Source organism: Mustela lutreola, chromosome 2, assembly GCF_030435805.1.
Source record: "Mustela lutreola isolate mMusLut2 chromosome 2, mMusLut2.pri, whole genome shotgun sequence".
Lineage (NCBI taxonomy): Eukaryota > Metazoa > Chordata > Mammalia > Carnivora > Mustelidae > Mustela > Mustela lutreola.
The window spans coordinates 65,189,355-65,320,987 of record NC_081291.1 but is presented as its reverse complement, the minus strand read 5'-3'; the positions used below and the strand labels follow the sequence as shown (position 1 = coordinate 65,320,987).

General features: G+C 43.3%; 2 protein-coding genes across 9 annotated transcripts; both read left to right on the top strand.

Moving 5' to 3' along the window:
* The first annotated feature begins 17,383 nt into the window (after positions 1-17,383).
* LOC131824343 (cytosolic 10-formyltetrahydrofolate dehydrogenase-like) lies at positions 17,384-113,475 on the top strand. Of its 8 annotated transcripts, XR_009350836.1 has the most exons (6): positions 17,384-17,565; positions 18,595-18,695; positions 31,176-31,326; positions 35,536-35,639; positions 61,056-61,204; positions 62,341-62,594. XR_009350836.1 is itself a non-coding variant. In XM_059162012.1 (4 exons), exons 1-3 carry the CDS (start codon positions 17,423-17,425, stop codon positions 35,623-35,625), a joined length of 384 nt encoding a protein of 127 aa, XP_059017995.1. In that variant the 5' UTR covers positions 17,384-17,422; the 3' UTR covers positions 35,626-35,639; positions 113,316-113,475. The 8 variants fall into 8 exon arrangements, 6 of the variants coding, with proteins under 6 accessions (XP_059017995.1, XP_059017992.1, XP_059017993.1 ...); XR_009350835.1 differs by lacking the exons at positions 61,056-61,204; positions 62,341-62,594 and adding an exon at positions 37,158-42,485 and having other exon boundaries at positions 17,388-17,565; XM_059162012.1 differs by lacking the exons at positions 18,595-18,695; positions 61,056-61,204; positions 62,341-62,594 and adding an exon at positions 113,316-113,475.
* A 14,393-nt stretch (positions 113,476-127,868) lies between these two features.
* On the top strand, positions 127,869-130,502 carry LOC131824344 (phosphatidylinositol N-acetylglucosaminyltransferase subunit Y-like). The gene is made up of 2 exons (XM_059162014.1): positions 127,869-130,024; positions 130,240-130,502. Exons 1-2 carry the CDS (start codon positions 129,988-129,990, stop codon positions 130,407-130,409), a joined length of 207 nt encoding a protein of 68 aa, XP_059017997.1. The 5' UTR covers positions 127,869-129,987; the 3' UTR covers positions 130,410-130,502.
* The last annotated feature ends 1,131 nt before the right edge of the window (positions 130,503-131,633 follow it).

Below are 131,633 nucleotides of genomic sequence, written 5' to 3'. Positions count from 1 at the left end.
TGAGGGTTGTTGGGGGGAGGGGGTTTGGGAGAAGGGGGTGGTATTATGGACATTGGGGAGGGTATGTGTTTTGGTGAGTGCTGTGAAGTGTGTAAACCTGGTGATTCACAGACCTGTACCCCTGGGGATAAAAATATATGTTTATAAAAAATAAAAAAAATTATTAAAATTAAAAAAAAAAAAGACTGAAAAAATTCAGCAAGTAAAGAATATCTGATTTAATTTGGTACAAAGAACCTGGTGCATATTGTACACATCCCAGATTGAAGTCTGCTTTTGTGAAACAACTAGATAAATCTAGTTGCCTTCTAAAGAACCCCCTTGGGCAGAAGCTTGGCCACCACACTTGGGAGATTACAGCTTATTACCAGTCTGGAACTCCTCTTGGGCGCTCCTCCTCCCCAAGTCCTTAGCCCAAGGGACTTTGAAATATTTCCCAAGTTGGGAAATCCTTAGGAGAGTGAATCAAATTTCTGATACAGACTGAAAGAAGTTTGGAATCAGTGAATAAAAAGGCAATCAAACTGCATATTACCCCTTGGGATGGAAAATGGAAATTGACTCAATAGGAATGAGCAGGTTCTATGACTTCTAAGCTGGCACCAAAAGTTATTCCCAGTGATGGGTCCTAAACATGTTTTGAACACCTATAAGGTGTTCTTTCCTGTGCAAGTCCAGTCTCTAGGCTAAGGGTCAGTCATGAAACTTCACTCATATTTCTTAGAACTTTGCTAACAGATCAGACTCTCTCTTGTATTGGCCAAGCAACTCTTGTCAGACAATCTCCCATGAATAAACACTAAAAACTCAGGAGGAAATATAAAAAACTGTTGCTGGAAGATATAACAAAATAAAATAAAACAAAACAAAACAAAGCAAAACCCAGAAGAAAGTAGGCTATGGAAGAGAGTTGACCCCTATAAGAATAAGATCACCATATGAGTTTCCCACTTTTTGTAGCCGTTATCTTTTGTCAACCTCAGTCTACCGGGAGTGGGACAGCTAAAGGTGGAATAGAGAGGCCAGGAGCCTTCTAGTATGTATAATCAGAAGCAGTTTGAGGCAATTTAGTTAAAATCATCTGTAAACCCCCCCCCCCCCCGGGAACTTATTGGCTATCATCTCACACAAAGAAAGAAATGCATTTCCTATCTACATTCTCACACATGCAAGAATGGAATGTGTACCTGAGATTGTTCAAGGACAAAGATATCTTTATGAAAGGACCAGCTTACATAGAGCTACAGCATGTGGCAGGCATACAATGAATGTTTCCTTCCTTTATCCTCTTCTTTCTCAAAAATGACCTTTACAGGGGCGCCTGGGTGGCTCAGTGGGTTAAGCCTTTGCCTTCATCTCGGGTCATCATCCCAGGGTCCTGGGATCAAGGCCCGCACGGGTTCTCTGCTCAGCAGGGAGCCTGCTTCCTCCTCTCTCTCTGCCTGCCTCTCTGCCTACTTGTGACCTCTGTCTGTCAAATAAATAAATAAAATCTTTAAAAAAAAAATGACCTTTACATGGCAGAAGTCCATTCTGATCAGCAAATACAACATTCTTCTTCAAGGAAGAAAAGTTTCTGTGAATGAAAAGGCTTGCTACTATACGTATTGTACCTGATGCTATCGTTTTTATTACCGTATGTTTCAGTTCTCAGTGAATTACAGACTTTCACTGCACATGGCCCTAAACAAGGAAATTGCATACAACATCACTACTGTACATTGTCAGATTCTCCTGACTGCCTGGAATTGAAAAAGGAGAGAGAGATTGAGAGAGAGATTTCTAACTCAGAACAGGAAAGATGACCTTACCTCGGGGAGAGATGGGGAGACTTCCTCCACCGTGTCACTAGGAAGGTCCTCAATGGACCCTCCAGAGGATCCAGAGAACATAAAAGAACTGTCTGAACATTGCTTGTCTTGCTCAGGAATTATTCAGGGGGCATTGCTTGATGTGAACACAAAGCAACAGTGCGTGGATGTGATTGGTAAACAATAAGGACTGAGCTGCTGCTGGGCCCACCACTTGGGGGATGAAAGAAGGGAAATCAGAGGAGCAGGAAAGAAGTGAGTGGGAAACAGAGCCTTTGAGTTTTTAGTTAAGTTTAGATCTAGTCAGTGCGAAATACTCCACGTGAAGAAGCGCAAACACAAACTGCATGCCTTGTTTCCATGACAGGGTCCCGTGACACATCGTACCCAGTGTAAATTTCCACTTCGCCACATAATACAGGTCTATTTCAGCTTCCTTGTGTACACATACAGAGCTTCTCTATTCATCATCTAACCTATTGGATTTTCCCTTGTTTTATTAGGATGTTATATACATAACATTTATGCATCTAATCATCAGTAAACATATACTTGGGTTTTTCTTTTATAAGATTTTATTTATTTACTTGACAGACAGAGATCACAAGTAGGCAGAGAGGCAGGAAGAGAGAGAGGAAGCAGGCTCCCTACTGAGCAGAGAGCCCGATGCAGGGCTCCATCCCAGGACCCTGGGATCATGACCCGAGCCGAAGGCAGAGGCTTAACCCACTGAGCCACCCAGGCGCCCCTATACTCAGGGGTTTTAATTTCATTCAGAAGTCCTTGCATCCATTACTATGATTCACAAACAAAACTCTCAACAGTTCAAAAATACCTCGATACCCATGAAGAAATGACTCCATTGTCTCCCCTGCCTTTAGCCCTTCTTATCTCTCCTTTCTTTCTCTGGGAATTTGCCTGCACTATATAAGCTGTGTCAGAGGAAACATACCATGTTTGTCTTTCTCTGCCTGCAGATTCCAATTGTGACTCATGCTGCTATGAACATAGCTGTAAAGATTTTGTATGTTGTCATATGGGAGATCCTTGACATTATGTATTTTCAAAACTCATGGACTATCAAAGCACAAAGAATTAGTTGTAGTGCAATTTGTGCACTTTGAATAAATAAAAATATCTGGTTGCATTCATTGTAAGAAATGTACCACACTCATGTAAGAAGTTATTCCTAGGGGAAACTGGAGGGGTAGCTTATGGAAACTTACTATACTATCTGTTCAACCTTTATGTTCATCTAAACAGATCCTGAATACTGTCTGTTAAGTTTGAAAAGTTTGGAAACAGTGAGTCAGGGAGAGATCTGTATCTTGCCATAATCCAACATCAGATAAGTTCTATGAATTAGCTAGAGATGTTGTTTCCTATTAGATTGAACCCAATTTTGAGTTAGAAATGTATCTTGACACTTATACTACCACCAGTTGACTTACTAAATTTAAATTTGTACACATGAAATAACAGAAGAAAAGTGCTCTTGCATTTTTCATAAGCATATGGTACTTAATGAAAGAGAGGGCTCTGGATCAATTTAATGAGGAAATTTCCATGTAACCTTCCTCTGGGCCATCAATAGGTGGTACCTTATTGTGGGGGCAGAAGCAGCCTTCACTGATCTGCCTTTTGGGGACAGAAGATGATGTTCCTGACCTGGCTGACATGTTTCCTTCTGTGATTTCCAAGCAAAATCCTGGAAAATGGTTAACAGAAGAGAGAACTATTGGCAACAGGCAGAGGATCATAAACAATTTGGTTATAATTTATGCATGGTTCAGTCCTCTGACCCCTTCTTCCTCGGCTGCCCAGCAGAGACTCCTGGATCAAAGTTGGACTTATAAAGGTGCTACACTGTGTGTGCACTTAAAAACCCCCAACAGTGGGGCGCCTGGGTGGCTCAGTGGGTTAAAGCCTCTGCCTTCGGCTCAGGTCATGATCCCAGGGTCCTGGGATTGAGCCCCACATCAGACTCTCTGCTCTGCAGAGAGCCTGCTTCCTCCTTTCTCTCTCTGCCTGCCTCTCTGCTTATTTGTGATCTCTCTCTGTCAAATAAATAAATTAAAAAAAAAAAAACCCAACAGACATGTTCTAAGGGCAAATTTATTTCTTTAGCTGAGACACTAGAGAAACATCACACAGCACAGTGAGCATATGTGATTCCTTAGGTTTATATCCCACTTCAGAGGACCATGTCCCCCAGAGATTGCAGGAACACCTCTGTACCTCAGGAGGGGACCTTGTTTCCTCCAGTCCCTTGAATTTAGTTTGATATCTTTCTTTTTTAAATTTTTTTTATTTTAAAGATTTTATTTATTTATTTGACAGAGAGAGAGAGATCACAAGTAGGCAGAGAAGCAGGCAGAGGGAGAGGGGGAAGTAGGCTCCTGATGAGCAGAGAGCCTGATGCTGGGCTCGATCCCAGGACCCTGAGATCATGACCTGAGCTGAAGGCAGAGGCTTAACCCACTGAGCCACCCAGGCACCCTGAGCTGGATATCTTTCAAACCATTCTGAACACACACAATTTCAACCCGAGATGTAAGAAGACTTATATGGATCTCAACAAGCGGAAAAATGATTACTTTTTGCAAGGTAGGAGATGCAGAACCTTGAGTCTTTGAGGGAAATATCAGAAATATCCAAAGATAAGCTGGGGGTGGAGGGAGCTTCCATATGCTGGCTGCCAGAAAGTCATATTACACCAGAGTAAAAAAAATAATTGGGCTCCTTGGAAATCTGCTCGACATTGAAAGGCACCCCCTTCTGAAAAGGGCACAGAGAGCAGATAGGACAGAATTCTAGGTGGATCATTGTGGTCTCAGAAATCCAGAAGACTCAGAAAGAACAGGGGAGTCTGAACCAATAAAGTGTCCAAGCAGTGGAATGAGAAGACTGGTTAGGGTCAGCGAACCCAGAGGAGATTTTCTGCTCTAGTCACCACAATCTGTGAGCCAAGGTGGTAGGGAGATTGCCCTCTGCCTGACTACTCTGAAAAGAACTAGAAGGTTCTTTTTGCAGTTTGGCAATTGTGGCCATCGCTGCTATGAACACTGGGGTACATATGGCCCTTCTTTTTACTACATCTGTATCTTTAGGGCAAATATTCAGTAGTGCAATTGCAGGATCATAAGGTAGCTCTATTTTTAATTTCTTAAGGAATCTCCACACTGTTTTCCAAAGTGCCTGCACCAACTTGCATTCCCACAACAGTGTAAGAGGGTTCCCCTTTCTCCACATCTTCTCCAACACTTGTTGTTTACTGTCTTGTTAATTTTGGCCATTCTAACTGGTGTAAGGTGGTATCTCAAAGTGTTATTTTATTATTATTTTAAATATATTTTTTAACATCTTTACTTTATTTTATTTTTTTTTCAGTGTTCCAATATTGTTTATGCACCACACCCAGTGCTCCATGCAATACATTCCCTCCCTAATACCAACCACCAGGTTCACCCAACCACTCATGCCCCTCCCCTCCAAAACCCTCAGTTTGTTTCTCAGAGTTCATAGTTTGTCATGGTTTGTCTCCCTCTCCAATTTCCCCCAATTCACTTTTCCTTTACTTCTCCTAATGTCCTCCATGTTATTCCTTATGCTTCACAGGTAAGCGAAACCATAATAATTGACTTTCTCTGCTTGACTTATTTCACTCAGCATAATCTCTCCCAGTCCCATCCACGTTTGATACAGAAGTTGGGTATTCATCCTTTCTGATGTCTGTGTAATATTTTGAATCTCCCTGATGGCTAATGATGAGCCAACATGCTCTTTAACAGATGTATGGATAAGGGAGGTATGGTCCATATATACGATGGAATATTATGCCTCCATCAGAAAAGATGAATACCCAACTTTTCTATCGATCTTATTAATTCTTTCAAAGAAGCAGCTTCTAGTTGGGTGTTCTACTGTATATCTGGTTTCTATTTCTTTGATCTCTGCTCTAGTCTAGTTAATCCCGTTCTCCTGCATGGGTTAGGCTTAATTTGTTGTTGATTCTCCAGTTCTTTAAGGTGTGAAGTTTGTGTATTCAGGATTTTTCTTTTTTTTTGAGTGAGGCTTGGATGCCTATGTATTTTCCCTTTAGGATTGCCTTTGCCATATCCCATAGGTTTTGGACCAATACATCTCTGTTCTCATTGATTTCCATGAATTGATTAAGTTCTACTTTGATTTCTTGGTTGACCCAAACATTCCTGAGCAGGATGGTCTTTAGCTTCCAAGTGTATGAATTTCTTCCAAACTTTTTTTTGTGATTGAGTTCCAATTTCAAAGCACTGTGGTCCAAGAATATGCAAGAAATAATTTCAGTCTTTTGATATCAGTTGAGACTTGATTTGTGACTCAGTATGTGGTCTATTCTAGAGAAAGTTCCATGTGCCCTCAAAGAGAATGAGTATTCTGGTGTTTTAGGGTGGAATGTTCTGTATATAGGTATGAGGTCTATCTGGTCCAATGTGTCCTTGAAAGCTATTGTTTCTTTGTTGTTTTCTGCTTAGATGATCTATCTGTTGCTGAGAGTGGTGTGTAGGATCCCCTACAATTAACGCATTCTTTTTTTTTTTTAAAGATTTTATTTATTTGACAGAGTGAGAAAGATCACAAGTAGGCAGAGAGGCAGGCAGAGAGAGAGAAGGAAACAGGCTCCCTGCTGGGCAGAGAGCCCGATGCAGGGCTCAATCCCAGGACCCTGAGATCATGACCTGAGCTGAAGGCAGAGGCTTTAACCCACTGAGCCACCCAGGTGCCCCCAATTAACGCATTCTTATCAGTATGTCTCTTTATTTTGCTTAACAATTGGCTTATGCAGTTGGCTGCTCTCATGTTGGGGGAATCAGTATTTACAATTGTTAGGTTTTCTTGTTGGATAGACCCTTTCAGAATGATGTATTGTCCTTCTGTATCTGTGTCTCTCACTTAAAATCTAATTTGTTTGTTATGAGAATCGTTACCCCAGCTTTCTTATGAAGAAACTTGGCATAAAATATGGTCCTCCATCCCTTCCCTTTCAGGCTGGATGTATCTTTAGGTTCAAAATAAATCTCTTGTAGACAGCATATGAATGAATCCTGTCTTTTTATTCAATCTGCAACTCTGTGCCACTATATGGGATCATTTGGGTTGTTCATGTTGAGAGTGATTATTGAAAGATATTGAAAGTTTTTATTGTCATAATGTTTCCTGTGAGGTCCTTGCTTCTGTAGAGTTGTAGCTGTGAGTTTCTGTTCTATATCACTCTTGGGGTCTTTCTTCTTCTATAGACTTCCCCTTAATATTTCTTGCAGGTGGTCACATATTCTTTGAGTCTTTGCCAGCCTTGGAAGCTCTTTATCTCTCCATCCTTTCTAAATGACAGCCTTACTGGATAAAGCATTTTTAGCTTCATGTCCTTCTCATTTAGTTCTTCTCTTCCCTGAATACGTCTTGCCAGACCTTTCTGGCTTGCCAGGTTTCTGTGGACAGATCTGTCATAATTCTGATGTTCCTCCCTCTGTACCTAAGGAATATCTTTCCCCTAGATGCCCTTAAGAGATACTTCTCTGGTTTTAAGATTCACAAGTTTCACTGTCACATGCCAGAGGGTCATACTTCTCTCATTGACCTTGGGGTGTCCTCTCTGCTGCCAGGACATGGACTCATGTTTCCTTCCCCAGGTTAGGGAAATTCTCAGCTAGGATTTCCTCAACTATATCTTCTATTATTCTCTGTCTCTCTCCACCTCCTCAGGGATCCCAATAATTCTGACATTGGCACATTTCTTGGTGTCAGTTATTTCTCTAAATCTGTTTTCATGGATTCTAAGCTCTTGGTTCCAGGCCTCCTCCTGATCCTTCCTTTCTATCAGTTTGTCTTTTAGATCACTAATTCAATCTTCTGTCTCATTTACTCTAGTTGTTAAACTATTTAGATTAGATTGAATCTCATTGATAGTATTTTTAAGTTCTTCCAAATCAGCTCTCATTTCTGCTCTTAGAGAATCTATGTTGCCACGAATGTTTTTCTCCAACCTAGCTATTGTCTGCATAATTGTTACCTTGAGTTCTATTTCTGACAACTTGCTTATGTCCATATCCATTAGTTCTGTGGTGGAGGTCACAGTCTCTGAATTTTTCCTCTGTTGGGGATTCCTCCTTCTAGTCACTCTGGTGAGAGTTGATTGAGGGAATGTAGAGTCCAAACTATTGATTGACCACAACCCAAGCAGGATACACCTGTTTTATAGGGACCGAAGGGTTTTTGGCCTCTTGTTCTTTCAGCCTATCTTCTGGGGAGAGGGGCCAGACATGCTATTACTCAGGCAACCCTGTTTAGGCAGATTTGCCTTGCCCACTGAGGTGGGGGGTGGGTTAGGTGAAAAAGGGTATTGTGGGGCTTTTGTTCTCTGGTGACTTTCCCTGGCAGGTTTCTATGTCCCCTCCAAGAGTCAGAGCAGAAGTAACTGTGTCCAAACTTCTGTCTCAGAACAGAGAGATCACAGACTTTTCTCCAGAAAGCCCTTGAGGTCACAATGACTATGTTTTTATCTGGCGCTGCTAAAAACCGCAGTGACCTGAGTTGTGTGCCCCATAGGAGCCCTCCCAGCCCTTGTTTCCAGGTGCAGGCACATATCTGCTCTTTGTGCTTCTAAAACCAGCAGCTTCCCCCAGTTCACACGCTTGCTCCCCCAGCTTTAGGTGTTGCTGAACCTGGACTGGATCCTGGCAGAAGAACCAAGCGGCACTCAGAGACTTTGGGGGATCAGAGGTTTATTTAACATCAGTGGGCTCAGAGCAGGTTGTTCTTGAAGGTCTGAGCCTTGAGCACAAGCAGGGAGTGGGATTTATACCCTTCTACTTCCATACACTTGGTACTTTTGGTGTGCAAGGGAAACGATATAGGAAAGAAGAACCCAGAAGGGCTTTGAGACAGGGACTGGAATTCCGTTGCTGGTTTGGTCAGCCATCTTAGAGTATAGTTTTTCCTTATCATAGGTTTAATCTAGAGAGCTGCCCTAAACTACTTTCCCCACAGCTACAGGTCTGCGAGACTGTGCCAGTGCCCCAGTACTGGGCACTTTTGCACTCCTGCATTACTACACCTTCCCAGCACCAGTGCATATGGTGGCTCCCTCCCCCTGCCATTTATCTTCTAGTATCTGCCCACATAATCATGGCTCCCACTTCATATCTCAAAACCAGCCGCTGGAGATATTCTGTTGGTATAGATCCTGATGTAACTTCTTACATCTCACACTGATTTCATGTGTGTTCAGAGTGGTCTGACTGATATCCAGCTCAATTCAGGGGACCAGTTGAAATAGGGTCCTCTGCCATCTTGCCAGACCTCCACTCTATTCAATTTTATTTTGATATATATATGTTCTGATTTCTTGCAATTTGGGGATATAGTGTCTTCTAACACACAAACCAAAAATCAGTCAGAAGAAGCCAGATCACTGCTTTTTCCCCACTGAGAGAATATATTCTGACTCCCCTCTCTCCCTTTTTTTTCCTTTGCTTTTTTCTTTCTTTTTTTTTTTTTGTGTCATTTTTAAAGAAGATTTTATTTATTTATTTGACAGACAGAGATCACAAGTAAGCAGAGGCAGACAGAGAGAGAAGAGGAAGTAGGTTCCCTGCTAAGCAGAGATCCCAATGCGGAGCTCAATCCCAGGACCCTGGGATCATGACTTGAGTCGAAGGCAGAGGATTTAACCCACTGAGCCACCTAGGCGCCCCTCTTTTTTGTCATTTTTCTATCATCCTGGCTTTAGTGACTTATCTGTGGTAGCTTCTGATCACTTCAGATTTTTTAAAAATTAATTTTCTTTTTTTAGTGTTCCAAGATTCATTGTTTATGCAACACACCCAGAGATTCATACAATACATGGCCTCCTAAATACCACCTAACAGGCTCATCTAACCCCCAATCCTCCTCCCCTCCAAAACCCTCAGTGTGTTTCTCAAAGTCCACAGTCTCTCATGGCTCATTTACTCCTCCAATTTCCCCCAATTCACTTTTCTATTCCTTCTCCTAATGTCCACTGTGTTATTCCTTATTCTGCATGAATAAGTGAAACCATATGATCATTGACTCTCTCTGCTTGACTTATTTCACTCAGCATAATCACCTGCAGTCCTGTCCATGTTGATACAAAAGTTGAGTATTCATCCTTTCTGATGGAGGCATAATACTCCATTGTATATATGGACCATATCTTCTTTATCTATTTGTCTGTTGAAGGGCATCTTGGCTCTTTCCAGAGTTTGGCCACTGTGGCCACTGCTGCTATGAATAGTGGGTACAAATGGCCCTTATTTTCACTACATCTGTATCTTTGAGGTAAATAGGCAGTACTGCAATTGCAGAGTCATTGGGTAGCTCTATTTGTCATTTCTTAAGGAATCTCCACACTGTTTTCCAAAGTGGCTGCACCAACGTGCATTGCAAACAACAGTGTAAGAGTATTCCCCTTTCTCCACATCCTTTCCAATACATGTTGTTTCCTGTCTCATTAATTTTGACCATTCTAACTGGTATAAAGTGGTATTGCAATGTAGTTTTGATTTGAATCTCTCTGATGGCTAATGATTATGAACATTTTTTCATGTGTCTGTTAGACATTTGTAGGTCTTCTTTGGAGAAGTGTCTGTTCATGTCTTCTGCCCATTTTTTGACATGATTATCTGTTTTTTGGGGGTGAGTTTGAGGAGTTCTTTATAGATCTTGGATAATCAGCCCTTTGTCTGTAGTGTCATTTGAGAATATCTTCTCCCATTCTGTGGGTTGCCTCTTTGTTTTGTAGAGTGTTTCCTTTGTTGTGCAGAAGCTTCTGATCTTGATAAAGTACCAAAAGTTCATTTTCACTTTTGTTTCCTTTTCCTTTGGAGACATATCTCGAAAGAAGTTGCTGTGGCTGATATCGAAGAGGTTACTGCTTATGTTCTCTTCTAGGATTTTGATAGATCCCTGCCTCATGTTGATGTCTTTTATCCATTTAGAGGTTATGTTTGTGTATGGTGTAAGAGAATGGTTGAGTTTCATTCTTCTCTACATAGCTGCCAAATTTTCCCAGCAGAATTTATTAAAGATACTCTATTTTTTCCACTGGATATCTTCACCTGATTTGTTGAAGATTAGTTGACCATTGAGTTGCAGGTCCATATCTTGGCTCTCTACTCTGTTCCACTGGTCTATGTGTCTGTTTTTGTGCTGTATTATGCTGTCTTGGTGATCACAGCTTTGTAATAAAGCTTCAAGTCAGGCAACGTGATGCTCCCAGTTTTGTGTTTCTTTTTTAACTTTTCCTTAGCAATTCAGGGTCTCTTCTGATTCCATACAAATTTATTTTTTTTATTTTTTGTTCCAGCACTTTGAAAAGTTCCAATGGAATTTTGAGCAGGATGGCATTGAAACTATAGATTGCTCTAGGTAGTATAGAGATTTTAACAATGTTTATTCTTTGGATCCATAAGCATGGAATGCTTTTCCATATTTTTGTGTCTTTTTCAATTTCTTTCATGAATGTTCTTTGCTCCTCAAGTACAGAATCTTCACCTCTGTGGTTAAGTTTATTCCCAGGTATCTTATGGTTCTTGGTGCTATGGTAAATGGAATTGATTCTCTAATTTCACTTTCTAAAGTTACATTGTTAGTGTATAAGAAACACCTGATTTTTGTGCATTGATTTATCTAGCTACATTACTGAATTGCTGTATGAGTTCTAATAATCTGGTGGTCCAGTTTTTGGTTTTTCCACATAAAGTATTATGTCTTCTGCAAAAAGGGAGACTTTGACTTCTTCTTTGCCAATTGAATACCTTTTATTTCTTTTTGTTTTCTGGTTGCTGTTGCTAGGACTTCTAGTACTAAGTTGAACAACCATGGCAAGAGTGGGCATCTTTGTAGTGTTCCTCATCTCAAAGTGAAGACTGTCAACTTTTCCACATTGAGAATGATATTCACTGTGATTTTTTCATAGATAGATTATATGAAGTTGAGGAATGTTCCCTCCATCCCTACACTTTGAAGAATTCTAATCAGGAACGGATGCTGTATTTTGTCAAACACTTTTCCTGCATTAATTGAGAGGACCATGTGGTTCTTCTCTCTTCTTTTATTGATTTGTTCTATCACATTGATTGTTTGATTGATTGTCAATTTCTTCCTGTTTTCACTACATCTGTATCTTTGAAGGCAAATATCCAATAGTGCAGTAGATACAGCAGAACACATCAACAAACCTAGAATCTGGTTCTTTGAAAGAATTAATAAGATTGATAAACCACTGGCCAAAATAATCCAAAAGAAAAGAGAGAGGACTCATATTTATAAAATTATGAATGAAAGGATAGAGATCACCACTAATGCCAAGGAAATAGAAGCAATTGTCAGAAATTATTATCAATAGTTATATGCCAATAAGTTAAGCAACCTAACAGAAATGGATGCATTCCTGGAAACCTATAATCTTCGAAGCCTGAAACAGGAATAAATTGACAACCTGAATAGAGAAATATCTAGAAACAAGATTGAAGCAATGATCAAAAACTTCCCAAGAAACAAGAGCCCAGGACCTGATGGACTCCCTGGAAAATTCTACCAAATATTCAAAGAGGAAATAGTACCTATTCTCCTGAAGGTGTTTCAAGAAATAGAAACAGAAGGAAAACTTTCAGACACTTTCTATTAAGCCAACATTACCCTGATCCCCAAACCAGGCAAAGACCCCATCAAAAAGGAGATTTCCAGACCAATATCCCTGATGAATATGGATGCCAAGATCCTCTACAAGATCCTAGCTAATAGGATCCAACAGCACATTAAAAAGATTATCCACTGTGACCAGGTGGGATTTATCCCTGGGATGCAAGGGCGGTCCAACATTCACAAATCAGTCAATGTGATAGAACAAATCAATAAGAGAAGAGAGAAAAACCACAAGGTCCTCTCAGTTGATTCAGAAAAAGCATTTGACAAAATACAGCATCCGTTCCTGATTAGAACTCTTCAAAGTATAGGGATGGAAGGAACATTCCTCAACTTCATAAAATCTATCTATAAAAAATCCACAATAAATATTATTCTCAATGGGGAAAAGCTGACAGCTTTCCCTTTGAGATCAGGAACATGGCAAGGACTCCCACTCTCGCCACTGTTGTTCAACATAGTACTAGACGTCCTAGGAAGAGCAACCAGTCAACAAAACTAGATAGAAGTTATTCAAATTGGCAAAGAAGAATTCAAACTGTCTTTGAGATGACATGATACTTTATATGGAAAACTCAAAAGACTCCAGCCCCAAGCTACTAGAAGTTATACAGTATTCACTAATGTAGCAGGATACAAAAATCAATTCAGAGAAGTCAGTTGTTTCTTATACACTAACAAGAAAATATAGAAGGGGAAATGAGAGAATTGATTCCATTTACTATAGGACCAAGAACCATAAGATACCTGGGAACAAACCTAACCAAAGAGGAAAAGGATCTGTACTTGAGAAACTACAGAACACTCATGAAAGAAATTGAAGAAGACATAAAAAGATGGAAAAACATTCCATCCACACTCATGGATCAGAAGAATAAACATTGTGAAAACGTCTATACTGCCCAGAGCAATCTATACTTTCAATCTCATCCTGATCAAAACTCCATCTGCATTTTTCAACGTTCTGGAATAAACAATCCTAAAATTTGTATGGAACCTGAAAAAGGCCCCAAATTGCTAAGGAAATGTTGAAAAAGAAAAGCAAAACTGGGGGCATCACATTACCTGATTTCAAGCTTTACTACAAAGCTGTGATCCCCAAGAAAGCCTGGTACTGGCACAAAAACAGACACATAGATCAGTGGAACAGAGTCGAGAGCTCAGATATAGACCCACAACTCTATGGTCAAATAATTATCAACAATGCAGGAAAAAATATCCAGTGGAAAAAAGACAGTCTCTTCAATAAATGGCGCTTTGAATATTGGACATCTATGTATAGGAGAATGAAACTCGACCATTCTCTTATACCATACCCAAAGATAAACTCGAAATGGATAAAAGACCTCAACACGAGGCAGGAATCTAACAAAATCCTATAGGAGAACATAGGCAGTAACCTCTTCGACATTGGCCACAGCAATTTATTTCAAGACATGTCTCTGAGGGCAAAGGAAATAAAACAAAAATGAACATTTTGGGACTTCATTAAGATCAAAAGCTTCTGCACAGCAAAGGAAATGGTCTATAAAACAAAGAGGCAACCCCCAGAATGGGAGAAGATATTTGCAAATGGCACTCCAGAGAAAGGGCTGATGTCCAAGATCTATAGAGAACTCTTCAAACTCAACCCCCGCCAAAAGACAAAATTACTTCCAAAAAGGGACAAAAGACATGAACAAAAGAAGACATGTCTTTCTCCAAAGAAGACATATGAGTGGCTAACAGACACATGCAAAAATGTTCATCGTCATTAGCCATCAGGGAGATTCAAATCAAAATCACATTCACATACCAACTTAAATCAGTTAGAATGGCCAATATTAATGAGACAAGAAACAACAAGTGTTGGAGAGGATGTGGAGAAAGGGGGATACTCTTACCCTGTTGGTGGAATGCAAGTTGGTGCAGCCGCTTTGGAAAACAGTGTGGAGATTCCTCAAAAAAATTAAAAACAGAGCTACCTTATGACCCTGCAATTGCACTACTGGGCATTTTCCCCAAAGATACAGATGTCGTGAAAAGAAGGGCCATCTGTACCCCAGGGTTCAAGACAGCAATGACCAGAATCGCTAAACTGTGGAAAGCACCAAGATGTCCTTCAATGGATGAATATATAAAGAAGACATGGTCTATATATACAATGGACTATTATGACTCCATCAGAAAGCATTAATACTCAACATTTGTATCAATGTGGACTGGACTGGAGGCAACTATGCTGAGTGATATAGGTCAAGCAGAGAGAGTCAATGATCACATGGTTTCACTTGTTTGTGGAACATAAAGAATAACACAGAGGACATTGGGTGAATCAGTGGAAAAGTGAGTTGGGGGAAATTGGAGGGAGAGAGGAACCATGAGAGACTGTGGACCCTGAGAAACAAACTGAATGTTTGGAGAGGAGGGAGATGTGGGGTTGGGTGAGCCTGGTGGCAGGTATTAAGGAGGGCACGTATTGCACTGGGTGTGGTGCATAAACAGTGAATCTTTGGACATTGAAAAAATAAAATAAAATAATAAATAAATAAATAAATAAATAAAACATAGGATGTCAGGAGTTCTAGAGATATGTCACATTCTAGAAGGAAATTCTGTCTTGTTTTTCCTGGCTCAGATGCTGTAAAGCCAGGCCCATGTTCATTAATAAGATACTTGTGTACATGATTAGCTTGGGATGATAAAGCAAAAAGTTAAACAGAAATGACTATGTTAGACAAGATGAATGTGTAGACTGCATTAGGGAGGCCCAGTCTGCTCCAGTCAGAGAGGTGTTTGAGCAGCAACTGTTCCAATAGGCAGGGATGTATCTCCCTGTGTACACCTCCCCTAGAACCCGTGTTATCCTGGGTTGTATCCTTAAACCCCAATCACACTGTCATGTGTAGTTGTCAGTCCTTCTAGCCATCAAGGTGTGCTACTCTTTCTACCCCATTAGCTGGTCTATAGGAAATTTGAAACAGGTCCAACCTCCATGTCACCCCTTACCCAAATCAATGCGTTTCCACACTTGGTCTACAGAGCATAGGCACATGAGAATTATGTAGAGGAACAGGTACAAGTTTTTATGATAAGTTCTGGAAAAGACACATGGATTCTGGGTAGAAAACTGGGAGAGGGGAGGGGACAAACTTAGGCAGGAGTCCTGCCACATCCAAATCTGGAGGAAAATGGGACATGAGCCCTTCCATCAACTGCCCTTTGAGGACTGTGACCACAGGGATTGAACCACAACTTTAAACCACCGACCTTTGAGGAAAAGTGCAGGGCAGGAAATGGGGAGGGGATGCTGTATCTGTGATCACCCAGTTAGCTCCAGGATTGCAAAGGTCAGGGCTAGATCTTCATTTCCCATCTAAACAAGGCCCATGCATGGTCCAGCCTGAGAGGAAGATGGGCATTGGTGAATTTCGAGAGAGCTATTCTCTGTGGCCAGGCATTTGCCTCTTAGGTCCCAAGGAATCTGATACAACCATGAAGGAAGATATGGTCAATGGCCCAGAGGGTTTTGGTCTAACCAACCCAGGATGGAGATGAGGGGTCCTACTTGTGAGGCTGTTTCTTGTTAAGGTGTACCTCTGGTGGAGGTGTACCGCTACCACAGTGGTAGGACTGCTAGGAGTAGAGACCCATGAAAACACTCCCTTAAAGGTAGCCTGGCAGGCCATGGTCCTGGGCCCTCAGCTCTAAGTTGGTGGGCTTTGACATGGCCAGCCCCTGGGCATGTGACTTGAGAAGCAGTAGTGTCTCCAAGCCCAGTGATATTTATGGGGTTGACCTCAGTGTCAGAGCCTGGCTGGGGAGCCATTATACATGTAACACACAAAAGTATGAATTGACAATGTTATCCATAAAGTTTCTGGTCAACAGACTTAATAATATTTAAATTTCGAGGGAGTTAAAATGTGGATGCGTGTATTTTCTTTTTACTGTCAGGGTCACTGTCCCTAACCCCGGCATTATTCAAGGATCAAATGTATATGCAGAACTGTTTCTCATCATGTCCATCATTTCTAAGCTATCCAAGCCACCATCATTTCTCATCTGGAATACTGCAATGGCCTCTTAATCTCCCTGCTTCTACTCTCACCCACCTTCAGACTGTTCTCAACAGAGCAGCCAGAGCAAATTTTTAAAATGTTATGCCATCGATGGAAACTTCCATGTGTGGTTTTTTCCAGAATGACCAGGGATTATGAGCAAGAAATCCACAGAATTTGTAGAACAAGTTTCTTGGCTACTTTTGTGTCTAATAGCTAATAAACTTTAGATATGTGGCAAGAAAAGAAAAAGGTAACATCATGTCACTCCTCGGTTCCATAACACTCCAATGCTTTTCCTGACACATCCAAAGCCCTTATGGTCTATAAAATCTGAAATGTGCCCTCCATCTCCCTCCTGATTCAAGGACTGTGCTCCTGATGTTCCCTCTGTTAGGAAAACTCTTTCCCCAGATGTATTTATTTATCATTGCATCCCCTGACCTGAAAGTATGCCTTACGAGGCAGCGAGTTCATTTTCTTCGATACCTCATCAGCAGTGTCTAAAACAGTGACGTACCAGGCACCCCATAGTGCCGTCTTTATATGCTACCGGTAAATAGGAACTGATTCTGGCTTTGCGGCTGAAAGGCGCGTTATATATGGAAGGAAAGAAGACTTTCCTGGAGCAAGGAATGTGACTTCAGGAAGCCTCCCCAATTGGAGAGAGGGAGTTGGCCGACGAGCTGATGGCTTCTTCTGACCGGCCTAACCGGGTCTCCTCCCCAGGTTCCACCCCTAGAGCCCTCTAGAGTCAATTGGCTGAACTCTCTGACCCTTTCATCCTCGCAGCCAACGACAGGGCAGAAACTATGCGGGAGGCGGGGCCAGGGATCCCGCGAAGCTGGCCGACTCCTGAGGGGTGGGATGCTTCAACCTCCAGGGCACAGAGATTCCGAAACCTCCAGAGGCCTAGAAGGGCCCGAGGGTAAAGTTGAGAGTGGGGAGTCAGTGACACAGTTCCGTCTCCGCTGTGTTCCGAGGAGTGAGTCAGGACCTTTGGATGAAGGGTATGGGGCAGCCTGGCGTCGGGGTTCGGTCTGTGTTTTGGGAGAGGGTTGGTGACACTTGCCGGGACAGAAGCCTCCTTCTGCGCAGCCGCCACGGCGACGGGGGGGGGGGGGGAGGTCTCTCTAGGGGTAGTCGGGGGCCCTCGTTGGGCGCTGTCTCTAGTCTGGGGTCGTAGCAGCTCTCTCTGATAGGGCTGACAGTGGTTATAGAATTTTGCCGTCCCCGCCCCTAGCCAGCAGGCCGCCCTGGTAATAGCGGTCTAGCGCCCAGCCAGGCTCCAAGGACTCAACCCCAGCTTGAATCGGATCACCAGTCCAGTCCCCGTTGTGTTCCCAGTGAGCAACCGAGTTTTGCAGGAGATTACTCTTTCATTCATTCAGTACTTACTGAGCACCTACCACTGACTGCAGCGGTCCTGGGGGTGACAGTATGTACAAAGCAAACGTGTCTTCTGTAGGGAAGAAATGGAACAAGCTTGAAGGGCTAGAAGCCGAGTCTGAAAATCTGGAGAGGGTGAAAACACAAAACAGATTTTGAGGGCTAGTAATCCTAAGAAACAGGTAATCATTAAAAATAAGCAAAGAAACAAGAAAACATTCACCTTTTTAAAACCCTCCCTTTAAAGACTTAGTTTTTCCTCTCTAAAGACACTTGACTCAACAAAGTTTCCTTCTCATCTCCTTGCTGCAAACTTTGGCTGGAAAGCAGGATTGCAGTTGGAATGCATTTTGCAGTTAGAGAAGGATATGGAGAATTTGATATCAAACAACAGGTGAAAAGGAGCAGCTGTCGTTGGATGGAATGAAGGTTACCTTCAGACACAAGATTTGTCTCTTACCAGCCATTCGAACTTTGGCATGTCATTCAGTCTCTGGGAGCTGCATTTCCTCATCTTCAGAATGGGAATGATCATCCTTGCTTTTCATAGTTCTATAGGAAAGGAAGTTACCCAGGGAAGGGACACCACCCTGAGTGTCTGCTTGGAGTTGAGCTCTCAGAGAACGCAATCTTCTCTCTTCTGTTTACAGTGATAGCACACTCCCTTAGGAACATCCTCATCAAAACCAAGGAAGAGATCAGGCAAGATTTGTGCTGGGCAGATTCTTTGGAGTGAGGCTGTGCTGGCCAGGTGAGACCTATACTGTGAAATTAGTTATCAGGGGACAGGAATCCTGCTGACTAGAGGAAGGACCATGGGAGCATTTCTGAATGGCTTTTTATTGAGGATGAGAGAACCTGAGAAGTGGGAGTGAGCCCTCTGGACCTTGAGGAGTACAGTTTGGGGGTGGGAGGAAAGGTGATATAGTTGAACTCAAATTTGGGTGACAGGAGACTTGAATTTGAGTTGCCTCTTTCTTCTAAGGTTGTTTCCCCATCACTACATTTTGATAGAAGACACTGGGACATCTGGGTGATTCCTTCCAACCCTGACATTCTGAGAATCTCTGAGTTAGATTAAGTCAATCTAGAATTGACTGGAATATCTAGAATAGCCCCTGGGTAGCGCTATTGAGACAACATTGTCAAGATTGTATATATACTGTCATGGTCTTCAGATAATATGCAGGACAAAAGGATGAACAAGTGGAGAAGGGATGGTGGTGGTCATGTGTGAAGGGTGCAGTTCTTATCATCTGTACACCCAAATAGAATTAGAATCTTGAACTTGTTTAATGTTTCAAATCATACAACATTTACTGAACCCTCTTTGTGCTAGGTACTTTGTGGAATTCCACCCATGAATACCATGGCCCTCACATGTACTTGTGAGGAGGAATGACACAGACATATACCCCGTTCTAGTAGAAGGCAACCCTAGTTTATAGTACAGATTTGTTACGGTGTGTATGTGTGTGTGTTTTCTTTTTTTTTTAAGTACAGAAATTTCTGTGTGGTCAAGTCTATCTGCTTTTGTTATGATGTCAGACTTTGCTTTATGCTTAAGGCATAGGCTTTTTGCTTCCTGAAATCAAGTAGTCCCCAGATATTTTCCTCCAGTTCTTTTTATTTTTTTCTTTCAATTTTTGTATTTCATTCATCTCTCTTTCTGGAATTTTTCAGGTATTCCCTCTTACTCGTCACTCTGTTGCACCTTATCAGTAACCAAGGACCGTGTGACTACTGCTATCAGAAACTGGAATAGGTAGGGGCGCCTGGGTGGCTCAGTGGGTTAAAGCCTCTGCCTTCGGCTCAGGTCATGATCTCAGGGTCCTGGGATCCGGCCCTTGAAAAAAAATCTTAAAAAAAAGAAACCAGAATAGGTGATGCTGGTGAGTTAAAGGAATACAACCTCCAAGGTAAAACCTCTTTCTCTCTCTTTCTGGGAATAGGACTGTGCCCTTTGGGAGTTTCTCACACCTGAAGGGAATGGTGGTCCTAAGATCAGAACACTCACCCATCAGTCTCAGCGATTTGTAGGTCAGAGATCTGTTGGGTCTCATTTGTTCTCTTCCATTTGCCAGTTGTCTCTGAGATTATGCCTGTATTCACAGTTGCTTGGATATCCCTAGTGTCCTGCTGGCCTTGTGATCTCATACCTCCTTTTACTTCTCCAGCCAAGAGTTCTCCTTCTTTCCTAGTGCCTGGGAATTCTTCCAGGCTTTCTGAGGGAATTTCCCATTCAATCAGGCAGAGGACAAATCATTAGGTTTCCTTTTGACCAACGACTCCTCAGACTGGCCCTCCCTGATCTTTTGGTAAGTCTTGCTTCCCTCTCAGTTTCCCCAGAATCACCTTAAGGGCTTCCTCATGGCATATCCTTGTGCATTTCTCTTTTTCCCTTCCTGCTCTTCTAACCAAAGCCTCTACCTCAGTGAGTTAATATATTTGCACAACTCCCTTTGTCCCTTGTCTTATTCTCAGATTTGCTTTCCTGACATATTTTTCCTCTTCTCACCTAAAGTGTTTTCCTACATCTTCATCTTTCTTAGTGACATTACAATTGTTGATATTCAGACCTGGATCCGATAACCTTGAATTCTTTCTTTCAATCATCCTCTGTATCCAGTCTAATACAAGTTTATGCTTTCCTGGAAATTGCTGGATTTCATAATTTTCTTCCCTATCATTTGTTTTTTCATTTCTCATTCATTTGTTCATTCATTCAGCAAACACTTTTCAGACACCTAGAGAGTGGCAGACCACTTAAAGGTCACCCATCCTGCATTCCTAAAGTTGTCTCCCAACTCACTTCCCTTCCTCCATTCTTTTTTTTTGTTTGTTTTTTTAAATCACTCTAATCCATCTGGGCTAATCTTCCTAAATAATTTAAAAAAATGTTTAATTGAAGTATAGTTGATATACAGTATTATCCCCTAAAGAGTTCTTTTCCTAATTCCACTTTTAGGTAGGATGGTATGAAATATATGTCCAGACTGGACTATTTTCATGAGTTAAGGGGACCACAATTAATAATGATGCTGGAATGATGCTGGAAACTGTATTCTTGACAAATGAGAGTGAGAGAGGAGAACAGCAAGGTAGAAAAAAGAATATGGGGGGGGGGGAAGAAGATGAAGATGGTTAATACTTGTTACCCATTGACCATCAAATTATACCATATGTGCCCTATAATTTCAGTGTTCTGGCTTATATAGCTTCATGCAACTTAATTCTTTCATCTGTTCACTAAGAAAAATTTTTTTAGTGCCTACTGTGTGCTTGGAACTGTGCTAGATGCTGGGAATACAAAGGTAAACAAAATGGACAAAATCCCCACCATCATGAAGCTACGTGGTAGTAGTAATTTCCCACTTATTTCTGAGTACCCTGCCTTCCCCTCCCCGACAAGCTTCTTTTTGAGAAAACCGTGTTCTTGACAAGTGAGAAATTCTTTTTAGTGTCTCTTGTATGGCAAGTCTACTAGAAACTAACTCCCTCAGCTTTTGTGTATCTGAAACGTCTTAATTTCTCTTTCATTCTTGAGAGAGAGTATTGACAGATATAGAATTCATAGTTAACATTTTTTTCTTTCAAGACTTTAAATATGCCATGTCACTGCTTTCTGGCCTTCATGGCTTTTGAACGTAAATCAACTTTTAATTTTATGGAGGATTTTTTGTATGGAAGGGTTAGTTCTCTTTTATTGCTTTCCAGTTTCCTTCTTTGTCTTTGGGTTTCAACGAGTTGACTATAATGTGTCTTGGTGTAAATCTTTTTGAGTTTATCCTCATTGGAATTTATTGATCTTCTTGGATGTGCTTATTCCTGTGTTCCCTCAGATTTGAGAACTCTGGGACATTACTTCTTTAAATATTTTTTCTGCCCCTTTCTATCTCTCTTCCTCTTTAGAACTTCTAAGATGAGAATGATGGTAAGTTTGATGATGTCCCTCAGACGCTGTTCCTTTTTTATTCATTCTTTTCCCCCCTCTTCTTCATACTGGATAATTTCAAGTTCACTAATCCTTTCTTCTGTGTTCTCAAATCTGATGTTGAACCTCCTTAGTAATTTTTTTATTGTAGTTATTGTACTTGTCAGCTTGAGAATTTCTTTGGTTAATTTTTAAAACTTTATGTCTTTATTGATCTTCTCATTTTTTTCATACATTGTGTTCTTGATTTCCTTTAGTTCTTTGTCCAAGGTTTCCTTTAAATCATTGTATGTATTTAAGAGAGTTGACTTAACATCTTTGATGAATAATTCTAATATCTGGTCTTCCTTCCTGGTCTTTCTTCCAAATTCTTTTACTTTTCCTGTAAATCAGCTATATATGCCTGTTTCTTTGTATGTTTTACATTTTTTAAAAAAGATTTTATTTATTTATTTATTTGACAGATCAGAAGTAGACAGAGAGGCAGGCAGAGAGAGAGAGTGGGGGAAGCAGGCTCCCTGCAGAGCAGAGAGCCTGATGTGGGGCTTGATCCCAGGACCCTGGGATCATGACCTGAGCCGAAGGCAGAGGCTTTAACCCACTGAGCCACCCAGGCGCCCCTGTTTTACACTTTTTTATTCAAAATTGGACATTTTGAGTGTTATGGTAATTCTGAAAATGTAATTGTCTCACTCCTCAGTTGTTGCTAAGTCTTGTTTGTGGAGGGTTGGAGCCATCCATCTGTGGCTTTTCCAAACTCTCCTTTCTCTCTCACTCTCTCTCTTTTTTTTTTTTTTTTTGCAAAGTATGTATTCTTTGTTGTATGTAGACATTAAAAATTTCTGTTCTGTTATCTCTGTGGTCAGCCAATGGCCAAAGATTTTCTTAGATGTCTGAGTCCCAAAAGAGGGGAAAGAGTAATGTCTCTTTCAATTCCCTGAAGCTGCCTCAGCCAGTGGGGGGTTAAAAACTGTGGCTGCCAGCATATTTGCTGGCCCCTCAGTGATCAAAATGAGCATCAGCACTCAGACCACACAATACTCATATACAGAAGGCAAGACCTTATTGCCTGTCCTGGCTCAGAAAGCTGCACCAGGAACAAGGCCAGCATTCCCCATTGCCTCCTACCACTAATACGTCATGAAAGGATGAAATTATTGATGTTTACAGCCTCTTCATCACGTTCTTTCCTGGATGTTGCAAATGTTTGACTGGACTCCAGAATTCCAGAACATTTGATTTGGGTGATTCTGCCAGTTCAACAGTTGTTTAGGTGGATGGGTGGATCTTTGGAGCTTTAGCTCTACCATCTTCTGTCTATATGTAGGTTTTTATTTATCTTGAGTAAATACCTAAGAGCGAGATGGGAAGTATATGTTTAATTTTTAAGAAACTGCCAACTGGGGACACCTGGGTGGCTCAGTTGGTTAAGCTGCTGCCTTAGGCTCATGTCCTGATCCCAGGGTCCTGGGATTGAGATCTGCATCGGGCTTCTTGCTCAGAGAGGAGACTGCTTCTCTCTCTGCCTCTGCCTGACACTCTGCCTGCTTGTGCTCTCTCTCTCTCTCTGTCTCTCTGACAAATAAATAAATAAATAAATAAAATCTTTAACAACAACAAAAAAGAAACTACCAACTGCTGTCCAAAATGGTTTCCAAAGTACTGTTTTAAACAACCCCACCAGCAGTATATGAGTTCAGTTGCTCTACATATTTACTAATAATTGGTATGGTCAGACTTTTGTTTAATTTTAGTTTTGGGTTTTTTTTTTTTTTTTTACATTTTGTTTTTAAATTCAGTTTAGTTAGCATATACTGACTGTATTATTAGTTTCAGGGGTAGACTTTAGTGATTCATCAGTTGCATATAACACCCAGGGCTCATTCCATCAAGGGCCCTCCTTAATATCCATCACCCAGTGACCCCATCCCCCACCCGCTTCCCTCCAGCAACCCTCAGTTTGTTTCCTAGAGTTAAGAGTCTTATGGTTTGCCTATCTCTTTGTTTTTATCTTATTTTATTTTTTTATGTCCTTTCCATATGTTCTTCTATTTTGTTTCTTAAATTCCGTATATGACTTAAGAAACAAAGCAGAGGTTTGTAAGGGAAGGAAGGGGCAGTGTTGGGGGATGGGGAAGTGGGTGATGGACATTAAGGAGGACATGTGATGTAATGAGCACTGGGTATTATATAAGATTGATGAATCACTAAACTCTACACATGAAACTAATACTACACTATATGTTAATTAATTGATTTTAAATAAAAAGTCCACAGAGTGAAATCATATATTTGTCTTTTTCTGACTGCCTTACTACATTTAGCCTAATACTCTAGTTCAATCCACATTATTGCAGATGGCAAGATTTCATTCTTTTGGATGGTTGAGTAATATTATTGTGTGTTTGTGTGTACACATATGTATCCTATATCTTCATTACCCAATCATCTATCAATGGACATTTGTACTCTTTCCATATTTTAGCAACTGTGGCATTTCCAGGCATTCCCGGCTGTCTGGCTTCTGTGAAGGGTTGGCGTTCCACCCTCAGCGAGCCAGGCATCCCCAGCTGCCCAGCTTCATGGTAGTATATCGTCCTTCTCCCCAAAGACCTGTTGCCAGCGTATGTTTTTCTTAAGGCTATATCTAAATGTGCTTGGCAACTAGTAAAATACTCCAGGGGCTATAGTTTAAGTAACAAATTGTTCCGAGGGGCAGTAGCGTTTTCCATTTCTTCTTGTTTCAGTTTTGTAGTTTATATGTTTCTTGGAATTTATCTGTTTTTTCCAGGTTACCTAATTTGTTGGCATATAATTGTTCATAGTATTTTATTGTTATTATATTTCTTTGCTGTTGGTTGTGATCTCTCCTCTTTCATTCATGATTTTATTTATTTGGGTCCTTCCTCTTTTCTTTTTGATAAGTCTGGCTACAGGTTTATCAATCTTATTAATTCTTTCAAAGAACCCAGTTCCTAGTTTCACTGATCTGTTCTACTGTTCTTTTGATTTCTATGTTCTTGATTTCTGCTCTAGTCCTCATTACTTCTCTTCTTCTGCTGTATTTAGGCTTTATTTGCTGTTCTTTCTCCAGCTCCTTTAGGTTTAAGGTTAGATTGTGTATTTGAGACCTTTCCTTCTTCTTGAGGAATGACTGGATTAGTATAGACTTTCCTTTCAGGACCAATTTTGCTGCATTTCAAGTGTTCTTTGTTTTCATTTTCATTTGTTTCCATGAATTTAAAAAAAATTCTTCTTTAATGTCCTGGTCAACCCATTCATTTTTCAGTAGGATGTTCTTTAACATCCATGTATTTGCAGTCCTTCCAAAGTTTTTCTTGTGGTTGACTTCACATTATAGCATTGTGATTTGAAAATATGCCTGGTATGCTCTCAATATTTTTTATCAGTTGAGGCCTGATTTGTGACCCAGTATGTGATCCCTTCTGGAGAACATTCAATATGCATTTGAGAAGAATGTATATTCTTCTGCTTTAGAATGAAATACTCTGAATATATATGTTAAGCCCATCTGGTACATTGCATCACTCAAAGCCCTTGTTTCCTTGCTGTAATTCTGCTTAGGTGATCGGTCCATTGCTGTGAGTGGTGTGTTAAAGTTCCCTACTATTAGTGTATTATTATCACTCAGTTTCTTTAGTTTTGTTATTTTTTTTTAAGCAATGATTTTGTAATTTTATTAGCTTTTAAAAAATTTTTTATTTTATTTTTTCGGTGTTCCAAGATTCATTGTTTTTGCACCACACCCAGTGCTCCATGCAATACGTGCCCTCCTTAATACCCACCACCAGGCTCACCCACCCTTCTCCCCTCCAAAACCCTCAGTTTGTTTCTCAGAGTCCACAGTCTCTCATGATTTGTCTCCCCCTCCGATTTCCCGCAACTCACTTCTCCTTTCCTTCTCTCAGTGTCCTCCGTGTTATTCCTTATACTCCACAAGCAGTGAAACTGTATGATCATTGACTCTCTCTGCTTAACTTATTTCACTTAGCATAATCTCCTCCAGTCTTGTCCATGTTGATACAAAAGTTGGGTATTCATCCTTTCTGATGGAGGCACAATACTGCATTGTATATATGGACCATATCTTCTTTATCCATTTGTCTGTGGAAGGGCATCTTGGCTCTTTCCATAGTTTGGCGATTGTGGCCATTGTTGCTATGAACATTGGGGTACGGGTTGCCCTTCTTTCCACGACATCTGTATCTTTGGGGTTAATACCCAGTAGTGCAATTTCAGGGTCATTAGGGTAACTCTATTTTTCATTTATTTTTTTTTTTTAAAGATTTTATTTATTTATTTGACAGAGATCACAAGTAGGCAGAAAGGCAGGCAGAGAGAGAGGAGGAAGCAGGCTCCCTGCTGAGCAGAGATCCGGATGTGGGGCTCGATCCCAGGACTCTGGGATCATGACCTGAGCCGAAGGCAGAGGCTTAACCCACCGAGCCATCCAGGCTCCCCTATTTTTCATTTCTTAAGGAATCCCCACACTGTTCTCCAAAGTGGCTGCACCAACTTGCATTCCACCAACAGTGTTAGAGGGTTCCCCTTCCTCCACATCTTCTTCAACACTTGTTGTTTACTGTCTTGTTGATTTTGGCCATTCTAACTGCTGTAAGGTGCTTTCTCAATGTGATTTTGATTTGAATCTCCATGGTGGCTAATGATGATGAACATTTTTTTCATGTGTTTGTTAGCCATTTGTACTTCTTATTCTTCTTCTTTTTAAGATTTTGTTTATTTACCTGACAGACAGAAATCACAGGTAGGCGGAGAGGCAGGCAGAGAGAGAGAGAGGAGGAAGCAGGCTCCTTGCTGAGCAGAGAGCTCGATGCAGGGCTTGATCCCAGGACCCTGGGATCATGACCTGAGCGGAAGGCAGAGGCTTTAACCCACCGAGCCACCCAGGCACCTCTGTATTTCTTCTTTGGAGAAGTATCTGTTCATGTCTTCTGCCCATTTTTGGATGCGATTATCTGTTTTTTGGGGGGTTGAGTTTGAGGAGTTCTTTATAGATCTTGGATATCAGCCCTTTGTCTGTAGTGTCATTTGAGAATATCTTCTCCCATTCCTTGGGTTGCCTCTTTGTATTGTTGACTGTTCCCTTTGCTGTGCAGAAGCTTTTGATCTTGATGAAGTCCCACAAGTTCACTTTTGCATTTATTTCCTTTGCCTTTAGAGACATGTCTTGAAAGAAGTTGCTGTGGCCATGTTGAAGACTGAACCCAAGTTCTAAACTAACACTCATACTTGGGTGTTGAGATGAGTTCTGGGAAACTGTGTTTGGCCCCTTGACCTCTGCCGCTACAGTGATGCTATTCTGCCAAGTCTCTTCCCATTCTCCCACTTTTCTATCTTCTTTTCTTCAGACTGATTGAGGAATTGAAGGAGCTGTATAATGGACTGGAATTAGAAAATGAAGATATTTACATGGCAACCACCTTTGGGGACTTCATCCAACTATTAGTGAGAAAGCTATGAGGGGGTGATGAAGACAACAAGTGCATCATTGACTGTGTGAGTCTTCCTCCACATGGGCTTGGCATTACAGACCCCTCAGACACCCACATCTGTGGATCCACAGTGGCACATGGAGGGGGGGGACCTGGACATCAGGAAGCCAGGGCACCTAAGAGCCTACCTTCAGTGTCCCAGGCTCTCCCTGAGGATGAGCCTGAGGATGCCAGTATAGTTAGGCAAATACAACAGAGGAGACAAAGGTGTCCTCGGTGGAGGGGACAGTGAGATAGAAGATGAGAGGGTATAAAAGTGAAGGTGCTGATCAGATCGGAACAGCAAACTGGCAAAGCTAACAGATGGTCCTGGGCAGGCTCTGTACGGCATTTACCTGGAGTGGCCTGGACGAGAGGTGGGATAGGGCTACTTGATGCAGAAGCCAGCAAAGGAAGGATGGGGCCTGTTCTGTCTGCTGGCACTTGCCCAGCTTTACACTGACTGCTGGAATCTCACACTTTCCTGTCTTTTTTTTTTTTTCCTTAAAGCAGGGCAGAAGGGATTCTTTCCCCTTAGTTCCATCAAAAATCATAGGGAAGGACTTCGGGTTGCTCCAGCTTTAGAGAATGGGGTGGGAGTGAGGCCTGGAGAAGAGAGAGCTCCCCTAGACCCAAGTGGTCCCAAGGGGGGAGGAGCAGCCACCCCCAAGGAAGTGCAGTAATGTTTCCAGAAGGGGCTGCTGGGCAGATGAGCTAAGCAATGTTGAAAAGATTGGTGAACAGGCTGGTTTTAGGAACCTGGCTTTTCTGCTCTGGGTCCTGGGGAAGTTGTCAGGCATACAGCCTGGTCATGATGTGGTCCAAATGTGCTTGTCATCTGGTTGGGAGAGAGACCCTGTCTTGGCTTTTCAGTGAGAATGCCGTGTTTGTTTATTTGTTTGTTTGTTTTTTATTTTGTTTTGTTTTGTTTCTATTCCAGAGTCCAGACCCACCAGGACAGCCCCCAGCACAGGGGACTAGAGAGGGGGGGCCTATATGGTTTTGAAATAGAACAGAGATGCTGGGGTTTAGGGAGGGGCACCCAGCCTGCCATGACTCAAGTTAGTTTCAAGATCCCTTGAAGAGTCCATCAATTATAGGAAGCCATTGGCTTCCAAGAGCCTCCAGGTTAGGCAGAAGCAAAATGTGCAAGCCCAGGCTTATGGTGCTGAACCTTCTGGTCCTGAAGCAGGGACTCCCACCGCAGAATGTGCTGGCCCAGAGTTTTTTCCTTGAGGTTCTCTGCTGCCATCTAGTGGCATGTGCCACAATAGCACCGCTAGCCGCACCACAGTGAGGGATTGATTGTTGGTCCCTGCACAGCTGTGAAGAGAGTCCTGTACTGCTGGGACACGCATCTTGAGGCCAGGCCTGAGAGCTCCTAATAACCCGGTCCCTGCCTCATGTAGTCTCCCAGTCCCCATGGTGGAGGGGTGCTCATTGCTGGCCCAGGAGGGGGCAGTCCCTCGTTCAATGAGGAAAAAAGGACCCGGGTAGATATTATGGAGTACAGAATGCATTTTAGGGGTAAGTTGGGAGGAAAGAACCAGAAAGGAGTGCTAGAGAAAGTCCCCAGACAGTCCCCAAGAACCACTGAGGGACAAAAGCGAGACTCTCAGGAGCCTGGAGAGCCAGTGTCCCAGCTGCCAGAGTGGGACCACCAAGAGCTGGTGGGAGAGTCTGTGGGAAGTTGTCATCTTGTGTTCAGACACTTCCTTAAGTCCACAGCCGGGAATGTGGTGGTGGCCCACGCTGCTGTTAGGGATCCAGGGGTGCCAGGCTGAGCCTGCCTGGCATCGCATCCTTGCCCTTCCTCACGTCCATCCTGCAGACCTGTGGGGTGGTGGAGATTGCTTTCCCTGCTTTCTCCACTGGCACGTTCTGGGGACAGGACTCTGGGAGGTAGAGCTGCAGCTTAACAAAGTGGACAATAGACAGTCCCACTCTGCTCTCCTTGAAGAGCCTCCCAAAAGGGAGTCACGCTAGGGACTTGTGACTTATGACATGACCACATCACATGTGTGTGACATTGTCTGGCAGAGTTGGAGTGATTTGGGGCTGTTCAAGGGAAAAGATGATTATGAGAAGTAGTAATATACAACAGACTTCATGGGATGGTGCCCCCATAGTGGGAGGCCCTCCAGAGATTGTAGTGGGGGCGCCTACTCAGAATGGAAAGGGTGCAAGGGAATTCTTGGGGGTCAGGAGATCCTGGAGGGGGCTCTCATGTCCTGGCAATGTTTTCTCAGTAGCAGAACAGGAGTCTCTGGGTCAGAAGCCTGGGAGGGGCAGCAGTTACAACTGTGTGGTCCATCTCACCAATGATAACATCTGTCAAGTGAGGTTCCTGGAGGATGCGAAGCAACAAGGCCCTAAGTGGCTCAAAGTCTGCTTGTTTAGACTATTTTTAAAATAGCTGGATACATAAACGTATATCCAGCAAGCGTCTGAGCTGACAGGTCTCACCCTGTGAATAAGATGTGAACAACCTAGGGGCCAATACACAGAGTCTATCTTTGGCTTATGTGTAATATAGATTTATACCTTAGACACATGTTTTTCTAGTTGATGAAACCCTAGTCCTTGAAATGCCATAACATGGTGTTTTCCTTATCTGGTCTAGAATAGTTCTCAAAGAGTGATTTACACCTTTGTTATTCTTACCTAGAGAATTACCTGGTATATACTGTCTCTGAGGTAACAGTGTGGCTCTGCCACTAGATTGCTTGTGTCTGTTTGGTCCAGTTTCTCTCAGCAGCCTTGTGCCACATGCTGACCGTGTGGCTGGTGGGTGCAGGAGGTCCTGGACGGAGCAGGAGACCAAACACTGTCCCAGCCCTCAGGAGAGGCAAACAGTACTGGAGTACTTGTCTAAGTGGGTATCTGTGATAGTCAGGCGAGGTTTGAAGAAAGATGGAGGGTGCTAGGAGGACACTGCAGGGAGATATGATTGATGTGGGGTGAAGGTTGGCTTCCCGGAGAGTGTGAGTGTGTAGTTAGGGTTGAGGATGTGCCACAGCTATGTGCAGAGAGGAGCAGCTCATCAGGCTTTGGTCCCAGACTTTGGGCCAGAGCTCCCCCATGTACAAGATGAGAGCTGCTCTAGATCTGTGGTCTCCACCTTCCCCTGTTTACCCTGCCCCTTGGGCACGCTGCTCCCTGAGCTCCCTTACATCAGGGAAGGGGGCAGAGTCCTAATCCCCAGGCTGCCCTAGCAGCATACCCACCAGAAACATGGGAGGGCAGCTGGCTGTCGGAGTGCTCCCATTTAAGAAGGGCTGTGTAGATGACCTTCCCTTGAATCTCTCCAGTCATCCCCCTGCCCCACCCTTCCCACAGATGCCATCCTTGGGGACATACTCTACCAGAACGGCTGGTGCTTGAAGCCAGACATACTTTCTCCTGGTCAAGGCTGTCTAAAGACAGAGAGGGTGGCCTTTGGAATGGTGACCTCCTTATTAGAGAGGCAGAGGGACTATTTTGCAGGATCATTTGTAAGCATCATTATGAAGTAGTAAATCCATCAATATTTTAGGAAGGAAGAAAGGAAAAGAGAGGGGAGAGGGCCAGAAGGGCACCATTCTTACACTCAGCTGGCCAAGGAGACCTTACTGTTCCATCTCACGGATGGGGAAACTGAGGTCAGCACATCAGAATGTGGCAGAGCTGGGAGAGCAGGGCAGAGCCCCTGACTCACTGAAGAAGGGCCTTAAAAGAACAGGCCAGGCTGCTCCAGGCCTGAGCCTATCTCCCTCCTCTCTGCACCCCACCCCGCCTTGGCCAGGTTGGCGGACCTCATGGAACAGCATCAGGAGGAGCTGGCCATCATTGAGGCTCTGGATGCAGGTGCTGTCTGCACATTGGCCATGAAGAACCATGTGGGCATGTCCGTCCAGACCTTCTGCTACTTTGCTGGCTGGTGCGACAAGATTCAGGTGAGGCTGAGGTTCCTGCCCACCAAGTGAGTTCACACAGGCAGGCTGGGCCCAGCAGGAAACTCCGAGGGCAGTGCATTGGCCTGCCTGCAGTATAACAAATGACCACAGCTGACTGGCTTAAAAGAACCCTGTTGATCAGCTCCCACTTCTGCAGATGGACTTCAGGCTGGGTTCCATGCCGGGGTTTCCCAAGGACAGCGTCAAGGTGTGTCCAGGCTGGGCTTTGGCTGGAGGCTCTGGGGAGCCCCTGCCTGTGGCCCATTCAGGCGTTGGCGGAGTTCAGCTCCTGCTGATGCAGGACTGAGGCCCAGGTCCTTGCTGACTGCCAGTGGGGCGCCGTCAGCCACTGCAGGCCTTGCTCTGGCCCTTGCCCCAGTCCTCCATCCCCTTGCTGTTTTCAGGCTTGGCATCCGTTTGCCATGAACTGGAGAAAACTTTGCCTTTGTGGGGGCTCCTGAGGTGGTGCTCGGGACACCTGCATCATCTCTTCCTAAGGTCAACTGCCATTCTGCATCTTTGCAAAGGAGTAGCTCACCATCTCCCAGATCCCAGGGATCAGAGTGGGACCATGGGACCCATTTTCAGAGATTTGCCCACTACAGGCAGTGATGGGACCCCCACCACCGAGGCATTCATGGGTCTGTGCCATATTTGGGGCTCATGCCTGTGTCCTCTCCATGGGGTGGAGGGGTGCAGGTGTGATGGAAGGCCCACCTTCTGCTCCTCCTGCTGCTGCATCACTGCTGGCAGGAGCTGCCCCACCCCGGGCCCTCCTGGGCTAGCGCACCCTCCAGAAGCAACTTGGCCTCTCACTCCCCTTTTCTCTGCCCCAATGTCCAAGCCACAGATCTTAGCTATACCAGGACCAGCTTCCCACCTGAGGACTTTGCCAGGCTCTGTGCAGCAGGCACCTTGTGCCTGTTGGCTGCTCACTCCACCTGTGTCTAGAGTCTCAGATGCCCCTGTCATACATAATCTGGAAAGTTTGGGTCTCTACCTGTCTGGTTCATGGGGGCTTCAGGACACAGACAAAACTCTTGATTTCTGAACTCCAGACACAGTCTGGCTGCCCACTGAGGAAACAGTGGAGCTCCCTCCCAGTGACCACCCCCTCCCCCGCCGCCCACTCCGTGCTTCTTCCAGGGCTCCACCATCCCTATCAACCATGCCAGACCAAATTGCAACCTGACCTTGAGCAGAAAGGAGCCTATTGGGTGAGTCATAGCAGAGGGTGAATTTCTCCACACACTGGGTGCTTTTCATAGGGAATGTTGTGTGGCCACTCATCCCGTTTCTGCATATCTATCCTACGTCTGTTTATTCGACAGTCACTACATACTGGGCAGTTCAGGTGCTGGAGATACAGTGATGACCAGAGCCGATTAGAATGCCTATCCTCAGGGGACTTACATTCTAGCAAATGAAACAGCTTTCATTCCCAAAGTACCTGCTCTGTGCCAGGCACTGTTGTAATGACTTTGTAAGTGTAATTTTACTTAATCCCATCAATAACCCTCCAACAGTCAGGCTTGTAGAGGGTGCACCTGAAAAATTTTATCTGGAAAGATTATAATGATGACTGTGCATCAAAACAAAGAACCAAGGAACAGAAACAACATAATAGAGAAATAGGCAAAGGATAGGAACTGGCACTCCAGGGGAGAAAGTCAAGTGTCCACTGCACACAGAACAGGCTAGGGATGGGGGAATGATTTACACCCAGCAGTGAGGCCCAATAGCCTAGGGAGAGAGAAGTCCCCTCACACTGCTTGGGGACGGTGGAGGGGCTCTACCCTATGAAAGGCAGCTTGCCATTGACTCTTCAATCCCTAGATGCACCCCCGCCACACGGCATGGCTGTGAGGCTCACTGACAGGCGCACTGGGAGACCAGCCAGAGAGCTCTCCCAGCAGTTCTGCTGGGGCCGCTACAGCAGAACCCAACACAGCCCCCACTGAGCTCTGCTGCGTCCTTACCGGGCATGGTGTGCCGCTCTGCGAAGGTGTGGGGCAGAGCTAGGGGGACCCCAAGGAGCAAGCCTGAGAGAAACTTGTGTGAGGAAAGCACACCGAGGAATGTCCTCTAAAATAATCTAAGATGGGTGAGAGCCCCAGTGTGGTCAGCACCTAGCCAGCCTTCCCACATGCTCTGTGCCCCCAACAGTGTGGGGAAACCATGACCCACCAGCAGGGACCTCACATCCCCATGGATGGTGGTCAGAGCCACTTGGCTTCCTGGGGTATTTCAGAAGGAGAAGGGTTTCAAATGTCTCTTGGATCAACAGAAATGAGCACAGATGGACATACCAGGTCCTGAAGGACAAGCCTGCTGGTGAGGGAGGCTCCTGTCAGGAGAGTGGGCTGTGGACACAGAAAACCCCCTCCTGTAGCCCACAGAGAGGGGCAAGGCTGGGGGGAGACGGCACAGACTCCAGGGCAGGGGGCCCACCTGGCCTTTCCCCCAGAGGACACAAGACGGAGGGAGTACTCCAGGACAGCCCCCCACAACAAAGAACTCCCCAGCCAAGATGTCAGAGTGTGGAGCGAGAGTCCTGCAGAGCCGGAGTGCTTGGAGCCCCTTCCTCTGGCGCAGGCTATGGCAGGGGCACAGGGCCCGGGTGAACACTGGCGCCAGGCACATGAGTCTGTGAGGTCACTGATCTTCCAGGTGCCTCTCAGGCTGTCCGTCCTGTCAGACTGAGGAAGACGCTGATGGTGAGCCTCCCAGAGAGATGGGGGAGCAGGAGGTTTTCCCTATATCGGCAGGTGTATGAGTCTGCTAGGGCCATCGTAACAAAGTACCCAAACCAGGAGGCTCAAAGAGCAAGCATTTACTGTCTCGGCGTTCTGGGGCTGGAAGCTCTAGATACAGGTGTCAGAAGGTTGGTTTCTTCTGAGGGTGTGAGGATCTGCTCCAGCCCTCTCCCCTAGTTTCTGGGCTTTATCAGCAATCTTTGGTGTCTCTCTATCTTTGCCCTCATGCTCACATAGTGTTCTCCTGCAAGTCTCTCTTTACATGACCTTGTTTTTATAAAGGCATCAGTCATTTTGGGTTAGGCACCCCCCCATTTGAGTAAGACCTCATCTTAACTAATTATATCTGGAACAACCCTAATTCCTGGAGTTAGGATTTCAACACGTAAATTTTGGGGAGTACCGATCAGACTTCCCTCGTGTCTTTTTTTCTTCGGAGCCTTCACAACCCTGATGACCTCACCCCCTTCCCTGGGAACACTCACTGTGCTTCCTCCACTGTCTCATGCTGCTGGGTGTACTGGGGGTGGGAGTGATTCTCCCAAACCCTCAGTGCACCCATTGCTCCCAAGAAAAGTGCTGGTCCTGTCGGTCCTGCCCTTAGCATTCGTCCACACTCTTCCCCTCGCCTGGGCTTAGCTAAGATGTCATCTTTTTGGGAAACGTTATGATGGTGATGATGATCATGAATATGATGACGAAGAAAACAAGTCATGTAGCCTGTGCGGAGCTCTTGTGTGGACGGGCTCAGTAATTGTCTGACACTGATGAAGATAGAGCTCCGCATCTTACAGGAGTTAGGGGAAGGCAGGGCCACATGCTTGCTAGGACCACACGTGTCATCATTACGCCCCCCAGGACTGTGGGGCCTCCCCTTGGTGGAGACACTGCTTGTACTGATGGCACCATCTCTTAATGCACAGCAGGCAAGTCTTATCAGGACTCCCAGGCTGACTGCTTCCGTCTCTCCAGGGGACTCACCCTGGCTTCAAGCCTAGGAAGACCCTCACCCGCTTCCTCCTGGCCCACCATGTGATCCGACCCCTCTCCCATACCCTCTCAGACTGCCTGTGTGATCCTTTGCCTTCTCCCAGGCCCTGCTTGCCATCCCCTTCCCCATTGCCTGGTTGTCACACCCTACTCAGCTGTCCCTAGGCAGGTCTCACAGCTCCCATCAGAAACTTCCCTGCCATCATGCCCTGCTGGGAAGAGGGGCTACTGCCAGATTGAACATACTGCCCCATCAGGGACTGGAAAGCCAGGCACGAGCTATCTCTCAGGGGACCTTTCGCTCCATATCAGGAAGCCTGGAGTGGAGTGGAGTGTTGTGGAGTGGAGTGAGCAGGGCAGAGCCGAGTGGGTGTCGGCTTGAGAGAGAGGACACCACTGGCAGGTGCACTCTGGCCCCCCTGGCTGTGTGGAGAGACAGAGTCCCTCTTCTTTTGTATGGCAGGGTCTGTGGCATCATCATCCCCTGGAACTACCCCTGATGCTGCTCTCCTGGAAGACGGCTGCCTGCCTGGCCCCGGAAACACAGTGGTGATTGAGCCTGGTCAGGTGGGTGTGGGCATGTTCTGGGCAGGGCCTGTGGGCCGTAGAGGGTATTGGTAAGCACCCTATAAAGGAGACAAGTGCCCACCAGGGACTGGTTTCTCCTCAAGGAAGGAGGGGTACTGCTGATGAGGGCTGGCCTTCTGTGGGCCCCATTCACAGTCAGAGGCAGCAGGGACCAGTGGGGCTGTAGGCAGGGTCTGTTCTTTCAATGGTAGGATGACCGAGTCAGGTTAGCCAACCCTGAACCTATAGCTGCTTGGTGAGCAGTCAGGGATTTCTCCACAGGTGCCAGCACTCTGGGTTTGGGGCAGCAGAAACCGTGTTTGGAAACCCTTGTCCAGGCCTCATGCTCTGAGACTGGAGCCCAGCCCCTCATAGAGAAGCTATAGAGGTAGGACCTTGGGGTCACTCAGACAGTCTGGAAGGGCCTGAGCAGGGTCCTCCTGAGAGGAGGACACCCCCTGAATGAGCCTCAGCTGCACTGGCAGCCCCTCCCCTGCCTGCCCCCAGTGGTGTTAGGAACTGAAGGCGAGATGCTCCATCACAGGGCACTGGACAGTGTGCCCCGGAGGTCTCTTGCTCCCCTGGCTGCTTTGGAGCAATTTGGTTCCCAAAGTCTTATAATTTAAAAACCAACAATAACAACAGTTGAGATTTACAGTATTCACACTGAGTCAGGAACTCCTGAAGCTTTTTAATATACAACAAATTATGCTAAAAATGTGCATGTGTTTGCCTACTGAGCATCACAGCAACCCTCTGAGTTCACCCAGGAAACCACCTGACACTTGACCCGGATTTTACCCCACTGCCTAGCATAGCCCCAGAATCTAGATCAAGCTCTTTGAGATTTTCTATTGTGCTATGCAACTATTTTTAAAAGTGCAGTCTTGATTTTCTGGATTGTGACCTAATAAACCATGCTGACAGATTTTGTTCTCAAATAGCACAGGAAAGTAATTTTTTTCATATAATGACATCTTTTATTTATTTTTGGTGACATTTTATGTTTTGATGGTTATGAAAGCAAGTAATCACAATAGAATATACAGAAAATTATACAATAAAGGTCACTTTTAAAAAATGTTTTATTTATTTACTTGACAGGGACACAGTAAGAGAGGGAACACAAGCAGGGGAAGTGGGAGAGGGAGAAGCAGGCTCCCCACTGTCCGTTTTAATGCTTCCATTCAGAAGCAGCCCCGATTAGCATCTTGATGTATATCCTTAAACTTTCACTGCTTGTGTTCACTCCTTTGGGCATTTATGTTAATTTCTCATTTGCTTCTTTAAACAGAAATGAGAAACATTTTCATAATGATTAAGAATTGCTTAATTGGGAATCTCTTTCTCTGTGAAATTATGTAAAGGATTGTCTATTTCCATATCTTCTGTACTGGGAGAATGGTTCAAGGGCCCACTGTGTATAATATCCAAATACCATTGTATTAGGATGTTTGATCAAATTCAAAACTATAAAGAAATAATAATAAAGTGACGACTTGTCTGGGGTCCCTCCAGCTCCAGGCCACGGGAGCAGTGACCAGAGGCACCAGGCGAGCTCCGAGCTGTTCTGTTGTAAACCAGTTAACTTCTGCAACTCCTTTCCCCAAAACATGCCATTTCTCTCTGCCTTCTGCTGGTTCAGACTCTTGTCTGAATACAGGGATCCAAACCACAGATGGCAGGCAGCAGCAAGTGGGAGACTCTCGGGCAAGGAGTGGACCACAGGGAGGGGGGTGGAGACAGTCTGCACTGGGAGTCAGGGCCTTAGTCCTGCCTCTGGTACTGACATGTGTGATGATCTTGGGCAAATCCTCTAGGGCCGTCAATTTCTTTCTTTCTTTCTTTCTTTTTTTATTTAAAGTCAATTAGACAACATATTTTTAGTTTTTGATGTAGTGTTCAGTGATTCATTTCTCGCATATAAAACCCAATACTCATCACGATACATGCCCTCCTTAATGCTCATCACCCAGTTATCCCATCTTCCCACCCCCTCCCTTCCAGCAGCCCTCAGTTTGTTTCCAGAGTCAAGAGTTCTCATGGTTTGTCTCCCTCTGATTTCTTCCCATTCAGCTTTCCATCCTTTCTCCTATGATCCTCTGTGCTATTTCTTATGTTCTGCATATGAGTGAAAGCATGTAATAATTGTCTTTCTCTGCTTGACTTACTTCACTTGGCGTTACACCCTCCTGTTCCATCCCTGTTGATGTAAATGGTAGGTATTCCTCCTTTCTGATGGCCGTGCCATATCCCATAGTAGATATGAACAAGATTTTCTCTATCCATTCATCTGTAGGAGGGCATCTCAGCTCTTTCCAGTTTGGCTTTTGTGGACATATGGCCCTTCTTTTCACTACATCTGTATCTTTGGTGTAGATACCCAGTAGTGCAATTCTTGGGTCATAGGCTAGCTCTATTTTTAACTTCTTGAGGAACATCCATACTGTTTTCCAGAGTGGTTGCACCAGCTTGCATTCCCACCAACAGTGTAACAGGGTTCCCCTTTCTCTGCATCCTCGCCAACACCTGTCCTTTCCTGGCTTGCTCATTTTAGCCATTCTGACTGGTGTGAGGTGGTATTTCACTGTGGTTTTGATTTGTATTTCCCTGATGGTGAGTGATGTGGAGCATTTTGTCATGTGTCTTTTGGGCCTTTGATTTCTCATCTGCAAAAACAGAAGGTTGTACTTCCTGGTGAACATCCTAGAGATGCTTTGTGAGTCTGGTGTTGGACTGAACGTGAAATGATTCAGCACGAAAGGGCATTGAGAAGCACAGACGGCTCCGCAAGGGAGTGAAGCTCTTTCAGTCGTTTGTTTATTCATTCATTTACTCTTGGTGCTGTGTGTGGTTGGTTGGCCCCCATCTCTGCTCCTGTTCCTTGGGTTTCTTTCAGAGCACTTGTCATAGGTCATAATTACATTTTCATTTTTAGGATTTGCTGCCATAGTAGAAGACTCTAAGTGTGTCTCTTTCAGCTAACAGATGCACCATGACACTTAGACCGTGAGTCTGGCAAATATTAGCCACTCAGTACTAATTTGAGGAGTAAAAGAAGAAGTGCTTTCCCCTCCTCTGAAGATTGCAGCAGTGAGTCAGCCAGCCTCCATCTCGAGGCAGCGCACTCCAGGATGGGAGAGTCGATGTGTGTGCATTTCATGTTGCCACCCGGCAAGTGTGGGCTTGCCTTCAGGGGGGTTCAGAAAAAGAGCTTGGGAATCCTGGGCAAGAAGATATCAGGCTCTGTCCAGGAAACTGGGACGGCCTCAAAGACGAGGAGGCACTTCAGCTGGCCCCGAGGTTTGGCAGGAGTTCAGTCTGAGCAGTGTGGAACCTCAGAAAGAGTAGTGTGAACATAGGCACGGCCCACGTGAGGGTCCACGGGAAGTTCCTTCTAGGCCATGCGATGTATGACTATGTTCTAGAAAGAGACAGGCTTCAAATGGATGCTCCCCACCCCAGATTGCGAAGGACCTTAAATGTGTGGCCGCAAAATCTCAACTTTCTCAGGTAATGAGCTGACAGCTCTTGAGGATATTTGGGCAAGCGGGTGACTTGGAGATGTGATGTCAAATGTGAATGTGAAGAACATGTATTACTTCTGGTGGACAGATGGGTGAGGGGCTAGTAAGGGCCCTGCTGAAGGTGGTGTCCATGAGCTGGAGAGGAGGGGACAGGCATGGCAGAAACATGGGGATGAGCAGGTTGGGTGTGGTGTTGAGGTGGGTGGGGGATGGGTGATAGGAAAGGGTTTTGGTTTTCTGGCAGAACCATTCACTGAGGCAGGAGGCTTGGGAGAGGGGTTGGAAGGAATGATCATGGAGGACTAACTGAGTTACATGGGAGTTACACGGAACCTGAGAACTCAGGGGAAGCTTGGTAATTATTAGTTTATCTGAGATGGGGAAAATAAAGAGTGGGGACATGGCTCCCTAGATGTCCCTGTTACCTACTACCATGCCGCACACCACACCCAAATTTAGTGGCTTGTTTCAAGCCAGTCATTCAGTTAGATCATCAATCTGCAGTTTGGGTAGGGCTTTGTGAGAATGGATGTCTGCTCTGTTGCTGTGTCTGCTGTGGTGGCTTGCTAACCACAGGCTAGCTCACTACATGACTTGACAGCTGCTGCTGGCTGTCCCTGGAATTGCAGCAGGAACACCCTTAGGGGGCCTCTCCATGTGACCACTTGGGCTCCTCACAGTGTGGTGTATGGGTTTCAAGCATGAGCATTTTGGGAAATGGGAAGCAGAGACTCAGTCTCTCATGAACCAGACTGGCTTGGTGTCTATTCACAAATCAAAGGGAGGAATGCCCAAGATGGTTAGAGCTCATTATCACTGGCTCCAAGGAAAGGCTTAAAAATACCCTTTGAATGAATGAGTAAATGAATTGTGTGAGGACAGATGCAGAGAGAGGAATATCTGAGGCTCGAGGGAAACAGTTGTTGGAGGACGTTAGCTGGAGTTGGTGACGAGGTGGATGGGCTTGAGGAAGTCATTAGGATCTAGATTAGTGAGGAGCATGAACTGCAGGCTACTGGGATGGGATCTGAGTGTGGGATAGACTCTCCAACACAGGGGAAACAGCTACCTTGCCCAAGAGGAACAGGAGCAGAAGTTGAGGCCCAGATCAAGGGCCTGGTCCAGGTGAAATCCTCTTGTGTCAGTAGGTGAGTGTGCTTCTGACCTTGGGCTTCTTTTGACTGTGGCCATGGCCTTTGTTCCAGCCAACCCTCAGGCCTGCCATTCCGTCCCTGGCATGTGGGGAGTACACAGGGCACCCCCAACAATAGGATCATTGGCAGTCTGAGTTGATGTTCCAGCCAATTCTCTGGGTTGGGGCAGTTAGCAGGCAGGGTTGGTCTAACCTTTGTAGTGGATGACAGTCCCTTTGGAAGCCTGTTTATCAGCCTGCTGGGCCCTTAAGAGAGAACAGGACTGTGTTTTCTCCGTGAACACAGCTTCTTCATAAGCCCATGAGCCTTTGGACTCCGAAGTGAAGGTGATCATAAGACATGGCTTCTTTCTTGGGTACCTGCAGCCCTCTTGACCTTGAGGAATGAACTCCTCAGGGACCTGTGGGGCCTGTTATACTGAGATTTCTCCAGGCCCTTTTCTGCCAAGAGTAGAAGCAGCCTGGAGAGTCGAGGCAGCCTGGGGTGCCTGTGCAGAGGTTGGCATTTGCGGGAGGCCCTCGGGGGAGCACACACTCTAGCACTCGCTTCTCCTGGTCTGTTTATGCCCTGGGATTGGCTCAGGTAATGCTGTATGAATTGCTGAGGCTTTGCTTTGTCTGCCTAAACATTTTTATAGAGTTAGTCTGTGATTTTAGACAATATACGTAAGTGAAGAAGAGAGAGTGCCCATAATCTCTGTCAACATTTTGGTGTGTATCTGTCTAGCACGTATGGAATCATACTATATGATGTAATTTTTAGTGTGTGAAATTAAGTTTACATTTAGTTTGGCAGCCTGTGGGGACATCCCAGCTAGTGTGGGTCTTTCTCAGTTCGACCCAGCATCTCCTTCCTGACGGCTGTCTCCCAGTCTCAGGATGAGGCTCGTGATGCCTCCTAGCTGGCCTCCATGTGCATGGCTCAGCAGACGGCACACTCAACCCTTATGGATCCGGGACAGGCCATTGTGTACTGGCCAGTACCATTAGAAAGCATTCACTTGGGGGGCTTGCAACGTGTATACCCATCTCTCCCACCTCAGAGCTTCAGCTGCTGCAGTAGTGTCTCATGCCTTCCCTAAGACCCTTCTGGGGTTACTGCGGAGAAAGACTCTGCCCTGGGTCTCTCCTTTTTGACCTTCCATAACTTCTCACAGAGCATGGGTTTCAGCCCTCCACCACATGGCATGTCCCTTAGTGCCGCAGGCTGGGAGAATATCCATCAATGGGTTGGGGGGTATCTTGGAAGAGTCCAGAAGATTCAGTGGCATGTGGGGGGAAGACAGGCTTGGGATTGTGCCTGACCATCAGTAGTGGTGGTGCAGAAGGGCAGTCCAGGAGGAGGTCTGGCCAGAGGGCAGAACATCTTTCTGGACCTCTGTGCTGAGATAACATCTGTAAGGCTAGCAGGAAGAAAAAGGGGTGTCTTGGGAAGCAGGCCCAGAGCATACAGGGGGAAGGCTGTCTGCAAATCCAGGCCTTGAGCCATCCAGCTTTAGAAGACCCAGCAGCTGGGAAAACAGGAAAGATCCCCGGAAGACACACCTCAGTCCTTCTCCCCACTTTGCAAACATGCAGTGCCTCCCGTGTAGAGTGAAGTTCAAGGGCACTCAGGTTTGTGTGGGTCCTGTGTGTGCACCAGCACCTCTCTGCTCATGGCCACTCAGTGGTTCAGGAGACAGCTTTGCCAGCACTGTTTCACAGGGTAGTCCTGCAACACAGGAGAGTGACCTGGCTCCAGCTGTTCCCAGGCTGCTGCATGTCAGGGCCTCAGGGCTTATGAGCCTGCAGCAAGGATGACCACCTGCAGGTATGCCTTGCCGATGTCCCTGGCACAGTGGGCTGGCCCCAAGGGCACTGGCCAGGTGCTGGCTTTGTCTTATCTAGATTTGGGGCCAGGGGTCTGTGTTCTCTGTTTATGGGGTCTGGGTTTAGTCTGTCATTGGGTCCAGGGTTTGGCGCCCAGTAAGTGGCCAGAGTATCAGTTCTTTCTTTTTTCTTTTTTTGAAGAATTATGTTTTGTTACACAAGAAAGGAAAATATAAATTTTTCTCTTTTTTACAAAATAAATATCGCAGTTGAGGTAAGCCTTCAATCTCAGCTTATTTGTGGAGGAAGCCTCTATTATCAGGTCATGTGTGTCCTTCAGAGTTTTGGGGGTGTACCCAGGGGCATTGGCAGTGTTTTTTTTTTTAATTTTTAAATTTTTATTTTTAATTAAATTTTTAATTTAATTTAATTTTAATTTTTAAATTTTTAAATAAACATATAATGTATTATTAGCCCCAGGGGTACAGGTCCGTGAATCGCCAGGTTTACACACTTCACAGCACTCACCATAGCACATACCTTCCCCAATGTCCATAATCCCACCACCCTCTCCCGACCTTCCTCCCCCCAGCCCCCTGCAGTTGGTTTTGTGAGATTAAGAGTCTCTTATGGTTTGTCTCCCTCCCGATCCCATCTTGTTTCATTTATTCTTTTCCTATCCCTCAACCCTCCATGTTGCATCTCCACTTCCTCATGTCAGGGAGATCATATGATAGTTGTCTTTCGCAGATGGACTTATTTTGCTAAGCATGATACCCTCTAGTTCCATCCACGTCATCGCGAATGGCAAGATTTCATTTCTTTTGATGGCTGCAATATATATATATATATATATATATATATATATATATATATATATATACATATACATATATATATACATATATATATATCTCACATCTTCTTTATCCATTCATCTGTTGATGGACATCTAGATTCTTTCCATAATTTGGCTATTGTGAATATTGCTGCTATAAATATTTAGGTGCATGTGCCCCTTCAGATCATTACGTTTGTATCTTTAGGGTAAATACCCAGCAGTGCAATTGCTGGGTCATAGGGTAGCTCTATTTTCAACTTTTTGAGGAACCTCCATGCTGTTTTCCAGAGTGGTTGCATCAGCTTGGTTTCCCACCAGCAGTGTAGGAGGGTTCCCCTTTCTCTGCATCCTCGCCAGCATTTGTTGTTTCCTGACTTGTTAATTTTAGCCATTCTGACTGGTTTGAGGTGGTATCTCATTGTGGTTTTGATTTGTATTTCCCTGATGCTGAGTGATGTGGAGCATTTTTTCATGTGTCTGTTGGCCATCTGGATGTCTTCTTTGCAGAAATGTCTGGTCATGTCCTCTGCCCATTTCTTGATTGGATTATTTGTTCTTTGAGTGTTGAGTTTGCTAAGTTCTTTATAGATTTTGGACACTAGTCCTTTATCTGATATGTCGTTTGCAAATATCTTCTCCCATTCTGTCAGTTGTCTTTTGGTTTTGTTAACTGTTTCCTTTGCTGTGCAAAAGCTTTTGATCTTGATGAAATCCCAATAGTTCTTTTTTGCCTTTGCTTCCCTTGCCTTTGGCGATGTTCCTAGGAAGATGTTGCTGTGGCTGAGGTTGAAGAGGTTGCTGCCTGTGTTGTCCTCAAGGATTTTTTGGATTCCTTTCTCATATTGAGGTCCTTCATTCATTTTGAGTCTATTTTCATGTGTGGTATAAGGAAATGGCCCAATTTCATTTTTCTGCATGTGGCTGTCCAATTTTTCCAACACCATTTGTTGAAGAGGCTGTCTTATTTCCTTTGGACATTCTTTCCTGCTTTGAATGACAGCGGTTTTAATTGTTAGAGTGTATTTGGTCTTTCTGCACTGAATCGTACATAAATCAGACAGGAAGTAGCCATACACAGAGTAGGTTAGATGAATTCATTCATTCATCTGGTTCCTCATTTATTCACTCCACATATTTTATTGAATTCTTTTAAAAAATATTTTATTTTTTCAGTGCTCCAAGATTCATTGTTTATGCACCACACCCAGTGCTCCATGCAATACGTGCCCCCCATAATACCAACCACCAGGCTCACCTATCCCCCCACTCCTCCTCTCTGAAAGCCTCAGTTTGTTTCTGAGAGTCTGGTTTACCCTAATTCACTTTTCCTTTCTTTCTCCTAATGTCCTTCATGTTGTTCCTTATGCTCCACAAGTAAGTGAAACCATATGATAACCAACTTTCCCTGCTTGAGTTATTTCATTTAGCATAATCCCCTCCAGTCCCATTCATGTTGATGCAAAGTTGGATATTCATCCTTTCTGATGGAGGCATAGTATTCCATTTTGTATATGGACCATATCTTCTTTATCCATTTGTCTGTTGAAGGGCAACTTGGCTCTTTCCACGGTGTGGCAATTGTGGCCTATCCTGCTATGAACACTGGGGTACAGATGGCCCTTCTTTTCACTACATCTATATCTTTGGGGTGAACACCCAGTAGTGTAATTACAAAACAGAGATCAATGAGTTAGAAACTAGAGATACAATAGAACACATTAACGAAACCAGAAGCTGGGACTTTGAAAGAATTAATAATGATAAGCCATTGGCCAAACTAATCCAAAAGAAAAGAGAGAGGACCCAAATTAATAAAATTATGAATGAAAGAGGAGATATCATGACTAACACCAAGGAAATAGAAAAGATCACCAGAAATCATTATCAACAGTTACATGCCAATAAGTTAAGCAACTTGGCAGAAATGGATACATTCCTGGAAACCTATAAACTTGCAAGACTGAAACAGAGAAATTGACAGCCTGCGTGGACCAATATCTAGTAACGAGATTGAAGCAGTGATCAAAAGCCTCCCAAAAAACGAGAGCCCAGGACCCAACGTATTCCCAGGGGAATTCTACCAAACATTCTAAGAAGAAATAATACCTATTTTCCTGAAGCTGTTTCAAAAAAATAGAAACAAAAGGAAAACTTCCAGACACTTTCTAGTAAGCCAGCATTACCCTGATGCCTAAACCAGACAAAGACCCCATCAAAAAGGAGATTTTCAGACCAATATCCCTGATGAGTATGGATGCCAAGATCCTCAACAAGATCTTAGCTAATAGGATCCAACAGTTCATTAAGAAGATTATCCACCATGACCAGGTGGGGTTTATTTTGTTGAATTCTGTACCAGCTACTCTTGGGCCCTGGAGGTGCAGTGGTGAGCAGAAACAGGCCTATCCTTGCCTTCCTGGTGTCTGTAGCCTAGCAGATGAGGCAGGCACTCGTCCGATCCTCCCACAAACAAGTGTCCAGGAGCAGAGGCAGTGAACAGACATTTGCCTATGAAGAAAGAGGGAATGACTCATTCTTCCTATAGGGATCATAGAATCTGTAGTTATCAGGACAGCTGGAGTTGGACCTTAAAGGATACTCTAACAGCTTCTAGGATGATGTGAGAGACAGCAGTCATTCCAAGCAAAGGGATAAATGTGTGCAGAGATACAGTTGAGTGGGCATTTGCAAGGAGTGAGGAGTGGCACACGGCCATGGTCAGGGTGCTGGAGAGACAGTGAGGGGACTGGTTTGCTCTGCTCAAGTTGTATGCTGAGTACAGAGGAATTGTCTGGGTGTTGGTGGGCCTTCTGTGGCAGGATATGCTGAGAGAAGGGGTTTATTTTTATGCTTGAGTCAGCAGATACTCGGATATGAGTCGAAAAGAAAGTGCTTGGGAATGGGCAAGCCTGCTGGGAGGTGGGAGGAGACTTGGGGTAGAGGATGCCAGCCTCAGGGGAGACCAGAGCCCAGGGAGGAGGGCCTTGCCAGGAACTGGATGGCAGACTGACCTCTCTGGATGGTATGTTGTGCACTGAAAGGACAGTTGCACAGGGGACTGGGGCTGGATGCTTCCAGAAGTCCGAGAGCTGCAGGAGGCTGCCGACAGACCATGGGAGCACCTCCTTGCCTGGGGACACAGTCTTCTTCTGAACTTTCAGGGGAGGGTGGACACCTCACTCCGTCAGAGCTGGGAATGGATTCTGAATGCCCCAGCTTTGCAGGAGAAAGAGAGCCATCAGCCATGGGTGCTCTTTGTCCATCTGAGCACCTGAAGAAGGCCTGACCCCTTTCACTTCAGGTCCTATAAGATGGTCTGTTGGGCTGCTTTGGATGACTCTTCTGGGCCCCTAGTAAGTGGATTCATACATCTTCAGTCTTAGGGAACAGGAATCAGACCCCTGGCCTCCTGTCTCCTAGCTGAATTCTAAAACTAAGAGGAGCCTTTAATGTGGGGATCACAGATATCTCTAGGGGCCAGAGAATTAAATTATGTCAGTGGTACCAGTGAGGTATTGAAAATTGGTGGAGGGGACACAGGCAATCTAACTGTGAATGAATAGATAGGAATCATTTTGACTTCACAAATAAGATTTTTCCCTTCCAGTTTTTTTTAAAGGTATGTGCCCCTTTCATTCTTTTTAAATTTTATCTTATTTTTGAAGATTTTATTTATTTATTCAAGGTAGAGCAAGAGCGAGTGAGAAAGAAGAGGGAGAGGGTTAGCACAAGGTGGGGAGGGACAAAGGGAAAAGCAGGCTCCCTGCTTCTTGATGTGGCACTTGATCCCAGGACCCCAGAATCATGACGTGAGCCAAAGGCAGATGCTTAACCAACCAACGACCCAGGGATTCTTTTTTTTTTTTTTTAATTTTTTTATACTTGATAGGACCTGGATAGAGACATATTCTATCTGTTTTGACAAATCCAGAGCCCATATGTGATGCTCTGGGGCCTTGGTGTCTCAGGGTCACCTGAGAATCACTGTCCCCAATAGAGCAAGGCCACTTCTTGGTCCCAGCTGGTCTCGCCAGCTCTCCCATTCATGAGAAATCTCCTAGCTCTGAAATTGGTGACTTGTTCCCTTTGCTAGAAACACATGGGCCACACTAAACACAGTGTGTTTGCAGGCTGGACCCAGCCAGTCAGCCTTGGACCTCAGCTTGGTCCCCAGTTTTCCCAGCTGCTGAAGGCCAGAGAAAGAAGGGTACTATCCTGAGGCCACAAGTGCTGTTCACTGAATAGTACTGAGAAATTTTCATGGCTTCCTTATTCTGCATTTAATTTAAAGCCATGTAAGAAACTACTTAGTCTTATTCATGAAAAATAACTTGCCACAACTTTGTTGGAGAAAATTTGAAGATGTGCCAATATGTGTACTTGGATTGATCTCCACTCTTTCCCCACCAGCACTGGCTCATGTTTATGGAGGTTAAAGATCTATTGACGTTGGTGCTACCCCTGGTGGGCCTGAAGGGGAACCTGGGAATGGCGCTGGCATCACGACTCTCCACAGCTATAAGTCAATAACTGAGCGTCTGGGCCACCTGCCTCGGCAGGGATGGATCCATGGGCACCTCCCAGGCTCCCCTCATAGCCTGTTAGCCGGTGGGTTGGTCTCTGGAGAAATGAGTGTCGTGAGGTTCTGTTCCATCACGATGCTCCACCTGGTCACTCCTCCCAGTCTGCCAAACTCTTTTTCCACAGTGCAGCTGGACTGCTGGCAAGGGCCAGGTCCAACCCCGTGTACCCTTGGTTTCTGCTCTAGCCCTGGTGTCAGGTGCTGCTCTGGGTCCCCAAGCCAAGCTCCACACATTCACGTTGAAGCTGTAATGAGCAGTACAGGCTGGCTGGAGGGTTTGGGAGAGGAGAGAGAGGGTTTCAATAGACACGACACCCACCTCTGTTGGAGGGTTTTGTTCTCTAGAATGTCTCCTTGAATGTTCTATCAGCAGAGGGCTCTACTCAGGGCTCTGTGGCTCACACGGTCCTCACCTTGTTGCTTGTCCCAGCCCTCCTGGCTATCCTGGGAACTGACATTCTCCTTCTGTTACGCAGACTGGTCTCTCCCCTCCTGTGACCAGCATGTGAACCCGGCCTGTGGCAAGAGGAGGTGTGGTATGGCCAAGAGACTGAAAGAGGAGCAGTGTAGCTGGAGTAGGGCAGGCGAGGGGAGGGGGTGCCGGGAGAGAGGGTGAAGGGCGGTCAGCCCGACAGTGACCCCTCAAGAGCCACAACCTAATCAGTTGGGCCTGTGCATGGTTCCTTATGTGGACAGGGTCTTTGCAGGTGTGATTCTGTGAGGGACCTGGGAGATGATCCTGGATTATCTGGGTGGGTCTCAGTGTCAGCACGAGGGACAGGGAAGTTTCAGAAGAAAAGGCCAGGTGAGAGAAGCCAAGGCAGAGAAGATGCTCTGCTATGGGATTGGAAGATGGAGGAAGAGCCAGGAAATGTGGCTCCACCTGCTGGAGAAGGTTAAGGAACACATTCTTCCCTAGAGCTTCCAGAGGCACTCTGAGTTTTGCCCCAGAAGACTCATTTCAGACTCAGCCTCCAGAACAGTAGGAGAATGTATTTCTGTTGTTTTAAGCCAGAAAATTTGTGATACTTTGTTACTGCAGTCATAGGGAATCAACAGGTAAGGCTGGATCACTTACAGACCCATAAGGACATTAAAATGTTTTAAGCAGCAGATAACATGATACAGACATGCACACGTATGATGTCATTGGTCAGTGGTCCTTGCAAGGTGGTTCTTGCCGCCTCTGCTGTGGTGGCATTTCACGTGTTAGCATTTTTATTTCATAGTGTTTAACTACATATTAAACATTCTCTGCAATGATAAAATCTTCATTCTAATTTGTTTAAAATACATAAAACATGAAGGGAAAACACAACTAGTGGTAGAATTCATCTGTCCAAGGAGAAGGTAGAAGGTAGAAGCCATCTGTCCAAGGAGAATACGATCATCATCATCACAGTAGAACTTTTGAAGGCACTTAACACCCCAATTTTTTGTTTAAATCACTGTATTAAGGTATAAATTAGTAAGGGGCACCTGGGTGGCTCTGTGGGTTAAAGCCTCTGCCTTCAGCTCATGTCATGATCCCAGGGTCCTGGGATCAAGTCCCGCATCGGGCTCTCTGCTCAGCAGGGAGGCTGCTACCTCCTCTCTCTGCCTGCTTCTCTGCCTACTTGTGATCTCTGTCTGTCAAATAAATAAATAAAATCTTAAAAAAAAGATATAAATTAATAAAATAAAAACTCACAAATTTTAAACATGCAGGTCAGTGACTTTTGACAGATCTGTGTCCCTGTGTAAGTACCATCCCAATTGAGATCTGAAACATTTCCATCTCCTCAGGAGATGTCTCCTCATGCACTGAGCCCAGCCTCTCAGCAACTCCTTCCTAGCAACCCTGATCCAGCTCTAGTCTCTATAGATAAGTTTTGTTTTCAACACAGATTCATGATTTTTTAAAAAAGATTTCATTTATTTATTTGACAGAGAGAGAGAGTGATCACAAGTAGGCAGAGAGGCAGGCAGAGAGAGACAGGAGGAAGCAGGCTTCCCGCTGAGCAGAGAGCCCAACGCAGGGCTCGATTCCAGGACCTGGAGATCATGACCTGAGCCAAAGGCAGAGGCTTAACCCACTGAGCCATCCAGGCACCCGACGCACATTCATGATTTTTAAAAATACTGTCAGTGCGACTTGAAATAGAACAATTTTTCTACATTTTGTATTTATTTTGTTTTATTTACATTATTTTATTTTAGCTATATTGTTCTGGATGTTTTAGATATTGTAATAAGCCAAGAAAAGGAAATAAGAGACTAGCATATTGGGAAGGAGAAAAACTCATTATTTGCTATCAATATATATGCCGTCTTGGAAAGATCTAAGCAAAGCAACTAGAAAACTATGAAACTAAATAAGCTTAATAGAGTGACCTGGTTTCAAAATATCTAGATGAAATTTAAAAAATATATATGTGTATTCACATACATAAATATGTATCTGTATACTCCTGTACACACTAACAATCATCCTTTGTGAAATACAATCAGAAAAGAGATATCTTTTAAAACATTAACTACTTTAAAACCTCTTCAGACTGAAGCCTCAAATGTTCAGGATCTATAGAAATAAAACAGTAACACTTTACAAAGGGAAATATAAATTTGGAGAGAGATACGAAGTTCCTGAATGGGGCAAGCCAAGTTGTAAAGTTATCAATGTTCCTTGTTTTCGTTTGTAAAGTTAATGAAGTTACTCTCAGTGTGCCAAAGGGAGTTACAGGAACAGCTGACAATATTACTTTAAAGTTGATCTGGACAAATAAACGAGTGAGAATAGCCAAGGAAATCTTGATAGGAAAAAGAGTAAAGCACACTAATAGTAATAATAATGGTGAAATTTTATTTCCAAGTATTAAAATGTAGTATAACACTATAGTAATTAAATTGCTTTGCAACCAGTATTAGTTTATTACACAGGAGCAGACCACCTAGAGGACTGCAGCAGCTAAGTCAGGTCCCAATGTTTAACACTTGGAAAGATTTCCTTGGATGTCACCAACTCAGATGCCTCTGTGGCTATGAAAGCAGTTTGAATGAGTCGAGCAGGTGTGACAGTAACTGGGCAGTAAGGAGTGGCACGGAATGTCATGCTACAGAGCATGCTCCTGGTGTGGAGTAAGTGGGGTCTGCTCATCTCCGGCCAGTTGCTGCCTGGCAATATTGGAGGTCTGGACTTACCTCAATGGACTTGTTAGGAGAAGCTGGCAATTAATTCAAGTTACTTTTTAAAGAGTATTTTCCTTTTTTAAAAATCATGTGCATAACACCCAGTGCTACACAGCTATTGAATCATTGAGCACTACATCAAAAACTAGTGATGTACTACTATAGGGTGGCTAATTGAACGTAATAAAATCAGTCAGTCAGTCAATTGTGTGGGTGTAGCAAAATAGATCTGCAGCTGTCCTCTGCCCACAGACCATTCTTTGTATCGAGAGTAGTTGGTTTCTCCCTCTGGAGATCACTGGGCACATCTTCCCGGTGAGGGGTTAATCTCCAGGGGACTGAGGAAATAGAATGGGGGCAGCCCACCCAGACTCTAAAGGAGATGGCCTTGGGTAGGCCCCATCCTCTGTCAGCCCCAGATCCTTGCCCTGCAGAGGTTGCTCAGCATGGCTTTTGTCGCTTGGGCCCTGTGGTCCTGGCAGGCTGGGCACAGTCCACTTCCTGTGGAAGCTGGGACCTCATCAACAAGCCCCAGGCCTGTTGCTCCTCTTTCCTCGCTGCTGTCCCTCATTTCTCTTCTATCTCCTTCCTTAGGGGATCCTTTCATTTTCTTGGATGTTCCAGTCTGTAATCTGATTCCTGTCACTTCCTAGGACCTTGAATGGCTTATCAGGATACCCCTCCCACAGACCTTTCTGTCACTCCCCTCCCTCCCTCCCTCCTCCCCACCCCCTCCCACTGCCCAACAAATATATATTAAAATCCTACTTTGCCAGTCACACTTCCTTCCTTCACCATAAGAGATAGCTGTCAAGGTGATACCTCATTCCTAGTGTCTAGTTTACCTGTTCTTTACTTGTTCTCAAACAAGTTCTGTGGTAAAGTGGAAGGGAAGAAAGATAGATCCAGTGCTGAATCAGTCAAGGAAGGGTGCCTAGAGGACATAGACTTAAAAGAAGAGACAGAACTTAGAGACTGGCATTCTTTTGCTCCTCCCAGCTGTTGGTGGCAATCTGGTGGCCATTCAGACCAGCCGGATCTCCACCAACCTGCACATGTGGCACACTCCTGGTGTTCTCCCCCTCTGGATGAAACAATTCTGGCCTAACCCATGCTCCACTTTATGCATCTCAGGTGGATATGGTGTCTTCCAGAGGCCATGTGGCCATTTACTTTATTTTATTTTACTTCAATTTATTTTATTATTTTTAAAAGATTTTATTTATGTATTTGACAGAGAGAAACACAGTGAGAGAAGGAACACAGGCAGGGAGAGTGGGAGAGGATGAGGCAGGCTTCCTGCCAAGCAGGTGCTTCATGTGGGGCTTAATCCCAGGAAGTTGGGATCAGGACTTGAGCTGAAGGCAGATGATTAACGACTGAGCCACCCAGGCACCCCTATTTTAATTTTTTTAAAACAAAAAACAAATAAGGTATTCTTCAAGGATCAATTTATCCTCTATCTCCTTGATAAACTCTTCCCTTCTATCTTGCCCACCCAGCCCTCTCTTCTTTCTCTAAACTGTAATTTTTAAAAAATTTTTATTTTTTTCAGTGTTCCAAGATTCATTCTTTTTGCAGCACACCGGGTGCTCCATGCAATATGTGCCTTTCTTAATACCCACCATGAGGCTCTCCCAACCCCTCAGCCCCTTCCTCCGCAAAAGGCTCAGTTTGTTTCTCAGAGTCCACAGTCTCTCATGGTTCGTCTCCCCCTCCGATTTCCTCCAGCTCACTTCTCTCCTTCACCCAATGTCCTCCATGTTATTCCTTCTGCTTCACAAGTAAGTGAAACCGTATAAGCATTGACTCCCTCTCCTTGACTTATTTCACTCAGTATAATCTCCTCCAGTCCTATTCATGTTGATACAAAAATTGGGTATTCATCCTTTCTGATGGAGGCATAATACTCCGTTGTATATATGGACCATATCTTCTTTATCCATTCATCTGATGAAAGTCATCTTGGCTCTTTCCAGATGTTTGTGACTGTGGCCATCGTTGCTATAAACATTGGGATACAGATGGACCTTTTCACTACATCAGTATCCATGGGGAAAATACCCAGGAGTGCAATTGCAGGGTCATAGGGTAGCTCTATTTTTCATTTCTTAGGGAATCTCCACACTGTTTTCCAAAGTGGCTGCACAAACTTGCATTCCCAACAGTGTTAGAGAGTTCCCCTTTCTCCACATCCTCTCCAATACTTGTTGTTTCCTGTCTTGTTAATTTTGACAATTCTAACTTGTGTAAGGTTGATACCGCAATGTATTTGAATCTTCCTGGTGGTTAATGATGAATGAACATTTTTTCATGTGTCTGTTAGCCAACTGTATGTCTTCTTTGGTGAAGTGTCTGTTCTTGTCTTCTGCCCATTTTTTTTTTTTTAATCTGATTATGTGTTTTTTTGGGGGTTGAGTTTGTGGAGTTCTTTATAGATCTTGGATATCAACCCTTTGTCTGTAGTGTCATTTGTGAATATCTTCTCCCATTCCATGGGTTGCCTCTTTGTTTTGTAGACTGTTTTCTTTGCTGTGCAGAAGATTTTGATCTTGATGAAGTCCCAAAGTGTTCATTTCTGCTTCTGTTTCCTTTGCCTTTGGAGACATATCTTGAAAAACGTTGCTGTGGCCAGTGTCAAAGACGTTACTGCCTGTGTTCTCCCCTAGGATTCTGACAGATTTCTGCCTCATGTTGAGGTCTTTTTATCCATTTTGGGTTTATCTTTGTGATTCATGTAAGAGAATGGCTAAGTTTCATTCTTCTATATTCAGTTTTCCAATTTTCCCGGCACTATTTATTGAAAAGACTGTCTTTTTTCCACTGGATATTTTTTCCTGCTTCATCAAAGCTTAGTTGACCATAGAGTTGTGGGTCCATATCTGGGCTCTCTACTCTGATCCATTGGACTTTGTGTCTGTTTTTGCAGGCTGTCTTGGTGATCACAGCTTTGTAGTAAAGCTTGGATCAGGCAATGTGATGCCCCAGTTTTGTTTTTCTATTTCAACATTTCCTTAGCAATTCGGGGTCTCTTCTATTTCCATACAAATTTTAGGATTGTTAGTTCCAGCACTTTGAAAAATGTAAGTGGAATTTTATTTGGGTTGGCATTGAAAGTATAGATTGCTTCAGCCAGTATACACATTTTTACAATATTTCTTCTTCAGATCCTTGAGCATGGAATTCTCTTCCACCTTTTTGTGCCTTCTTCAATTTCTTTCATGAGTGTTCTGTAGTTCCTCGAGTACAGTCCCTTTACCTCTTTGGTTAGGTTTATTCCCAGGTATCTTATGGTTCTTGGTGCTATCGTAAATGGAATCGATTCTCTCATTTCTGTTTCTATATTTTCATTGTTAGCATATAAGATAGCAACTGATTTCTGTGCATTGATTTTGTATCCTGCCACATACTGAATAACTGTATGAGTTCTAGTAGTTTGGGGCTGGAGGCTTTTGGGTTTTCCATATAAAGTATCATGTCACGTGTGAAGAGATAGAGTTTGACTTCTTCTTTGTCAATATCAATACATTTATTTCTTTTTGTTGTATAATTGATGTTGGTAGGACTTCAAATACTATCTTCAACAAGAGTGGTGAGAGTGGGCATCCTTGTCATGTTCCCAATCAAAGTGGGAAGGCTGTCAGCTTTTTCCCATTGAGAATGATACTCGTTTTGGGTTTTTCATAGACAGATTTTATGAGTTTGAGGAATATTCTATCTCTATACTTTGAAGAGTTTTAATCAGGTATGGATGCTGTATCTTGTCAAATGCTTTTTCTACATCGATCAGAGAGGACAATATGGTTCTTCTCTCTTCTCATTGATTTGTTCTATCACATTGATTGATTTGTGAATGTTGAACCATCCTTGCATCCCAGGGATAAATTCCACCTGGTCAGGGTGGATAATCTTTTTAATGTACTGTTGGATCCTATTAGCTAGGATCTTGTTGAGAATCTTGGCATCCGTATTAATCAGGGATATTGGTCTGAAATTCTCCTTTTTAGTGGGGTCTTTGCTTGGTTTGAGGATCAGGGGAATGGTGGCTTTATAGAAAGAATGTGGTAATTTCCATTCTGTCTCTATTTTTTGAAACAGCTTCAGAACAATAGGTATTATTTCTTCTTTGAATGTTTGATAAAATTCCCAGGGAAACCATCAGGTCCTGGGCTCTTATTTTTTGGGAAGTTTTTGATCACTGCTTCAATCTTGTTACTAGATATTGATCTATTCAGGTTGTCAATTTTTTCCTGAATCAGTCTTGAAAGTTTATAGGTTTCCAGGAATGCATCGATTTCTGCTAGGTTGCTTAACTTATTGGCATACAACTGTTGATAATAATAAAGGCTATGATTCTTTCTATTTCCTTGGTGTTAGTCATGATCTCCCCCTTTCATTCATAATTTTATTAATTTGGGACCTCTGTCTTTTATTTTGGATTAGTTTCACCAGTCGTTTATCGATCTTACTTATTTATTCAAAGGATCAGCTTCTCATTTTGTTCATGTGTCTACTATATCACTAGTTTTTATCTCATTGAACTCTGCTCTAGTCTTGATTCTTTCCCTAGTTATGTGTGGGGTTGGCTTAACTTGTTGATTTTCCAGTTCTTTAAAGTGTAAAGAGAGCTGGTATATTTGAGATTTTTCTTTTTTCTTTTCTTTCTTTCTTTCTTTTTTTTTTTTGACTGAGGTTTGGATGGCTATGTATTTCCCCTCTAGGACCACCTTTGCCATATCTTATAGGCTTTGGACTGATGTGTCTTCATTCTCATTGTTTCCATGAATTGTTTAAGTTCTTTTTTTGATTTCCTTGTTGATCCAAACATTCTTGAGTAGGATGGTCTGTAGCTTCCAAGTGTTTGAATTGGTTCCAAACTTTTTCTTGTGGTTGAGTTCCAGTTTCAAACATGGTGGTCTGAGAATAATTGCAGAGAATAATCTCAATCTTTTGGTATCACTTGAGCCCTGATTTGTGGCATGGTATATGGTCTATTCTGGAGAAAGCTCCATGTGCACTGGAGAAGAATGAGTATTCTGTAGTTCTAGGGAGGAATGTTCTGTATATATGTATGATGTCCATCTTGTCCAATGTGTAATTAAATGCTCTTGTTTCTTTATTGATTTTCTGTTTGAATAATCTATTAATGAGAGTGGCATGTTACAATCCCCTACTATTATCATATTCATATCAATATGACTTGATTTTGATGAACAGTTGGCTCATGTGGTTAGCTGCTCCCATATAGGAGGCATAAATACTTACAATTGTTAGATCTTCTTGGTGGATAAACCCTTTAAGAATGATGTAGTGTTATGCTGGGTAAAATAAGTCAAGCAGAGGGAGTCAATTATCATAGAGTCTCACTTACGTGTGGAGCATAAGGAATAACACAGAGGACATTCAAAGAAGGAGAGGAGAAGGGAATTGGTGGAATTTGGAGGGAGAGATGAACCATGAGAGACTGTGGACTCTGAGAAACAAACTGAAGGATATGGAGGGGAGGGTGGTGGGGCATGGGTGAACCTGGTGGTGGTTATTAAGGAGGACATGTATTGCATGGAGCACTAGGTGTGATGCATAAACAATGAATCTTGGAACACTGAAAAAATAAAATAAAGTATAAATAAAAATAAGAATGATGTATTGTCCTTCTTTATCTCTGACTACAGCCTTTAGTTTAAAATCCAATATATCTGATATGTGAATTGCTATCCCAGCTTTCTTTTGAGGCCCGTTGGCATGAAAGATATTCCTCCATTCCTTCATGTTCAATCTGGATGTATCTTTATGTTCCAAATATGTCTCTTGTAGACAGCATATGGATGGTCCTCTCATTTTATCTAATCTGCAACCCTGTAGCATTTTATGGGAGCATTTAGGCTCTTCACATTGAGAATGATTATGAAAGATACGTTTTTATTGACATCATGCAGCCTGTGAAGTCCTTGTTTGTATAGATTGTCTCTATACATTTCTGTTTTTTGTCACTCTTGGGTTCTTTCTTCTTTTTTATTTTTTATTTATTTATTTTTTAAAAAAGATTTCATGGAAATGAAAAGGCTAAACCAATCTCTGGTCAGGCAGGGTTCTCTCAGAACCCAGGGTTCTGTCAGAGATCACAAGTAGACAGAGAGGCAGGCAGTGAGAGGAAGGGAAACAGGCTCCCCACTGAGCAGAGAGCCTGATGCGGGGCTTGATCCCAAGACCCTGGGATCATGACCTGAGCCAAAGGCAGAGGCTTTAACCCACTGAGCCACCCAGGTGCCCCAATCTTTCTTCTTTTTTAGAACCTTCCTTAATGTTTCTTGTAGTGGGGGCTTGGTGGTCACATACTCTTTTAAATCTTGCAGGTCTTGGATGCTCTTTATCTCTCCATCCATTTTGAATGTCAGTCTTGCTGGATAAAGTCTTCCTGGCTGCATGTTCTTCTGATTTAGTACCCTGAATATGTCTTTCCAGCCCTCTCTGACTTGCCAGGTTTCTGGGGACAGGTCTGACATTATTCTGATGGACCATCCTCTGTACATAAGGAATCTCTTTCAAGTAGCTTCCCTCAGAACCTCTTGTCTAAAATTATGATTTATGAGTTTCACAATTAAGTGCCTTGAGGTTGTTCTAGATTCGTTGAACTTGTTGGGTGTTCCCTCTGCCTCTAGGACCCAAACGCTTGTTCTGTTCCCCAGACTGGGAAAATTTTCCTGCAGAATTCATTCAATTATATCTTCTAGTCTTCTCTCTTTTTCCATTCCCTCAGAGATCCCAATAATTCTGACTTTGGAACATTTCATAGCATCATTTATTTCCCTAATTTTGTTTTTATGGCTTTTAAGCTGTTTCTTCCATGCCTCCTCCTGATCCTTTTCCTCTCTCATTTTGTCGTCTAGATCACTAATTCTATCTTCTGCCTTGGTTACCCTAGTTGTTAGACTGTTTAGATTAGACTGTATCTCATTGATAGCATTTTTAACATCTGCCTGGGAGGCTCTCAATTCCGCCCTTAGAGATTTTATGTTGTCACTAATTGTTTTCTCCAACCTAGTCATTGCCTGGATAATTGTAACTCTGAACTCCATTTCTGACCTTGTGTTTATGTTCATATCCAATAGTTCTGATGGAGAGGACACGGTCTCTGAATTTTTCCTCTGTTGGGTGTTCCTCCCCCAAGTCATTTTGCTGAGAAGTGGTTGAGGGGATGTATAGCTGAATATATCAACCATGATCCAGGCAAGGTGCACCCTGGAATGTTTTGGAGCAATTGGAAGTCACCACAAAAAAGAAAGAGAAAAGAAAAATAGAAAGAGACAAAAGAGAGAACCCAGACAGAATGAGCCCCCAAAGTAAGATTTATAAGGTATATTAACAGAAACGGCAAACAGAAAGGCTGACAAAAGTGAATGACAAGAAAAAAAAAAAAAAGAACCTAGCCAAAATGAACCCCAAAGATAAGATTTATATAATACCAGAACAAAAACAAATGCACAGAAATACTAACAGAAGAAGAAATTAGGAGGATGGTTATAAATCCTCGATGTGGGCGAGAAAGTTTATTTTGTTCTTCCTGAGTATATCTTGGTATCTTTGTTAAGGGACTCAAATTTCCAGAGATAAAGGGAGATTAAAATTGGTTTATATATAGGGGTAGTATTGATTAGGGAAAGAGAGATATCTTGAAGCTTATATCTGTATGTATATTTTTAAAAAAGGAAAAAGAAAAACAGAAGTATATGTGTGAATAAAGTTCCAGTTAAAATGTTATTATGGAATATGTTGCATTAAACCTCTAGTTGTAGTGATAAGATGTAAAAATTTAAAAATTAAAAAAAACAAGAATCATGAGTATGAATTTAAATAAATAGTTGTATCTAGGGGCGCCTGGGTGGCTCAGTGGGTTAAGCCGCTGCCTTCGGCTCGGGTCATGATCTCCGGGTCCTGGGATCGAGTCCCACATCGGGCTCTCTGCTCAGCAGGGGGCCTGCTTCCCTTCCTCTCTCTCTCTGTGATCTCTTCCCTTCCTCTCTCCTACTGTGATCTCTCTCTGTCAAATAAATAAATAAAATCTTAAAAAAAAAAAGAATAGTTGTATCTATAAAATATACAGGTTTTTAGGTCAATACCTGTGAGCTTAATATGTTGTTTTCCCTGATGTTGGGGTTTTACAGTTTTATGGGGACCTGTCATGGTTGTCCTCTTGTTCTTTTGACTTGCCATCTGGGGGAGGGGCCTGCCACGTTGTTCTTCAGTCAGTCTTGCTTGGGTTGAATCATCCTGCTCCTTATCTAGGGGCTGGGCTCTGTGGAAACCATTTTTTCAGGCTTTTGTTCTCTGGGGGTTTTTGTTCTTTGAAGACTTTTTGTGGCTTTTTGCTTTTCTCAGGCTTAGGGGAAAGCAAACTGTACCCAGACCTCCCCCTCAGAGAGAGAAGCCTCAGTCTGCTCCCCTTTGGGTGGTCCAGAACACACAGACTCCCCTCTGTAAACTCCACTGAACAGGGCAATCTCCCACAGATGGTGTGCACCCCCAGCCATTGTCTCAGTGGTTGCCCAAGGCACCTGCTTTTTTGTGCACCCCCCGTGCCACTAAAACCGGTAGTGGTCAAGGGAGCCTGCTTCCAGTTGCTGCCTTTGCTGATCTGCTGTTTGGGGTCCAGGCCCATGCAGGGTGTACAGGTCATGGAAGGCTAAACCAATCTCTGGTCAGGCAGGAACCCTTTCTCTCAGAACCCAGGGTTCTGTCCAGATCCTCAGCCGGTCTCCTCCAGCTAGTACACACACCAAGCTCTTTCAGGTGGGGGCAGGGAGTGCACTTGGATCCTGGCTGCTCAGTGTGCACAAAGTGCAAAAGACTGTGGTTCAAGAGAGCTCCAGCTGGTACAAATACCAGACTTTCTCACACATGGGCGGGAGTGTGCCCAGCCAAGCAGTGCTGCAAGCAGCAGAAAGCTTCGGGCTTAGGGATCAAGAACTAGAGGCTCCATGCCCTCTCTCTGGTATAGGAGGTCATTGGCAGTGGCACCGCCATCCTGGGTTGTGGGTTTAGGCCCGTGCCTGTGACCACCCGTTTCCACCAGTTGCCCCTTAAGCTCTTTTGCTCTTTTTGAGTGCTTTTAACCAGGCTCCCAAGTTCATGCTGCTCCCCAACCTCAGGACACTTTTCGTATTTGGGTAATATTTCCCAATGGGTCACTTCTGGTGACTCCCTCCCCCTTCTGTTTGTCCTCCGATATCAGTCTGAGCATTCCCACTCGGCTTTACATCTCCACTGATGTCTTCTGCCCCCACAGAGATCCAGAAGTGTATAATCTTACATCTCAGGCTGATTTCACGGGCGTTCAGAGTGTTCTGGTAGATATTTAGCTCACTTTAGAGGACTGGTTGAAGCAGGGTCTCCTACTTCTCTGCCATCTCACCCCTCCTCCTCTCTGCTCCCCCCCCCCCCCCAAGGAATCTTTACATACTTTGTCCAATTTTTCATCATGAATAGCAGATTTTGGAGCTCTTGAGTTTTCTCATCCTCTTTCTACCTATTATTTTATGGTAGTATTTTTAGCTTCAAAGCTGTATGATTGTTCCTCCTCTTTCTTGTAAGTTTGATGAACTATATTAACTCAGAGGCGAATGGAGACTTTTTATTGAATCTGTTTCTGTTTGAGAAGTCAGTTGCATTCACACTTACAGTTTCTAAAAGTGTGTGTGGTTGGGGCAGGGAAGTCACACTTTTTGCAGAGTCTCAAATTCTTAGAGTACTGAAGCAAAAAGAGAATGTGCTGAATGTGTCTCAGAGGCTTAGCGTGAGGAAGGGGCTGCCTGAGGCCCCCATGAGTGTGCCACCCTTCCCTGGATTACTAATTCCACATGCTGAGCCTCCCTTCATGCACATTCCAGAGCTCTCTTCGACCTTCAGCCCCTTGCATGTTCTCGTTCCTCTGCCATCTCCCCAGAGTCCTCTTCGAATTCATATCTCAGCCAAGATGTCATCTTCTTTGAGGGCTTCTAATTCCCCAGTATTCATCCTACTAATATACACTTTGTTCTCTACCACATTATCCTGGTTCATTTTTATCCTAGCACTGGACTTTTCTTGTTTATTTGTTTCTGCTACTCGATTCTGGTTTTATTTTTTTCTCTTCCTTAAAATGTCAGATCCATGAGGGAAGGGACAGGAGTATATCCCCATATCCCTGTATACAAGAACATGCCTGCCACATAGTAGGTGCTTAGCAAACACTCATGTAATAGATAAATAATGTGGAAGCCTCACTGGAGACTGTCACATGCCAAGGTGGCCTCTGTTGCCCAGCAGGTCACACAATCTCCTTGGTTTTATTTTTTTCCAGAAATTAATTCCTTATCAGTTTGAGTCCTACTCTTTCTGGTGGTCCTGGGCCATCTTATTTTCTTCTACATCATCTGCTTGGTGGAAAGCCATTTGGTCCCAAACAATAAGATCTTTGTGGTGTTCTATCTGCTAGCAAGTCTGACCCAGGTAAGGATGGTTATAGCAGTACCAAAACAGCACTCAGTGGTTAGCCAGCAAGATTTGTCTCCCTGTCCTGGGAAAGATGCTGCAGAGATAAGGTCGGGGTTTCCTGGACATGGCAGGGTACAGCCCCCATCTTCCAAGAGTCAACTTGTTCAAGCACAAAGGCATGATCCAGACAGAGAGGCCACTCCACACTCTACTACACACTTCCCCCTGCACATTCCACACAGCACATGCTACCCTGCACACTTCATAGGGTACACCGCCCACAGGGCACTATCCATTCCACGTATAGAACACTGCACATTCCTCAGCAGAGGATCAGAGGATGGTCCTGAAGTGGTGGCAAGTTTCCAAGAAGCAGGTTGATGAGTGGGTCCAGCTGGGGAACTGGGCCATACACACCATCCATCACGGAAAGGGTGGGCAGAGACCAGCCCCTTGCTGGAGTGCATGGACTTCAGTCAGGACTGGATGATGATAGGGACATGTGGGCCCAGGTTGTTGGCAGAGAGAACTGTGGGCACTGATGGACAATTCTAGGATGGGAGTGCTACAATGAGGAACTCACATGTTCGAATCTCCCTGAGTTAGGGCATTTGCAATTGCATGTCCCTGACCCTGAAGACTGAGCTGGGACACTCTGAGGCAGTGTTTTGAGCAGGAGCAAGGAAGGGGCTGGAGTCTGCCTGGGACAGGGGACTGAGGAGCCCTGAAATGAGGCCAGGACTGTGCTCACTACCCTGTGGCACTTTCAGGAAAGGCTTACTCTCCAAAGCTGCCCATACAAGGACCTCCAGCAAATCCAAACTAAAGTCCCAATAAGACCTATGTCTTGAGTTTCCAAAGACCGTGCAAGGAGCTGCTGTAGCTGAGATGGTCTGTCTGGCACCTCAGTTTGCCAGGAGCAGGCCTGACCACAGAGAAGGAGGCTAGGCAAGTATGGGTAAGTGTGGACTTCCTGCCTTGGCATGAGCTCAGAGCTGGGCATTGACCCCAAGAAAAGCTGGAGGAAGGAGACTCCTAGGAGTGGACATGTCCACCTTGGTATCTGCCTTTGAAATTTGCTAGTGTTTCTTGGTGACACTTGGCTTTCTGACTTGGTTGTAATATTTTGTGTCTGCTTGCCCTTATGCCAGGTGACAATTCTACTGTACCTGGCAGAAGTAGTGGTTCAGCTGACATGGCACCAGACCCTGGATCCAGACAACCACTGCATCCCCTATCTCACAGAGTTGGGGGACCTCCTAGGGACTGGCCTTCTGAATTTCTGCTTTCTTATCAGCTGGTTAGTGAGCAGTGAAGCAAGGCTGGATGCTTCTCAGAACCAGCATCTGGGCCTCCCTCATGAGTCCAGGCAGCCTCAGTTGCTCAGTGGAGTTTTCCTTCATACCAGCAGGGTACAGAATGCAGTGTCTTCCTGCCTGGGTCCTCTGGAAGGATGGTTGACACCTGCCTCTGCAGTGGCCCTTTGTCAGTCTGCTAAGGACATTAACACACTTGACTCTGGAGGTGAGGGAAGACTGAAATCAGAAACATTGTTTGTGCGTTAATGTGACTGCACATTCCTGGATATACAACCGTGAGCTTGATGAGTGCAAATGAGTATGGAGGTGTGTGTAGAGAACAGGGGACTCTGGCCTGAAGATGCTGAAGGAACAGGGGACATGGGAGATATGCTGGCATTCTTCTGTGCCCATGCAGCCTGGACTGGGGAGAAGCAGGAATGAGATGCCTTCTATGCCCAAGCCCCAGGACTAAGCTGTGGCTTAAGCACAGTCTTCACCAGGTCCAAGCCATTCTGCTGGTTTGCCTGCAAATGCACAGCCCTCTCCAAGACAGCCCCTTCTTGCATACCCTTCATCTGCTCCCAGTATTTAATTTTGTTGATTTTGTTCTCCTTTTCTTCTTTTTACATTTATGTGAAACTTCTGTTTAGAGTTTAATGGTCAGAGAAGTATAAAATAAAATATACTAATTATATTATACTTGGCCTTTGTGTCCTTAAAGATATTTTATGCCACCATGAGACTTGGGGTCTATAAGTAACAAAATCTCTGGTGTTTCTCTAGTGTCTGTTTCTCAAACTGTGCTCTCCAGCATAGAAGCATTAACATTACAGCAAAGTTTGTTAGAAATGCAAGTTGTTAACCTGCCCTCCCTTAGGCCTGCAAGATCAGGCTGTCTTGGGGTAGAGCTTGGTTGTGTAGGATTAATAAGCTCTCCATGTTGATCTGATACATTCTCCTGTTTGAGAACCACTGCTCCAGAATGCCCTCATTTTTTTTTTTTTTTAAGATTTTACTTGTTTTTTTGACAGACAGAGACATAGCGAGAGAGGGAACACAAGTGGGGTGAGTGGGAGAGGGAGAAGCAGACTTCCTGCTGAGCAGGGAGCCTGGTGTGGAGCTCTTCCCACCCTGGGATCATGACCTGAGCTGAAGGCAGACCATTAATGACTGAGTCACTCAGGCGCCCCATGCCCTCACTTTTTAAAATAAGTATTTACTTCCTGTTTATTTCTTTCTTTTAAAAATTTACTGTATTTATTTATTTAGCGCACAAGTTGGGGGAGTGGCAGAAGGAGAGAAAGAATCTCAAGCAGACAGTATGCTGAGTACAGAGCTCAATCACATGATCCCAAGACTATGACTGGAGTCAAAATCAAGAGTCAGATGCTCAACTGACTGAACTGCCCAGTCTCCCCTATGTCTTGTTTCTTACTAACTCATCATAATAACTTTATATTTTTAATGTATTTTTTATTACGTTATGTTAGTGACCATAGAGTACATTAGTTTTTGATGTAGTGTTCCATGATTCATTGCTTGCATATAACACCCTGTGCTCCATGCAATATGTGCCCTCCTTAATACCCATCACTGGCCTCACACATCCCCCTACCCTCTTCCTTTCTAAAACCCTCAGTTTGATTCCCATAATTTATAGTCTCTCATGGTTCATCTCCCCCTCTGATTTCCCCCCACCCTCATTTTTCCCTTCTTTCTCCTAATGTCCTCCATGCTATTCTTTACATTCCATTTCTCTGTTTGACTTTTTTCACTTAGCATAATCTCCTCCAGGTCCATCCATGTTGTTGCTAATGTTGGGTATTCATCCCTGCAGATGGCTGAGTAATAGTCCATTGTATGTATTAACAATATCTTCTTTATCCATTTGTCTGTTGCAGGACATCTTGGGCTTCTTCCACAGTTTGGCTATTATGGGCATTGCTGCTATGAACATTGGGGGCATATGGTCCTTCTTTTCACTACATCTATATCTTTTCACTACATCTGTATCTTTGGGGTCCAGTAGTGCCATTGCTGGGACATAGAGTAGCTCTATTTTTAAATTTATGAGGAAACTCCACACTGTTTTCCAAAGTCACTGTACAAGCTTGCAACCCCACCAACAGTGCAAGACAGTTCCCCTTTCTCCACATCCTCTCCAACATTTGTTGATTCTTGTCAATTTTTTCTGTTCTAACTGGTGTAAGGTGGTATCCCAATGTGGTTTTGATTGAATTTCCCTGATGCCAATGATGATGAATACTTTTTCAGATGTCTCTTTGCCATTCATATGTCTTTGGAGAAATGTCTGTTCATGTCCTCTGCTCATTTTTTGACTTGATTAGTTTTTTGGGTGTTGGGTTTGAGAAGTTCTTTGTAGATATTAGATACCAGCCCTTTATCTGTAGTATTATTTGCAAATATCTTCTTTTATTCTGTGGGTTGCCTTTCGCATTGTTGACTGTTTTGTTTGCTGTGCAGAAGCTTTTGATCTTGATGAAGTCCCAAAGGTTCATTTTTGCTTTTGTTTCCCTTGCCTTTGGAGATGTGTCTTTTTTTTTTTTTTTTTTTTTTTTTAAAGATTTTTTTTTTTTTTTTTAATTTATTTGTCAGAGAGAGAGAGTGAGAGCGAGCACAGGCAGACAGAGTGGAAGGCAGAGGCAGAGGGAGAAGCAGGCTCCCTGCGGAGCAAGGAGCCCGATGTGGGACTCGATCCCAGGACGCTGGGATCATGACCTGAGCCGAAGGCAGCCGCCCAACCAACTGAGCCACCCAGGCGTCCCTGGAGATGTGTCTTGAAAGAATTTGCCGTGGCTGATGTTGAAGAGGTTACTGCCTGTGTTCTCCTCTAGGATTTGGGTGGATTGCTGTCTCTTATTGAGGTCTTTCATCCATTTTGAGTTTATCTTTGTGTATGATGTAAGAGAGTGGTCGAGTTACATTCTTCTGTACATAGCTGTCTAATTTTCCCAGCACCATTTGTTGAAGAGACTGCCTTTTACCCATTGCATAGTGAGTCCTCCCTTAGTCAGTTTGTAGAGAGGTCAGGCCATCTCTGTCAACTGCGGTATCCACAGCCTACAGTAGCCCACCATCCCAAGAAACTCCCTCGTGGAGATCAAAGCCTAAATAAGTGGTGTGCTCTGAGAAAGCTGTGCTTTCTTTGCTGACACCTGATGCCCTTTTTCCTGCAGAGTTTGTAAGAGAGCTCTCAGCCCCTGCAATCATGACTCATAGTCCTCAGCGGCTATTTCCACTAACTCAGTCAGATCCTTCCCTTCAAATCCTTCAATTGTCTGAACTTTCCTCCTCCAAGAGACTGACTGACTGGCAAAAGCAAGACTGTGCAACTTCTCTGAAGTTTACCTCAAGTTGTCTAGCTTAGGTAAACAAACATTTAAAGACAACCAAATCTAGAATTTAGCATCCATAAAGGTGTGTTATTAAAACACAATTTTTCTCTCTAAAATAACCCTCATTTCCAGAGGTAGCCAAATCTGGACTAATTTATTTGAAAAACAAATCCAGTTTTAACAAACTTGGCCTCCTTATTTACATAAGCTCAGCAAGAACAGTGAGTGATCATATAGATCTTTTAGAATCTGCTTTTCTGGAACTTCTTATAAGGAATCTCTAGGTTGAACTTTTAGTAGCCTCTCCGGGCCAGAAGCCACATACTTGCCATCAGACATGCCTGTGATACCTGTTGATTTGGGCGAATTCCTCTTCCTGAGGTTCCTACACCTGCCAGGAAGTGACATTCTTTACTCACCTAGTGAGGCTCTTGGAAATTCTGTAAGCAAGGTATCAGGCCAACAGTTCCAAAGGGCTTTACGGCTCCAGGTTTTATAAAGTCAACCTTAGTTCTTTTAAGCTGTCTGATCATATCTGAGTTCTTTTCAAATATGACATTCCAGTCAAAGCCTTGGTGAAATAACCAGTGTTTCCAATGGTGTCCTGTTACAAGGAGAACAGATTCTTATTGAACTTATGCAAATGACTGATTGTCATGGAAGAAAGAATACTTGCTCTGAGACATTTTGGTTTCAGAGGGTTCAGATAGAGAGAAAAGTTGAATGCCTTGATTTGTTTACAAATGAATACTTTTACATCTCTGTAAGTTACAGATAACTTGAGAAAAAGTTTCTCTACTCTGGAAGAGCAAACATTACAGAACCAGTAATGCTTAAAATAAGACAAAACATCAAGAGACAAAACATTATAATCTTTCAGTTCATCTAATCCCATGTTGCTAATTCTGCTTTAGTCTGAATGCAGCTTTTACTTCTGGACATTCTTACCCATTTCAGTTTCAGGATTTCAACATATCAAAGACCTGTATTTGTCCTGAAAGTCTCCCATATGAATTTCCTTTAAGGCGGAAGTCATTTTACAAGAGAATGAAAATAATTACAAGTGACAAGAACTCAGAATAGATATGGTTAAATATCAAGTGATGACACTATCAAAACATTAAAACTTTAGGAAATGTATAGAACCTCTAGAGCAGTTACAGCATTTACCCAAATGTAACCCAAGATTTATCATTGGTTTAGAAGTACTTCCTGAGTAACTTAGCATATCAAGGAAAAGCCTTAGTCAAAGGCTATGAGTCAATGAGTCAAAGAGATCTCATTTACAATTCTGGGCAGGCAAAGAGAAAACCATTTACATTTTCTTAGAAACATCTCAATCTCTAGTGAAGACTAAGTATTAACCAATTGTGAACTGTTACAACAGAATTCTTAGAAGGCAAATTTATGAATCAGTTAAGCACAAAACATGTTTACCAACAGATTTTAAAAGTGTAAACCCAGTTTCAGCAACCAGCACTCTAGTATTTTATCCCATTTGGTTCAAAGTTTCAAGTTACCAAAGACGTTGAAAGCTACTTTAACAATTACCCATTAAAGCCCTGAGACAGACAATTAACCATCAGTTTAGTCATCTCTTTGCTAACAGATTTCATGTTCCACCTGGGCTCACTCCACTTCAGATGCCATGCTTTCCCTGCCAGCAAGGGGGGAGGGGCTAGGCAGTCCACATTGGGCCAGAGAAGACAGGAACTTCCCTGAAACAAAGGGAGTTTCGGCAGCTGCTTGGGAATATTTCTTTTTTTTTTTAATTTATTTTTTACTTATTTTCAGCATAACAGTATTCATTATCTTTGTGCCACACCCAGTGCTCCATGCAATCCGTGCCCTCTATAACACCAACCACCTGGTACCCCGACCTCCCACCCCCCTGCCCCTTCAAAACCCTCAGATTGTTTTTCAGAGTCCATAGTCTCTCATGGTTCACCCCCCCTTCCAATTTCCCCCAATTCCCTTCTCCTCTCTATCTCCCCATGTCCTCCATGATATTTGTTATGCTCTACAAATAAGTGAAACCATATGATAATTGACTCTCTCTGTTTGACTTATTTCACTCAGCATAATCTCTTCCAGTCCCGTCCATGTTGCTACAAAAGTTGGGTATTCATCCTTTCTGATGGAGGCATGATGAGGGAGCAGGAGGCTGGCTGAGGACAAAGCAAGAGCTGGCGCCTTGCAACCCCCCCCACTTCATCCGCTCCCCTCCATAGGTGTAGCATTGCTCAGGCACCCCTGACTGCCATAAAATGATAAATAGTTAACTTGCTGAGATCACAATCCTGCACGATAGGAGTCTCCCTTGGTTTGCAAATGTCCTTGAGATTACAACAAAGAAGTTACCTTATCAATAGCCCAATTTCCAAAGACACAGAACTCAGTTCCTCAAGCCCTAATGTCACCCTCCCCTCATGAAAAACCGAAGGAGGTGGAGGTAGAAGGAAAAGTAAATAAAGTTAAATTTCATCTAAACCTAAATCTCATTAACAAGGATGCTTGATAGCAGGAATGTAACATTCCACCAGACTTCCAATTGTCTTTACTTGATAGAAACTAAGCCTTCAATATCCTGATAGTATTCTTTGCCCCAATAGCCCTTCTGAACACCCCTTTGTCCTCACTTACCCAACTCCTGTGTATATAACCAACCACTCCTAACAACCCGGGGCGGCCGCATCTCTGCCTGCCCATGGGCCCTGTCCCCGTGCTTTAATAAACCACCATTTTGCACCAATGACGTCTTAAGAATTCTTTCTTTAGTCGTCGGCTCCGAACTTCCTCACCCCACCGAACCTGACTTAGGTTCTGGGACTTCATTATTTTTGGCGAGCCAGCCAGGAGTTTTGCGAGTCTTTACATTTGGACTCTGAGCTTCGGTGCAAAATTGGTGAGTACTTTCTCTCCTTTTCCTGTACTCTCATTCCAGGGCTTTTTCAAGGAGTATGGTCTTATTGGAACACTTGCATGTCAATTGCTCAGGCTGTAATCCTCTAGCCCGTGGCTACTCCATGGGGAGGAGAGCGTCTGCCTTTTGGCTGTAAGCTAGTACCCTGGCCGGAATGGCAATAAGACCCAGAAACTTGATGGCCTCTCTTTATTCCTGTTCTTATAGAAAGTTGTCTCTCTTGGGCACGGGATAGCCACCTAAGTCACCAGGACGGCTGCCAATCTTAAGACTCCCGTGTGAGGTTTCCTCCTGATTGATCTAATGTGATCCCCTCCACATGCCCGGTCTAGCCACTTCTGGCCGTGGGACCTCCACTGGGAGCCGGCCGAAACCAGTACCCGATTGAATTAAAACGCAACCGGGGACCGTTTCCTAGGGAAGTTGGCTTTAAGGACCACATGTGTTGGAATGTCGCATAGACCATGATAGATTTCGATCTTTACTGTTTCTCAGAGTGTCTTCTGCAAACCGCCTAAAGCTATGAAATTGAGTAATTTCCCTTGCCAAAACTTCTCTAGCGTTTTTGTGGGTTAATATGGCAAAACAGTATGCAGTCTTCAGGACATACGATAGCATGGCACAAGCGTTTTAGTCCATTCACCAGGCACCCATCTGTAGCCTAGGATGCAATGGGGAAGTGGAGGGACACCGGCACCCCTCCAGGGCCTCTTACGGCAGGAATGCCTTCTGAGGAAGGCAGGATGGCGATCAATAGCGTATCTTGAGGGACGCCTCAGGTCGCTTTTGACCCCTAAAACCTCTGACATACCCTGTGTGGGACGCCACCCAGGAGTCGGGATTTGGTAATGGACCTTCATTACTTTTCTGGAAGCATGGCCTCAGTAGGCTTCTTCAGTTCCCAAGGACTCTACCTTGGGGTGCCTTTTAACCCACTAGAAATGATTTGGATTGCAAAATTTAGGAAAGGACTGAGCTCCTGTAACACTGCATGGCCTCAGTGGGATCTATCAGTTAGATCTCCTCTGCAGGAAACAGGGCAAATGGACCTAGGATACCTTCACCGCTCATACCTAGGCCTTCATTGCTCTACACCAGGACCCCAGACTAAGGGGCTTTTGTGGAATGTGTTTGCCCAAATGAGTCAGCTAGTAAACTTTCTCCTGACATATTCGATGATAATTACGTAAATAAGCCTTCTTCTAGTAAACCCAGGTTGCTGGGCCATCCATACTCCATAGTGTATATGGACCACATATTCCTTATCCATTCGTCCATTGAAGGGCATCTTGGTTCTTTCCACAGTTTGGCGACCGTGGCCATTGCTGCTATAAACATTGGGGTACAGATGGCCCTTCTTTTCACGACATCTGTATCTTTGGGGTAAATACCCAGGAGTGCAATTGCAGGGTCATAGGGAAGTTCTATTTTTAATTTCTTGAGGAATCTCCACACTGTTCTGCAAAGAGGCTAAAATGATGAAGTCCCAGAACCTAAGTCAGGTTCGGTGGGGTGAAGAGGTTCAGAGCCGATGACTAAACAAAGAATTCTTAAGACATCGTTGGTGCAAAATGGTGGTTTATTAAAGCACGGGGACAGGACCCGTGGGCAGGAAGAGCTGCTGCCCCGGGTTGTGAGGGTAGGCATGTTATATACCCCGCGGTTGGGGGGAGGTGGTGAAGGGATGGGAGGTTTCAACAGAGTTTTCACATGTTAGGGAGGGCCTACAAGGTGCGGGGGGGGGGGGGGAGTCCTTGCCCTTATGGCTTGATCAATGTCGTCTTTAGGTCAGGCATTAACATCAAGATAATTGGGAGATTCTTGGTGGGGTATTATGATCCTGCTATCATTTACATTCCGTTCTACCTCAGCCTCCTCTGAAAGACCCTTCCCCCCAGTTGTTAATTAATTAACTGCTCTTTTGCCTTTCTGTAACCGCTTGGCTTTTAGGGTGTGACACTTGTCTCCTGTTTGAACAAGATACCTTCTCCTAATAGCCGAGGCAAGGTCATGCAGGCAAGGGGGCTGCATAGTCACGTAGACAGGATGTCTTTCTGCTGAGTAATAAGGTTAAACTTCCCCTCTTTGTTTCCCCTTCCCGCCTTTCTCTTCCCGCGAGGGGTTCTTCCAAAGCCAATCTGCTAACACCAAGTATGCCTTTTTTCAAATGTTCAAATTGTCAGCCAATCGGCCCCGTCCCATCCGGGACTTGTTTGTACCTGTCTATAAAAATCCTGCACCACCCCAGCCAGGTGTGCTCAGCTAGCAGGAGCTGCTGACCACCCGCAGGCGCGCGCTGACCACCCGCAGGCACCTGCGATATAATAAAGAACCTCTTGCTGTTTGCATCCTGTGGCAGTGTTGAATTCTTGGGTAAGGGGATCCGCAGGTCTTTCACCTCCAGTTTATGGTGGGAGGGAGACATTAGGGCTTCAGGAACCAAGAGTTATTTGCCTCTGGAAATTTGTGCTATTGATAAGGTAACCTCCCTGTTTAGGTCTCTAGGACATCTGTAGAGCAAGGGAGATTCCTGCTCTGCAGGATTGCGATCCCTGCAAGTTAACTATTTATCTTTTTATGGCAGTCAGGGGTGCCTGAGGAATGCTACACATACGGAGGGGAGCGGGTGAAGAGGGGGGTGCAAGGCGCCAGCTTTTACTTTGTCCTCAGCCAGCCTCCTGCTCCCTCATCAGCACCAACTTGCATTCCCACCAACAGTGGAAGAGGGTTCCCCTTTCTCCACATCCCCTCCAACACATGTTGTTTCCTGTCTTGCTAATTTTGGCCATTCTAACTGGTGTAAGGTGATATCTCAATGTGGTTTTAATTTGAATCTCCCTGATGGCTAGTGAATCAAAAGCTTCTGCACAGCAAAGGAAACAGTCAAGAAAACAAAGGGGCAACCCACGGAATGGGAGAAGATATTTGGAAATGGCAGTACAGACAAAAGGTTGATATCCAGGATCTATAAAGAACTCCTCAAACTCAACACACACAAAACAGACAATCATATCAAAAAATGGGCAGAAGATATGAACAGACAATTCTCCAATGAAGAAAATGGTCATCATCACTGGCTGGATTTCTTGTTGATCTTCTGGGGGAGGGGCCTGTTGTAGTGATTCACAAGTGTCTTTGCCCCAGGTGGAATTGTACAACCCAGGGGATGGGCTGAGTAATCCGCTCGCTTTGGTTTGCTTTCGGGAGCTTTTGTTCCCTGAGCGCTTTCCGTAGAGTTCCAGAGGACAGGAGTGAAAATGGTGGCCTGCCGGTCTCTGGCCCAGAGGAGCCAAGAGCCGGGGGCCCCACTCCTCAGTGCGTCCTCAGAGAACAGCGTGCATTTACTCACGTCTCCCTGGCCTCTGGCTGCGCTCTGAGCTCACAGAGCCTGCGACCAGTTCAAGGTAACCCCGAGCTGGGAGCTCACTCCTAGGCTCTGTCTCTGTAGCCAGCTTCCCTGTTCTAATACCTATAAGCTCTGCGACACTCAGACACCCCCGATCCTTCTGTGACCTGTCAGGACCTGAGGCCACGCTGACCCTGCATGGGCTTCACCCCGGTTTAGCCTCTGGAGTGATGTTCCTCAGTGGAACAGACTTTTAAAAGTCTTTATTTTGTGCTCTGGTGCTCCTCCGCCGCTTGCCGGGAGCCGGCCCCTCTCCTCGGGGTCTATCTTCCTGTAGCTTTGGATTCACTTCTCCGCCAGTCCTACCTTTCAGAAAGTGGTTGATTTTCTGTTTCTAGAATTGCTGTTGTTCTTCTCTTCGATCTGCCATTGGATTTGGATTTGTGAGTGTTTGCAAACTTTAGATAAGCTATCTAGCTGATCTCCTGCTACCTGAAGTAGTGTCAGCCTGCTACTTCTCCACCATCTTGACTCCTGTTTCACCTTATTGCATTTTAAAGTGAGTGAAGATATAAAAATATGAGCATGCCCATGCCCGTTGATATATACAACTTAGTGGATTGAATGTTAAGTAAAACCTGTTACCTACGGATTCCTAATTCCAAAGACTTTGAAACAATTGGAGTATCAGGTAGTTATCTTTTTACCAGTAATAATTTCTCCCCCCCTGGAAATAATTCCCTAACTGCCGACACAAAGGGACTTGGGAGGAATACATTCTTTAGGAAAATTTGATGCCTTTGTCCATGGGTAGGCCTCCCCTCTTCTTGCCTTTTGGTTTTCTGGTCTCTATCACAGATTTTCACCTGGTTTTCTATTGTCACCAACTTAAGAAGAAAGCTCTACAAGCAGGACCTTGGATGAAAGGATCCTCAGAGGGTTTTCTTTCTGTAATAGCAGACTGGTCAGGGGGATAGTGAAGGCAGTATGTATTCTGGAATCACTCACTTTCTGAGGAGAAATCTGGGAGATGAGAAAGGTAGGGCTGTCCTGGCAGTTTAGTGTTGAAAGCCACCTGATTCCAGCTTCCTGGTGGGACTGAGAATATGGCATGTGGCAACACAAAGGGATTTTCTAGGGGAAGACCTGTGGCCACGTTGTACAGTCCTCAGAAGCAAGTGGGGTAGGTCTGCATGCAGGGAAGTAGGTGTGTCAGTATGGGAATCCATGTGCAGTGATTCTAGTTTTGATTGTGCATTTTTGTGTGTTTTCCTAGAGTTATGTTTCCCTACACAGAACAATTAATGGTGTTGACTCTCCAAATAAGTTTCCATCACCATACATCATGAGTGCATAAGCATGTGTAAATTAATCAAAGTGTACAATTCAAATATTATTCATGATATGCCAGATAGAATACACCCATTAACCAGGAAAACATATCTCATCAGTAGCCAGGAAGAGGATAACTGTCCCCAAGATCAACAAAATCATGCTTCCCAATTCCTGTTACAGAGTCAGTGACAATTCCATTTAATAATGACTCTCACCTCATGGTAGGTCTTTTGAAATTGTAAAAGGTCAGGGTCCCTCAGTCTTGCCACTTCACCCACTCAAAACACTCTTCATCTAAGTGAGTCTTCCCAAGTCCCTCTGAAGCAGTGAGTGCTGGGGCTGGCTCCTTCCTTCAGCAGGTGGCTCCTGGTGCCACTGCATGCCCACACCCAGACCTGGTGGGAATCTAGAAGGGAGGAGTACCAGGAATTTGGGGAGGGAAATTCACTCCCTCTTTCCCCACTGAGGTCTAGCATTTACCTTCAGAATAAGGAATAATAGAATAAAACTCATTCTTGTTTGGAGAATGAGTCTCCCACCACTGATCATTGCAGTGGTTCTTTTGTGTTGGGCAAAAACAGTGTCATACAAAATGAGAGACAAGAGGTCTTCTTCAGGGACTGAGCATCAGGGTGGGCACTCAGCTTCCTAGTTAAGAGGGTGAAGGGGTACATTTTGTATGTGGGGAAAGGGAACCTCAGGAGTGTGACAGGAGTGTCACTACTCATATCCCATCCATTGACCATGGGAGATGGATGGATTATTCTGAAGGCCTCTACAAATAAGCAAGTCAAGGTGGTTATTTTAAGTCAATAGCAATGGACACTGAACCATGTTATGGTTTAGGTTTTTGCTTGTTTGTTTTTGTTTGTTGTTTTGTTTTTTGGAACATCAACTCTGTGAGAAATGCATGTCTTAATAGGATTTGATTTCCATATAGGTTTTTTCCCCCCAATAATCAAACAATAGCATAAGACTGCTTGATTTTCCAATGCAGCTCCTTTGCCCCCAAAAACACTCTACTTGATAAAGGGTGCCCTAGAAATCCTCAATCTATAGATCATCATTTCCACTGCTGGTGAGTGATTCCAAAGATTCAAGATCAGGAGAGGCAGTAGTACCTGAATGCACCTTGTGCATACTTTAGATGATATTTGGCTCCCTCCTAAATGGAGATGAAAAAGGACACAGCCTCCGGTTCACAACAGTGAACACTGTGCAGACATCTTTAACACCTACAGAGAGTGCCTTTCTGTCATCTTCTCAACCAACAGTGTGATCCTTTTGCCTTCCTCCCATCCACTGCTCTCTTCTCTTCTTTTCTTTCTTTTTCTTCTTTCTTTACTTTTAACATTTGTGTTTTCTTTTACTTCTGCTTTACTGGTAGGAAAAAAAACCTCACATAACATTACATCAATGCTCTTGACCAATTTGGCAAGTAGACAGCCCAGTATTGTTAACTCAATGCACATGTCTGAGCAGCAGATCTCTACTTCCATCTGGCATGACTAAATATTTATACACATAGAAGAGCAACTCACCAATGCTTGGCACCCTTCTGCTTTCTGCTTCCATAACATTGATTATTTTAGACTGCTCACAGAAATGCAGTCATACAGTCCTATTCTGTCATTTGCTTATTTGACTTAGTTTAATGAACTCCAGGTCTTCCATGTTCCCACAAATGACAGCATTCTCTTCTTTATTAAGGCTAAATAATATCCACTGTATGGATATACCACATTTATTCAACATTGAGTGTCAATGAACAATGGGCCTTTTCCCATATCCTGGGTACTGTGGAAGTGCTGTAATGAGAATGAAATTGCAGGCGTGTCTTCGAGATACTCCTTTCATTTCCTTTGGATGAATACCCAGATGTGTGATTGCTGGATCCACGGGGAGTTCTCTTTGCAATGTGAGGAAACTCAGCACACTTTTCCATGATGGCTGCACCATATTCCAATCCACTAATGGCATACACACATTTGACGTTTTCCCATTCTTACCAACACCTGTTTTGTTGTGGTGGTTGTTTTTGTTGTTTTATCCTTGTTTCATTTTTTGATAAAAGCCATCCCAAAGGATGTGGGATTTGTTTGGATTACACTTCCCTGATGGCTAGTTAGGTTGAACATATTTTCACAGTCCTGTTGGCCATTGGTTTATTTCCTTTGGAGCCACGAGATCAAGTTTTCTCCCCATCCTCAGATTCAGTCAGTTCCTTTTGTTTCCTTTTTGCACAGTAACACCTTTTCTGCTATAAGGTTTGCAAATACTCTCTCTCCTTCTGTAGGTTGCCTTTTCCTTCTTTCAGTTGTTGAAGAAACTATTCTTTCCTCATTGTGTAGTCTTGGCATCCTTGCCAAAGATCAGGTGGCCATGTATGTGAGAGTTTATTTTCAGGCTCTCTATTCAGATCCATTTGTCTATGTGCCTATTTTTATGCCTGCCCCACCTTGGTTAGTTTAGTGTAGCTTTCTAAAGTGTCTGAAAGTCAGCAAGTGTGGAGCATCCATTTCTGTTGTTTATTTTCAGTGTTGCTGTGGCTCTTTGGGGTCCATTATGGTTCCATATGTATTTTAAGATTTTGTTGTTTTTTCTATGAATGATATTGGGATTTTTATAGGTGTGTCACTGAACTTGTATATGATATTTTCTAGGACCTGGCTGTTGACCTTACTGTTTTTATTTCCCAAGCCCTCAGGTAATGCCCAACTCTAGTGCAAGAACCCACTGAAAAACCTACGCTTGAATGGTCAGATCAGGTCAGCAAATACTGTGCAAGGAATAGGCAGGGAAGGAGAGGTAATTTCTTCTTCCTCTTTGTACTCTAGAGCTGTGCTATTCAGAACAATAGACCCTAGACAAATGTGACTCTCTAAAGTTAACTTTACAAAATCATTTATCAACTCAATGAACTAAAGTAAAATAAAAATAATAAAATAAAGTAAGCTCCCTTTACAGGGACACACTAGGAAAATTTCATGTTTTCTAGGACAGATGGAATTTCATATTGCTAAATTTGGAGGTGAGCATTATAATGGGCCTGTAGAACTGAGAATGCAAATGACAATTCCTTTATCATCTCGGTCTCATTTGAAGGTTTGCTACTGTGATCACTGTTTTGCTGAAGTGTTCTGACCCCATCAAGGCCAGCATAGGTCTGAGAATCCAACTAGAAGGATCAGGGAGATGCTGCATGTCCCACCATAATCTGAACCAGAGTAGGAGGAATGGCCGGGCCTCTCTGTCTAATAAAATGTTTGCTCCTGCTTATGTTTCTAGAGGTTGGCTTGTGGAGAACATCAAGAACTCCAGAAGTGAGGTGGAAGACTCTCTAGGTAGGAAACAACACTGAGTAAAAGCCAGTGGGAGAGGGTTCAGGTAACAGTTAGGTTGCCCCTGATGACCTGGAGACTGAGGAAAGTGAATATGAAATCAGAAAGGAAAGGGAAATATGTGTAGAAGATGGATTTGTTTATTTTATAATTTCATGACATAATAGTAAGAGGAATTGCATCCAGGGATCTTGAGTGTGCTGGGTTTGTACACATCTTTTCTTGCTCTGTTCTCTAAAAAGTAATCTCTCCTGGAACATGCCTCCCTTTGCCACTACCAAATGTCAAATCTTAGTTTCATTCGTTACCAGCACTTGGGAATTCTGCATGAAGAATGAGGATCCTCTTGTTAGGGAACTATGGTGGATGTATTCTCTGGCAACACAAGACCCCTCTCAGGGACACCTGTACATGGAGACTAAATTCTTCTAGTGTGTGTCATGTGCTGGGTGAGAAGGCAACTCTCTCTGGCTTAACTGGCAGGACTTGTCACATCACCTTCCTGCTTCTGTCTTTCATTTTCTCTTCCTTAAAGACCACTCCCAGGGCTGGAAAGGTGAAGGAATATTTTCTCTGGGATTTAGAAACCCACACCATTGCTGGGTTCATTCCTGGAGGGCTTGGTGGTGCTCCTGTGGGGACAGAGGCTGGAGGCCTGAGAGTAGGCAGGGTGTTCTGAGGATCCCTTGGGTTGCATGGTGAGAAACAGTTCCTCTTCTTGGAGTACCTTTGGGACAGTTGGCAGGGACACTTTGGACACAAAGACCAGGCAGGTGCCAAACAGCTTTCCTGTTCATTAGTATAGGATGAAAGACACTAGCGGAGGGCAGTGAACTTTGGTGCTGGCTTTTTGATGCCCTTTATAATGTGTTATCAACCATGCTGTGGTCATGTGACCATTTTCTGGCACCAACCAGCCCCTGGCCACAGGGTGGCTAAACCCTCCCCAGAGAATCTGTGCATGTCTAAGCCACACCAGGCCCTAAAATTTGGGATTTTTGAAAGCCAGATGCACCTGTCATAAAACACAAAAATGCTGTGCCACTGGCAGGCAGGCAGCTTGGACACAAATGGTAAAGGCAGGGATGGAATGGAAGGCGGAGACACAAGAGGGGCAAGTGATTCCCTTCTATGAGGGTTATCTAAAGAGTGGTGGGTGTGAACTCATGTCTTTGGGAACAAGAGAGTACGGTGCTGCCTTTTTCTCCCCCACCCATCAGCACTGACCAACTACAGTGAACAACACAGTGCCACCAAGTAGAGGCCAGAGCCGCTTACACCAAGCCCTGACCCCTGTGCCCTGCAAGTGCATCTGCAGCAAGGTGAGTTCACCTAAGAATCTGTATGGCTAACCCCTCTCAACAGAAGACCAGCACAGATCCCTCCCATGTAGAAGGTTTACTGATCAGAGAGTACTTCAGAGCTTCAGGTAAAATAAGGTCTAGCTTCTTTTCTGTTGAGCTCTAGCTTCATTTAACAAGCAGACCAAGGCACACTTAATTAAATCTTGCCATACAGTGGGCAAGGTCCAGACACTCTGCATTAGAGGCAAGGAGAAACTCTGGAGAGGACTGACCTGAGGGAAGGAGCAGCAAAACACAATAGCAGAGTGTACACTCTGAAAAACATCCTGCAGCTTCAGGCCCAAGGCAGTATAGGATATGGCCTGTTTATTATTTATTTATTTATATTGTTTGGAAGTCTTTCAATATAACCATTACACAGGAAATTGAAGGAGAGAGAATGTGTTCCCCAGACAAGCAAAAACTAAAAGACAGTGTTAGCACTAAACCATCTCAGCAAGAAATATTAAAGAGTGCTTTTGAATGTGGAAAAAAAGACCAAAAGGAACAAAGATTAGAAAGGACCAAGGAACAGCACCAGAAACACCAACTTTGCAGGGAACCAATGGCCCTAAATTCATCCCTTTCAATCATCAGTTTGAACCCAACTTTTGCATCAACGTGGATGGGACGAGAGGACATTATGCTGAGGGAAACAAGTCAAGCAGACAAAGTCAATTATCGTATGGTTTCAGTTACTTGTGGAACATAAGGAATAGCACGGAGGACATTAGGAGCAGGAAGGGAAAAATGAAGAGGTGGGAATCAAAGGGGGAGACGAACCATGAGAGACTGTGGACTCCATGAAGCAAGCTGAAAGTTTTAGAGGGGAGAAGCGTGCGGGGACGGGTTGACCCCTTGTGGGTATTGGAGGGGAAGATGAACCATGAGAAACTGTGGACTCTGAAAAACAATCTGAGGGTTTTGGAGGAGCGGGAGTTGGGAGGTTGGGTGAGCCTGGTGGTGGGTATTATGGAGGGCACATATTGAATGGAGCATTGAGTGTTACACATAAACAATGAATCTTGGAACACTACATCAACAATTAATGATGTAGTTAATGGTGACTAACATAACATAATAAAAAATGATAAAAATAATAAAAAATGATAGAAATAATAAAAATATTAAATGAATACCCAACTTTTGTAGCAACATGGACGGGACTGGAAGAGATTATGCTGAGTGAAATAAGTCAAGCAGAGAGAGTCAATTATCATATGGTTTCACTTATTTGTGGAGCATAACAAATAGCATGGAGGACATGGGGAGATAGAGAGGAGAAGGGAGTTGGGGTAAATAGGAAGGGGAGGTGAATCATGAGAGACTATGGACTCTGAAAAACAATCTGAGGTGTTTGAAGTGGCGGGGGTGTGGGAGGTTGGGATACCAGGTCTGAATATTATAGAGGGCACGGATTGCATGGAGCACTGGGTGTGGTAAAAAATAATGAATACTGTTATGTTGAAAATAAATAAATTGAAAAAATTTAAAAATATTCATTTAGAAAGGAATACTAAATGCTTCAATCAAATAACATAGCGCATCCAAATGGATAAAACAAACACACAAAAACAACTGTAAGTTGCCTATAAGAGACTCATTTTAGAACTACAGATATCAGGAGACTAGAGGTAAGGAGATGCAGAAACATTTGTTACGCAATTGACGTCCAGAGAAAGCCAGAGTAGCTATACACCAAGGGTAGTCATCCTTATATCAGACAAAGTAGATTTTAAAACCAAGTCTGTAAGAAGAGCTCAACATGGGCATTATATCATAATTAAAGGGTCTATCCATCAAGGAGGCCTAAGAATTCCAAATATTTATGCCCCAATTTTTTAATCCTCTCAAAGAACTATTTTTGGTTTTACTGATTTTCCTTATTGAGTTCCCATTTTCAATTTTATCAATCTCTGCAGAAAGTATTCCTTTTTTCTATTTCTTTCTTTCCTTCTCTCTTTTTTTTCTTTTCTTTTCTTAGTTTGCTTGAGACTTACATTGTTATCTAGCAGATTGCTCCAGATCTTTATTTTGTTAATGTATGTATTTAGTGCTCTAAATTTCCCTCAAAGGACTGCTTTCATTGTGGTCCATACATTTTATAATGGTGTATATTCATTTTCACTAATTGGAAAATATTTGAACATTCTTTTGAGTGTTGTCTGTTTGATCCACATGTTGTGTAGCCTCAACAGGTTTTGGAATGTTCTAGTCATTTTTCTGTTTTTTCCTTCTATGGTCACATTCTTCTGGGTCTGAGAACATAATGTGCATGAGGTCTCTTGTTTTAAATTTTATGAGGTGTGGGTTTCCCCCCGCAGAATGTGCTTATTCTGTTGAATGCTCCACTGAGTTTGGGAAGGCTGTGTATTGTGCTGTTGCTAGATACATTATTTCATGAATCTCTTTTAGATTTAGTTGACTGAAGATATTATTCTGTTCATCCTCAAAGACTTTATGCATAATGCATGTATCAGTTACTGAAAGAGGAAGGTCTCACGGTGGAATACTGAGTGAATTTTGGTATTTGAATATCAGTCCACCAAGGGAGTGGATTTTTCCATTTTTCTTTCCCATCATCAATGGTTTTTATGTCACATAATTTGATGCTGGATTATGAGGTGCATATAGGTGAAGGATGGTTTATGTCTTCTAGGAGAATGAACCCCCTACTCTTTATATGATGCCTCTCTTTATCCCTGCTCATTTTCCTGGATCTGAAGTCAGCTTTGTCTGAAATGAATGTAGCTACTCTGGGTTACATTTAATTTCTATTACCATGGTGGCTTAACTTTTTCTGCTTCTTTACTTTTAACTGTGATCTGTGTTATGACAAAATTAGTTTCTTCTAATGAGTTCCTTATAGCAGCTTCTTCTGTCTTTAAAATCCATTCTTATGGCATTGAGAAGGCTTGTGTTTGTTATTTTAATTTCTTTTCATTTTTTCTTATTTTTCTTTTCAAAATTTTATTTAAATTTTAGCTAGGTAGCATACAGTGAAATACTGATTTCAGGAGTAGAATTCAGTGATTCATTACCTGGATACAACAATCACCCTGAACTCATCATATCAAGTGCCCTTCCTCCTTAATACCCGTCATCCACGAAGCCCATGAACCCCACCTGCCTCCCTCCATCAACCCTCAGTTTGAGCTCCATTATTAAGATTTTAATAATCTTAAAATAGAGAGAGAGAGAGAAACCCCTGGAGGGGTGGGAGAAGGGGCAGATGGAGAAGGAAAAGGAGGCTCCCTGCTCAGCAGGGGCTTGATCCCAGGGGCTTGATCCCAGGACCCTGAGATCAATACCTGACCTGAAGGCCAAAACTGGGTGAGTCATCCAGGCACCCCTTGTTTTCTATTGTTAAGAGGATCTTATGGTTTGCTTCCCTCTCCCTTTTGCCATTTCCCCCCCCTCCCATATGGTGTGTACAGGGTATGTCCTGCCTGCTCCAGGTCTGAGTGGTGCTTGAGCAGCTGCAGTTCCAGCAGGCAGGGATAAGTCTCCTGGTGTATCTGTTCGCTGGGACCCTAGATACCCTGGGCTGCATCCTTAAGTCCCAAACACACTTTCATATGCAGGGCTCAGTTCTTCTAGCCACCAAAGTGTGCTACTGTCTATACTCTATTAGCTGAGCCACAGGAAAATTGAAACAGGTCTGTTTCCCATGCCACCTCTCACCCAAATCAGTGCTTTCAAACCCTTAATTGACAGAGCACAAGAAAATCAGAATCATATATAGGAACAGAAACAAGTATATATAATAAGTTCTGGAAGAGATATGGGGGCCTTGGGAAGGAAGCCAGGAGAGGGGAGGAGTCAAGTTTGGCAGAAGGAGTCCCACCACATCCAGGCTTTGAGGGAAATATGAGATGAGTACTTCCATCAGCTTCGCTCTGAAGACTGAGGCCACATGGATTGAACAAACAGCCTTAAAACATCCACCTTTGGGCAACACTGCAGGACAGGGACTGTGGTTGGAGTGCTGTATCTGTAGGCACTCAGCTGGCTCCAGGATCACAGAGGTAGGCCTATCCATGCATTTCTTTATTTCTAAATGAGGCTCACACATGGTCCAGCCTGGGAGGAAGACGGACATTGGGTAATTCTCAAGGAAGCTATTTCCTGAGGCCAAGCACTTGCCTTTTGAGCCCCAAGGAAGACAATCCAGACCTGGAGGAAAACATCAGGGTCCATGATCCAGCAGTTTAGGGTCTAACAAGCCCTGGGTAGGGGATGGATGCAGCATCTTCAAGGCAAGCATGCTCCTGCTGTGTTCACCAGAGATAGGTCTGCTAAGAAGAGAGGACTGGGAAAGGAGCCCCCTAAATGCAGTGGGGCAGGCAGCAATGCTAGGCTTTCATCTGAAGTCAGGGAGCTCTGAGAGGATGGGCCCCTGGCAAAGTGATATTAGGGGCAGTAGTGGTTCAAAACAGTTATCTCTATGAGGTTGACCTCAGGGTCACAGGCTGGCTGGGCAGCTGGACCTTCAGGTGTGCTGAAAATAGGCTGGATATGGCAGCAGCAGTGATGGGCAGGCTGGCCTGAGGATGGGCACTACAAGAACTGCAGTGGAAGGGGAGCTCTACCAGTTGAAAACAGGAGAGTCTGGTGGGGACTCCCATTTCAGAAGTGCTGGGAGCAGGAGGGAAGGCACAACTGGCATGTGCTTTAGCTGTAACTGAGGACTTGGGTTGCACAGGGCCTCCTCCCTTTCCCCATGAGTGTGGAATCTGGGAGGAGGTTCACCATAAATGGCGAGAGGGACTGCAGCTGCTTCTGGAACTGGCCAGTCAGGAGATGGGCTTCTCATGCAGACTCCCTGCCTGGTGAGATGGAGGGAGCAGGGGCACTGGTTCGGGAACCCAGCAAGTCAGCCCTCTCTGATAATGGGAGTCAGCAGGGGTCAGTCAGCCAGAAAGTCAGAGCTGGGGACAGTGATTGTGAAGAGGTGACTGGAAGGAGCTCTGATACAAGCTGTGTCCCCTCTGAGATAAAGGATGCACAGAGCTGCTCCTCCGTTGGAATCCAGGGTAGCCACTGGGCCCTGGCAGTTGTGTGTCTTCCTGCATCTTCCCTCCTTGTATTCCTGCTGGGGGCTAGAGGACAGCTGGAGGAGAAGTGGACCTTGCTGCAGGCAGGGAAGGCTGTCCATTGCTGTTGTTGAAGATGGCCTCAGTGTCTCCCAAAAGTGCACTGGGCGTGACCTGGAGTGCTGCTTCCTCCTCAGATGCTAGGTCTTCAGCAGTCATTCTCAACCCACCTCAGGGGTGGTGGCAGTCTCAGAGGGTCTCTTTGTCTTGTCTTCAGGGGTCCCCGGTCTTATCTCCAGGTTAGAATTGTACACAGCTTATTTCTGAGGCCTATAACGGTCAAGTGCCCCTCAATAGTTATTTTGAATGTTTTGCTGTCTGATGGTTCCAGGAGTACCAAAGCTGGAACTGGACACCCGTCTGGCTCATGGTTGATGAGTATCCCTAAAGAACTTAGGCATGGTATATGGCCAGAGTGTCCTCCTCTGCAGCTGTGAGAAACATGAGGTAGAGCTGTATGAGATCATATGGCATGTTTGGGACAGCCCCTACAAGAGAGGTAGGATTTCTGGTGGGACATACATCTGAGCTCTGGGGGCTAGAGGTACCTCTGTAGCACCCAAGCCTTTTGGAAGAAAGAGAAGCTTTCATGGATCCCCAGAAACTGAATGAAGATGGTGTCTGCCATGTCATCAGGGTGCCTTCCCTAATAGCCTTGCCTCTTTGTGGCTGTGGGTCCTTCTTTTGCTTGGCAGCCCCTTTCCCAATCTCTGAGAGCCCTCAACATGACTTCTCTGTGGACTGGCCCTGGGCGTATCTGGGTGCTGTGGGTGGCACAGTGGCTCCTGGGTGCTCCTGTACTCCAGAGGGAATGAGACTGCACATTGTACATACTGAACCACTGGACGTATTTACACTGGGAACAGATAAGAAATCTCTCTGAAGGCTTTGACCGCCAGTTAGGGCAGAATCTAGAGAAGCCGAAGAGTCACATTGGAAAATGGTGGTATGAAGTTAGCCCCTACCTCCCACAAGGGGGACGCTCAGGGGGCTGCCTACCATGAAAAGGTAAGGCACATGTGCCTCATCCCTTCTCCAACTTACTTGGTCCATCTAGAGTGGAAACACCCACAGTGCTGGCCTGGCTGCTATTGCCTGCCACCATGAGCAGGTGTGTGCACCTGAACAGGAAGGGCTATGTCCTCCCGCAGCCGCTTGACTTGGAGGCAGGGATCTGGGTGCCTGTAGGGCTACCATGGACAGGAGTAGAGGAGGTGTGTGCATTGATTAATTTCTGAAGAACACCCTAGGGCTCAGGGGACCTACACACACGGAGCACTGACAATCAGATAGGGATCCTACAATATCCCCTCCTCACTACCAGTGCCTGCCATGTGTCCAGAGGGATGCAAAGCAGGGGGAGCTGAGGTGTCCTGCTGGCATGAGCATTGGAGGGCCTATGTCTTTCACTCATCTGCCAGATGCCTGAATCTGGAGGTGGTCACACCCAACCCCAAATGTCTCATCACACCTAGATATTAACAGAGGAAAGTCTCTGTTGATTTTATCAGGTTGGGAGGGCAGGGTTGTGTGCTGCAGAGTGACATGAAGAACATCTCCAAGGTCACTCTTCAGAAATAAATCAATGCACACACCTCCTCCACTCCCATCCCTGGTGGTCCTACAGGCACCCAGATCCCTGCCTCCTAATCAAACAGCTGAAGGAGGACATAGCTCTTCCTGCTCAAGGGCATGCATGATTGGGTCCTGGTTCCATGGGGGAATAATCTCAGGGCATAATCTCATGTGCTGCCTGGATTATGACCATACTCTTGTCTACTTCTTGGTGGCAGGCAATAGCAGCTGGGCCAGCAGTGTGGTTGATTCCACTGTAGACCCAACCGAGTCTGTTGAGGGAGGGATGAGCTACCTGTGCCTTACCATTCAATGGCAGGCATCTCACATTTAGAATTGCTCTTCATGTTCCTCCTGCAAAACAACACCCTCTGCTCTTCTTCTAGGGTCCTGTAATAGCGAAGTTTTTGATATCTGAAAGGAAGGGAAGAATCAGGCATGACCAGAAATGCCCAGGATAGGAAAACACCCATGTGGGACACGACCAGGCCAGGCCTTCTCTGGGGCCCATCCAGCTTGGCCCTTCTGAGTCCCAGCCTGGCTCACTGCTGGGCCATTCAGGACTGTTCACCATGAATCAGTGCTACAGACCCTAGTTTAGGGAAGGGGGTGCAGAAACATCTCCTAGACTCCGAAGAGAGAAGGCCTCAAGTACCTGGATGAGATGAGGCTCCTCAGGGTGAGCCTCATAAAGAGAGACAATGGGTGAGAGCTATAAAGATGGGCTATGCATTGCAAAGAGAGAAAGCAAAAAGAGACAAAAGAAAGGAATGTGTTATGGGCATCACGTTGCTGTGTTCATCCGAATCCTCTGAATCTGCAAAGTAGACTCTGGGTGGATATGGATGGCACTGACGATGTGGGGGTGGCCATGGGAAAGGATCGGAGTTAGTAGAGGTAGCAACATAGACCCTGCTGCTCCAGGAAGGAAGTACCCTGAATTCTGGGCGATTGGCCCTCAGCTCTGAGTCCTCTCCAGGCTCCAGCCCTTGATGTCTGCAGGGAGGGAGTGGGTGTCTGTTCTCTGACCTGCTTTTCCAGCCTCACCTTCTTTCCAAGACCAGGAATGGATGGATACCTGTGTCCTCCTGTCCCTCCTGCAGGAGATCACTGTCCCCATGAGAGTCTGTGCTTGTTATTACCTTCCTCCCTCCTGACTCCCCTCCTGCCACGTCCCCCTCCTATTCCTCTCGTAAGATAGGCTTCATTTCCTTTCTACTGTTAAGGGAAGCACTGGAGGACAGACAATCCATGTGCTGACACCCACTCACTAAATCCACTGATTCTTCTTGTTGGGGAGTTGCTGTCCTGGGTCTGGCATTGCTGAGGACCTTGAGGGAGAAAGTATCAACTACCTCCATGTAGCCCATGTCTGTTCTAAGCCTGACATGACCATACTCAAGAGACAACATTACACCCCACCCCAATTCCTAGAACCATTATAAAGGGTGAGTGAAATTTAGAGGATGATTAACTTGTCCAATTACCCTTAGTCTCTCAGTGAGGCCCTGGGAAATGGACAGCTGTGTGGCCACACAAACATACAGCATCTGCAAGGGGTTTGCCCTAACCATTGGAAGAAAAGCATGAGGAAAGGTCATAGGGTGGTCATGACAAGGATGTGATGGGGGCAAAGTCAATGCCATCCAGTAAGAGTCCTTAGTACTGAGAAGAGCAGTGACCCTTTGGCCCACTGCCCAGAGGTTCTGCCTGGGACTGGACAATGACAGGAAGATCACAAGTGACAGGTCAGTGGAGCTGTGAGTACAAGAGTTTGAAACAGGCCCAGCAGCCCCTCACACAGTTCTCTAGAATGATTGCCCACCCTGGAGCAGCTGCACACGGACCTTCTTCTGACAGAAGCTCATGCCCTATGTGACTCTGGGAAAAGACACTGGAGTATATGCAATGATGCCAGAAGGAATTTCTTTAACAATGCAGCTGTGGGAGTGGTCCTTAAGGAGGGTCCTTAAGGAGGTGCAAGCACCATAGAACTATGGTGTTTCAGGGGCACCTGGATGGCTCAGTTGTTAAGTGTTCATCTTTGGCTCGGGTCATGGTTCCAGGGTTTGAGGGATTGAGCCCTGCGTCGGGCTCCCTGCTTTGTGGGAAGCCTGTTTTCCCCTCTTGCACGTGCCCTGCTTCTATTCCCTCTCCTGCTGTATATCTCTCAGTCAAATAACCAAAATCTTTAAAAAAAAAAAAAAGAGGAAAGAAAGAGGAAGAAAGGAAGGAAGGAAGGAAGGAAGGGAGGGAGGGAGGGGTAGAAAGGAAAAAGGAAATAAAAAAAGAAAGAAAGAAAGAGAGAAAGGAGGATGACAGAAAGAAAGAGAAGATGGATGGAAGGATGGAAGGGAAATAGGAGGTAGAGTGGCATGGAGTGGTGGGGGAGGGAGGAAGGAAGGAAGGGAGGAAGGAAGGAAAAGAGGAAGCAAGGAAGGAAGGAAGTAGGAAAGAAAGAAGAAAAGAAGGAAGGAGGGAAGGACGAAAGGGAGAAAGGTAGGAAGGAAGGTGGAAGATGGTGTTACAAGTCCTAGAAGTTGTACAGGTGACCGTTATCCTTCCTTTACCACCTGGCACACACTAGGCCAGGTTTCTGTGAGAGAGTTGTGTCCCTGCCAGAATACAGTCATGATAAGTCATTAACAGAATGGTCCCATAATCTCTGGGGCACAATTCCCAAGAGGTGCCAAGCAAACAAAACCAAGGTCAGACATTCAGCAGTTTCAAAGGGAGGGGAGTACAGGTTTCATGGGAACGAAAGTTGCAGAGAGCAAAGCAAGAACAGATTTTTTCCAGGACTGCACACTCAAAGCCTACAGACACAATTCCTCTCATGTCATTAAGAAATGAAATGAGCAAATCAGTCTTCTATGCCTATTTTCCTGTTCTGATTTCAACTGCACTTTTGCAGTCTCCAGATCAGTGGTTGCAACCTGACTGTTACCTGGAACCCTCTCCCATTGATTCCTACCTGAGTGCTGTTCGTATCAGGAATGTCTTCTCCACTCTGGTTGGTATCATTGTCCAGGATCTCCACAAACAAATCTATAGAGACACAGGCATGAGCAATCCCTTTATTGAAGAGAGGGCCCAGCCATTCCTCCTACACTAGTTGAGGTTGTGGTGAGTCATCCAGCATCTCCCTGAATTTTTCTATGGGTTCCCAGAAGTTTGTTAGGCTTGGAGGAATCAGAACCCTTCAGTAAGACATTGATCGCAGTTGTGAAACTGAGGTGTGATAGAGATGCTACAGGAATCACCATTCACACTTAGTTGTTCAAGTTTATTATAGCTCTCATCACCAAGTGTAAGGACCCATTTCCAACTCTTAGGGATACACATGAAATGTGGCTAGTGTGACTGAGCAATATGATGTTTCCTTTCCTTGGAATTAAATGAGTTAATGAATGATGGAATAAAACCAGTTATACACAGAGAGTTATAAGCTAGTGGCTAGCACTCTGGATAGCAGAACTGTAGAATCCAAAGATCAAGTTGTAAGTGCCCATCCCTTCATTGTTCCTTGCTGAGTGTGTGCTGGCCTGATTGGGTCATTTATTTGCAGGTATTTCCTGAGCCTGTGCACATATCCCAGTTACTCTCTGAGATCCTGGGATGCCAAAATGGTAAGGTCAGTGCCCCAGGTCATAGTAGCAGCAGAGTACCTTTCAATGCAACCCATATCAAAATCCCAATGTCATTTTATAGTAACAGAACAGATAATACCAAAATCCCCAGGGAACCTCAAATAGCGAAAACAATCTCGAGCATGAGAGGAGTGGAAGCTCTTTTCTTCCTGACTTAAAATGCATTGCAAGCTACAATACTCTAACCATATGGTACTGCCATAAAAACAGACGGGGAGAACAATGAATCAGCATAGAGAGCCCCCAAATGAACACACATACACGGGCACAGGATCCTTAGCAAGGATGCCAAGACTACACCATGGAGAAGGATAGTCTCTTCAACAATGGAGAGAATGGAAAGGGAGAAGACATGTGCAAATACACATTGCAAAAAGAGCTAATATTCAAAATATATAAGAAATTCCTGGGGCGCCTGGGTGGCTCAGTGGGTTAAGCCGCTGCCTTCGGCTCAGGTCATGATCTCAGGGTCCTGGGATCGAGTCCCGCATCGGGCACTCTGCTCGGCGGGGAGCCTGCTTCCCTCTCTCTCTCTCTCTGCTCGCCTCTCCATCTACTTGTGATTTCTCTCTGTCAAATAAATAAATAAAATCTTAAAAAAAAAAAAGAAATTCCTGCATGTGAATTGCAAAACAAAACAAAACAAAACAAAACAAAAAAACAAAACCCAAGAAAGCCACCCACCCAGTTTAATCATGGGAGAAAGACTTGAGTGGACATTACTTCAAAGAAGATGTGCAAATAGCCAACACACATATGAAAACCTGTTCTTCATCCCTGATTACCATGGATGTGCAGATTCAAAGGACAATGAGATATCACCTCACTTGTTCAGATGCCAGTTACAGAAAGAAAAGAAGGAAAGGAAAAGGAAGGGGAGGAGGTAGGGGGAGGCTAAGGAAAGACGAAGATAAAGACAGAACCATAGGGAGTATTGGTGAGAATAAGGGAAATCAGAGCCTTGGTACACAGTTAGAATGTAAAATGGCACAGACATAATGAATGAAAAACAGTAATGAGTATTTCAAAGAACTATAAATAGAAGTACCACATGATCCAGTGGTCACGCTCCTCGGCATAGTATGAGGGGAAAGGAAACCAGCTTCTCTAGCACAGAGCTGCAATGTTATAAACACTGCAGCAATCTACACAATAACCAGGAAATGGAAACAGCCCCCGTGTCCATACACAGGTGAATTGAAAAATTGATGAAGAAAATGTGGTATCTAAGTGCAGTGGAATATTATTCCAACTTCAAAGAAGTGAACTTATCATGTGCAGAACCAGGAATGAGCCCTCAGAGCCTTATTCTAAGCGTAATATGCCAGTCACAGAAACAAATACTATGTGTTTGCATGACCATGAGGTGCATAAATAGTCAAAGTCATAGAAGAAGAGAGCAGAGGATTCGTTGCCAAGCACTGGGGGTTGAAGGAAGTGGGAAGTTGCTATCATGGGCTTTGGTCCTACATGAGAATTGGCCCCACCTCTGACAGATGTTGACCTGCATGGTCCTCTGTGGGACCTACATCCACACCTATCACAAACTCTGACTCACCACAAGCATGTGGGCTTTCTCTCTGTGGTCCTCACTAATGACTAGACTTCAATGGGCTGTTAAACGCACATGAGCTGCCCTGGGTTATTTGTCCATGGAGGCCACTTAAAATGTTGGGCAATGGAGATGAGCATCTCCAGGTATGTAATGGATGTGGGACTTGTTCTGTGACTGGTGGCCCCATAGCTGAGTGATAAGTGCTGATCAGTGTCCCAGAGCTACAGCACTGGGACATGGTCCTAGGTTCCTATTTTTGCTTTTCCACATAGAAGGCAAGAATTGAGCCATTCATCCCTGCAGCATCTCCTTCTGAGGAAAGGGAGTTTTAAGCAAATCTCCAGGTACGGCTGTGTTGAGAGAGGAAAGTGGTATTGTATACAATACATTTATATGCATTCTATGTGCAGTGTTGATGAGATTTTCCTTTTTTTTGGAGAAGTTTGACTGTTGTGTAAGTCAGAAATACCTCCTGAGGAAACACACACACACACACACACATTGACAGTTGCGCCACACATATGCACACAGCCAATCCTAACCCTCACAAACCAGAAACCACACAACCTAAATTACCTAGTGCCTCTGGGAATGTAGAACAAGGTCATAGTTCCTTACAGGACAGGTTCTCTCATTAAATCTCAACACCCATTCCCAAAAGGAATGCAGAATCAGGGTGGATTCCTGCAGACTGAAGCAGACAAGCATTTCGGGCCTTCTTCATCAGTGATGGTTGGTTTGAAAAAGATGAGTTTTATAAAAACCCGACCTGTATGTTCTTCATCCATCTGCAATTAGCAAAAAGATTACAGTATGAGGAATACATCACACTATACAGTGTTTACACAGGTGTTTTGTTCTATTTCAGAAACCAAATGGCAATCAGGGGTTAAGTCAATGGCCCCAGAACAAAACACAGTGGACAGGGACAGAGCTTGAGCATTTCATACAAGATCTTGCAAGACCATTTTGATCAGGAAACCAAAAATCCAAAGACAAACACTTCTGCCAAGGAAAGTGCTCACTACCATACAGCTTGTAGCTGATGTTGTCATTCAAAAATACCCTATTGTATCAGGTATCACACTCTCACTTGAAACTCTCCCCACTAACATAATATCACACTAACATAACATAGATATATCACCTGAGATGTCCAGGCTCTGAATTTAATAGCTTAGTTCTCTTTAAGAAGAAAACAAACTGTCTCCCTTAGACAAAAACAGTTTACCTTGGAGAGGGTGGGGCTTCTTCCTATAGCATCTAGTCAGGAAGCTCTTGTATGAGTTACTCCGTGGGAGCTAGGAGTAGACATAGGACCTATCAGGACCCAGCAGCTAGCCAGGGAGCTTTGTGGGATGTGGAACAGTGTGGCAGTGTGCTTATGGATGGTGTGTAAGGATAGACTGAGCTGCTGGTGGGATATCCTCCTTGGTGGACAAAGAAAGGTAGAGTGGAGGAACAGAAAGGAAATGAGAAACTGGAACTTTCACTTTCTTTCTTTTTTAAAAAAATTAATTTCTTTTCAGTGTAACAGAGTTTATTGTTTATGCACCATACCCAGTGCTTCATGCAATAATGCCCTCCATAATACCCACCACCAGGCTTTCCCAACCTCTCATCCCCCTCACCTTCATACCCTCAGATTGTTTTCCAGAGTCCATAGTCTCTCATGGTTCCTCTCCCCGTCAAGCTTCCCCTAACTCCCTTCTCCTCACTATCTCTCCATGTCCTCCATGTTATTTGTTATGCTCCACAGATAAGTGAAACCATATGATAATTGACTGTGGCCATTGCTGCTATGAACATTGGGGTAGAGATGGCCCTTCTTTTCACTACATCTGTATCTTTGGGGTAAATACCCAGTAGTGCAATTGCAAGGTCATAAGGAAGTTCTATATTTTTAATTTCTTTTTTTTTTTAAGATTTTATTTATTGATTTGACACAGAGAAAGAGATCATAAGTAGGCAGAGGCAGACAGAGAGAGGAGGGATGCAGCCTCCCTGCTGAGCAGAGAGTCCCATGCAGGATTTGATCCCAGGACCAGGAAGACACAAAGAAATGGAAAAATGTTCTATATTTTTAATTTCTTAAGGAATCTCCACACTGTTTTCCAAATTGGCTGCACCAACTTGCATTCCCACCAACAGTGTAAAGGGGTTCCCCTTCCTGCACCTCCTCTCCCAAAGCATGTTGTTCCCTGTCTTGCTAATTTTGGCCATTCTAACTAGCGTAAGGTGGTATCTCAATGTAGTTTTAATTTGAATCTCCCTGATGGCTAGTGATGATGAACGTTTTTTCATGTGTCTGATAGCCATTTGTATGTCTTCATTGGAGAAGTGTCTGTTCATGTCTTCTGTCCATTTTTTGACATGATTATCTGTTTTGTGTGTGTTGAGTTTGAGAAGTTCTTTATAAATCCTTTATAATCCTGGATATCAGCCTTTTCTCTGTCATTTGCAAATATCTTCTCCCATTCCATGGGTTGCCTCCCATGCAATGGGTTGTTTTGTTGACTGTTTCCTTTGCTGTGCAGAAGCTTTTGATCTTGATGAAGTCCCAAAAGTTCATCTTCGCTTTTGTTTCCTTTGCCTTTGGAGACATATCTTGAAAGAAGTTGCTGTGGCTGATATCGAAGAGATTACTGCCTATGTTCTCCTCTAGGATTCTGATGGATTCCTGTCTCACATTGAGGTCTTTTATCCATTTTGGGTTTATTTTTATGTACGGTGTAAGAGAATGGTTGAATTTCATTCTTCTACATATAGCTGTCCAGTTTTCCCAGCACCATTTATTGAAGAGACTGTCTTTTTTCCACTGTATATTTTCTCCTGTTTTGTCGAAGATTATTTGCCCATAGAGTTGAGGGTCCATATCTGGGCTCTCTACTCTGTTCTACTGGTCTATGTGTCTGTTTTAATGCCAGTACCATGCTGTCTTGGTGATCATAGCTTTGTAGCAAAGCTTGAAATCAGGCAACATGATGCTGCCAGTTTTGTTTTTCTTTTTCAACATTTCCTTAGCAATTCGGAGTCTCTCCTCATTCCATACAAATTTTAGGATTATTTGCTCCAGCTCTTTGAAAAATACTGGTGGAATTTTGATCAGAATGGCATTAAAAGTATAGATTGCTCTAGGCAGTATAGACATTTTAACAATGTTTATTCTTTAGATCCAAGAGCATGGAATGGTCTTCCTCTTTTTGTCTCTTCTTCAATTTCTTTCATGAGTGTTCTGTAGTTCCTCAAGTACAGATCCTTTACCTCTTTGGTCAGGTTTATTCCCAGGTATCTTATGGTTCTTGGTACTATAGCATATGGAATCAATTCTCTAATTTCCTTTTCTTTATTTTCATTGTCAGTGTATAAGAAAGCAACTAATTGCTGCTAAAAACATTGGGGTACAGATGGCCCTTCTTTTCACTACATCTGTATCTTTGGGGTAAGTACCCAGGAGTGCAATTGCAGGGTCATAGGGAAGTTCTATTTTTAACTTCTTGAGGAATCTCCACACTGTTCTCCAAAGAGGCTGCACCAACTTGCATTCCCACCAACAGTGGAAGAGGGTTCCCCTTTCTCCACATCTCTTCCAACACAAGTTGTTTCCTGTCTTGCTAATTTTGGCCATTCTAACTGGTGTAAGGTGATATCTCAATATAGTTTTTTTTTTTTATTTTTTATTTTTTATAAACATATATTTTTTATATACATATATTTTTATCCCCAGGTCTGTGAATCACCAGGTTTACACACTTCACAGCACTCACCAAATCACATACCCTCCCCAATGTCCATAATCCCACCCCCTTCTCCCCAACCCCCTTCCCCCGGCAACCCTCAGTTTGTTTTGTGAGATTAAGAGTCACTTATGGTTTGTCTCCCTCCCAATCCCATCTTGTTTCATTTATTCTTCTACCCACTTAAGCCTCCATGTTGCATCACCACTTCCTCATATCAGGGAGATCATATGATAGTTGTCTTTCTCTGCTTGACTTATTTCGCTAAGCATGATACGCTCTAGTTCCATCCATGTTGTTGCAAATGGCAAGATTTCATTTCTTTTGATGGCTGCATAGTATTCCATTGTGTATATATACCACATCTTCTTGATCCATTCATCTGTTGATGGACATCTAGGTTCTTTCCATAGTTTGGCTATTGTGGACATTGCTGCTATAAACATTCGGGTGCATGTGTCCCTTTGGATCACTACATTTGTATCTTTAGGGTAAATACCCAATAGTGCAATTGCTGGGTCATAGGGCAGTTCTATTTTCAACATTTTGAGGAACCTCCATGCTGTTTTCCAGAGTGGCTGCACCAGCTTGCATTCCCACCAACAGTGTAGGAGGGTTCCCCTTTCTCCGCATCCTCGCCAGCATCTGTCATTTCCTGACTTGTTGATTTTAGCCATTCTGACTGGTGTGAGGTGATATCTCATTGTGGTTTTGATTTGTATTTCCCTGATGCCGAGTGATATGGAGCACTTTTTCATGTGTCTGTTGGCCATCTGGATGTCTTCTTTGCAGAAATGTCTGTTCATGTCTTCTGCCCATTTCTTGATTGGATTATTTGTTCTTTGGGTGTTGAGTTTGCTAAGTTCTTTATAGATTCTGGACACTAGTCCTTTATCTGATATGTCGTTTGCAAATATCTTCTCCCATTCTGTCAGTTGTCTTTTGATTTTGTTAACTGTTTCCTTTGCTGTGCAAAAGCTTTTGATCTTGATGAAATCCCAGTAGTTCATTTTTTCCCTTGCTTCCCTTGCCTTTTGTGTTGTTCCTAGGAAGATGTTGCTGCGGCAGAGGTCGAAGAGGTTGCTGCCCGTGTTCTCCTCAAGGATTTTGATGGATTCCTTTCGTACATTGAGGTCCTTCATCCATTTTGAGTCTATTTTTGTGTGTGGTGTAAGGAAATGGTCCAATTTCATTTTTCTGCATGTGGCTGTCCAATTTTCCCAGCACCATTTATTGAAAAGGCTGTCTTTTTTCCATTGGACATTCTTTCCTGCTTTGTCGAAGATTAGTTGACCATAGAGTTGAGGGTCTATTTCTGGGCTCTCTATTCTGTTCCATTGATCTATGTGTCTGTTTTTGTGCCAGTACCATGCTGTCTTGATGATGACAGCTTTGTAATAGAGCTTGAAGTCCGGAATTGTGATGCCACCAACGTTGGCTTTCTTTTTCAATATCCCTTTGGCTATTCGAGGTCTTTTCTGGTTCCATATAAATTTTAGAATTATTTGTTCCATTTCTTTGAAAAAGATGGATGGTACTTTGATAGGAATTGCATTAAATGTGTAGATTGCTTTAGGTAGCATAGACATTTTCACAATATTTATTCTTCCAATCCAGGAGCATGGAACATTTTTCCATTTCTTTGTGTCTTCCTCAATTTCTTTCATGAGTACTTTATAGTTTTCTGAGTATAGATTCTGTGTCTCTTTGGTTAGGTTTATTCCTAGGTATCTTATGGTTTTGGATGCAATTGTAAATGGGATTGACTCCTTAATATCTCTTTCTTCTGTCTTGCTGTTGGTGTAGAGAAATGCAACTGATTTCTGTGCATTGATTTTATATCCTGACACTTTACTGAATTCCTGTATAAGTTCTAGCAGTTTTGGAGTGGAGTCTTTTGGGTTTTCCACATATAGTATCATATCATCTGCGAAGAGTGATAATTTGACTTCTTCTTTGCCGATTTGGATGCCTTTAATTTCCTTTTGTTGTCTGATTGCTGAGGCTAGGACCTCTAGTACGATGTTGAATAGCAGTGGTGATAATGGACATCCCTGCCGTGTTCCTGACCTTAGCGGAAAAGCTTTCAGTTTTTCTCCATTGAGAATGATATTTGCGGTGGGTTTTTCATAGATGGCTTTGATGATATTGAGGTATGTGCCCTCTATCCCTACACTTTGAAGAGTTTTGATCAGGAAGGGATGTTGTACTTTGTCAAATGCTTTTTCAGCATCTATTGAGAGTATCATATGGTTCTTGTTCTTACTTTTATTGATGTGTTGTATCACATTGACTGATTTGCGGATGTTGAACCAACCTTGCAGCCCTGGAATAAATCCCACTTGGTCGTGGTGAATAATCTTTTTAATGTACTGTTGAATCCGATTGGCTAGTATTTTGTTGAGTATTTTCGCATCTGTGTTCATCAAGGATATCGGTCTATAGCTCTCTTTTTTGGTGGGATCCTTGTCTGGTTTTGGGATCAAGGTGATGCTGGCCTCATAAAATGAGTTTGGAAGTTTTCCTTCCATTTCTATTTTTTGGAACAGTTTCAGGAGAATAGGAATTAGTTCTTCTTTAAATGTTTGGTAGAATTCCCCCGGGAAGCCGTCTGGCCCTGGGCTTTTGTTTGTTTGGAGATTTTTAATGACTGTTTCAATCTCCTTACTGGTTATGGGTCTGTTCAGGCTTTCTATTTCTTCATGGTTCAGTTGTGGTAGTTTATATGTTTCTAGGAATGCATCCATTTCTTCCAGATTGTCAAATTTATTGCCGTAGAGTTGCTCATAGTATGTTCTTATAATAGTTTGTATTTCCTTGGTGTTAGTTGTGATCTCTCCTCTTTCATTCATGATTTTATTTATTTGGGTCCTTTCTCTTTTCTTTTTGATAAGTCGGGCCAGGGGTTTATCAATTTTATTAATTCTTTCAAAGAACCAGCTCCTAGTTTCGTTGATTTGTTCTATTGTTTTTTTGGTTTCTATTTCATTGATTTCTGCTCTGATCTTTATGATTTCTCTTCTCCTGCTGGGCTTAGGGTTTCTTTCTTGTTCCTTCTCCAGCTCCTTTAGGTGTAGGGTTAGGTTGTGTACCTGAGACCTTTCTTGTTTCTTGAGAAAGGCTTGTACCGCTATATATTTTCCTCTCAGGACTGCCTTTGTTGTGTCCCACAGATTTTGAACCGTTGTATTTTCATTATCATTTGTTTCCATGATTTTTTTCAATTCTTCTTTAATTTCCCGGTTGACCCATTCATTCTTTAGAAGGATACTGTTTAGTCTCCATGTATTTGGGTTCTTTCCAAACTTCCTTTTGTGGTTGAGTTCTAGCTTTAGAGCATTGTGGTCTGAAAATATGCAGGGAATGATCCCAATCTTTTGATACCGGTTGAGTCCTGATTTAGGACCGAGGATGTGATCTATTCTGGAGAATGTTCCATGTGCACTAGAGAAGAATGTGTATTCTGTTGCTTTGGGATGAAATATTCTGAATATATCTGTGATGTCCATCTGGTCCAGTGTGTCATTTAAGGCCTTTATTTCCTTGCTGATCTTTTGCTTGGATGACCTGTCCATTTCAGTGAGGGGAATATTAAAGTCCCCTACTATTATTGTATTGTTGTTTATGTGTTTCTTTGATTTTGTTATTAATTGGTTTATATAGTTGGCTGCTCCCACGTTGGGGGCATAGATATTTAAAATTGTTAAATCTTCTTGTTGGACAGACCCTTTGAGTATGATATAGTGTCCTTCCTCATCTCTTATTACAGTCTTTGGCTTAAAATCTAATTGATCTGATATAAGGATTGCCACTCCTGCTTTCTTCTGATGTCCATTAGCATGGTAAATTCTTTTCCACCCCCTCACTTTAAATCTGGAGGTGTCTTCGGGCTTAAAATGTGTTTCTTGGAGGCAACATATAGATGGGTTTTGTTTTTTTATCCATTCTGATACCCTGTGTCTTTTGACAGGGGCATTTAGCCCATTCACATTCAGGGTAACTATTGAGAGATATGAATTTAGTGCCATTGTATTGCCTGTAAGGTGACTGTTACTGTATATGGTCTCTGTTCCTTTCTGATCTACCACTTGTAGGCTCTCTCTTTGCTTAGAGGACCCCTTTCAATATTTCCTGTAGAGCTGGTTTGGTATTTGCAAATTCTTTCAGTTGTTGTTTGTCCTGGAAGCTTTTAATCTCTCCTTCTATTTTCAATGATAGCCTAGCTGGATATAGTATTCTTGGCTGCATGTTTTTCTCGTTTAGTGCTCTGAAAATATCATGCCAGCTCTTTCTGGCCTGCCAGGTCTCTGTGGATAAGTCAGCTGCCAATCTAATATTTTTACCATTGTATGTTACAGACTTCTTTTCCCGGGCTGCTTTCAGGATTTTCTCTTTGTCATTGAGACTTGTAAATTTTACTATTATGTGACGGGGTGTGGGCCTATTCTTATTTATTTTGAGGGGCATTCTCTGAACCTCCTGAATTTTGATGCTTGTTCCCTTTGCCATATTGGGGAAATTCTCCCCAATAATTCTCTCCAGTATACCTTCTGCTCCCCTCTCACTTTCTTCTTCTTCTGGAATCCCAATTATTCTAATGTTGTTTCGTCTTATGGTGTCACTTATTTCTCGAATTCTCCCCTCGTGGTCCAGTAGCTGTTTGTCCCTCTTTTGATCAGCTTCTTTATTCTCTGTCATTTGGTCTTCTATATCACTAATTCTTTCTTCTGCCTCATTTATCCTAGCAGTGAGAGCCTCCATTTTTGATTGCACCTCATTAATAGCTTTTTTGATTTCAACTTGGTTAGATTTTAGTTCTTTTATTTCTCCAGAAAGGGCTTTTATATCTCTCGAGAGGGTTTCTCTAATATCTTCCATGCCTTTTTCGAGCCCGGCTAGAACCTTGAGAATTGTCATTCTGAACTCTAGATCTGACATATTACCGATGTCTGTATTGATTAGGTCCCTAGCCTTCGGTACTGCCTCTTGTTCTTTTTTTTGTGGTGAATTTTTACGTCTTGTCATTTTGTCCAGAGAAGAGTAAATGAAGGGGCAAGTAAAATACTAAAAGGGTGGCAACAACCCCAGGAAAATATGCTTTAGCCAAATTAGAAGAGATCCAAAATCGTGAGTGGGGAGAAAGGGGATAAAAAGAGGTTCAAAAAGGAAGAAAGAAAAAAGAAAAAAAAAAAAAAAAAAAAAGAAAAGAATTTTTTTTTAAAAAAGAAAACACCTAAGAAAAATGTAAAAATATATATATATATATATTAGATAAACTAGTAAAAAATCGTTAAAAAAGAAAAAGGTAACAGTTAAAAAAAAAAAAATTTTACCCGAAGGCGAGAAAAAAAAAAAATGAAAAAGAAAAAATTAAATTAACTGCAAGACTAAAAAAAATCACAGGAAAAAAGCCATGAGTTCCGTGCTTGGCTTTCTCCTCCTCTGGAATTCTGCTGCTCTCCTTGGTATTGAAACCGCACTCCTTGGTAGGTGAACTTGGTCTCGGCTGGATTTCTTGTTGATCTTCTGGGGGAGGGGCCTGTTGTAGTGATTCTCAAGTGTCTTTGCCCCAGGCGGAATTACACCGCCCTTACCCGGGGCCGGGGTGAGTAATCCGCTCGGGTTTGCTTTCAGGAGCTTTTGTTCCCTGAGCGCTTTCCGTAGAGTTCCAGAGGACGGGAATACAAATGGCGGCCTCCTGGTCTCCGGCCCGGAGGAGCCGAGAGCCCAGGGCCCCACTCCTCAGTGCGCCCTCAGAGAACAGCGCCCAGTTACTCCCGTCTGCCTGACCTCCGGCCGCGCTCCGAGCTCACCGAGCCTGCGACCGGTTCAAGGTAACACGGAGCTGCGAGCTTACTGTCGGCTCTGTCTCTGTAGCCGGCTTTCCCGTTCCAATACCCGCAAGCTCTGCGACACTCAGACACCCCCGATCCTTCTGTGACCCTGCGGGACCTGAGGCCACGCTGACCCCGCGTGGGCTTCGCTCCGGTTTAGCCTCTGGAGCGATGTCCCTCCGCGGAACAGACTTTTAAAAGTCCTGATTTTGTGCGCGGTTGCTCCGCCGCTTGCCGGGAGCCGGCCCCTCCCCCCGGGGTCTATCTTCCCGTCGCTTTGGATTCACTTCTCCGCCGGTCCTACCTTTCAGAAAGTGGTTGTTTTTCTGTTTCCAGAATTGCTGTTCTTCTTCTCTTCGATCTGCCGATGGATTTTCAGGTGTTTGCAATCTTTAGATAAGCTATCTAGCTGATCTCCGGCTAGCTGAAGCAGTCTCAGCTTGCTACTTCTCCGCCATCTTGACTCCTCCTCTCTCAATATAGTTTTAATTTGAATCTCCTTGATGGCATGGTTGCCAAACTGTGGAAAGAACCAAGATGCCCTTCAACGGACGAATGGATAAGGAACATGTGGTCCATATACACTATGGAGTATTATGCCTCTATCAGAAAGGATGAATACCCAACTTTTGTAGCAACATGGACAGAACTGGAGGAGGTTATGCTGAGTGAAATAAGTCAAACAGAGAGAGTCAACTATCATATGGTTTCACTTATTTGTGGAGTATAACAAATAGCCTGGTGGACTTGGAAAGTTAGGAAAAGGGAGTTGGGGGAAATTGGAAGGGAAGGTGAACCATGAGACACTATGGACTCTGAAAAACAATCTGAGGGGTTTGAAGTTGGCGGGGGGGTGGGGTGGGTGGGAGGTTGGGGGAACCAGGCGGTGGGTATTGGAGAGGGAACATATTGCATGGAGCACTGGGTGTGGTACAAAAACAATGAATACTGTTGTGCTGAAAATAAATAAAAAATTTTTAAAAGAGAAAGCAACTGATTTCTGTACATTGACTTTGTATCCACATTACTGCATTGCTCTAGGAGTTCCAGTAGTTTGGGGGTGGAGTCTTTTGGGTTTTCCATATAAAGTATCATGTCATCAATGAAGAGAGAGAGTTTGGCTTCTTTATTGACAATTTGGATACCTTTTATTTTTCTTTGTTGTCTGATTGCTGTTGCTAGAACTTCTAGTACTATGTTGAGCAAGAGTGGCAAGAGTGGGCATCCTTGTCGTGTTCCTGATCTTAAAGGGAAGGCTGTCAGCTTTTCCCCATTGAGGATGATATTTGTTGTGGGTCTTTCATAGATAGATTTTATGAAATTCAGGAATGTTCCCTCTATCCCTATACTTTGAAGTGTTTTAATCAGGAATGGATGCTGGATTTTGTCAAATGCTTTTTCTGCATCAATTGAGAGAACCATGTGGTTCTTCTCTCTTCTCTTATTGATTTGTTCTATAGATTGATTGATTTGCAAATGTTGAACCGTCCTTGTAGCCCAGGGATGAATCCCACTTGGTCATGGTGGATAATCTTTTTAATGTGCTGTTGGATCATGTTTGCTAGGATCTTGTTGAGAATATTAGCATCCATATTCATCAATGATATTGGTCTGAAATTCTCCTTTTTGGTGTGGTCTTTGCCTGGTTTGGGGATGAGGGTAATGCTGGCTTCATAAAAAGAGTCTGGAAGTTTTCCTTCTGCTTCAAATTTTTGAAATACTTCAGGAGAATAGGTGTTATTTCCTCTTTGAAAGATTTGTAGAATTCCCCAGGGAATCCATCAGGTCCTGGGCTATTGTTTTTTGGGAGGTTTTTGATCACTGCTTCAATCTCATTACCAGATATCAGTCTATTCATGTTGTCAGTGTCTTCCTGGTTCAGTTTTAGGAGTTTATAGTTTTCCAGGAATGCATTCATTTTATCGAGGTTGCTTAACTTATTGACATATAATTGTTGATAATAAGTTCTGATGATGGTTCCTAATTCCTTGGTGTTAGTTGTGATCTCTCCCTTTTCATTCATAATTATATTAATTTGGGCCTTCTCTCTTTTCTTTTGGATTAGTTTGGCCAATGGTTTATCGATCTTATTGATATTGATTCTTTCAAAAAACCAGCTCCTAGTTTCATTGATGCATTCTACTGTATCTCTAGTTTCTATCTCATTGATCTGTGCTCTAATCTTGATTATTTCCTTTCTTGTGTGTGGAGTTGGCTTAATTTGTTGTTGATTCTCCAGTTCTTTAAGGTGTAGAGACAGCTGGTGTATTCTGGATTTTTCAGTTTTTTTGAAAGATGCGTGGATGGCTATGTATTTCCCCTTTAGGACTGATTTTGCTATATCCCATAGGTTTTGGACAGATATATCTTCATTTTCATTCCTTTCCTTGAATTATTCCTTGAAAAGTTCTTCTTTGATCTGCTGGTTGATCCAAACATTCTTAAGCAAGGTGGTCTTTACTTTCCAGGTGTTTGAGTTCCTTCCAAACTTTTCCTTGTGATTGAGCTCCAGTTTCAAAGCATTGTGATCTGAGAATATGCAGGGAATAATCTCAATCTTTTGGTATCAGTTGAGCCCTGATTTGTGACCCAAATGGAGAAGGTTCCATGTGCACTTGAGAAGAATGAGTATTCTGTTGTTTTAGGATGGAATATTCTGTGTATATCTATGAGGCCCATCTGGTCCAATGTGTCATTCAATGCTCTTGTTTCTTTTTTTTTTAAATTTTTTAAAATTTATTTTCAGCATAACAGTATTCATTGTTTTTGTACCACACCCAGTGCTCCATGCAATGCATGCCCTCTATAATACCCACCACCTGGTACCCCGACCTCCCACCCCCCGACCCTTCAAAGCCCTCAGATTGTTTTTCAGAGTCCATAATCTCTCATGGTTCACCTCCCCTTCCAATTTCCCCCAACTTCTCCTCTCTATCTCCCCATGTCCTCCATGCTATTTGTTATGCTCCACAAATAAGTGAAACCATATGATAATTGACTCTCTCTGTTTGACTTATTTCACTCAGTATAATATCTTCCAGTCCCATCCATGTTGCTACAAAAGTTGGGTATTCATCCTTTCTGATGGAGGCATAATACTCCATAGTGTATATGGACCGCATCTTCCTTATCCATTCGTCCATTGAAGGGCATCTTGGTTCTTTCCACAGTTTGGCGACTGTGGCCATTGCTGCTATACACATTGGGGTACAGATGGCCCTTCTTTTCACGACATCTGTATCTTTAGGGTAAATACCCAGGAGTGCAATTGCAGGGTCATAGGGAAGTTCTATTTTTAATTTCTTGAGGAATCTCCACACTGTTCTGCAAAGAGGCTGCACCAACTTGCATTCCCACCAACAGTGGAAGAGGGTTCCCCTTTCTCCACCTCCCCTCCAACACATGTTGTTTCCTGTCTTGCTAATTTTGGCCATGTAGCGCACCTGTTCCTGATTAAAACGCTTCAAAATATAGGGATAGAGGAAACATTCCTGAACTTCAACAAACCTATCTATGAAAGACCCACAGCAAATATCATCCTCAATGGGAAAAAGCTTGCAGCTTTCCCTTTGAGATCAGGAACAAGACAAGGATGCCCACTTTCACCACTCTTGTTCAACATAGTATTAGAAGTCCTAGCAACAGCAATCAGACAACAAAGAGAAATAAAAGGTATCCAAATTGGCAATGAAGAAGTCAAACTCTCTCTATTCGCAGATGACATGATTCTTTATATGGAAAACCCAAAAGACTCCACCCCTGATCTACTAGAACTCATACAGCAATTCAGCAACGTGGCAGGATACAAAGTCAATGTGCAGAAATCAGTGGGTTTCTTATACACTAACAATGAAAATACAGAAAGGGAAATTAGAGAATCAATTCTATTTACTATAGCACCAAGAACAATAAGATACCTGGGAATAAACCTAACCAAAGAGGTAAAGGATCTGTACTTGAGGAACTACAGAACACTCATGAAAGAAATTGAAGAAGACACAAAAAGATGGAAGAAGCTTTTGATTTTGATGAAGTCCCAAAAGATCATTTTTGCTTTTGTTTCCTTTGCCTTTGGAGACATACCTTGAAAGAAATTGCTGTGGCTGATATCGAAGAGATTACTGCCCATATTCTCCTCTAGGATTCCTGTCTCACATTGAGGTCTTTTATCCATTTTTTTATCTTTGTGTACGGTGTAAGAGAACGGTCCAGTTTCATTCTTCTACATATAGCTGCCCAGTTTCCCCAGCACCATTTATTGAAGAGACTATCTTTTTTTCCACTGTATATTTTTTGCTGTTTTGTCGAAGATTATTTGCCCATAGAGTTGAAGGTCCATATCTGGGCTCTCTACTCTGTTCTACTGGTCTATCTGTCTGTTTTAATGCCAGTACTGTGCTGTCTTGGTGATCACAGCTTTGTAGTAAAGCTTGAAATCAGGTAACGTGATGCCCCCTCCCGTTTTATTTTTGTTTTTTTAACATTTCCTTAGCTATCCTTTTTCTCTATATGTTTGTCCTCCAGATCACTAATTCTATCTTCTATCTCAGTTGCCCTAGCTTTTAGAGAATTTAGATTAGATTGGAACTCGTTAAGAACATTGTGAACATCATCCCTTGTGGCTTTCACTTCTGCCCTAATCAATCCCATTTTATCATCCATAGCTTTCTCAAACCTAGCTATTGCCTGGATAATTATTAGCCTAAATTCCCTTTCCAACATATTGTCTATGTCCATACCCATTAGCTATGTTGCAGAAGGCCCAGTCTCTGAATTTTTCTTCTGTTGGGCATTCCTCCTCCTAGTCATTTTGGGAGAGATGGCTGAATGGATGTGTAGCTGAATGTATGCTTCTTAGCAATCAAGAGTCCCCACCCAAAAGAAAGAAAAAAGAAAAAAAAAAAAGAGACAGGAAAAAAAGGATAAAATGAAAGAGAATGCCCAGCCCAAGGTAAAATTTATGAAATATACAAAAATGGACAAACAAAAAGACCAACAAAAGTAGATGACAAGAGAAAAAAATATAAAAACAAAAAAAGAGAACCTCGTCAAAAGGAACCCAAACTATAAGATTTATATACTACCAGGACAAAAACAAATACACAGAAACACTGGTAGGAGAAAAAGATGGAAGAGTGGTTATAAATTCTCAGTGTGGGTGAGGAAGGTTATTTTGATTCTTCCTGGATGTATCTTGATATCTTTGTTAAAGGACTCAACTTTCCTAAGATAAAGGGGGATTAAAGACTAGTTTACCTATAGGTGTAGCATTGATTGGGGAAAAGGGATTACTTTGATGCTTAACTCTATATGAATATTTTAAAAAAAGAATAAACTAAAATAAAATAAAATTTAAAAAATTAAACACAAGTATATGTATCAAAAAGTTCAGGTTAGAAGGTTATTATGGTATTTGATGTATTGGACATCTCACTGTGATGGTAAATAGGTTAAAAAGTTATATATTTTAAAAAACGAACCAGAATTGTGGGAATGAATTAAAAATAAAAGTTTTATCTATGAAGTAGTGGTGGTTGTCTTCTTGTCTTTTTTTTTTTTTTTTTTTTTTTTTGGTCGTCTTTCTCAGGGAGGGGCCTGCTGCATGGGTTTTCAGGCAATGTCCCTAAAGTTAAGTCCTCCTGCCCCCATCAAGGGGGTGGTTTCTGAGGAAACTGGTTTTTTAGTTTTTTGTTCTCTGGAGGTTTTTTTGTTCATTTGTTTTCTCTCCCCTTGACAGCTTTTGATGGTTTTTGGAGGTTTAGAGGAAAGCAAACTGCATCCAGACCTCCCTCACAGAGAGAAGCCTCAGTCTGTTCCCCTCTGGGTGCTCCAGAGCACATAAATTCCCCCTCGGCCACTGGCAGAGCACCTCAATCATGGTCTCTGGGGTCACAGAACTCCTGCTTGTACCCCAAACCTCGATAGCTGTGGCTGTCTGGGTAGCTCAGGACCGCCAGGGAGGTCCCAAGCAGGGAGAGCACAATGAGATTTTCCCACTGGCTCCGGCTGGGAGTGCTTAGATTCTCTGTGGTCCAAGAGAGTTCCGGCTGGTGCCTGCATGCATCTCTCTCTGGGTTGTGTGTGGGGCGCGACTCAGACTCTGGTAGCCGGGGCACACATGTAAAGTATGAAAGGCTGTGCCAGCCTGCACACACCTCTCAGTGGGGGGGCATTGTGGGGTGCAACTCAGGCTCTGGTAGTGTGCAGCCTGGAGAGTGCAAAGGCTGTGGTTCCACTGGCTGGCAAAGCTCCCTCACTCTCATGGGAACTACCACCCAGACGCTCTCAGGTGTGCTGGCAGCTCAGGGACCAAGATGGGGCTTCTCCACTGCACTCTCTCTGGCTCAGTGCCAGGGGTGGCTGTCTTCGGTCCAGGGACTTAAGCCCCTGTCCCTGTCCCTAATCACACAATTTCCCTCCACGCTCCTTTGCTCTTTTTGAGTGCTTTCAACCAGACTCCAAGTTAATGCTGTTTCCCAGTCGCAGGGCACTCTCATATTGGGGTATTATTTTCCAGTGGGCTGCTTCTTTTGGCCCCCCCTTTTGTTTATCTTCTGGTATCAGTCCAATGTTCCCTCTCTGCTTTATCTGACCCCTGGCATCTTCTGCCCCCGTAAAGATCCAGAAGTGTATAATTCTAATTTCAGGCTGATTTCATGGGTGATCAGAGTTCGTTGGTAGGTAATCAGCTCACTTAAGGGTACAGGTTGAAACGGCGCCTCCTCCTAGTTTCCTGCCATCTTGTTGAAAAGACATTTGGCTTTCTTGCTACATGGAGACTATTTGGTATGAAAGAGTCAGTCTAAAAAATGATTAACACTAACATGCATGCTATGTTGTAATGACAGAGTCCCATGACCTCTCCTGCATCTTTAAGGTTCAGCTAAATGCCACTCACGTCTTTGTACACCAGTTCTTCCCCTTGGATGCCCATAGGCTGCTACTGTACTGATCATGTTTCTGTAAGACTTTCTACTTTACTGGGAGACTGAAATCAATCTGAGGCAAATATCCTATTATAGTTGTTCACGAATCAATTATCCTAAAGGAAATCACTTATGGAAGACTTGAAACACTAACATCATACCATTTAAAAATGCCCATTTTTTTTCTTTTCATTGAAATTCAAATTTGTTAACATATAGATTTCATTTCAGGAGTAGAATTTCATGATTATCCATCATGTGGTATCCATGTTTCCCTTCCAGTCTTCCCATCCTTTGTATTATGTGGGGTGTGTGTGTGTGTGTGTGTGTATGTCTGGGCATGTTTGTGTGTGTCCATGTATGTCCACTAAGTTATGGACTTATTATCCCATAGAAGCCATCGAGCCAGTGGAAGGTTCATTAAGGAGATGAGCCAGGGAGCATGAGCTGACACTCTAACCCAACTGTGCAGGGGATTTGCAACAAGGGTGTTAGGCACCAAGCTCACAACTGAGGTTTCCATTGAGTTCCTATTTCCTACTGTTCTTTGGGTGTGTGATTGCAGGAGCCAAGCATTTGTAAGGCTTTGCAAATGTCCTCAAATACACTGAAATCTCTCACGGCTTCTCTGCTTCAGCCAGAAATGACCTCAGCACTGACAGATGTTACTTGCACTATCTATCTTGCATGGGCCCTCTCATTCCTTAGAATCTAATCTGTGGGCTGACCAGGACCACACGAGCTTTCTAGGTGCATTGCACATCAGTGCTAGGCCTCATAAGCTCTGAAGTGCCCCTATAACTACCCGGCTTTATGAGGCCATGGAGGCTTCCTTCTAATGTTTTGGCTGTCTGGAGGATCTCTGTGGACTCTGATAACTACCAATCATGGATTCAGATGCAGAAACACCTTTGCTCTTTAATGACCCTGTGGCTAAGAGATAAGTGCAGGTCAGTAGCCCAGAACATCAACAGTGGGACCTAGGCCTTGGTTCACATTGTGGCCTTTCCATGTAGGAAGTCAAGAGCTAGGGCCATTCATGTCGGCTCCATCTCTGGTCATGGAAAGGAATACTGAAACATTCCCCAGATACAAATGCAGAGGAGGAGGATGAGTCAATGTAGGCAAAACATGCACGTGAGGAGTATTTTCATTTTTCTCTTTAGAAAGCCAACCCTTGCACAGTACTGGTTAAGTGAGATAGAGCTCCTGAGGGAACATGCACACACATACACCCCCATACACTCGTGCAGTCATGTTTACAGTCATGCTGCATAGACTCATACATAGACAGCCTTCTACCCTCATACCAAAAAATCACACCTAATTTAATGACTTCCTTCTAGAGTCTATGGAACATGGTTATAGTTTTCACAATAGAGGTGGTTTATATCACTTCCCTTTACCCACATTGTCTGTGGGAACCTGGACCCTGTGAAGGAATAAAAATACATCAATGTGGTTGCACTGATTGTAAAAAAAAAGGTCCTGTCCCCACATAGGAAGTTATTCCTAGGGGGAACTTGAGGGGAAGCTAGTAGAAATTTTCTGTATTATCAGTTCAACCTTTATGTCATGTAAACCTCTTCCAAATTCTGTCCATTAAGTTTTAAAGGTTTAAAACAGTGACTCAGGGAGAGATCTCTATCTCCCTATATTCCAGATTCAGATAAGTTCTAAGATTTACCTAGAGATGTTGTTTCCTTTTTTAAATTAAAAAAAAATTTTTTTTAGTGTTCAAAGATTTGTTTATGCACCATACCCAGTGCTCCATGCACTGGGTGCATGCAATATGTGCCTTCTTTAATATCCACCACCAGGCTCAACCATACCCCTACCCCTCCCTTCCAAAACCCTCAGGTTGTTTCTCAGAGCCCATAGTCTCTGATGCTTTGTCTCCCCCTCCAATTTCCCCCAATTCACTTTTCTTTGTTGTTTCCTGTAAGACTGAACCGGACTTTGAGTTCAATACTACCACTAGTTGACTTAGTAAATTTAAATTTGTACACATGAAATTACAGAAAAATGTGCCATCACATTTTTTTTTTTTTTGCTTTCTCATTAGCATAAGTTACTTAGTGAGAGAGAGAGAGAGAGTATTCTGGATCAACATAATGAAGAAATTTCCACAATAACTTCTTTTGGCTTATCAGTGGGTTGGACCCTATTGTGGGGCCAGAAGCAGCCTTGTCTGGTCTGTCTATTGATGATAGGTGATTTTCCTGAGTTGGCTGGAACATTGTCTTCTGTGTCCTCCAGATACAATCCTGGGAAAGAGGTAACAGAGGAGATGGCTGTTGGCAAATTACAGGCAGAAGACCAGAGGGAAATTTGTCATACTTTATACATGGTTCAGTCCTCTGATGCCTTCTTCCTCAGCTGCCCAGCAGAGACTCATGGATCAAAGTGGGAGTTATGAAGATGGTACAGAGTGTGTGCACTTAAAACCCCACACCAAACAGGTTTTATGGGAAAATACATTTCTTTAGCTGAGACACTAGAGAAATGCCACACAGCACAGTGAGCATATGTGATTGCCTAGGTTCACATTCCACTTCAGAGGAACATGTCCCTCAGAGATTATGGGGACACCCCTATACCTCAGTTCCCTCATCTAGGATGTGGAAATGAGGCAACAACTTACTTGGCCCAAGTAAAGCCATAAGGAAAGGAAAGGACTGGTGCTTGACCATTGTTCTGTAAGTGTCCAGCTTTTAAATGACTAGAGAATGAGCTGGGCAGTTGGTAATGGGTGATGCCAGATAGGGAAGTTGGATGGCTCCACAGCAAGGGAAGATTGAAGCTTAGTGCTTAGCCTTGTCCTTAGCCATGGGACCTATCTTTCCCATGGCTAAGGACACAGCTCATGGGGAATATGTATTATGGTCTGCTATGATCTCACATCAGCAATGTTAACATGGTAGCAAGCAGGGATCCTCACCCATGTTTTACAGTGAAGCTGTTGGAAAATTCATCAGAATTGTTGAAACTTAGGGAAGTTAAAATGTGAGGAGCAGAATAAACTTGCCCAGAGTAGCCACAGTGATGAATGATGGATCTGGAGCAGGAATGTAGTTAGATCCAGGGCATGGGAATCCCTGACCACCTGAGACCTGCCTGGGGCTCTTGTGAAAATGCCCCAGACCCCTGAACCATGATTCTCTTCAGTTTATCCATGCATCTTGCCCCAAGCTTTCTATGGCATAGGGTGGGTGCCCTGGAAGAAGCATCTGACCAGAGAAAAATCCAAATCTTAACTCAGACTTATAACTCTATGAATCAGTCCCTGACTCCAGAATGGTGTAATGAATTAAATCTGTGATTCTCAGAGACTTGCTTTTGATCTGGCAAAGGTCTGAGGGGCTTCAACTAAGGCCTGGCCAAGAGCAGGCCTGGCTACCCTGGCTCGGTCCGCATCTACCTGCCCCTTCTGTCCTCCTACATATTCTGTCCCGAGTCTCAGTATTGCTCATCCTCTCCAGATCACACAATGGCAGGGAAAAAGCTCGTTCCTCCTTTTGGAAGATTCCACAGCTTGGAGATCCCACCCCTGGACTCTGAGAACATCAGGCAGAATATTCATTCCAATGACATTGTCCCTTCTCACCAACAGTCTTCAGCATCACTCAAACAGCCAACGAATGTGTCCACAGTAGCCCACAAAATTCCATAAGAATTTCCAGTTTCATTCCTTATGAAAACCCCTGTGTTCAGACTGCTAATAATTGCCCTCAAATTCTGATATGTGCTGGTCACAGTAATTTTCCTCTAACTCTCCAAAAGTAATGACTATTGCTGCAGTGGCAACATCCTCCTGATCCATTGAAGGCAGTATGGTGTGTTTCTGTGTGTTCTTTGTAAGAATGTGTACCACACTGGTAATTGGAAATAGAACATTTTCCTAAATATCAGGAGAGTAAAAGCAGTCAACTTGATAGAAGAATGACAAACATACAAACAGTAATGCGAAAATTATAAAATACATTAAGGTAACCCCATAGACAACTGGGAGGGTGCAAAAAAAAAAAGTTAAGTATATCTTAGTGAGAGTTACCTAGTCCATTTGATGAAACAGCCTTTAGAACATGAATATGTACATACCGATAGAACAACAATCCAGATTTCCCATCGTAGGAAGCCTCTTCACTTATTACTACTCAGCTTCCTCTCATTGCAGAGAGTGACAGTTGAAATGAAGGGCACAGGATATATCATCACATTCCCATGGTGACGGGTCATTTTACACCTTTCCGAGTGATTGTGCCTCTACACAGTATGGGTCCAGGTGCTGCGCTCAGTGTCTGTCTCCATATTCATTTGTGGCCTTAGGAAGACAGATTTGTTTCACAAACCGATCCCAAGTCCACATATTGTTATTCTGTTTAACAAGTTCTGTGAGAGAAAATATCCTGCAAGCCAAATAGAGCTGACAGAGAAAATTTCACTATGATTCACAGAGTAAAGCTAGCATGTGGAGAATAAAGAGAAGATTCCTTCTTGGTCTAAAACACCATTTACACCCATTTTCTCTATTCCTGAGCTACCAGACATTTCTAGAACAAACAATAAAAATTAATTGCAGAGGATGAAAATAAGCAATAGTAGAATATTGAATTTTAAATGTCATATTTTCTTTGTTTCAGCATATGATTTTTGAATTATAGATATTTTCTTACTCTCTGTTGATGTACATTTATTTTTCCTCCTGTACACAGTAAACCTATGCTTTAGGTTATCTCATTTGTGTGAATTCCCTGAACATCTTCCCTTGTCTCTCTGCATATGGAAGAATGGTTATTCTCTGAGTAATGAAGAAAAAAGAATATGTGTTCACCAGCAGGTTGGTTGAAAACACATAATTGGTGCTTTCCTAAACATCTTTCAGATAAGCAACACTCTGGGATTATATGTGTGCTCTGGCTCCTAATCCTAAACTTAATCATACCCCTTCTGATCCTGTGGCTGTGAAAACTTGCCAAGGAAGTCATGTGCCCAGCCCCCAACCAAATTATGAGTGAGCATGATCGTATAAAGAAGAGAGTGTTATCAATTTAAAGCACATTTCTCAGTGGAAAGAAGGCTAGGTTGTGGAGAAAGGAGAACCCTCTTACACTGTTGGTGGGAATGGGAGATGGCACAACCACTTTGGAAAACATTATGCAAGTTCCTCAAAAAGCTACAACCAGAGCTACACTATGACCCAGCAATCACACTACTGGGTATTTACACCAAAGATACAGAGATACTGAAAAGAAGGGCCACATGCTCTGCAATGCCCATAGCAACAATGTCTATGAAAGCCAAACAGTAGAAGGAGTGGAGATGCCCTTCAAGAGAATGGGTAAAGAAGATGTGGTCCATATATACAATGGAATATTACTCAGCCATTAGAGAAGATTAATACCCAACACTTGCACCAACATGGATGGAACTGGAGAAGATTATGTTAAATGAAGCAGAGAGACAATCATCTTGTGGTTTCACTTGTTCGTGGAACATAAGGAGTAGGATGGAGGACATTAGGAGAAGGAAGGGGAAAATGAAAAGAGGGAAACCATGGGTGGAGAAGAACTATAAGAGATAATGGACTCTGGGAAATAATCTGTGGATTTTAGGGGGGGGGGAGTGGGTGTATCGGTGAGCCCATATGGGTGATGGGTATTAAGAAGAGCACATATTGCATGGAGCACTGGGTGTTATACACAAACAATGAACCGTGGAACACTATATAAAAAACTAATGCTGTGCTGTAGGGTGAGTAAGAAAAAAAAATAATAATGAGGTCTTTCCAAAATTAAAAAAAAAAAGTCAGGCTGAAAGGGTTGAAAGAACCACTGTCTAGGGGCGCCTGGGTGGCTCAGTGGGTTAAAGCCTCTGCTTTCGGCTCAGGTCATGATCCCAGGGTCCTGGAATGGAGCCCCACATCGGGCTCTCTGCTCAGCAGGGAGCCTGCTTCCTCCTCTCTCTCTGTCTGCCTCTCTACCTACTTGTGATCTCTGTCTGTCAAATAAATAAATAAATCTTAAAAAAAAAAAGAACCACTGTCTTTTATGCTACATTGAAGAAATGTAATCAACACCCCCCACACACACACAAAAAAAAAAAAAAAAGGAAGGAAAGGGAAAGAAATGGTAACAAGTTTTAAAATTTCTTCATGCACATACTAGTTTAAAACATTGCCACTAGCAAGATTACCACTCCAAAATCTGTGATATATGACATATCTCTCTGGACAGGGCCAAGGCAAGTCAACATAGGTTGGCCTCCTGCCTCCATCACTATGTGGTTCCTGAAGAGTACACAGGTTTAACAGGTCTTTGAGAATGATGATAAGAGCATGAAACTCATCATCTACCTTAAGTGTTGCTCTGTCAAGGAATCTTATTCTCCACTCATACTTTAAGTTGCATGATTGGGATACCCCTAGAAATTTCTGCACTTTTTCCATTAAACAGTGCACATGCTTTATCTACTAAGGGATTTGTGAACAGGGTGTCTGGAGATCAATTTCCCCTTCAGACTTGGAGCTTAGCAGTGAATGAGGTCAAACTTATTTGGTTCCTTCCAGCTCTTTGCTCACCTGAAGGGTGATGGGTCATACTAAAGTAGCATAATGCTGTCTCCAGGCACAAGTCCATGTATCCTCCTACCCTCAAATCTAAATTCCTAAATCTCTCACAAGAAAATGCTTTCTTCTTAAAGTGGGCAGCATAATGGAACCAGCAACAAACATGATTCAACTGAAGAGAATCCATGTAGACACTTCCTCCATTCTCATAGACTTGGGTTTCTATGTATTTGCCCACAGGAATCTCAATGTTTTGGATTTGTGGATGCAGCTGCAGGCCTGGTTGGGGATGTGGAGTAGTTTCTGTCACAAGGACCCATTTCCGTTCTCATTTGGGAGAGTGGTGAAGGGAGCACACTGTGGTAAGTTTCCCTCTCAGGTTCCAACATTTGCATTTGTTCTGCAGGGTACAGTGAGGCCCTGAAGAATCTGAGCATGATAAGAATGTGGACTGAGCAGCTACCACCACATTCCTGCTGAACAAAGGAAGGCAAAGGGAAGCAACAGGTAAGAGGAAATATAATCTTACACTTTTAGCTTGAGGAATTCTAATCAATGAGAAATAGTCAATCTAAAAAGGGGCAAACGCCAAAATGTCTGCTGGTTTTAATGATGGAGTCACATGCCCCATGGCTGCTTGAGGTCCAACTAAATTGCAACTATATGTTTCACTTTTCTAAGACTTTTCCAAAGACCATGAAGCACTTGAGCAGAAGTAAAAAATAATCAGCTATGAAGAAAATCCAAAGCCCAGTCAGGGTGACTTGTCATTTCATACCCTCAGACATCTCTCATCCAAAAGACAGATTAAGCATTGGTGAGGATGTGGAGAAATTAGAGCCCTTACACACTGTGAGCAGGAACAAAAAAGGGTATAGTAATTTGGGCAAGAGTGTTGCAGAAATTTAAAAAGTACAACCCAGGTACCACGTGACCCAACAACTCCTAGGCATATACCTAGAAGAACTGAAAGCATATGGCCACACAAAACCTTACCCATGAATGTTCCTAGCAGCATTATTCATAATCATCCCAAAGTGAAATCAACCCAAATGTTCTTCCACTGAGAACAAACTGTGTAGTATTTATACAGTGGAATACTGATCAGCCAAATAAAAGACAGGAAGAACCCACTCATGCTACAACATCGATGGACCTTCAAAACATTATGCTAAATAATGTAGCATATTGTATATGCTACATAATGTAGCTCAGCGAAAGCAAACTGAACCAAAACAAACCAAAACAAAACAAACTCCACCAGTTCTTAGGAAAGGTTTTGAATGGAGTGATTGAACCTCTGAATAAGAAATTAGACTCACATTTCTTACGGTTCCACCTACAAAGGTGACATGAAAAATGATACAGCCTAGGTAATGATGTATCTTTTGAAGGCATCCATTTTTGAGAGCAACAATATTAAGACATAGATCCGATGCAATCACGAAGTGTTAGATCTTCCAGAATCCCAGAGAAAAAACTTGGAATTCAGATTCCATTGCATAGGCACTGCACTGAGTCCTCCTTGTAATGGGAGCATCAAAAGGGATGCTATGACACATAGTGAAAAGTTCAAAGCATGCAATGTTTCACAAGGCTATTTGTCATAGAGAACAAAGTGGTGGTTATTGAAGTGGAGCTGAGTTGAGGGAAGGGCAAACTGTGTGAAGGGAATTTAGAGTACCCTGATCCTGATGAGCAAGGAATAATGCATCGAATTATACTGGAATTAAGAGAGAAAAATGAAATTACCCTGGAATTAAGGGAATATACTGGAGTTAAGAGAAGAAAATGTAATAACATAAAGTGAAATCAAACCAGAGAACATTTTAAAAAATCTGAAAGGTGATTTGTTGGCCCTGGATCCATCTAAAGTATCCAGGATGTAGCAGACATTGATATGGATCAGGGCAACCAGCAGGCAAAGTCACAAATAATTGTAAAAACTTCAATATTGTGTGCAGTGAGAGTTCACGGGCATGTGTCTATGAAATTTTATCAGATGAAAGTGTACCTTCCACAAGTATTCAAAAACACATAGAGAATTTAGGCCCTTGTCAGAAAGGTAGGTGGCTACACCTCAACCACAACTCAACAGAATGACAGGGATAGGAACTCCAAACAAAGAAAAATCCCAGACACAGTGGCCTCTCCTGCAGCTCTAATAGATATGAATCTAAGCCACATATCAGAAATGGACTTTAATATAGTAGTTATGAAGACAATAGTCAGACTGGAGAAAACTATTAATGGCAACATAGATTCATTAAGGGCAGAAGTGAGAGCAGACTTGGCAGAACTTAAAAATGCTATCAGTGAGATCCAATCTCATCTAGATACTCTAACATTTAGGGTAAATGAGGCAGAACAACAAATTAGTGATCTTGAAGACAAACAGATAGAAAAGAAGGAGCAGGAACAAACAGTTTAGAATCCTTGAAAACAGATTTAGTGACATGAATGACAGCATGAAACATTCCACTCTCAGAATTTTGGGGATCCTTGAGGGGCTGGAGAGAGAAAGTGGAATAGAAGATATATTTGACCAAATCTTAGCCAAGAACTACCCTAATCTAGTGAAAGAAACAAGCAATCATGTCCTAGTGACAGAGAGGACACCCCTCAAGATCAATGAGGGCAGACCAAGGCCCAGGCATGTAATGATAAAACTCACAAATCTTAGAACCAAGGAAACCATTTTAGAGGGCAGTTAGTGAGGAGAGATTCCTTATGTATAGAGGGAGGAAAATCAGGATAACATCAGACCTGTCCACAGAAACCTGGCAAGCCAGAAAAGGCTGGTAAGACATAGTCAGGTTACTAAATTAGAAGAATAGTCAGTCAAGACAAGTCAGACAAGACAAGACAAGTCAGTCAATGACAAGCAAGGCTGTCATTCAGAATAGATGGAGACATAAAAAGCTTCCAGCACTGGCAGTGTCTGAAGAAATATGTGACCACTAAACTGGCTCTGCAAGAAATTTTAAGGGCAGGGGGTGTTCTATTAAAGGGGAAAGACCCCAAGAGTGACAAAGAACAGAGATATACAAAGGCAATCTGTAGAAAACAAGGACTTCACAGACAACATGACGATGATAAAATCCTATCAGTCAATAATCACTCTCAAGATGAAGGGCCTAAATGATCCCATAAAGTGGCACAGGGCTGCATATGGATAAAAAGACAGGACCCACCCATATGCTGTCTACAAGAGATGCATTTTGAACCTAAAGATACATCCACACTGAGAGTGAAGGGATGGAGAATAATCTTTCATGCTAACAGACTTCAGTAGAAAGTTTGGGTAGCAATTCTAATATAAGACAAATTAGATTTTAAGTTAAAACTATAGTTAGAGATACAGAAGGACACTATATCATCCCTAAAGGATCTATCCAACAAGAAGAGCTAACAATTGTAAATACCTATGCCCCCAACATTGGAGCAGCCAACTACATAAGCCAACTGTTAAGCAAAATAAGGAGACATATTGATAAGAATATCTCAACTGTAGAAGACCTTTACACTCCATTCTCAGCAACTGACAGATCATCTAAGCAGAAAATCAGCAAAGAAATTTAAGAGCTTTGAATGACACACTGGCACATATGGACCTCAATGATGTACACAGAACATTCCACCTTAAAACAATAGACTACTCATTCTTCTCCAGTGGACATGAAACTTACTCCAGAATAGACCATATACTGGGTCACAAATAAGGGCTCAACCAAAACCAAAAGACTGAGATTATTCCCTACATATTCTCAGACCAAACTGGAACTCAATCACAAGAAAAAGTCTGGAAGAAATTCAAACAATTGGAAACTAAAGACAACCCTGCTCAAGAATGTTTGGGTCAACCAGGAGATCAAAGAAGAACTTAATCAATTCATGGAAATCAATGCAAACAAAGACACATTGATCCAAAACCTATGTGATACAGCAGTGTCATTCCTAAAGGGGAAATACATAACCATCCATACCTCACTCAGAAAAGTAGAAAAATCCCAAATAAACAAATTATCTTTACACATTCAAGATCTGAAGGATCAGCAACAAATTAAGCCTACCCATGCACAAGAAGGGAAATAATTAAGATTAGAGCAGAGATCAATGAATTAGAAACCAGAAACACAATAGAACATATTAACAAAACTATAAGCTGGTTCAATGAAGGAACTAATAAGATGGTTAAACCAGTGAACAGACTTACATAAAAGAAAAGATAAAGGACCCAAATTAATAAAATTATGAATGAAAGGGGAGAGATTGTGACTAACATAAAAAAAATAAATACAATTCTGAGAAATTGTTATCAATAGCTATATGACAATAAATCAAGCAACCTGGCAGAAATGATGCAATCCTAGAAACCTATAAACTATCAACACTGAAATAGAAAGAAATGAACAACCTAAATAGACCCATAGTCAGTAACGAGATTGAAACAATGACCAAAAACCTCCCCCAAAAAAGAGTCCCAGACCTAATAGATTCCTTGGGGAATTCTACCAAACATTAAAAGAAGAAATAATACCTATTCTCCCAAAGCAGTTTCAAAAAATAGAGACAGAAGGAAAACTTCCAGACTCTTTCTGTGAGTCCAGCATTACCTTGAGTCCCAAACCAGGCAAAGACCCCATCAAAAAGGAGAATTTCATACTAATATACCTGATGAATATGGACCCCAAGATTCTCAACAGGATCCTAGTTAATAGTATCCAATAGTACATTGAAAGGATTCCCCATGATGACCAGGTGGGATTTATCCCTGGGAAGAAAGGGTGATTGAATATTTGCAAGTCAATCAATGTGATAGAAAACATAAATAAGAAAGAAGAACCACATCGTCCTCTCAATTGATGCAGAAAAAGCATTTGATAAAATACAGCATCCTTTCCTAATTAAAACTCTACACAGTATAGGCATAGAGGGAACATTTCTCAACGTCCTAAAATCCATCTATGAAAAATCCACAGGGAATATTATTCTAAGTGGGGAAAAGCTGAGAGCCTTCCCATTGAGATCAGGAATATGAGAAGTATGCCCACTCTCACCACTATTGTTGAACATAGTACTAGAAGTCCTAGCAATAGCAATCAGACAACGACAACAAAATAAATAAAAAATATTCAAATTGACAAAGAAGAAGCGGAACTCTCCCTCCTCACAGAAGACATGATACTCTATGTGGAAAACCCCAAATTCTCCATCTCCAAATTACTAGGACTCATACAGCAATTCAGTAATGTGATAGGATACAAAATCAATGCACAAAAATCCGTTGCTTTCTTATACACCCACAATGAAACTGCGGAAAGAGAAATTAAAGAATTGATTCCATTTACATTAGCACCAAAAACTATAAAATATCTTGTAATAAATCTAACCAAAGAAGTAAAATATCTATACTTGAGGAACTACTGAACACTCATGAAAAAAATTGAAAAAAAACATTGAAAAATTGAAAAATTGAAAAAAACAGTCCATGCACATGGATCAGAAGAATAAAATTACTAAATGTCTATGTTGCCCAGGAGAATCTATACTTTTAATGCCATGCCCATCAAAATACCAACAGAATTTTTCTAAAATGCTGGAACAAGCCTAATATTTGTATGGAACCAGAAAACATGCAGAATCACCAAAGAAATATTGAAAAAGAAAAGCAAAACTGTGGACATCATGTTGCCTGATTTCAAGCCATATTTCAAAGCTCTTGTCAGCAGGACAGCATGGTACTGGCACAAAAACAGACACTTAGACCAATGCAACAGAATAGAGAGCCCAGATATGGACCCTCCACTCTATGGTCAACTAATCTTCAACAAAGCAGGAAAAATATCCAATGGAAAAACAACAGTCTCTTCAATAAATAGCTCTGGGAGAATTGAACAGTTATCTACAGAAGAATGAAAATTGACAATTCTCTTACACCATACACAAAGATAAACTCAAAATGGATGAAAACTTCAACATGAGAGAGGAATCCATCCAAATCCTAGAGGAGAACATAGGCAGGAGCCTCTTTGACATCAGCCATAGCAACTTCTTACAAGACATGTCTCCAAAGGCAAGAGAAACATAAGTGAAAGTGAACTTTTGGGACTTCAAGATCAAAAGCTTCTGTGCAGCAGAGGAAACAGTCAACAAAACAAAGAGGCAATCCAAGGAATGGGAGAAGAGATATTTTCAAATATCTCAAATATTTCAAAGGGCCTGAAATCCAAGTTCTATAAGGAACTTCTCAAGTTCAACACCCTAAAAACAGATAAACAAGTCAAAAAATGAGCAGAAGACATGAACAGACACTTCTCCAAAGAAGACATACAAATGACTAACAGATGAAAAAATTGTTCATTAACATTAGATGTCAGAGAAATTAAAATCAAAAGCACATTGAGATATCACCTTACACCAATTAGAGTGGTGGTGGGTATTAAGGAGGGCACATATTACATGGAGCACTGGGTGTGGTGCATAAACAATGAATCTTGGAACACTGATTAAAAAAAAAAAAAACAGGTAACATGATGCCCCCAGTTTTGTTTTTGTTTTTCAACATTTCCTTAGCAATTCGGGGTCTCTTCTGATTCCATACAAATTTTTGGATTATTTGCTCCAGCTCTTTGAAGAATACCAGTGGAATTTTGTTCGGAATGGCATTAGAAGTATAGATTGCTCTAGGCAGTATAGACATTTTAACAGTGTTTATTCTTCCGATCCATGGAATGGTCTTCCATCTTTTTGTGTCTTCAGTTTTTTTCATGAGTGTTCTGTAGTTCCTCAAGTACAGATCTTTTACCTTTTTGGTTAGGTTTATTCCCAGGTATCTTATGGTTCTTGGTGCTATAGTAAATGTTACCTGATTTCAAGCTTTATTACAAAGCTGTGATCACCAAGACAGCATGGTACTGGCATAAAAACAGACACATAGACCAGTGGAACAGAGTAGAGAGCCAAGATACGGACCCTCAACTCTATGGTCAATTAATCTTTGACAAAACAGGAAAAAAAATATACAGTGGAAAAAAGACAGTCTCTTCAATAAATGGTGCTGGGAAAACTGGGCAGCTATATGTGGAAGAATGAAACTCTACCATTCTCTTACACCGTACACAAAGATAAATTCAAAATGGATAAAAAACCTCAACATGAGACAGGAATCCATCAGAATCGTAGAGGAGAACATAGGCAGTAATCTCTTCGATATCAGCCACAGCAACCTCTTTCAAGATATGTCTCCAAAGGCAAAGGAAACAAAAGTGAAAATAAATTTTGGGGACTTCATCAAAATCAAAAGCTTCTGCAAAGCAAAGGAAACAGTCAAAAAAACAAAGAGGCAACCCACAGAATGGGAGAAGATATTTGCAAATGACAGTACAGAAAAAAGGTTGATATACAGGATCTATAATGAACTCCTCAAACTCAACACACACAAAACAGGCAATCATATCAAAAAATGGGCAGAAGATATGAACAGAGACTTCTCCAATGAAGACATACAAATGGCTATCAGACACATGAAAAAATGTTCATCATCACTAGCCCTCAGGGAGATTCAAATTAAAACTACATTGAGATATCACCTTACACCAGTTAGAATGGCCAAAATTAACAAGACAGGAAACAACATGCGTTGGAGAGGATGTGGAGAAAGGGGAACCCTCTTCCACTGTTGGTGGGAATGCAAGTTGGTGCAGCCTCTTTGCAGAACAGTGTGGAGATTCCTCAAGAAATTAAAAATAGAATTTCCCTATGACCCTGCCATTGCACTCCTGGGTATTTACCCCAAAGATACAGATGTCGTGAAAAGAAGGGCCATCTGTACCCCAATGTTTATAGCAGCAATGGCCACGGTCGCCAAACTGTGGAAAGAACCAAGATGCCCTTCAATGGACAAATAGATAAGGAAGATGTGGTCCATATACACTATGGAGTATTATGCCTCCATCAGAAAGGATGAATACCCAACTTTTGTAGCAACATGGACAGGACTGGAAGAGATTATGCTGAGTGAAATAAGTCAAGCAGAGAAAGTCAATTATCATATGGTTTCACTTATTTGTGGAGCATAACAAATATCATGGAGGACAAGGGGTGTTAGAGAGGAGAAGGGAGTTGGGGTAAATTGAAGGGGAGGTGAATCATGAGAGACTATGGACTCTGAAAAACAATCTGAAGGGTTTGAAGTGGCAGGGGGGTGGGAGGTTGGGGTACCAGGTGGTGGGTATTATGGAGGGCATGGATTGCATGGAGCACTGGGTGTGGTGAAAAAATAATGAATACTGTTATGCTGAAAATAAATAAATTTTAAAAAACCAGAATGGCAAAGATTAACAAGTCAGGAAACAATAAATGTTGGAGAGGTTGTGAAGAAAAAGGAGCCCTCTTATACTGCTTCCGGGAATGCAAGTTGGTGCAGGCACTTTGGAAAACAGTGCCGAGATTCCTCAAAAAATTAAAAATAAAGCTACCCTATGCCCCGGCAATGGCACTATTGGGTATTTACCCCAAAGATACAGATGTAGTGAAAAGAAGGGTCATATGTATGCCAATGTTCATAGCAGCAATATCACAATAGACAAACTGTGGAAAGACCCAAATGCCCTTTAACAGAGGAACAGATAAAGGAGATGTGGTCCATATATACAATGGGATATTACTCAACCATCAGAAAGGATGAATTCCCAGCTTTTGCATCAACATGGATGGGACTGGAAGAGATTGTGCTGAATGAAATAAGTCAAGCAGAGAAAGTCAACGATCATATGGTTTCACTTACTTGTGGAACATAAGAAATAACATGGAGGACATTAGGAGAAGGAAAGGAAAAGCGAAGGGGGGGAATGGGAGTAGAAGACGAACCATGAGACTGTCGTCTCTGAGAAACAAACTGAGGGTTTTAGAGGGAAGGGTTGGAGGGATGGCTGAGCCTGGTGGTGGGTATTAAGGAGGACATATATTGCATGGAGCACTGGGTGTTACACATGAACAATTAATCTTAGAAGACTACATCAAAAACTATTGATGTATTTTTTTGTGAATAACATAACATAATAAATATCCATATCCTTCCTCTCTAGTTTTTCCTATTAATAACAGCTTACTTGGGTGTAGTTAATTTCTTATAATGAGTGAAACAACATCAGTAATGTTTTCAGCTGAAAGTCTGAAGGATACATGAAAATCCATTCTTTGTGCTTTTTTTATTAATTTATTTTCAGCATAACAGTATTCATTATTTTTTCACCACACCCAGTGCTCCATGCAATCCGTGCCCTCTATAATACCCACCACCTGGTACCCCAACCTCCCACCCCCCTGCCACTTCAAACCCCTCAAATTGTTTTTCAGAGTCCATAGTCTCTCGTGATTCACCTCCCCTTCCAATTTACCCCAACTCCCTTCTCTTCTCTAACTCCCCATGTCCTCCATGCTTTTTGCCATGCTCCACAAATAAGTGAAACCATATGATAATTGACTCTCTCTGCTTGATTTATTTCATTCAGCATAATCTCTTTGTGCTTTTACATTCTTTTTGTTTTTCAAGTTTTTATTTAAATTCTAGTTGGTTACCACATAGTGTAATATTGCTTTAGGAGAGGAATTTAGAGATTCATCAATAACAATTGCTCATCACAACAATTGCCCCCCTTACTATCCATCAACCATTTAGTCCTTCCCCCTCTTACCTCCCCTCCAGCAACACTAAGTTTGTTCTCTATATGTAAGATTCTTGGGGAGTACCTGGGTTGTTCAGTTGATTGAGTGACTGACTCTTGATTTCCACTCAGGTCATGATCTCAGGGACATGGTCAAGCCTTGCGTTAGGGTCCTGCTCAGTGGGGGGAGTCTGCCTGAGATTCTTTCCCTCTGCACCTCTCCCCAAATGCTCTCTCTTTATATTTATAATATATAACTATAAGTATAGATAGATAGACTAGTATGGATAGTATAGATAAGTAGAATCATGGAACGCTACATCAAAAACTGATGATATATGTTGACTAACAACATAATAAAAAAGGCAAAATCCAAAAATAAGTAAATAAACCTTTAAAAAAGCATTTGTGATGGCTTGCCTCCCTTTCTTTATTTTTTCTTTCATACCCTGTGTTCATCAGTTTTGTTTGTTCATTCTCCCGTAAGAGAGAATTCATATGATATTTCTCTGATTGACTTAGTTCACTTGGGATACTACTCTATAGGTCCATACACATTGTTATGAATAGGAAAATGTCTTATTTTTATGGCTCCATAATTCCACTGTATTATATATCACTTCTTTTAAGATTTATTTGAGAGAGAGAGTGAGCGAGAGAAAAGGCATAAGCAGGGAAAGCAGTAGGCAGAAGGAGAAGCAGGCTCCTGCTGAGTATGGAGCCTGACTTGGAACTAAATCCCAGGACCCTAGGGTCAGGGTATGAGCCGAAGGATGACACTTAACCAACTGAGCCACCCTGGTGTCCCTATATCGCTTCTTTAGCCATTCATCTATTGATGGACATCTGGGCTCCTTCCATGTTTTGGCAGTGGTGGATGTTGTTGCTATAAACATTGGGGTGTTAATGCCCCATCAAATCAATTTTGGCATCCTTTGGAAAATTATGAGTGTAATTGATGGGTCATAGTATAGTTCTCTTTTTAACTTATGGAGGAAATTCCATGCTGTTTTCCAGAGTAGCTGCACCAAATTTGCATTTCCTCCAACAGTGTAAGAGTGTTCCACTTTATTCTTTATCCTTTATGCTTGTCCATGAGTAGATTTTCTCTCTCCTTACTTTTTGATTTCCTGGTCCCTTCCACAGTTTCCCATCTATTTTTTGCCTGCCACCAACATGAGAATAGAGCCGGGCAACGAGGATACAGCATGATCTGATCCTCACAGTGTTTTCTTCCTATAATAGCCGACTGGTCAGGTGGAAAGTGAAAGTGGCATGTTATCTTGGAGCCAGTCACTTGCTGAGGAGAAATCTGGGAGAAGAGAAAGGTGGGGTTGTTTTCAGGTTTCATGTTGAGAGCCCCTTGATTCCATCTTCATGCTGGGAGTGAGAATAGGGAATGTGGTGAGATAAAGGGATTTTCCAGGTAAAGAACTGTGGCCACGTTGTACAGTCCCTGGAAACAGCTGAACTTCCCTTGGGAGTTTAGGTTTGCATGCAGGACAGAGGGAGTGCCAGTATGTGAATCCATGTGCTGTCATTTTGGGTTTGATTGTCTGTATATCATGTATTGTGTTTCCCTAGATTTATGTTTTCCTACAAGTCAAAATTAATGGTGTGCATTTTCTAAAGAATAATTCCCATCTGAGGAATGGGAGAAGATATTTGCAAATGACACTACAAAGAGCTGATATCCAAATTCTGTAAAGAACTCCTCAAACTCAACACTCAAAAAGCAGATAATAACATCAAAAAATGGGCAGAAGACATAAACAGACACTTCTCCAAAGAAGGCATACAAATGGATAATAGACATGAAAAAATGTTCATCATGATTAGCCATCTGGGAAATTCAATTCAAAATAACATTGAGATATCACCTTATACCAGTTAGAATGGCCAAAATTAACAAGACAGGAAACAACAGGTGTTACAGAGGATGTGAAGAAAGGGGAACCCTCTTACACTGTTGGTGGAAATGCAAGTTGGTGCAGCCACTTTGGAAAACAGTGTGGAGATTCCTTAAGAAATTAAAAATATAGCGACCCTATGACTGGGCAATTACACTACTGGGTATTTATCCCAAAGACGCAGATGTAGTGAAAAGAAGGGCCATCTGCACCTCAATGTTCATAGCAGCAATGGCCACAGTCACCAAACTCTGGAGAGCCAAGATGTCCTTCAACAGATGAATGGATAAAGAAGATATGGTCCATATATACAATGGAATATCATGCTTCCATAAGAAAGGATGGATACCCAACTTTTAGATCAACATGGACGAGACTAGAGGAGATTATGCTGAGTGAAATAAGTCGAGTAAGTCAATGATCATATGGTTTCAATTACTTGTGGATCATAAGGAGTAACATGGAAAGCCATTAGGAGAAGGAGAGGAGAAGTGAATTGGAGGAAATCAGAGGAGGAGACAAATCATGAGAGACTGTGGACCCTGAGAAACAAACTGAGGGTTTTGGAGGGTGGGTTGGAGGTTAGGTGAGCCTGGTGTTTAGAGGAGCTAAAAACAAAATAAAATATAGGATAGCTCTATTTTTCATTTCATTCATTCTACAGAACCTCTTTGTTTTGTAGACTGTTTCCTTTGCTGTGCAGATTTTGATATTTTTTAAAAAATATTTATTTATTTGATAGAGAGAGAGATCACAAGTAGGCAGAGAGGTGGACAGAGAGAGAGAGAGGAGGAAGCAGGATCCCTGCTGAGCAGAGAGCCCGATGTTGGTTCCATCCCAGGACCCTGAGATCATGACCTGAGTGGAAGGCAGAGGCTTAACCCACTGAGTCACCCAGGCATCCCAAAGATTTTGATCTCAATAAAGTCCCAAAATGTTCATTTACTGCTGGGAAAAATTAACAGCATGAAAGAGTTTAGCAGAAAGAGTAGCTTTTGGGGGATATTTACTATTTGAAGGAAAGGAGCAGAAACCACTCGAAGGGATAGAGAGCTAAGACTTCTCCCTTCATCCAGAAACAGGAACTGGTTGAATAGAGGTGCTGAGCCTCGGGTCACCAAGGAGGATTTAGGGGTGGTGTCTGTCTTGGCTATCATCACAACCAGGCCTTCACAATTCTATCATCCTCGCTCACCTGTATGCATTTGTCTGTCTCGGGGGGTGGGTGTAGGAAGCTCACTTGTCTTACCTCCTAGGTGCTTAAATCTAGTGGCAGAGGGCACAGCCCAACCGTGTGTCTGTCAAGGCCTTTGTCCACAAGCTCTTGATAAAAGCAGACAAATCTGATCTAAAGCCTGACATGCAGAAATCTTCACTCAGGAGTTGCATCTTGGAGGTCAGGATAGCCCAGGCTTTCACAGACTCACATGATCTAAGTCACCAAGGTCAGCCCCGGGTTGGGACTCCAGCCACAAGCCCACAGTCTGTGAGTGATCACCCTTAGCCAGTTCTGGCAAGAGTCTGCGCAGGTAAAGGTCTTGCTGGCAGACCTGGGCTAAGCTCTTTCCTCCATAGCCTCTAAAATTGGAGCCTGTGCTCAAACAGGTCAGGAAAGAGGAACAGAAGAGCACACCGTTAACTGAATGCAGTCCCACATCTCTTGTTGCTCTCGCAGGTACAGCTAATGCGCGCCTGCATCTCTGGGCTCCCGGACTTGCCGGGTTGCTTAGGGATATGCGAACCGGGCTCCCAGGACGAGGGGCCAGGGGCTCGGCCTCCCCACCCCACCCAACCAGCTCCTCGCTGCAGGGGCGCCCTTGCTCCACTCCCTGCGGGGGGCCTGACCCAGCAGGTTGCTCCAGGTCTCCACAGCACTCTCTCATCCACCCAGGGCCTCAAGGTTGGGGGCTCCCGTGGGAGTCCTCATCACTCTAGGTCCATGGTGCCGGCCGTTCAGGGCCCCCATGGTGTCTACCCCTCAATCCGCACCTTCCAAACCTGTTTGTCTCTGGAGAAGGCACGGCCTCCCTCACTGCTCGCAGCAACTGCCCAAGGCCTGGGACAATCTCCATCGGACCAGCCAGCACCCTAACAGCATTCAGTCAGCACCCCAACGGTATCCAGTCAATCCCAACGGACCCTGGCCAATCCCCAACAGTTGCCAGTCAGCCCCCCAAAGGCCTCCAGCCAATCCCCAACAGCCCCCAGCCAGTGCCCAACGGCCCCCAGCCAACCTGTGGTGACCCCTGGTCAGCCTCCAACAGACCTCAACGACCCTACATTCCAATCTTAACCTACTCTCTGGATGGGGTGGGGCTGGGAGGGCTCCCTAGAAGACGCTGTGTTTGAGGGGAAAGAAGGATGAGGAGGAGCTGACAAAGAGGGTCTTCAGGGTATTGTAGGCTGAGGGGAGGAGGGTGCCTGGAGAAGTCGTAATTGGGGGACGACCTCTCTGCTTTTCTAGTATGCAGCTGGAGCTTAGAACAGGGGGGGAGGACAGGGGAGAGGGCAATGCTAGGTAGGAGAGTGGAAGGGAGATCAGGAGGCCTCCACGCTGAAATGGAGAGGGTTGAACAGTGCAGTCAGATGTGTGGTGTAGAAGAAGTCCTGGGAACAGGGAAGACAATGGATGAAGTTCTCAGGCAAGCCTGGGGCAGAAAGCTGGTTGGAGATTTTGTGGGTGACCTAGGTAAGAGAGAAGTTGGCCTAAGCTAGAAAATGGCCTTTCAGGTGAGAACTATGGACTTGTTTTTAAAGCTACAAACAAGAACCTAAGTCACACAAAGCAGGAAAGAATATCCAATGGAAAAAAAGATAGTGTCTTCAACAAATGGTATTGGGAAAATTCGACAGCCACATGCAGAAGAATGAAACTGGACAATTTTCTTTACATTTATATTATATATATAATACAATGGAACACTACTCATACAATGGAACACTACTCAGCCATCAAAAAATGAAATCTTGCCATTTGCAATGATGTAGATGGAACTAGAGGGTATTGTGCTAAATGACATATATCAGTCAAAGAAAGACAATTATCATATGATCTTGTAAGTTAAATTTAAAAGACAAAACAGAGGATCATGGGGAAAGGGAGGGAAGAATAAAACAAGTCAGGGAGACAAACCATAAGAGATTTTTAAAAAAGATTTTATTTATTTATTTGACAGACAGAGATCACAAGTAGAGAGGCAGGCAGAGAGAGAGGAGGAAGCAGGCTCTCTGCTGAGCAGAGAGCCCAGTGCGGGACTGGATCCCAGGACCCTGGGATCATGACCTGAGCTGAAGGCAGAGGCTTTAACCTACTGAGACACCCAGGCGCCCCCATAAGAGATTTTTAAAAAAGATTTTATTAATTTATATTAGAGAGAGAGGGGCAGCCCTACATGGGGCTCAATCCCATGACCCTGGGATCATGACCTGAGCGTAGGGCAGATGATTAACCAATTGAGACACCCAAATGTCCCAAGAGACTCTTCCCTAGGAAGCAAACTGAGGGTTGCTGGAGGGGTGGAGGGTAGAGGGATGGATTAATGGGACGATGGGCAGTAAGGAGGGGACATGATGTAATGAGCACTGGGTATTATATAAGTCACTGAACTCTATCTCTGAAACTAATAACACACTATACGTTAATTAATTGAATTTAAAATAATAACTAGGAAACCATAAAAATATTAAACAATCCTGTCATCAGAAAAAAAAAAAAAACCCTAAGTCACAGACTAGGCAGGATGGTGGGAGCAGGTCTGTGAAGACAGTGGACCAAGGGTGAAGGTGACTGAGTTGCCCTTGCCCCTAACTAAGACGGGGAAGCATCAGTAACAGGAGGGGGATGCAAGGTTCAATTTTGGAATGTTTTGTTTATAAGCAGAGATCTCCTGGGCCCATCCAGGATTCACAGGGAGAGGACATGGGGGTCAGTATAGACTGGATTCACCAACATATACTGGAACTAGTGGATGATATCAGAAAGCTGGGCTCAGAAATTCGTGGACAGTCGATCCAATGTCCAGATAAAGGGAGAGAAAGTTCGCAGGAGGCTGAGGCGGCCAGGGTGGGAGAAGATGAAGAAAATCAAACATAAAGGTATTTTAAAAGCTGATGGAAAAAAATCAACTTTGGAATGAAGTTTGGAATAAACAGTGGGCAGCACTCATGAAAACTGAAATATAATTCCACTTTTCAGTATCTACCACGAAACCATGGTGGAGGGAGGGAGCAGTCCAGCCCTGAAGGCCGTAAGGGGTGCATTGGGCAGAATTTAAAAGCAGTTACTGACTAAAAGCATGTCTTCTGCTAATTATCACCATTCAGTAGAAATTCTACACAAAGGCATGGATAGACTCCTCCCCACTGTAACGGATTGCTGCCCTGTGCCCCTCTAGCTGGGCACGGCACTAGGGACTAGCATTATTGCTGCATTGCTTATAACAGAGGAACTTTCGGCACATCCTAAATGTCCATCCACAGGGGAAGGCAAAATCAAAGATGATCTGTGCAGGTGATGAAACAGGACATACACCAGTTACAAGGAATTCACATACCTATATGTCTGAATAGAGTCTAAAAACACGGGCGAACAAGCAAGCATGCACGAATATATTCATGTCCACACTTCCTATGAAAAATAATCCCTCTTATAAAGGAATTTATATATAGGGATGGGCCGAGGTGGTGGGGCTGGCCACAGGCACCCCGCTGGGTGCTTGAAGCCTGCTGGATCATGCTGAGCAGAGCACGATGTTGGTTCCCCTCAGCGTTGTGGGGTCCACATGTGTCCACATGTGCTGCGGTTCAGAGGCATCCCTAGTTGCCTTCGCACGTCAGGGTCATGGATGTTTGCAAACAAGAGCAAGAGGACTTGGTACCTGCCCTGCCCCTTCCACCAGGCGCTGCTTGAGATCCTGGTGTGCCTGCTCTCCCAAGAAGCCGCTCAGATATGAAGCATTGGCAAATTGGTTCGTGAAGAACTGGCAATAGCCTACCCAAATATTGGCAGGATCCCCTAATATACCATAGGCAGCTAGGATGACGCATCAAAATGAGAAGCAAGAAGAAATAGAGAAACACCAGATCATAGTTAAAAACAACACACACAACTAAAATTTTTTTAAAAAGGTTTTGAGATAGAGAGAGAGCATGAGCAGTGTGAGGGGCAGAGGGAGAAGCAGGCTCTCCACTGACCAGGGAGCCTGACACCGGGATGGATCCCAGGATCCCAGAATCATGACCTCACCTGAAGGTGGATGCTTAAGGACTGAGCCACCAAGGTGCCCCATGACTTACCTTTTTAAAATAGTGGCAGATAGTAAGTGAGGGAGAAGAATGTTTCTGTCTCTTCCTACATTGACTTTCCTTACTCTTTTATTTTTTTAAAAAACTTTATTTATTTGATACACACACATAAAGAAAGATCACAGAGGTAGAGAGGTGGGCAGAGGGGAAGGGGGAAGAGGCTCCCTGCTGAGCAGAGAGCTGGATATGGGGCTCCATCCCAGGACCCTGAGACCAGGGCCCCAGTCAAAGGCAGAGGCTTAACCCACAGAGCCACCCAGGTGCCCCAACTTGCCTCATTCTCATTGGCCTCTCTAGCAGGACTATTCTCAGCCTTCATGGAAGAAAACTTCCCATTGGGCTGCACCTGCTCAACCAGCCTGTGCTTTCACAGTCTGCCTATTAGCGTACCAGTTTCTCAGTTCTTCCACCTTTGGACTTGGATGGGTATTAAACGCTTCAGACATAATTAATACAAGCAGAACCAAGATATGTGTGTGTGTGTGTGTGTGTGTGTGTGTGTGTGTGTGTGTGAATGATATGTCCTATCTATCTCTGAAAGGTCAACTGCATGGAAATACTGGAAACTCACTTAATTTGCAGGAAAGATGCTTTGCCTTGCTTTTCTCGGAGGTTTGGGACTATGGAAAGCTTAACCTGAAGAAGTTTCTTTTATTGTACTTTTGTTCTGCTCTTGTTTATTGAAAATTCTAATTTATAACTACTGTACCAGAGGAAATATTTCAACACAATTTCTTGATGGAAATTAACAGTCCCAACCATCCCCTGATGACTTTCTTTACCTCATTCATCTAAAAGTTAATAAATGAAATTTTATACTTTTATTTTAGATTCAAAGTATTTGGCAGAGTCACATGTTAAGGATGACTGAAATAATTCCAAACGAGTTATGTTGGAATAGTTGTGGAGAAATGCATTTGAGCTAGTGTGCTCGAATATAACAATAAAATGGAAATTTCACGTACTTCCAAACATTCTGGGTTTGTAAAATTACCTTCATTTCTTTGACATCAAATGTTTACATTAGTAATAGTAAAGCAAGATGACACTTTTCCATTTAAAAGGGAATATGTATATAATATATATGATAATATATTGCATATATAGGAATATATATAATTTATATTAAAATATATATAAAAATATATATGTATGTATGTGTGTGTGTGTGTGTGTGTGTGTGTGTGTATGGGCCTGGAGACACACCCCAGAAGGAGTTACCCTGAGCAGGACTTGGGGCACTGGGGTTGGCCATGATACCAAAGAGGATTTGAACTTTGGTTTTCAGCAAAGAAAAGAGGCAAATGCACAGTTAGGGTATAACTAAAAGCAGCACAATGGGAAGTAAACAAGTAATTTGTTTTAAAGTACCTGTGATGAGGGGGACCTGGGTGGTGCGGTTGTTCGAGCATCTATCTCTTGATTTTGGCTCAAGATCTCAGGGTCGTGAGATTAGGCCCAGAGTGGGGCTCTGCACTGAGCATGGAGCCTGCTTGAGATTCTCTTTCTCTCCCTCTCCCCTTCCCGATGCCCCCTCTAAAAAAAATTTAAAGTGGTAAAAGTACCAATGATGAAAAAAAGGCATCAGCCTCTTTACTCCATTGTTTAGAAAATACACTGCTGCAGCCGGGTATTTTTATCTCCAGGTGGACCAAAGATTGTGTTCAATCACCAAA

What these genes read in the sequence shown, in the direction of transcription:
- LOC131824343 (XM_059162012.1), top strand. Translation starts at nt 17,423, where the DNA reads ATGCTTCAACCTCCAGGGCACAGAGATTCCGAAACCTCCAGAGGCCTA. An exon ending in TCAGGACCTTTGGATGAAGG is followed by an intron (nt 17,566 to 31,175) that starts GTATGGGGCAGC and finishes CGCCTTGGCCAG; the next exon opens with GTTGGCGGACCTCATGGAAC. An exon ending in GCTGGTGCGACAAGATTCAG is followed by an intron (nt 31,327 to 35,535) that starts GTGAGGCTGAGG and finishes TTTGTATGGCAG; the next exon opens with GGTCTGTGGCATCATCATCC.
- LOC131824344 (XM_059162014.1), top strand. Translation starts at nt 129,988, where the DNA reads ATGTTTCTGTCTCTTCCTACATTGACTTTCCTTACTC. An exon ending in TACATTGACTTTCCTTACTC is followed by an intron (nt 130,025 to 130,239) that starts TTTTATTTTTTT and finishes TTGCCTCATTCT; the next exon opens with CATTGGCCTCTCTAGCAGGA.